The 144,179-nt window shown below is 34.4% G+C and overlaps 12 protein-coding genes across 19 annotated transcripts; 6 read left to right on the top strand and 6 right to left on the bottom strand.

Annotated features, from left to right (window-relative positions):
- Positions 1-2,999: 2,999 nt before the first annotated feature.
- On the bottom strand, positions 3,000-6,382 carry LOC131602838 (probable serine/threonine-protein kinase WNK6). 7 transcript variants are annotated; one of them, XM_058875040.1, is made up of 8 exons: positions 6,227-6,382; positions 5,852-5,983; positions 5,695-5,732; positions 5,255-5,482; positions 4,935-5,155; positions 4,576-4,733; positions 4,055-4,490; positions 3,000-3,966 (listed from the first exon to the last, which is right to left on the bottom strand). In XM_058875040.1, exons 2-8 carry the CDS (start codon positions 5,951-5,953, stop codon positions 3,260-3,262), a joined length of 1,890 nt encoding a protein of 629 aa, XP_058731023.1. In that variant the 5' UTR covers positions 5,954-5,983; positions 6,227-6,382; the 3' UTR covers positions 3,000-3,259. The 7 variants fall into 7 exon arrangements, with proteins under 7 accessions (XP_058731023.1, XP_058731026.1, XP_058731024.1 ...); XM_058875043.1 differs by having other exon boundaries at positions 4,112-4,490; XM_058875041.1 differs by having other exon boundaries at positions 5,852-5,971; positions 6,227-6,375.
- Positions 6,383-7,398: 1,016 nt separating this feature from the next.
- On the top strand, positions 7,399-8,643 carry LOC131602837 (transcription factor MAMYB). The gene has a single exon (XM_058875039.1). The coding sequence runs from the start codon at positions 7,478-7,480 to the stop codon at positions 8,405-8,407; it is 930 nt and encodes a 309-aa protein (XP_058731022.1). The 5' UTR covers positions 7,399-7,477; the 3' UTR covers positions 8,408-8,643.
- Positions 8,644-9,046: 403 nt separating this feature from the next.
- Positions 9,047-10,687, bottom strand: LOC131605629 (protein NODULATION SIGNALING PATHWAY 2-like). The gene has a single exon (XM_058877964.1). The coding sequence runs from the start codon at positions 10,685-10,687 to the stop codon at positions 9,227-9,229; it is 1,461 nt and encodes a 486-aa protein (XP_058733947.1). The 3' UTR covers positions 9,047-9,226.
- A 1,242-nt stretch (positions 10,688-11,929) lies between these two features.
- LOC131605628 (uncharacterized) lies at positions 11,930-12,892 on the bottom strand. The gene has a single exon (XM_058877963.1). It carries the CDS (start codon positions 12,890-12,892, stop codon positions 11,930-11,932), a length of 963 nt encoding a protein of 320 aa, XP_058733946.1.
- Positions 12,893-54,479: 41,587 nt separating this feature from the next.
- Positions 54,480-57,052, bottom strand: LOC131607598 (autophagy-related protein 13b-like). Its single transcript, XM_058879578.1, has 3 exons — positions 55,801-57,052; positions 55,574-55,710; positions 54,480-54,784 (listed from the first exon to the last, which is right to left on the bottom strand). Exons 1-3 carry the CDS (start codon positions 57,007-57,009, stop codon positions 54,520-54,522), a joined length of 1,611 nt encoding a protein of 536 aa, XP_058735561.1. The 5' UTR covers positions 57,010-57,052; the 3' UTR covers positions 54,480-54,519.
- An 8,076-nt stretch (positions 57,053-65,128) lies between these two features.
- On the bottom strand, positions 65,129-68,727 carry LOC131607596 (uncharacterized). Of its 2 annotated transcripts, none has more exons than XM_058879577.1 (12): positions 68,524-68,727; positions 68,324-68,437; positions 67,740-67,850; positions 67,276-67,338; positions 67,029-67,142; positions 66,794-66,943; positions 66,623-66,700; positions 66,324-66,545; positions 66,162-66,248; positions 65,810-65,929; positions 65,578-65,678; positions 65,129-65,485 (listed from the first exon to the last, which is right to left on the bottom strand). In XM_058879577.1, exons 1-12 carry the CDS (start codon positions 68,644-68,646, stop codon positions 65,437-65,439), a joined length of 1,332 nt encoding a protein of 443 aa, XP_058735560.1. In that variant the 5' UTR covers positions 68,647-68,727; the 3' UTR covers positions 65,129-65,436. The 2 variants fall into 2 exon arrangements, with proteins under 2 accessions (XP_058735560.1, XP_058735559.1); XM_058879576.1 differs by having other exon boundaries at positions 65,586-65,678; positions 68,524-68,725.
- Positions 68,728-72,762: 4,035 nt separating this feature from the next.
- Positions 72,763-73,652, top strand: LOC131602835 (RING-H2 finger protein ATL78-like). The gene has a single exon (XM_058875037.1). The coding sequence runs from the start codon at positions 72,822-72,824 to the stop codon at positions 73,470-73,472; it is 651 nt and encodes a 216-aa protein (XP_058731020.1). The 5' UTR covers positions 72,763-72,821; the 3' UTR covers positions 73,473-73,652.
- A 5,534-nt stretch (positions 73,653-79,186) lies between these two features.
- Positions 79,187-81,151, bottom strand: LOC131602834 (RING-H2 finger protein ATL78-like). Its single transcript, XM_058875035.1, has one exon. It carries the CDS (start codon positions 81,078-81,080, stop codon positions 80,406-80,408), a length of 675 nt encoding a protein of 224 aa, XP_058731018.1. The 5' UTR covers positions 81,081-81,151; the 3' UTR covers positions 79,187-80,405.
- Positions 81,152-97,311: 16,160 nt separating this feature from the next.
- Positions 97,312-99,972, top strand: LOC131602836 (RING-H2 finger protein ATL78-like). Its single transcript, XM_058875038.1, has one exon. The coding sequence runs from the start codon at positions 97,357-97,359 to the stop codon at positions 98,002-98,004; it is 648 nt and encodes a 215-aa protein (XP_058731021.1). The 5' UTR covers positions 97,312-97,356; the 3' UTR covers positions 98,005-99,972.
- Positions 99,973-101,297: 1,325 nt separating this feature from the next.
- On the top strand, positions 101,298-102,248 carry LOC131602833 (RING-H2 finger protein ATL78-like). The gene has a single exon (XM_058875034.1). It carries the CDS (start codon positions 101,394-101,396, stop codon positions 102,057-102,059), a length of 666 nt encoding a protein of 221 aa, XP_058731017.1. The 5' UTR covers positions 101,298-101,393; the 3' UTR covers positions 102,060-102,248.
- Positions 102,249-105,478: 3,230 nt separating this feature from the next.
- LOC131605627 (protein FAR1-RELATED SEQUENCE 5-like) lies at positions 105,479-106,273 on the top strand. Its single transcript, XM_058877962.1, has 2 exons — positions 105,479-105,546; positions 105,757-106,273. Exons 1-2 carry the CDS (start codon positions 105,479-105,481, stop codon positions 106,271-106,273), a joined length of 585 nt encoding a protein of 194 aa, XP_058733945.1.
- Positions 106,274-128,764: 22,491 nt separating this feature from the next.
- On the top strand, positions 128,765-129,729 carry LOC131602832 (RING-H2 finger protein ATL78-like). The gene has a single exon (XM_058875033.1). The coding sequence runs from the start codon at positions 128,820-128,822 to the stop codon at positions 129,504-129,506; it is 687 nt and encodes a 228-aa protein (XP_058731016.1). The 5' UTR covers positions 128,765-128,819; the 3' UTR covers positions 129,507-129,729.
- The last annotated feature ends 14,450 nt before the right edge of the window (positions 129,730-144,179 follow it).

The raw sequence follows: 144,179 nt of genomic DNA, 5'->3' as shown, positions 1-144,179 counted from the left end.
CATCAAAATCTATAATATTGGACCATGCAAAGGTGACACATATTCTACGCCATGTGCTCAATATAAATTTAAGGTCAAAATGGTAACTTTACATACGATCATTATCATATAACGTTATGTCATATCATATGACATTTTTATCACTTAGATGACATTAACATGTCGTTAAATACCACTAATTATTTATAATATTAAATAGATGATTTGATAGCATTGACAACATTACGAAAACTTATAGAGTCATACATATAAAGTACCGACAATATAATGAATGGCTAAGTTAAATAAAATTTAATTTAATTAGATTTTAGTTATATTATTTAATATCTTAATACAAATATAATTTAATTGATTACATATGAATTAATTAAATAAATATAAATTGATAATCAAATTAAATATGATTTAACTTTATTATTTTTTTATTTAATTAAAAGAGTTCAATTAAATTTAAATAAGATTGAACCTATTTTAAAAAAAATTCACAATAAGGACATTAATATTTTATAGCCCTCTTTATAAATAGAGGAACTATTTTTCTATAAATATTAATTATTATATTTTTTCAAAAACAACTATCATTGCGTTCCGCTTTATATTTGTGTGAACTTCGTGGAGATGATGATATTTTTCACATTTTTTATCAAAACTAAACCACGCTTTAAGAAGTATTTATAAAATCCTTATTTTAGTATTTGATTTGTGACTAATAATTTAATTATGATTTGTTCATTGTGATTGTTCTGATAAGAGGATCAATTTTTTGAAAATCCCCTCTTAAAACCTTAACAATATATTCTTAATTTCACATTTTGATATGCTTCATTTGATTACTTAAGAGTACAATCTTCAAAATAAAACTCATAACTCATCAATAATCTTCGGCCCATATAATAGAATAAAGTGTCTAGAAAGCTTTAGAGAAGAAGAACAATAGAATTGTATATATTTGAGATAGAGCTCTGCTATTCCTACACTGAAAGATTACACGGAAAAAATAGAATTGTATATATTTGAGATAGAGCTCTGCTATTCCTACACTGAAAGATTACACACAGTATATTACACCGTATTAACTTCACTTTACTTTACTAGTCACAAATTCCAATTTCCAATAAAATAATAAATAAAATAAAAAATGTATCCAAAACCGTATGGATATACGATGTTTACGTAAAATTCAGTGTAAACATATCAATTTTCTTTGAGATATTCAAAATATGTAGAAAGGGATATTGATTGATGTGAGAACACAAAATGGAGATACATATGCATAATAGTAAGATTGCACCACATTTCAATCTTTTTTAACGAAAAAACTATTCATTAAATGTCAATAGAAGGAAAAACACAAAGATCAGAAACACCATTGGAAATAAGACCCAACCAAGTCATTGACCCTAAAGACAAGCCTTTTCTAACCAGGGAATGAGCATCAGCATTAAACTCCCTACGAGCAAACAAAACAGACGCAAAAACAAATTTCTTAAGTAAAACAACACAGTTCAGAATTAAAAGCTCTAAAGCAGTTGAAAATAAAATCTAGTTGACACAATCCACCACAGTTCAACCTTAAACACTTACCCTTTAATTCATTTTAAAATGTACTTACAAAACACTTTTAAGAGTTGTCATTAAAGTGTATATTTTTTGTAGTTGATATAGTCTTACTTGGAAAATCGAGAAAGAAATTAAATAGAAAGTTGAAAACTTAAAGACGAACTTTAGAAGTGTATGGTTTTTGCCTGAGCTGGAGTAAAACAAAACATATAAAGTGTATGTTTAACAAAAGAATAAGTGATTCTAACTTAAACTATAAATTAAATTAAAGATCACATCGTTCAAGACGTTACACAATTTAAATATATTGATGCTCCAATATAGAAAGACCAAAAAATAAAAAGAGACATAACCATTAAATTATAGCGCGAAGGTAGAAAGGAAGAAGAGTCGCATGCGTTTTATAAGATATGAAAATACGACTCAAAGTGAGGGTACAATTTTATTGGACAACCAAAAAACAAGCGATAAAATAACATGAAAAAATATTGGACCATAAAAAACTATATACTAGACAAAATATTGGACCATAAAAAAACTAACATGAAAAATAAGCTAAGTGCAAAAGTAGGGCGATGGATGAATAATAAGGCCATACAAAAGAAAATTATAAATGACAATATTAAAGAGAAAGTTAAGACAATTATAATTAGGGGTAACAAAACTAAGATGACAATTATAATTAAGAGTGGCTGAACGGATTCTTCCCGCAAGATATGCCCATTTTGTCTACATTTTTTTTTCTTTTCAGAACGAGTCAATGTTTTGGGTCTGCACCATCTACTATATTGTCCACTATGTTTTTTTGCGAATTTTTATAAACACGAATTTTAACCTGAACTTTACACCTTTTAGGCTTTAAAGGTGCAACACCCATCAAACCCGTCCCATTTTTTTTGAGATATATCAAGACTTGAAGCACACATCGTTTACTATGTCCACTCAACTTTTTTTCTAGAATTTTCTGTTTGCCATATTTAATTATAATAGAAAAGATAGAAATTATACTTTAAATGGTTTGAATATGTAGAGAAAATAGTTCAGAGAATATGTTGAGAAAATAATTCAGAATTATGTATTGAGGAATGTATATCAAATATAAGATAGTCAAACATTTAAAAGTAGACAAATTTTTTAAAAAACAAAAAATAACAATTAAACAATTTAAAATTAATAAATTGAATAAAAACATAAATTTTAATAGAATATTAAAAAGCATCATATTATGATTTTGTTTCCACATTAAGGTGCGTTAAGGTGATCTTCTTTTTACATGTTACTAAGAATATCCGACAAAACATACATTTTGCCTATGTGACCACTATTTCCGGGAATGGTTTTCCCAACTCTGAAACAATCACACCCAAAGAGATATCAAAACCATAGAGGCTAGAGTCAGCTCACAACACAACAATTTTTCTTTGAAAAAATTGACAATATAAAGTGAAAGGAATTTCATAAGAGTCATATACAATAGTTGGACAGTGTCAAAAATAAATTCAATAAACCATCCGAAACGCAAAACAACTTCCCACAAATAAAAGAACGTTTTGCTTCACAGCTTGGTATTTACACTTCTCACTTCACGGGTATGAAGTGAGCAGGGGACGTAAAAGCTAACTATTAAAAAGACTAGTAAATTCTTCTACGCCACCCAACAAAAAGAAACAAGAAAATTTGTACTCGTAAAAACGAAAAACTACTTTGAACTGAAATCATTCTTCTCTGCCATTCTCTTTTTAATCTCCTCGATGGCCATGTTTCTTTTTTTTGATAAGTCTTTAATTGCTTCTTGATATTGCTGTTCAATCATTTCTATCTCTACTCTCAAGTCATCATCGAGGTCGGACAAGGAAGAAACATCAAGAGGATAACTTGAGAAGCTCATCATACTGTTGCTTCCCATGTCTAAAATCTTGCTCTTATGATCAGATGATGTCCCGGTTTCAGACGCAAATGAGGTCTGACTGCCTCCATCAAATCCTGATTCAGCAGACATGAATGAAACCATAGAAAACTTATCATTGATGTCTGATGTTGCAGAAGCATATGACATCTCAGAACATAAATCCATATTGTCGACGTTCTCTTTTGCAGCTGTTGTTCCGTATGAGGTTGAGGGTCCTGAATCTTCACTGGAATATTTTGAGCTTCCTTTGTCTTTATCCAACTCCGCATCTCTCTGTTGGCTAGCATTAGTCCATTTACCATTTACAGAGGCTAAATGATCGATTGCTACACAAGGTTTCCACTCAGGAATCAATTTCATCAATAACAAATCGATTAACTCAGCTATAAATATTACGTTCTGATCAGCAAGTTCAAGTTGCTCAACCATTTCCTTTGAAACTGAGACAGCAGTGTCACTGTCAAGGTAGAAGATGAAATGGATATTTCTTACTTGTCCTGCATATAAATCCCAAAAAATTTAAATTTTCAGACAAATTTAAGAGTTATTGAAGAGTAGCAATGAGCTTAAAGTTTATTTACTGACCATTCTGATCAGCTATCCGAAGAACTAATGATACAGAATTCTCATCATTTTGATCACCTTTTAGAAAGAAGGTATCACCACCCTTCAACCTTCTTATCTCGACACTTGGAGAAGATGATGCATCGACAGTGGAATTATCAAGTACAGTAATCACAGGTAGCTCGTTAGGGTCACCAAGATTCATAGAAATAGCCCTGATACGTGTACTAGCAGGACCTTCTGATATCATACCTCTGTTTTCAGAGGCTCCCAGTTTGGGAAGAACAATATCAGGCAATGGAAAAGAAATATTCTTTGCGGAACCATTCACTTGAACAAAGGGGTCCATCAGAAGCTCCTTTGCTGACATTCTTTGGGAGGCTGGAACAAGACATTTTTCAATAAATGATTTTATCTCGGGATCTACCACTTTAGAAAGAGCAACAGGCTTTATACCCTGCAGAATGATATTATTATGAATGACCATATAATCCAGTATTAGCCTACAAAAAAAAGAACACTACAAATACCGCATAACTTACAGATGAAACTTTCTTGTATATCTGCGCTGAATTTCTGCATTCACTGTAAGGATACTCAGAAGTCACCAACTCAAGCATGCACATACCAAATGAGTATATGTCAGCTAATTCGTTGTAATTCTCATCATACATTTCAGGTGCCATAAACTCCGGAGTTCCTACCAGGATTTCATAGGCATAAATATAACTGGTATAGAAATTTAACAGCAACAGGACAAAGCAGAGCAATAAATATAGGTCTACTAGTATTCCTGGCACTATAGGATGGTAAATATAATATAAAACTATATATGTTTTAACGACACAAGGGATTAGCAGGTATTGGCAGAATAAAAGTGCAGAGAAAGTGAAAAATATACCGATCACACTCTTAGCATTAGGCTGAGTCAAGAGAGTCGCCAGCCCCAAATCACCAATTTTAACTTCTCCTTGGTGACCATTAATAAATATATTATCACATTTCAAGTCCCTGTGTATAATTGGTGGGTTGTGACTGTGTAGGTAGTTTAAACCCATCAGAATCTGTCTTGCCCATCCTTTGACAGCCTTCAAGTCAACCTTCTTGTGTTTTTTCCGATACCTAAATCATGCATCGCATCCACTAACAGAATGGTTGATCTCACAATAAATAAACACACAAAGAGAATAATGATACATATGAAAGGGATATCAGACTTACTGTTTGAGGCTACCCGACGTAAACAGCTCAGTAATCATATTAACAGTCTTGCGCTTATCATCAATCCAAGAATTATAGAACCTCACTATGTTACTGTGCCGTAGAGATTTTAATAGATGCACTTCTGAGTATAGCCTATCTAAGTCACCCGGTGACTGCAACACCTCGTCAATCTGAACCTGGCCCCATGCAACTTCAATCCCATTTACCTCATCAAATGCTCTGTAACTGATTCATCACAATTTACGGAAAAAAAACATTTACACTATGAAACAAAATCAACTCCAATTATAAAATTATTCTTAACCCTAATTAACAACAAATCGCATTGTATTATGTCGTAAACAAATTCCGTTCGACAGTGAAAACACGCTACTTTCCGCAACAATCCAAAAGAGTAAAGAAATATATATGCATAGAAAGGCAAAGCGAAAAGTTACACAGTTTTGAAGGCGCCTTTGCCGATCACTTCTTTATACTGTTACAGATGCAAAAAGCAGACTAATCAGCTTATTGCATTGTAATCCAAAGTTATTAATTTTACCCTAAATAATAAAAAAAAAAACAGATTAAATCAGAGCCAATTGCATTCATTACCTTGATGTAACGAGAAGTAGGATCAATCTCAAGAACATCAGGATCAGGTGGCTCCGGATGCACTGCACCCTCTTCCGAGCTTTCCGTACCCCCCAAACTCATCTATACACAAATCCAACCCTAAAAATCAAGCTGGATTAATTTAACACAGCATTAATCAGAAATCGCCATTGGAATCAAAATCATCAACGAAGAACAAAGATAGGTATTCAATCAAATCCTAATAAATAGTAGCATTCATAATTGAACTAAGTGAATTACAATTACGAATAACGCAAAATTCGAAAAACAAATATAACGGATGAAATTAAATAATGCAATGAGTTCGAATCACAATAATTTCAGCTTCGTGTTATTGATTTTTTCTGTTATTACCTGAAAATCAAACTCTTGTGAGCTTTGGGAAATTAAAGGAAGAGAGAATGAAACCCTAATTGGAGCGAGAGAGATATATTATATCGTTATCGTCATCATCATAATCTTCTAAAACAGAAAGAATATAGAACGTAAAGGAAACAAATAAATCCGCTCTTTACTTATACTTATTCATTCATCTTATTTGCTTTTTTGTTTGTTTCAATCCACGTGTCATTTTCATCCACATCACATCGCCGCCACGCCGTGCCTACCACTAGGGTGTAACTTTGTTTTTCCAATATGGGCTTTGGGCTTTATGGGCTTATTCGGACCAAAATAGAGAATTTTTCCGGCCACCGCCCATACTTTAACTTACACCCCACAAATATTGTGATTTTATATATTGATCTTTTCAATTAAAAAATGTTTCACTACTCATTTGTAATATTTTGAATTTTTTAAAAACCACGTTGTCTTACCTGATTTTTTGAGCAAGCTATCAGATATTTCAAAGTAAGTATGCCTTTTTATCCGATTTTTCATTAAAAATATGCTTTTTACCAAATATTTCAAAGTAAGTTTGCGTTTTAATCAACAATTAAGCCTTTTTAACCATTTTTAAAAATAATAATATACATTTCTATCGAATATTTCAAAGTAAGTATGCATTTTTATCTAATTTTTTATTAAAAATATACATTTTTACCTATATTTTCTAATTGCCCAATAAAAAACAAGTGTTTTATGTATTTTTATCAAATTTTTTAAAATATACGGCAAAAACTCATATTTCTCATATATTTCTACTGAATATTTTGAAAAGAATGATAAAAATACATGCATTTTTATCAAATATTTTAAAAAATTTGATAAAATATACATATAAACATACTGTATTTTTCAAAATTATTGGTAGTAGAAAAACCACACTTGCCAGATTTTTTGAATTATTGATTTTTGAATTTAAAAAAAAATTAATATAAAAGCATATCGAACTTTTAACATACAATACTGAATTTTTTGATTTATACCAGATATTTTATCCGTTCAATCGGATTTTTTGTGCATTTATTTTCTTTCTAAATTTTATTAAGTGTAATATGGATATTATTGAATTTTGAGGGGTGCCAGGTTAAAGTGTAGGGTTCAACAAAATAATAAAAAAAGGCCCAATTTGCCCGACTGAAATTAGACCAGACGACGTCGTTTTACGTGTTCTCTCGTTTTGTTGATGCAGGAGCAAAAGAGTGAAGATTGATTGTGAGAAAAATGGAATTTTTGGACGAAGACGCGAAACCGAAGTTCCTGTTTCAGTCGGGTGCACCCGCGCCCACTGTATCACAGCCTCACGAGAAACCAACGAAACCGTTTATCGCCGTAACTGTAGCTCTCTCTTCAATCTTCTTCGCTCTCGCTATCTTCGTCTTCCAATCGGAACCTTACAGATCGATTCTCTTCTGGTTCGCACTATCACTTCTCCTCGGTCCTTTCGCTCCTAGCTCCATCACCGGCGGCGATTTCCGCGTCGGCCGTGGTCATATCGTTAACTTCCCCGATCAGGAAGCCTCAGCTGATGACGATGACGTCAGGAAAAGATCTCAGCAGCGCAGATCTAAGCCGCGCAGATCGGAGGATGTTGCGTCCGTAGTTCTTCCGGCGCCGGTAGTTTCAAACGGAGGTGCTTTGAAGAATCGAAGTGGAAACGGAAACGGAAATGGTGCTTCATTGGCGGCGGTGGTGGAGGAGGAGAAGGAATGGAACGAAGAGGATATCGAGATTCTGAAGAAGCAGATTGTGAAACATCCGGTGGGGAAACCAGGACGATGGGAGGTTATAGCGGAGGCGTTCGGAGGGCGGCACAAAGCAGAGAGCATTGTGAAGAAGGTGAAGGAGTTAGGGGAGAAGAAGGTTGATGATTCGGATTCATATGATCAGTTTCTGAAGAAGAGAAAAGCGTTGGATAAGAGACTTGTTGAAGAAGGAGGAGAATTCGCAACGGTTGAGAAAGCTGAGAGTGTTTGGAGTTCGAATGAGGACATTGCTTTGTTGAATGCTCTGAAAGCTTTTCCGAAAGAGGTTGCAATGAGATGGGAGAAGGTCGCCGCTGCTGTTCCGGGAAAATCGAAAGCAGCTTGTATGAAAAGAATGGCTGAATTGAAGAAAGGGTTTCGGACTGCGAAATCCGGATCTGAAGTTTAGATTCAAAAGTCTCAAGATCTGTTAGTGTTATCTTGGTATATGGATTACTAGTTGTAACTCGTGCGGTTTTTTTGGTTTGTATTTTAGATATTTGAGTTATGAATTGTATCGGAAAATTGTTTTGATGAGCCATGAGTCATTCCTTGCTTGTTCATCAAGTTACTATACGAAATCTAACTTCATTGAATAAATAGGATGAATAAGATGTATTCAAAATTATGTTTTTATAGTGCAAACATATGTTTACTTGATCAAAGCAATGCCATTGTTGTGACTGTGAATCTTAAATAGGGTTTGGTTGTTCTTATGTTGTGTGCTTCTGCTGGCTGAGAGACATGAACTGTAATGGGTATCTGTTGGTTACATTATTCTGTAATGCATATTTACTTAGTCTATAATGCTTATGTGTTGGTTACAATAGTTTTTGGAACTTTTCTTGTCATGTTCCCTTATGCCAATTTCAGCATACAATTAAATTAGACTGTTCTTTAGAATTGTTATAGTCTATTCATCTTGCAGACTGCTAAGTTGCAGTAATTTGCAACTCTCGCCCGCTGTGTTACTGCACCCTAACCCGATCGATGGTGTTTAAGAACGTCTTGGCATTTGCTCAGAATTCTTGAAACCCGACAGTGTTTCATTTATAGATCTTGTCTTGCTTCTGGCAGCAGTAACTGTTTTGAACATAAATTGCGCTTAAAAAATTACACATTTTATCCATATAATCCCTTGGTGCCTACAACAATAATACATCACCTATCTATCCATAATCATCTCAATAATTTTAAAAAATACAAACAAAAAAAACTAAGGTTCAGTCTAATTGACCCTGTCACTCATAGAATCTATTGGTACCCAGATTGAAACTGAAGTCAAAGGTCTTGACTTCCAACTTAAAGCCAACCTAAAATTCTCAAATTGCACCCAATACCCTTTACCAAACAAGCTTACCAAGAACTTAGCCTGTGAAATATTATATGTACTCATACCAACTCTTTTGTACCCTTTCAGTGAATAAAAAAACTTTTCTTCCCACAACATTCTCTCCTCTCTTTCACAAGGAAATTGTCTTACACTGTCCAAGATTCTCACTCCCAACACATCTTTCTCTATAAGGCTTAACTCCATCTTATGACTACCCCAAAGAGTAGTAACCAATGAATCACAAAGTGCAATATAGTGATGCAAAGCCTCACAGAAAAACTCCACAAACGACATGGATTTGAGTCTAGAAAAATTAAACAGTTCTTCTTCAACTAACACGACAAGTTTCGGCGATAATTTTCTTACACCGTCAAGAAAAGTTTTGACCAATGAGAAACTTCTGTTTGGCATCCATTGATGTATCATACAATTGACAATAAGCGTGTCACCGAGTTCGATTCTTTGAAAGTCTTCTTCGCTCGCCATCATCATCGTATCGAACACGAAAGGGAAATTGATCGAATCCGCGAACTCTTTTAGCCTTCTTCCTGTTTGTTGAACCGAGGCTGCACTTTGCTGATCTACTGTGATTGCTGTTACTCTAAGTGACGCAGTGTTCTTTCTCATTGCAAAGTCAACCATCAACGATGGCCATTGGATTCCCTCCATGATATCGAAATCAATGACATGAACATGTTGAGCACTGTCTGTTGCTTCGAAAATTGCTTGGTTTGCTGTGAAATGAGCAAATTTTACGTACGGAGAGAGTTCTTGAAGTATCTGAAACGCAAAGAATGTGCTTGTCTGTGTAGAAACATGATCACAATGGAATTTAGGAGCATTTGTAGTTTTGTAAAACAAACCTTGTGTAAAGAAAGGACACAACCTGTTCAATAAACTATCGCCGTTTTCTAATAACGCCGCATTGTTTAGTTTTTCGATTATGTCAGAAGCAAGTGCCATGTTCTGTGATTCAACAGCTTCAGCTCCTATCAGCAAAAGATCAACTAGACTTGTCTCTTCCATTAACTCATCTTGAACTTCCTTCCAAAAAGAATCCTCCTCGTTCAAACCAATCACGTTTTCGCAGCCTTTTTCAGGAGTTCCTCGACACAATTCATTCTCGAGAGGCACTGTCTCGTCGTGATTTGTATGTTGCTGCAACAATCTTTCTATGGACTTTTCTTGATCAAAGATCTCATCTATGATTATATTTGGAGATAAGAGATATTGTGATTGATCTTCTTGATCAAATAATATTTCATTTAGGATTGTATTTGGAGATAAGATATCTTCTGTTTGGAAAAATAGAGGGGTGAAACAGTAATCAAATTGATCATAATCCATCACATTCATGGAAGATAACAATGAAATAAAGGTTCACTCACATAGGTTCTTGCTAGAATCTTTAATCCAGTGGTGTTTATATAGAAGAGTGAGGCTAATAATGAATCTAAAATATTCAAGTTAATAATTATTGAAATTGTGATGTGAATTACAAGTTGACAAAATTGCTTACATGAGTGTTGGACTTAATAGTTGGAAAATATAAATATTATGAGATTAAACTCAATGAACCCAATTAATTATATCTTTATTGAGATAGTCCTTTTCAACAGAAACAAAATACACATGTTGTTGTTAATCTGGTACTCTATGCTGAATACGTGAACTTCATTTTTTAAATAGTGTTTAGTTTAGACAATTTTCTCAACATTGGTTACTACTAGTTTCTTGTACAAGTTGATTTTTTATTATTAAGAAGTAAATAAAACTTTGGTGAATGGTTGTTTTAGCTAAGTTTAGAATTCTATTTCCGATGATGTTTCTATAAAAGTTTAGTTAGAAATTTATAACAAACTAAAAAATTATTATATAAATATAGTTAGGTGGTAATGCACGTTAAAATCGAAAATACAAGTAGAAGAGTTAAGCCGAAAGTAGGAGTTGGAAAGTTAATCGACCATGGGGTGGGATAACGATGTATCCAAATCCAAACAAGTTGTAAATTGTGTAAATTACTGAGGTCACATCCATATATACTCTATAGTTAAATTTTTTTTTTTTTGTCAAGTGGAAAAAAGGAAAAGAAATGAAAACAGAAAATTAAAAAATAAAGTCTCATTAGCATTAAATAGCATGAGAGTGATGATTCTAACGAGAGTCTTCACAAAAAACTCACATGCTACATTATTATCAGTTCTATATTTTATTATATAGTTAAAACAAACATTCTCTTTTTTTGGGTTGGTATTGCCTACCCTTCATCTAAGCATGAAGTATCTGCTACCTGATGAGTAAGTCAGATTAGTTCAAGAATACCAGGAAGTCGTCCCAGAATATTATTAGAACAACTTATATATAAGAAGGGAGCACGTTACTGTGAAGAAGAAGATGTTCATCGTCTATTTTAATTTAGTTTTGATGAAGACAAAAATTTATCAAAGAAGAAAAAACTTGGAATTAAGAATGCATAAGCTTATGAATATTTTGGAAGTAAAGAAAATTGATCTTTTTTTTTTTTGGAAGAATGATATTTTATTAGCTACTCAGCAAAACAAATAATACAAAAGCAAGCCCAAAACAGGCCCAGACCAATTATAGTAATAGTTGGGCCATATAATCTCTAAGCTTCCTATAGGCCCAACTCTTGTAAACTATAGCATCTATAATGATATTTACATGATCTATACTATTAGAGTGATTAAAGATAATATTGTTCCTCCTATTCCATAGCACATATAATGTTTCAGCGAACGCCATTTTCAGGAGTTGTGCTTTGCTACCCTTCCTCGAAGTTTCTTGCTTTATCCACTGTAATTCATCATGCCACGACAGGGGGCGATGAGCAAAACTCAGCCACTGCAGAACTTGATTCCAGATATCATAATTGGAGGGGCATTCGAAGAAGAGGTGATCCCAACTCTCCTCACAGTTCCTGCACAGATCACAATTGGCATCTGTTATCAAATTGAACCTCACCAATCTATCCTTGGTAGCTTGCTTTCCATGACAAATAAGCCACGCAATGAATTGAGCACGAGGTCTCGCTTTATTCTTATAAAACAGATATCTCCAGTCCACTTTTTTAATCCTGTCATTTAAAAAATTGTAAAGCATAGACATATTAAATCTGTTAGAGGCAAGCAAACGATTCCACTCCACCTGCATTTGCTGAACAGTCCCTCTCATCTCCATAATCCTTTTGAAAATCCAAGAACAGCTTGTGGAAACTTGCACAGTCATAATATCATTCCCTTTCAGATAATACATATGAACCCACTTCACCCATAAGTTATCTGATTTCTTGCAAAGATTCCAAAGGCACTTCATCATAGTGATCACATTCCAAGTAGCAAGATTGATTATACCCTGCCCTCCCTGACTTTTGGGCCTGCAAACTATATTCCAAGCTACTGGGCTTTTCCTACTAGCATCTACCTTACCAGTACACACAAAAGTCCTACATAGGGAATCAATTTTAGCAATCACAGATTTAGGAAGGGGCAGGCATTGCATCCAATATTGGGTGATTGCAAGGATCACACTCTTAACAAGCATGACTCTACCAGAGTAACTCAGCAACTTAACTGTCCAGTGTTTTAATCTGTGCAGAATCTTATCAATCAAGGGCAAATAATAGTAAGGTAATCAAATGTAATTCACTACGTATACACTTTAAATGCTCAAAATATTTTATTTTCATATCTAAAGTTTCTAAGTTATCATGCATAAAATCTTTGAAGCAAAAGCATAAAAAAGTTAATTTTTAAAAAACTGCCAGAACTTCTTAAGTCAGGTTAGTTTGCACCTTTTAGGTCAGTTCTGATTAACCGATTTAACAAACTCTGATACAGTTTGAAATTTGAAAAACATTGCGAACTTGTTAAATTAGGTTACCTCTAACCAACTTAAGAAGTCTTGTTCAGAATTTAAAATTGTGTCTTTTCATGAACCATTGTCATTTTAAACTATTGCAAACCTTCATGAAAATATGTCAAACTTTTGCATTAATTCATAGAGGTTTCTTATTATGTATTTAAGACAAAAAAACATTAGTTTTCATATCACCTCTTTTATACATCATTTTTACATAATTCAAACAACTTTTTCAAGTGTTCATATTTCCATCAAAAATGAAATTTTATGCATTACTTTTATTTCATTGAAAAGAGTTTCATTCATATTATTTTGAGCGCTTAAGAATATATGTTTGGATTGTGATTAAGAGAAAGAAAAGATCAATTTTGTCATATTCTTGAAATTCAAGTCAAGTCTTCACAAATTATTGCTTCCAATCAAACACTTAGATTTTCAAAATTCACATTTCAAATTCAAATTTCATTCAAGATTTTTTTGCATACTTTCATATCTCTTAAAGTAGAAAATTCTTGAGTAATCTAACACTTTAGTGATTGTGAATTATTGCTATTGGAAGGGAAGATCATTTACTTTGCTATATCACTTAAGATTATAAAAGTGATAATCACTCTACATCATTATTCATCAAGTGTTGTGTAGGAATTCTAATCTATCAAAGGTGTTTGATATTAGGTGTATTGTCTTATCTTTCAGAATTGTTGGAGATAAGATTACACGAAAAGGGAGAATTATTTGCTTTTTTTTGTAGAATAAGTTTTAAGAGTATTTTTCTTGATAACTTAGTTAGAGTCTTATTTAAGGAGATCTAACTGTTGCAAATTATTAATAATAATTAATAATATGAGTGTGTTCCAAAATGACAAGGAAAATATGCTATGATTTGAATTTTGAATTCGGAGAGTGGCAACTCTTCATGAAATGCTGCAGAATAAAACCATGCAACCGTTGGTGAACCATGCTGTGGGCCAAAAGTCATAACTCTTAGAAAAGAAATTGTTTCACCAAGGGTCGCTACCTTGTGAAACAATATCAGCATGACCTATAAAAGTATAATTCCGGATTCAGAATTCACATCACAAAAAATCGAAAATCCTCTAGAATAAATTCCAGACACTCTTCGCTACATTCGAGTTTTCGTCGGTCTTGCGCAGACTCGAAAAAGCTGAATTATCCTGAATATTCATGCATAGAAACTCTAAGACAATTTGAGAGTGCTTGAAATACTATAAAGAAAGTGTTTCGTACACGATTCTAGCCTCGATTCCATTTGGTTTTCTAACACTAACAATATTAAAATTTTGTTGTAAGAGAATTAGATGTACTCTCATACTGTGAGGAAAATTTGTATAATTTTCCTGTATTTATACAAAGAGCAAAACAAGTAGTTTTTATTTAAGAAGAGTTTTTTATTTAAAAATGTGTATAAAAAGTCAATAATCTTTTAAAAGAATCTTATAGAAATAGAAATATGCTGCAAAGTGTGAGGAAGGAGTAATATAATGAACACGTAACACGTGGAGAAGAGCTTTTGGTCAGAGTACGTGTCCAATCAAAATAATGTAACAAAAATATTCTTGTTTGATTATGTAAAGCTAATGTGAAAAATTAAACAATTAGAACTATATAATCAAAAGGAAACAAAAGAATATGAATGTATCAATAAAGTTTAGACGCATTGTACAACTCTATCTATGGACTTTATGCAAGTTTAAAATAGAAAGTTGCAAAGAACAAATGAGGATCCTAGGTATATTCTTATACCCCTAATACTTAACGATTACTTTAGTGGTTTCCAATTGTCTTTTTCTATGTGTTTGATGAGTTAACAACAAGATAGTATTACTTGGCTTACGTATAGACAAAAAGTGGTTACAAATATCCATATGATTGACTTTGAGTAGTACAAACAACTGAAGTTTCGAGAGGTGAAACCGTGAAAGTGATACAAGAGAGAGACAGTTCATTCATACATACTATTGGAGTGTTGGAAGAGAATAGTGTTTGCGAACGTTCGGTCGCAAATCAATTGCGATGACACCATTTGTTTCTTTTTTAAATCATCTCACAAGTGAGGAATAACGTATATCTATGTTTTTTTACACAAATAATTTATACATGATTTGAATTGGATCAAGATCAATCGTCCGAGATGCATTTAGAAACAGATATGAATATGGTAGTGTTTGCATGTACTCGTTTTTATGTATATTTGCTATTTAAAAAAAAAAACGCTGTAATCGTTTTTAAATTTTAATGTAATCAATTTATTTCTTTATTACTATATTGAAATATATATCTTCATATTTTATTTATTTTTTAAATTTTATTTTAAATAATGACATGTTTTTGACAAAAAAAATAATGACATTTTAAATAGCATTATAATAAAACATTTATTATACAATTAATTAATTTATTAGTTTTTCATGATGAAATATTGTATAATATTATTTGTAAATAATACTTTAAAATTTTAGTAAATTTTTTTATTTAAATTATTATTAAATAGATAATAAATTAATTTATTTAGATGAGTCAAATTTCCACATAATATTTTTATATATTTTTGTCTCTATATATTTAATTTAATTTATAATTTAAATAAAATATACTTTTTTTATTAATTTGTTATATTTTTTTATCAGCGATCCAATTTTAAAATAGAATTGAACCTTCAAATTGTTTAGAATATAAGAATAGTAAATTTTGTTTAATATTGGATTAAATGAAATATAGATATGGGAGAAATTCTTAAGTGTTAGCGAATGAAATATTGTTAGAAAACTATTCAAAACAATAGAGAGAGAAATTTAGAGAAGTAAAGAGATAATTCATGAATAAAATATTGTTAGATAACTATTCAAAATAATTTACTGGTCAGATTTGTGGGAGATAAAAAATAATATATGAAGAAAATTTCTTTGGCCACCTCCCTATGGGGTCACCCCCAGCGAAAATTCCAAAATACCCCTGCTTCAGAAGTTCATTTCCGAAAGCGTCTTTTTTTGAAAAAATTTACATACTTCGGAAGTGCACTTCCGAAATACTGCGATTTCTGCAGATTTATCAAAACACTCCCCCTCCCCCAATCATTTACCCTAAATCAAAACAAAAAGTGGCAAAGGCGAAAATTTGTGCAAACAGAATTCCAAAGCTGCATCAAGGCTCCAATCACACTGCTAAACAACATTCAAAAGCCCTCAATCCTAACACTTTGTAAGTTTTGAAATTTTTAGATCTATTATTGAAATGCATGTTATTTAGGGTTTTAATTGCATAAATGATATATGGTTAGGTTGTTAGTAGTATTTAGGTTGTTTAGAAGCATTTTGATTTGGTTTGAAGTTTGGTTTAGGGGTCTGTCATGGAAGTTGCAGAAAACTCCATCGCAGGGGTGTTTCAGAAGTTCATTTCCGAAAACACCTCCATCCTAGTTTTCGGAAATGAACTTCCGAAATGTATCAGAAGTTCAAATTTTTTTGTTTTTTATTTTGTCTATGCATATTAATCGTTTTCAATTGTTTACAGGAACATGTCAGGCAACCAACCAGCACGCAGGACTGCGTCTTCTAAAGAGGGCGCTAAGGGAAGAAAGGGTTCTTCAAAGAAGGAGGTGAAAGAGGTGAAGGAGGTGAAGGAGGTGAAGGAGGTGAAGGAGAAGAAGAAGCTTTTGACTGGTTCTGCTTCTCGTCCCCTGGGGGTCCATGGCTCGGACGTGCAGGCTCAGCCTTCAGGCGTGATCAACGCTGATGGTTCTGATACTGAGTGGGATGAGGATTGGTATAATTATCTTCATTCGGAGGAGTTCGCTCGTCGGGAAGAATAACGTGTTTTTATTTTGTTTGATGTGTATTTTGTAACGCTCGTCGGGCAGAATAACATGTTTTTGTTTTGTTTGACGTGTTTTGTTTTGTTTTGTTCTGATTTCGGATTGTATCGCACAGTGTTTTTGTATTGGATTTATCATGTTAGTTTTTGGAAGTGGTAACCGGGGTCGGAACATATGACGGAGGAGGTGGATGTTCGGAGGAAGAAGAACCGGAGGTACGTCCACCGCGAGACAAAAGAGCCAATCAATGTAAGCTATAGTTTATCATTATCATCTGGGGACGTCATTTCTAAAAAATCAAGATTAAAAATAATAAGATTTTTTTCCCAATTTTTTGTAATGACGTCCCCTGATGATAATGATAAACTATAGCTTACATTGATTGGCTCCTTTGTCTCGCGGTGGACGTACCTCCGGTTCTTCTTCCTCCGGACATCCACCTCCTCCGTCATATGTTCCGGCCCCGGTTACACCTCCTCCGTCATTTGTTACTTACAGTAGTACGTATTTTTATTAAAAGAATAAAAAAACCTTTTGAAATTTGGAAGCCTTTTTTTCTCCCCACCACTCTCTCATCCCCACCTACCCGTGTTCAACAATATGTAACTTTAATTTTATGTAATATTATCGTTGTAATCTTCACCCGATTAAATAAAGCGAATTGTTGTTGTTTTTCATTTTATTCTGTCCAGACATATTTTCGGAGGTTCATTTCCGAATTCTCCAAGGGGGGTGCGTTCGGAGATGAACTTCCGAAACACCACATTTTCTGAAAAGTAACTTTATTTCGGAGATGCATCTCCGAAATCAATATTTTATATTAAAAAAAAACACGTTTTCGGAGATACATTTCCGAAAACACCTTTTTTAAGAAAAAAAGTACAGTTTCGGAAATGAACTTCCGAAACAAGGGGTATTGTGGTAAATTCACCAGGGGTGGGCAAGAAGGTTAGGAGGTGGGTGAAGAAATTTTCTATATAAATTCACTAAAATAAATAAAAATTAGTGATATATAAGTGTTTTTTTTTCTTTTCAATAAATGAAATATACAAGTGTTTAAGATCACTCTCTCACACAACACATAACTCAGTTATATAAAAAATTATTTTAATATGAGGAAGGGGCGGAGAGAAATTCTAATGAAAGGGAGGGGAGGTAAGGGGAAGGGAGAAATATTTTTAATTATATATATGTTTAGTTGAAAAGAGGAGATGAGAGAGATTTTAATTACAAATATATTTAGTTCATATAGCGAGGGGAGAAATTTTATTAATTACATTTTTTATTTTTTTGATCTTATATAAGTCATATGATATTCAAAACATGAAAAATTTATAATTTTTTTTTGGCAATAACATTTGCGTAAATAATTAAACACAAAATTAAATTGTTGAAATATTAAAAAAGTTATAAATTTTTGCATAATATTTAAAAAAAAAGTTGAGTACATTTGATTCACAATATAATTCTCAGACACTATTTTTTCCTAATTTTTTTTGTAAACTCTTTTAAATTTTATTTACTAATTTCAATTGGTATTCACGCCTAGATCATACATGAGCCTTTCTTATGGTGTTATTTTTGTAGGTCAATTGAAGTTGAGTACAACTTAAACTTGTTAATATTCACCACCTTTGTTAACACGATGGATTTGACTCTAATTCACATAATTATTCACCAATTCATTAATTAACAACACCACACGACATACAAACAACATAATTCGAGCAATAATCATGGTATCTCATCAAGATCATCAATTCCTCATAAAATTCCAAACTCAATACCAACATACAACTATCAATCCCTTAAGGCAAACATAATAATTAGGATAACCCCTTACCTTAGGATATTAGCTTGATTGATTCTCCCCTCGAATTCTACGATTGTCTTCTTCTCCTCTCCTTGCCCAAGCTCTCTCTTCTTTTCCCGTTTTCTTCAAAATTTTCGAATAATGAAAATCTCTCCTTTTTCCTTTTTTTACTAAGTTAGCCTTAGAACCCTTATTATGAACTTACTAATATGCCCTTACTAACTCCACCTTATATTATCTCTTTATTTTTATTTTATTTAAATAACAATGCTAATTAAAACTATATTATTTTATTATTCTAACTAACATCTCACTTCCCCTACCCCACACACATCAACACAAACATCACACATCACATAATCTCATCGATATATTCACTATGATTCATATAATCACATCAAAACATCAAATAATAATTTAAATAATTAAATCTACATATCAGAGTGTTATTGTGGCGACATCCAACGTCTTCTAATCCACCCAAAATGACGAGTTGTCCCTTTTTGCCTTAAGGATAACGGAAGGGGAGTCTCCATTATGTGGAGCAATGTTGTTGAAAGGAAAATGTCAAGAAACAACACAATTCACATTCAAGGGCAAATACTCAATGTTATGTTTAAACATGCGAATAAAAGAAGTTGGAATATCAGAAACCTACTCCCGTAAAACCTTAGTAAAGAAAGTAGAATTATCTGCAAAGTTCTTACCATTATAAAAGAGACATTTAATGTGTTTGTTCCCAACAAAAGTGACTTTCAATCAAGAATCTTCACTTGCTCATGCTAGTAGTTGGCCTAGGGACGTAGGCAAAAAATCTTAGTCCTACAAAGAAGATACAACGGCTTGATGCTTAACTATTTTGAGTCGTTCACAAGTCCCATAATGAAAGGCCCAAAAGCGACATCAAGCAAAAGAGCGCATGGAGTAGGTGGTCCTTCATCCCACCAAGGAAGGACGATTCTGCCCTCTATAAGCTTCGATTACCGTGTGAATAGATCTAAAAACCACCCACACAATATGCCTCCTGTCTTGAGCATAATTTTAACTGCCCATACTATATAATGAGGAAAGTGCGCCATTTCAGATATTGAAATCCTTTCTCATTTACACATTACTTATTTTCTCAGTGACTTAAGTGTTGGAGTGGTAACCTTGGAAGTCATTCCCCTCTCTGCCAAATCAAAAGCCTGCTCCATTGATCTAAGATATCATCTCACCATCTCACTAATCATTTCTGATTCCCAAGAAAAATAATGGAGAAATGTGAGATTCATCTGACCAAGTTATGGTGGAAAGTTCTCTGAGTTCGTCAAAGCCTTATGATAGGAAAAATATGGATCCTAATCCCGAGATTGAAGTGCTTACAGTAGAAGGTTTGTTCATTAAGCATCCTCGAATGCTAGCGTGGAACTTAAGGAGATTCGGGCCCGCGAGAGGTTCTACATCAATTCTGGTCGGGCTTCCCCCGTGCTTTTGGCTCGCCTTTGTCCATGGACAATAAGGGATTTTTGGATATCTATATCTAAAGAAGATTACTCTTATTTCTTGAATGAAGACGAAGATTCTTGTGAAGAGGAATTGTTAGATTTGGCTTATTATACGGGTCGGGCATCAACTATCTTGGGCTTTGATGTTGTCAGGCCAAGGGAAGTATTATTGCCCAATCATCTTTAGAAGGAAAAAGATGTACTCTCCAATTGGATGAAGGTCCCACCTCTGTAAAAGCATGATCTAAACAACCCTTAGAAACAATAGTGGAGGTGACATCCAACATCTTCTTATCCATCCAAACTGATGAGTTGTCTCCTTTTGTCTATAGGATTCTAGAAGGGGAAATCTCCATTATGAGGAGTATTGTCAATACAAAAACGAAAAATATCAAGAAACAACATAATACACATTCAAGGTTAAAGACTCAACCCTTTGTTTAAACATGCCAATAACATAAGATAGAATATCAGAAACCCCAAAAGCATATTCTCCAAAAACCATAGTAAGGAAAGCAAAAGTAAAACAAAGGGAAAACACTCCTTACCCTATAGAAATAGAGTTGATCTTTTACGCAGATAAACCTAATTAGAAAACCATTTTCTACAATTTGCAAATGAGGAAAAGAGGAAAAACAATACTTTACAAACTCTTTATATATGCCCAATCAAAAAAGACCATATGATCCACTATATTTGGAAGCTCAAAACAACACCATCAACAGTCTCGATACCCTTGCAAATTGTTCGAGGCACTAGTATGGGGAAACACGACAGAAGCTCCTAGCAAAATGTTACCCATTACAGAAAAGGTATTTAATGTGTCTATTTCCAACGGAAGTGACGTCCCATCAGAACTCTTCACTTGCCCATGCAAGTAGCTGAACTAGGGGCGTACATGGAAAATCCTCGCCTTACAAATATGACACAAGGGTTTAGTGGACAACTATTATGAGCCGTTCATAAGGTCCATTGTGAAAGACCCAATAACGACATCAAGCATCAAAAGAGTGCAAGAAGTACAAGGTCCCTCATTCCACTAAGGGTAAACAATTCCACCATCCAGACATGTCGATCACCGTCCAATTAAATTCAACAGTCACCCGCACAACGTGTCTCTTCTCACACAAATGATTTTAACCGCTCATACCATATAAGGAGGAAAGTGTCCCATGTCATGTATTTAAATCCTTTCTTACTTACACACATTTTATTCTCTTACCAACTTAAATATTAAACGGATGCAAGTCATCTTGCTTTCTGTTGCACCGAAAGCTTGTTCTACCAATTCAAAATTATCTCTCAGCATCTCACTAAAATTTTCTTATTTCCAAACCCAACATGTTTATTAATTACTAATTATATAGTATAAATATTACTACTAATTCAATTATATATACCCACATACAGTGGCGGAGCCAGAAATTTTATGCAGCCTGGGCAAACGTTTTACACCATTGACTATTCATCTGTTTTAATTTTCGCACCATATTTTTACTAATTTTGCCCCTAATTTTACCTCTTATTTGTCTAAAAATCGACTACTAAATTGGGAGAGTACAAAGAAAATAGGGATTGAGCCCGGGCGTCTGCCCGGGCTAGCTGGACCTTGACTCCGCCCCTGCCCACATAATAACATAATGATATCGGAATGTAGTTTTAAATAAACATTTCATAAAATATTTCAATAGGGCCTTCTAAGTCACCGCCATGACATGTTGCTTGTGTGGAGAATGAGACCCATGTGAGAATATTCTCTTCCTTATCAATTAAAGTAGGATTAGATCTATAAATAGCAATCAATCACTTGATCATTATTAGCAATTTAATTACCGTTACTATCACCTACTAGTAGTAATTATTAGTGCTAATCTATTACATACTTGTTAGCTAATTAATTAATTAGTTCCTATATGTCAGGAAAAATAATTGAGTCTGATTGAATTTTTTATTCTTATTATCATCCCATCCTCTGTTACTTTGAGTGTTCTAGACTAAGTTGTACTGACTTAAAATATGTTAAACAATATTTAATGTTAAACATATAAGTATTTATACATGATATTAGATAATATGTAAATGATCCTACCTAATTCTAAAGATAATAATAAGCTCTCAGAACAAATCCATAAAAATTAACTTCAAAGTTATGCTATTTAACAGTTTTTAAATCTTAATTGGTACATTGAATGTGATCAACAATTTGCTACTGCAACATTAGTGTAGGACCTTTAATTATTTTGTGGAGCCTTATTAGCATTACATCAATGATAGTTGCATTTGTGAAAGAAGAAAGGAAAATGTCACATCATTAATGTCTTTTAGTAGTACTAAGAACAAATTAGCACAAAGAAATTTGAGTTGTTGGCCGTTCTACTGGTCCCCAAATCCCTACCAATGGTATCAACTTTGCATAGAAATCAATTGCGGCAGCCAAAACAATTGTATTTTCAAAAAAGTTTAGTTTTGCAAGTATGTAGTTGTCATTATCAAACCTTCCTAACTTTTGTTCCTTAGTAATTTTTTTTTTTTTTAGAATTTCTTTATTTACTTCCTATTTTTTTTTGACCTCCAGCAAAATTTCGTAACTGTCACTTTATTTCGGAAATGCATTTTCGAAGTTAAAATAAGACTGAATAAAAAAAGGTAATTTCAGAAATGCATTTCCGAAATCAACATTTCGGAAATAAACTTCCGAAATACTGCACGTTCTGCTGTTTAAACAAAACAGCCCCCCAACAATTCCATTTTACCCTAAAACTCAAATATTTTCAAAAATCTCCTCATTTGTAGTTGCTACTACACGAACTTGCTCTAAAGTTGCACTACAAAGTTGCTATACAACCTTCAAAGACTACTCAAAGGCTACATTCAAAGCTTCAAAATTGTAATTTCTCACCAAACTTAAATTGTAACATTGATATTTAAATTAGGGTTGTTAGAAATTAGGATAATGATATAAAGTTAAGTTACTATTAGTCACTTAGGTTGTTTAGATAGGAAAAATCTGATTTTGAAGCATTTAGGGGAAGAAATGAGTTTTCTGCAAAAAAGGAGTCGTAGGTGTTTTCGGAAATACATTTCCGAAAACACCTCCCTGACCAGTTTCGGAAATGCACTTCCGAAGTTGACCCAGAGAGCTTTTTTTTCCTGATTGTTTCGCCTTCTAACCTGTTCGCTTATGAATTTCAATTGTTTCAGGAATATGGCAGGCAACCCAACACATATCAGACAGGGGAGAGAGACAGAGACAGCGTCGGCTAGACGCGAGCGAGAGGCGCAACTTGCATCGGCGCAGGGACAGGGTGGAGTACGAGCACCCGTACAAACAGATGAGCCTGGTTCCTCGTCTGGATCGAGGAGTCGGCTGCCTCGGGTATCTTCATTCCGTCCGGAGGAGGTACGGAGGAGGAGGTACGAGAGGAGGAGGAGGTGAGATACCAGGAGGCGGAGGAGGAGATACCTGATGCTGATCCTCCACACGGGGAGGAGGAGGAGGAGGGCTACCCGGAAGGGCCTAGGAACACGTCCGTGCTGATTTCCTACCACGAGCACGTCGCTCGACGTGTTTGGGCGGGAGGGGTATTTTTTTATAATTTATCTGACTTTATTATTTAACCGTTTTTTATTTAGATTTTTATTCCACATTTTCTTAACGGTCTAATTAACAATGTTTTTTGTTTTTGTTGTAACAGGAAAGGTCGACTTTAAAAATGGTGAACCACGCACGGAAGATTTTTGGTCTCTTTAAACCATAGGCGCAGTGGTTTAATGACGCGGTGACTGCTTCCAAGCTAGGTGGGTTGTGCATGACCGGGTATACCACCATCAGCCACGGCATGCAGGGGGTCTTTGGGGAGCGGTGTCATAGGGAGACGTCTTCTTTCCACTTACCGGTTGGGGAGATGACGATCACCTTGCACGATGTGCATTGTCTTCTCCACTTGCCGATTAGGGGGATGCTGCTGAACCATTCCCGGATCCAAAGGGTCGATGCGATCGAGTGGATGGAGATCTATCTGGGTATGGACCCTTATATGGCTGATTATGAGTGCTAGACGACAAATGGGCCTCATATCCGGTTCTCCACATTGAGCGATCATTATGAGCACCACTTGGTGGCGGCGGTCGATTACGAGGAGGCGGGTAACGACCTGTTTATGGAGTATCACCGTGCCTGCGCTCTCCGGTGCTGGTTCATGTTTTTGGTAGGCACTGCACTCTTTGTGGACTAAAGTGCAAGATACGTCGACGTGACCTACCTCCACTACTTCATGGACGTGACTACCATTCATCAGCGGAACTGGGGGTCAGCTATTCTGGTATACCTATACCAGAAGCTGAATGAAGCCTCCAACTGGAGGGCCAGACAGATGACCGGATCCGCCACACTCCTGACGGTACGTTTCATTTTAATTGTTTCACATTTATTTATGGTTCATATTTATTTTTAATACATTATCGTTTTCGTGTTTTAGGGCTGGATCATCTTCCACTTCCCCCGCATCCACGACTTCACCATTGATCCTACGTACGAGGACGCCATGCCCAAGGCCTCCCGATACGTTCTCCAAAGGGGGAACAATGCAGTGGGACCATATCGTGGGTACCTCGACCGCACAACTCACGTTGACATTCGTTGGAAGTCATTCAGTGACTACACTGCTGTTGTCCCCTTTGACCGCATCACGTTATATTCTGGCTGGTTGGCATGCGGGACCAACACCATGGTGAGGTATCTCCCTGAGCGGTGCATGTGGCAGTTTGGACATGTGCAGATGATACCGAGGTCACCGTTTGAGGCTGCTCCCGACACAGTTACCCGAGTGGAGCTCATTGCCATATTTGCGGACTGGGAGCGTCATGTGGTCCCGGAGGAGTATCGTCGCATGCAGGCCACCCAGGATTGGCATTGTGTAGAGGGGTACGTCACATGGTTCTATCGGGTGTCACATCCTCTGATGACAGCCGACGCTCCCGACTCTACTAGGCTAGTGTCATACCCCAAAATTTGCCCATCTCATTTCACCTTTCAAATGCTCAAAGATCTCCAATTGCTCAAAGCTACATATCTCCTAAACAAGTGCCTCTGAACTAGGGTTTTGCTTTTCTCAAAGAAAAGTCAAGTTCTAAGACCTCTAACAGAACCCTTGGTCTCTCATATGCCTCAAAGTATCCTCATACCAATTTTCAAGCTCTGATTCAAAAGATTGCTCAGTCAACTACTCAAACGGTCAATAATCGACTATTTAACCTAAAAGTCAAACTATGGCCAAAGTACAGTCAAAACTCCTGATTTTTGTCAACATCCTCATATTGAAATATCATTCACCATTTGATCAAGAATTGATCATGGTTCATCAAGAAAAGATCAGAAATCAACAAAACTCAAGATTTCTAAATTAGGGTTTTTAAATTAAAAGTCAACTGAACTTTGACCAACCATAACTTCCACATGGAACATCAGAAATTTTCCATCCAAAGCTCAGTTTGAAGGAAATTGAATTCTCTACAACTTTGTGTCTGATAGGCCAAGTCCAAAAATACTTCATTTGAGAGATATAGGCCAAAACATTACAGGTCCTCCAAAAGGTCAACAAAAAGTCACATTTTTCAAAAGCTCATAACCTGAACATGGTAAACTCAATTGAGATGAAACCAAAAGGAGGTTTTAGAGGACCCTTCAAGCTTTCTAAAAAGTCCTAAAACACTTCCATACCTTAAAAAATGAGAGAGATATGCTTGGTACAAGTTGGTCAATTTTTGAGAAAAGGCTTGAAACCCTAATTTGCTTATTTCACATTTTTTAGCATTAGGCCTTAAGAGTTGGACTTTACACGAGATTTTGAGCTTAAGGGAGGCCCATTGGTTGTACAAAAATTATTTCATGATTTTATTTCATTTATATTTGATTTTATTCCTTTAAATTCAAGTTAAATCAAATAAAATCAAGTTTTATTGAGATAATTTTTTATGAATCAATTCCCCAAATATTTAATCCAATCGAATCTCATCCATTGGCCAAGATTGAACAAGAAATATGCACAAAGTAAAATTATCCAAATATAGTAAGACTTGGTGCAAAATCCAATCAAACATTCTCTCAAATATTTTGCCAACCAAAGATTCGTTTTCTTTCAGACTTTCAACCCTAATTTGATGGGCTATATAATCACAACAAACTCAGTACATTGGGGGGACGAAATTTGGAGATAGAACATTAGGGTTTCCCTTTTACAAAAAGATACAAAACTAGGGCAAAAGAAAAAATTCTTTCTCATCCAGTTTCCACGCGAATAAACCGTCCCATGGTGTCTCTGAATAGACCAGGAGCATATGCAAGTCGTGTTTTGAGGCTGGCCACGTGAAAGAGCACCTCTCTCCGCCTCCTTCAATTTGCTAAGTTTTCTCAAAACTTAAACTCACGATTCATGCATTCTGGATTAGTTTTACGTGCATATATTTACACATGATGCTGTTTAGGATAATTTCGAACCTTTGTTTGCAGGTTTTCACGCAAGATCCATGGTATGCCATTGTTGAGGATAAAACTTTGGTCCGTTCGTATCCCTGGCTACGAGCGTTTCCGGCCAAAACCAACCCCTCCATGAAGTTCAGGGAGTCATAATTAGGTAATATGGGTCCCCATGAATTTCGTTTCGCTGTTGTTCATCGTGTTTCAGATGTGCAGGTTTGATGAAGGCGACATGGCAAGAACATCCGCAGGAAATTCCATAGGAAATTCCGCAGGAAATTCCACAGGGACTGGGGAAGAAGATGATGACGTGGTACAAAGACTTTTGGACCATCACGTGTGCCAGACTGATTCGCCAGTCAATTTTCTCGATCTCTCTCTCTTCATGTTATTCGCTCCTCTTCAAACGCTGGGGTCCACAATAACTGTTCCTTGACTTGGCCCATTCAGGTTTATATTTTCTATATAATTATTTTAGTGTGTTGTATTAATGACTAATTGATTGTAGCACAACTGGCGAAGGCAGCAGACACGTGACTTGCAGAACCTGGGTTCGACACCCAGCTTTGACAATATATTTTTTTCAAAATATTTAAACCCTGATCTAGCGCTTCGCCTCCCTGTATGCGTACGATGCACTCTCCAATCCGGTCCATTAGATCTTCCAGCAATCAGATCTCACGCTCTCAAGGATGCAGCTCCATGGTGGACCCTCAAGATCAAGCCACACTGAATTTTAAGCTAAGTTTTTAATTTTCTTTTTTTATTTTTAACTTCATAAACAATTTTTCTTTTTTTCTTTCTTATAATTATTTTTCTTTTATTTATTCTTTTATTTCATTAAATGATTTTTATAATAAAATTATAACCATTGATTATTTAATCAAAAATCCGATCTTTCTTATTACATTAAAAATAGTCATTTTCTTTGTTCTTTTTACTAATGATTATTTTAGGGTAATATTTTGATGTTTAAAACCCTGATTATTTCTTTCCATCATGATCACTAATCACTGCTATGGTAGGTGTTACCCATTAACGCGTTTTTAGCCTTACAAACCCAGTAGGTCACAATAAGTTTTCTTAAGAAACCTTTAGGGTTTGTACTTTAGGGTTTGTGATCAATTAGGGTTAGATCAGTTAATACACTAAAACCTCTTCTCTTCTTTGCGCAAATTTTTAGGGTTCATCCGACTACGCGCCATGTCAATCAAAAAGCTAAGTTCCGATTCTTTTTCTTAAAATTAATGTTTATTAATTGTTACATTTGCCTTATAGGTTCAACTAGGGTTTACTTCATCTATTAAGGAACTTCTCTTACACTCACCCCTATTATTTTCATCTTAATTTTCAGGGTCAATCGAAGGTTCAAGGGAATCAAGGCATTCAGTGTTTAAAACTAATTATTGATCCTTCTTATTTTTTCTATCTTTTAATTCCCCCGTCCCCGCAGGTGTTTATTGTAATAGAGTAGGACATTTTAATTTCCGCCTTTAAATTCTGCAATTTTAAACTGCGTGGTTAGTAATCTTAGGGAGTGCAAGCCTTTAAAAAAATTAGATCACTAACAATACAGGATTAAATATTCGAAGTGAACCACGTGATTGTTGCACTCACACACCTTTAGGGTAATCCCTCTGGTTGCCTTGATTGCCTTATACTGTTGCCTTATTGTTGCCTGTTGCCTCTAAACGTATTAATAGTCAAAGTCCCTCAATTCCGAGGATACCTAAAGCAATGTTGCCTGTCGCCTTCAGAGTTATTGAAACTCCCTCGATGTTGCCTTATAAGATGATTGTTCCAATTGCTAAGGTATCCTCGCATGATGCCTAAACAGATAAAATGACTATTATATCCTTCCCTCAGACTACCTGCCCTCTTTATGGCAAGGGACAGGCGAACGATTATTCTCGATGACCCTTAAACATCCAATTGAAAGACTTCCTGCCCTCTTATGGTATGGATAGACCCTTTCGCCCGAAAGGCTAAAAGAACGAATTTCTAAACTTAGGGTAGTTGCTATTAATTGCTAGCTCTATTTCAAATTCAAATTCCAACTCCTTTTCCATTAATTTTCAAATACTTTTCAAAAGACTACGCTTATTTACAAGCTAAAGTTCTTCTTCAAAGTTTTTACTTTTCACACCTCATTTTCAAACATTTCAAACAATATACAAGTGAGCTAAGCAATTAAGAGCCCATGGAAAACCATGGATGCAAAGGGTGCCTTACACCTTCCCTTTGCATAACTTACCCCCCGAACTCAAAATCTTTTAAAAGGTCTTTTTCTGTTCTTTTAGCCTTTCTATTAATTGGATAAAATAAAAGTCGGTGGCGACTCTTGCTATCCGCAACATTTCAATAAAGTCAGTTCACCGTATTACAGAACTGGCGACTCTGCTGGGGACGCTTTCGATTAAAAGAGGGGTTACCTTAGAGTTTAGGATTCACTTTAATTGTTTGATTTGTCTGCTTTATATTTCAAAGGCTGTTATGGGTATTTACTTGTGTGAAAGATCCTAACCCGGATCTGAGAACCTTAGGTAAATGGCATGAGACCAAGGAGACTGCACAGCGTATACTGATGTGGTTGATCTGGTTGCCATCGTTAGTGTGACACATTTGTTTGTCCTGGTGTTCCTTGGGATCCGACTCGAGGAAACACTTGGCTGCTGCGTGGTGTCATTAAGCACTAATTTGCCCCTAGAACCCTAGTTGAACTTGACTTTGGCCTATTAGAAAGTAGCGAGATGGCTGGCTTTGGTTCCGACTGAAGTTGGTTGATACTCGAAGCTACACTCATATGGACTGGACTTTCAGGACCTTCTTGGTTGGTGATTCGATTGCCGAACTGAGATAAGCGCCTTCGAGAAAGGTCAATGATATGAGCTCCCTAGAACCCGATCTTTATATAGGACAGGTTGAACCAACTTAACTTCAGTGGGAAGGGTACTTACCCACGAACTTCATGCAAGCCTCTAAACTTAAGGGAACTTATGTGACTTGTTTGCGTTTGCTACTAACCTTTGTTTCCTCGCAGGTTTTGTTAAAGGACGTGTTTGCTCTCACTATTCCACGCTATGAGTTGCATTCGCATAACACACTAACCTTTGTTTCCTTGCAGGTTTTGTTAAAGGACCTTTTTGCCCTTCCTATCCCACGCTGTACTTAATGCATTGCATCTGCATGACATCATAACATCATAACATCACATGTCAACTAACCCTTTCAAGGATCTTAGGGATTTAGGGCGCACAATCTCAGGTGCTCTTATCAAGGACGGAATTCCTATCTAGGGGCAAGAGGATTTACTTTCCTCTGGCCATTTGTCTTCCAAATCAAAGACACCGTACCTATCAAGGGGCAAGAGGATTTATTTTCCTCTAGCCATGTACCTTTGAATTTTCATAAGGTATCCCGAATCAGAGGCTATGACCCACTGGATATGGTGAGCTTGATTCCCATAGAAGAACATCCAAGAATCAGAGTTCTTCAAACGAAGAGGCGACCAAATCATTTTCTAATGTTGCTAAATAAATTCCTTAAAGATCCTTGAAAAGATTGCATTAGCATTCATAAAACTAATCTTTCCTTTTCAGGTCATTTCATAATCAAAAGAATACCATTATCCAAGTGCGGTGCAAATACAATCATATCTCAACATTCAAAAGACAAATGCAATTCTGATGCTTCATTCCGAATCTTTCTTCAAAGATATCTCCTATCCTTTCTAGGAGCCTTTCTAGGTAGTCTTTTCTAAGATGATGTCATATCCTTTCTAGGTAGTATTGTTTAAGATGATGTCATAACCTTTCTAGGAACCTTTCTAGGTAATCTTTTCTAAGATGTTTCATCCTTTCTAGGAGCCTTTCTAGGTAATCTTTTCTAAGATGATTCATATCCTCTCTAGGAACCTGTCTAGGTAATCTTTTCTAAGATATTTCATATCCTTTCTAGGAAATCTTTTCTAAGATGTTTCATCCTTTCTAGGAGCCTTTCTAGGTAATCTTATTTAAGACGTATCATAACCTTTCTAGGAGCCTTTCTAAGTCATTCTTGTTTAAGACATATCATACCCTTCTAGGCTAATCTTGTTTAAGACATATCTCGACCTTTTTAGGTAATCTTACCTTAAAAACACTTATCCAATCTTTTCTAAGACATCTCTTGTCCTTTTAAGGAGCTTCTCAAGTTAATCTTCTACGAGACAATTCTTCTCGAGCTTTGTCTTCTTCAAGCCGGATGCACCTAAGTGTTAATTCACCAAGATTAATATGACGTCGGCCCAAACATTACAACATCTGTCGAAGATTAGATTGATTACTCTGAGGGACCCTCATAAGAATCCTAACTCCTCCACTCCTGGCTATAAACTCAATGCGAAGTGCACGTACCATTCCAACAGTCCTGGACATTACACAAACAAATTGCTGGACATTGAAGAATAAGATTCAAGATCTGATCAATGACAGAGAAATCAAATTCAACCCTCCTGAAAACTCCTGTGGTGATCACCGCTCCTATGCCTAGTCATGACAAGACTGATTGACGTCTAGACGGAAGAACTTTTGGATCATTAGATCTACTTTCATTTGCAAGTTTCTTTTCTGTTTGTTTAAACATTTGACTCATGATAGACATTATCTATTTTAATAATCATCATCAGTGCATTGCATATGTTTGTCTTGAATAAATTATTTCGCTATCGCTCATTCTAAACTGCATCTTTACTTTGCATATGTTTTGTGATATTCAACTCCTGCTAAGCTGTAAGCCTTTTGAGGGAGGATGACGACAACGATACTGCAACCTCATACAGTATGCTTTTGAGCGGACTATGCTGACGATGTACAGGCATTGTTTCAATTCCTAAACAGTGGAGATATAAGGATGTTAATCCCTCGTCAACCCCTTTGAGCCTAAGAAGTAGAAGTTTCTTTCTTGTACTAATTAAAACCCTTGATCATAAACCTGGGGCAGGTTAGTTCTCAGTTAGTTTGACTGTGCATTCTATTTTAAGAGAATCATTCAGTACACCTTTCAACAAAGGTTTCAATCACAAGCGTTCATCCGCACACATCAAAGAAGTGTTGGAAATGTCAACCAAAAGCTAATAATGGTTCATCAATCATTAAGCAAGGCAGTCAATATCTTTCAAAAAGAAAAAAAATGATGAAAAAACATATATACAAAGAAAAGCCTGCTAAGTCAAAAATAAAAAATGACTTAGGCAAAAACCAAGGCATCCCGCTGACTGTAAGATCAAAATAGACAGTTAAGGCAAAAGTTAGGGATATCAAAAAATGAAAAAATAAAAGTCAATAAATTCTTGAACAACACAATGTTGTGACCACCAAAAGGAAGAAGTGACTGCCATCTCAAAAGATCTCTTTGCTTATGAAATATCATTATGATCAAAAGTGCAAATCCAAAAGTCTCGTGGAACCTGAATGCATAAGTTGAATTAACTGAACTTAGGACTGAAGATCATCACGAAGAGGGGTGGGTACAAATAAACTTTGAGCCTCTATCCTTTGTTTCTTAAACCGTGAACCTGTTGAAAGAGTATTGTGGTGTACTTTTCGCTATTATCGTATCCACAGGGATTATTGCGATATCACCGCCGTTCTATAGCCTATTTTGTCTTGAGTTAATGTTACTTTAAATTTGGGTTTGCGAAAGATCATTCAATTCTTTTAGTAGCAAAGAGTAAATTAATGAAAGTTCTAAGTTAAAGAAAATGTATCAAGATTCGATTTCATCGACCTAAATTTGTATGTCTCCTTATAAATAAATGCTTATGAACTTGCTAACGATCAATATAATTACGTATCGACACCTATATCGTCCGTGTCCGCAACGATATAGTTAGATTTACCGTATTGTTTAACCGACGATTTCTCCACCGTTTAAACAATACAAATAACGTTTTAAGAACCGATACTTAGTAAACATCAAACTCTAAATCCATGTCTGCAACTTATAGTTTGAAAGATGATTAGTTAGGTCTAGATACAAACATTGATGTCTCAAACACTTATACCAAAGAAAAAGCTTTAATAAACAAACTAAACCATCTATATTGATCATCACTTGTTCATACACATATATTCACAAGAAAAACATACAAAAGGCTAGGAAGATTACATCTTATCTTGATACAAAAGTGATTTAGCTATCCATGAGAATGGTAGCTTGCACAAGAAGTAAAGGATGAAGATCAACAAGCATCAAAGGCGATTAATCGACGATCAAAGCTTCCAATCTTCGATTCTTTGTTTGCTACAGTGCACAAGTGTTCTTTAGCTCTCAAGATCAACCAACCAACACAAAATATCTGAAAACCCCTTTATATAGCATTTCTGAATTCTGTCCAGGGCGCGTCGCGCCCTCCAGCGCGCTTCGCGCCAATACACTTAAAATTATAAACCGCCCATGCGCGCGACGCGCGCAACTCTCTGCCTGGAAGCTCCAAAATATCTCGCCCAGGGCGCGACGCGCCCACATCTCCGCGCGACGCGCGCATACTTCTGCCAGGCACTCTCTTGCAAAGCTCAAAACAAGCTCCAAACTTCCCCAAAATTGGCTAAAACCTACAAAAATCATAACTAAAACACATATTAACATAAAATGAAAGCTTAATATTATAAACTATAAATAATTATCTAAAACTTCAGGGAATTGTACGAATATCCGATAAAAACGGTCGAAAGGTGCCATTAATTAAACTAAATATAAACACAATTTGGCACCTAACAACTCTCCCCAACTTAAACTCTTGTTTGTCCTCAAACAAAACAATGATAAATTACCGGGAACACAAAATATCACAAATGAAACAACAAGGCAGAAACAAGAACAATTTAATGGTTCAAATTCCAAAAGTACACAAAGATCAATCCTTACCAGTTTTCATCAAAGTACCATGATAACAATGCTAATCCTATATACAAATTCTATGTCAGAAATTCCACAAAGCAAAAGAAGTTCAAGAATGAATCACACCTACGTATTTCTCTACTGAGAGAACAAAAATGGAGGATCCTAACACTCACCAGACAATGACGCAAACATACCGAATTAATTATAAACTCATCTAAGCATAAGATATATAAAAAGTATATAAGCATGAATCACTAAGGACTTTCGGGTTGTAGCTTGGCTTGGTTAACAAGGAAGTGTCATTTCTCAAGGCCATTGAAACCAAAGGGTCAATTCCTAAGAGAGCATTCAAATCATGATTATATCCACACATCCTTATCAACCGATCACACAATTTTATTGCTCAAGAGTTCATCTTTTTATTTTAAAAGAACTAGCTATATACAAAGCTCTTCTCTTTTCCTTTTTCTTTTTCTCTTTTTTTTTTTTTTTTTTCTTTTTCTCTCTTGAACAATTATTTATTTTCTTCTACACACCAATACAACCAAGATCAAAATTTTATTCTCCCCAACTTGAATATTACCACCACATAATCACGAATGCTCCCTATTCTAAGGCGAAAAGGAATCAATCCTAACCACATTTCATGGTACTTTTCAAGGTTCGAAGAAAGTCATCAAGATTCAAATCAAAAATCGGCAATTATAAGGCATGACATGATACCGATTGAATCTTGGCAAAATGGCTCAAAGTGGTTAGCAAATACTCACACACTCACCGGGTAGGTTATATTTGGAAGAGAAGTTATACTCGTAGTGCAGAACAAAACGCCTTGATCACTTTCACGCTTAACACAATTTAATAACAATGCAAGATTAATCATAATAAAAACGAGTCAAAACGCACATTGCTGGTATCCAGCACAATTTATATATATACACAGTGGAAAGTCTCCTCACAACTACAGCTAGGCTAAAGTGATTCACAATTGAACTAATTTTATCCACAGAAATTAATGACAACTAATTTGTACAATTAAAAGCATCAGAATCAAAGGTACTTGATAAATAAAACGATAAAGGATGTACCTTGCGCGTACAGTTTTCAACTTATATCATCACCACTCAAATTGTGTTGCATCATCCAAATTCATGGAGGCAATAAAAATTTGTGTTCCAGCTGATTAATCATCAGGACAACTTGTCAAACCATTATTTCTAAAATATAAACACTAAACTAAAATAAACTACTTAAAAATAAATAAATGCAAAAATAAAATAAACTGAACTTATATAAAAATAAAAACCACACCAAACGGTGTTAATTATCCAAAGGCGTAAACTTAGCCTTTCATAGCACCTCATCCACCAGGATGGAACAAAATTAAAAACAAAGACAACTAAAAACTGTTCTAACATAAAACTAAAAACAATAAAACATAAAGCAATAATAAAAAACAAAGTCTACTCCTCATCGGAAGTCTCCGGATCATCCTGCTCCATCCCCTCCTCAGGATCTGGCCTGCCCTCAGGCCATGCAGCATAGGCCGATAAATCATCCCTGGAACCAACAGGCTGCTGCAGAGAAAGCTGCCGGATAGAATCCTGCAAAAACATAAACGCTCTCTGATGCGCCATATGCATCTGATAGTTCCAATCACTTGCATCACCATACTGTGGACCAGCAGGCGGTGCAGCAGCAACCGGAACAGCCTGAGAAGCATCGGGAAGGTCAGATGCACCAGCAGCAACACCAAAAGGACGACCTCCAGGCAAACAGTACCTGTTAGCAAAAATATCATCTATAATACCATCCATGGGGATCATCCCACCAGTTGGGAACCGGACACCAGCCTTCCTGCACAAACCCATTATTAAACCAGGAAAAATCAACCTACATTTCACCCCATCTCCATGAAGAGTCCCATTCAGGGCGACTCTTTTCAGCTCATTCGCCACAATCCTGGACACATCAATGTTATCACTATTCAGAATACCCTGAACCAAACCTGCCGTATCAATGGTGAGGGAAGAAGTGTGACTCCGTGGCCTAATGTTGTAAAGGACCACCGAAGCCACCAACTGAGCCTCCTCCGTCAACTGACTACGAGTAAAAGTCTTTGGCAGCCCAGCTTTAGTCAGAGTATAGGTGAAACCAGTCCTGCAAATCCTGTCCCTAATGCTGTCTGCATCCCAATTTCCTCTATTCAACCTGGGATGGTACTGACACTCTTCTACCAAAGCAAGAGGGTTATCCAGAAAATCAAAAATAGCCTCTTTGCTAAAATCAATGGCCTTACCTCTCACCCATGTTTTAAACGGGTAAGCTTCAGTACCTGTCCAACTGCTCGGAGGCAAGGCATTTGCATAAAACTCTCTAACAATCTCCACCTGATAGAATTGTGGTGGAGTGAACAACTTGTCCCAGCATGTTTCAGACAAAGCAGTCCACGCCCTTTGGAAGAGGCCGTGGTCAATAGGAACCACCGTGCGTTCACTCCACACAACGCGGCTTTCAAGCTCATGGTACCTCGCCTCTTGCTCCGGACCTAGAAACCTCGTCCGATCAAACCTGCCAGCTTGTGAGGAAGATCCCTCACCAGAACCAGTCTTCTTTCTCTTTAAAAAGGGTGCCATTCCTGCACAAATTTAAAATCAAACAAAACACACACAAATTGAAACAAAGTTAGCATAACCTCAATTTTAATAGCCTACATCAATCCACATTCATCATCAATCACAAAACAGACCCTATACAACTTCACAGAATGCATAAAAAAAAATTCAAAATTTAACCCAGGGCGCGACGCGCGCTGAACAGGGCGCGACGCGCGCTCTGCGAAACCCAGAAAAATTCTTCAGAAATCTGCAAAACAGAAGAGGAGAACAAGCTTCTCCTCCCTTCTAAGGGTCCCAGCAAGCAAAATACGCATCAATAACATGTTTTCTACCCTAGTTTTTCACAATTTATCAAAAAAAATCCTAAATCTAAAAACCTAAACTTCTAAAACTAAATTAATGGAAAGAGAAGAGAAGAAAGCAAACCTTTGATGATTGATGACAGTGGAGTAGCGAAAATAAAGAGGCAAATGCAAGAATCTAAGAGTAAGTGTGTGTTTGTTCTTTTTCTTTTCTTGGACCAAGGAGGAGAAAGGGCAAGAGTGGAGGCAAAACCTCCAAAAACCCTAAATCTCAATTCTGAAAACGAACCGGGTCGGGCCCAGCATGGGTGGGCCCAAACAAAATTATTATTTTTTTTCAAAAATACGCACAGCGCGCTACGCGCGCAGACTCGGCGCGACGCGCCCTCATCTCTGCCTGGAAGGGGTCCTTGAGTACACATAGCGCGCGACGCGCGCATATGGGTGCGACGCGCGCTACACCAGAAACAGCAGAAAAACTGCATTGTTTCAGCACGCCCAAAAATACCAGTAGATCGTTTCTGGCTCGACGACAACTCAAAAATCCCACCTGCAAAAATAACACAAATACAAGTGAATATATACAACTTGGGGTGCCTCCCAAGAGCGCTTTGTTTAACGTCGGTCAGCTCGACGGTCAAAGGCAATCAAGGATCGCCAAACGATAAAACGCAAGTTTCACGATTAAAATCGCTTCCTCGATACACCTTCAACCTCTGACCATTTACTACCCACTCTTGGTTTGATTTTTGGTCCTCTATCACAATAGCCCCTTGGCTTCTCACTTCTTTGACCAAAAACGGTCCGGACCATTTAGACTTCAACTTTCCCGGAAAAAGTCTTAACCGGGAATTGAAGAGTAAAACTAATTGCCCTACCTTAAAGTCCTTCATTCTAACCTTACTATCATGATAGAATTTGGTCTTCTCCTTGTAAATCGAATTGGACTTATAGGCATGCAATCTCATCTCTTCCAACTCATTAAGTTGGATTTTTCTTCTCTCTCCACACAACTTGTGGTCAAAATTCAAAAGCTTCAAGGCCCAATATGCCTTATGCTCTAGTTCTACGGGAAGGTGGCAACTTTTTCCATACACCATTTGGAATGGTGTAAGACCGATCGGTGCTTTGAAAGCGGTCCGATACGCCCACAAGGTTTCATCTAACTTCATTGACCAATCCTTCCTAGAACTAGACACAGTTTTCTCAAGAATTCTCTTAATCTCTCGATTGGTCCTCTCAACTTGCCCATTTGTTTGTGGATGATATGGAGTAGCTACCTTGTGCTTGACTCCATATTGCTCCAACACTTTTTCAAGCGGAGCATTACAAAAATGAGATCCACCATCACTAATTATCACTCTTGGCGAGCCAAACCGCGAGAATATATTTTTCTTCAAAAACTTTATCACGGTCTTACCATCTGCTTTGGGTGAAGCAATCGCTTCCACCCACTTAGACACATAATCAACAGCTACCAAGATGTATTCATTTGACATTGAGGAAGGGAATGGTCCAACAAAATCAATGCCCCAACAATCGAATACCTCAACTTCTACAATACTTTGGAGGGGCATTTCCTCTCTTTTCCCTATTCCACCAGTTCTTTGACAACTGTCGCATGAGGCAACATGGTGGTAAGCATCTTTGAACAAAGTAGGCCACCAAAATCCCGATTGAAGGACTTTTGTGGCCGTACGCAAACCATTAAAATGACCACCATAAGGCGAATTGTGGCAATGCCACAAAATGCTTTTTGCCTCCTCATCCGCGACACATCTTCTCAAAAGATTGTCACTACTCAACTTAAACAAGTGAGGATCGTCCCAAACATAAAAATTAGCATCGTTCAAAAACTTTTTTCTTTGATTCCAAGTTAGATCCTCCGGTATCCAGCCAGATGCTTTGTGATTAGCCATATCTGCGAACCAGGGTCTAACTTCTTGTACCATGTACAGTTTTTCATCGGGGAATTCTTCCCTCACCTCTTTTTCATTGTTTGTCACCTCGGTATTCACTAACCGAGACAAATGATCCGCAATCAAATTTTCTGTACCTTTCTTATCTTTCACTTCAAGATCAAATTCTTGAAGCAAAAGAATCCACCGAATAAGCCTCTGTTTTGAATCAGGCTTGGTGAGAAGATATTTGATTGCGGCATGATCAGTATAACACACAACTTTAGAACCAATGAGGTAAGAGCGAAACTTTTCCAATGCAAATACAATTGCGAGCAATTCTTTTTCGGTAGTGGCATAGTTAATCTGTGCCTCATTTAAAACTTTGCTCGCATAATGTATAGCATGGAATTGTTTGTTCTTCCTTTGGCCTAAGACCGCACCAACCGCATAGTCACTCGCATCGCACATGAGTTCAAACTCAAGCGACCAATTAGGAGCGACAATTATGGGTGTGGTGGTCAAATTTGCTTTAAGTTCTAGGAAAGCTTTTAGACATGATTCATCAAAATTAAATTCCATACCTTTGTTGAGCAAATTACTCAAAGGCTTTGCGACCTTGGAGAAATCCTTGATGAATCTTCTATAGAACCCAGCATGTCCCAAGAAGCTCCTTATGCCTTTCACATTCACCGGAGGGGGAAGCTTTTCAATAACTTCAATTTTTGCCGGATCGACCTCAAGACCCTTTGAAGAAACCTTGTGGCCAAGAACAATCCCATCCGTCACCATGAAAGTGCATTTCTCCCAGTTGAGAACCAAATTTGTTTCAATGCATCTCTCCATTACCACATCAAGGTTTTTTAAGCACAAGTCAAATGACGACCCGTACACAGAAAAATCATCCATGAACACCTCGATGCTTTTCTCAATCAAATCAGAGAAGATAGCTTGCATGCACCTTTGAAATGTTGCAGGAGCATTACATAGTCCAAATGGCATTCTTCGGTAAGCGAAAACGCCAAAAGGACATGTAAAAGCAGTTTTCTCGTGGTCCGCCGGATTCACTGATATTTGATTGTATCCCGAATAACCATCCAAGAAACAATAAAATTTCTTCCGGCTAACCTCTCTAACATTTGATCCATAAAAGGCAATGGAAAGTGATCTTTTCTTGTTGCTTGGTTCAACCTCCTATAGTCAATACACATACGCCACCCGGTCACCGCTCTCGAAGGAATCAACTCGTTCTTCTCATTTCTCACAACTGTCAATCCACCCTTCTTAGGAACCACATGCACCGGGCTCACCCATTCGCTATCGGAGATGGGATAAATCATCCCCGCCTCTAATAACTTCACAACCTCTTTTCTAACAACTTCTTTCATGGTTGGATTCAATCGCCTTTGAGGTTGTGCCACGGGCCGAAAATCATCTTCTAACATAATCTTATGCATACAATAGGCCGGACTAATACCCTTCAAGTCGGATAAAACCCATCCTATTGCTTCTTGATTCTTCGTCAACACTTCCTTCAATCGATGCTCTTCCTTGTTAGACAAACCACTATTAATGATAACCGGCTTAGTAGAATTGTCACCGAGAAACACGTATTTCAAGTGAGATGGTAACACATTCAACTCCACATTTTGCTCTTCAACTTTAGGTTCATCCTTCAACTCTTCAATTTGAGTTTCAAATGGATTCATCTCCTCACAAGCCTCTAAATTTCTCAAGCAATCTTCAATTTCCTTCTCTTGATCTTTGGTGAGAACTTCGAGAGCTTCCATTAAAGTCTTCTCAAGAGGATTCGACAAGTGCATTTGATTCTCCACTTTCATAATAGCCCTTTCGGTAGCATCGATTCTAAAACAATCATCCTCATCATTAGGATGCTTGATGGCTTCAAAGAGATCAAGACATAATTCTTCATCTTGGTACCTTAATTTCATTAAGCCATCATCAATATCGATCATCATTCGGGCCGTCTTCATAAAAGGCCTTCCTAAGATCAATGGAATCTCAGGATCTTCTTCCATGTCTATGACGATAAAATCAACAGGATACCAAAATTTGTCGACCTTGACAAGCAAGTCTTCCGCAACTCCATGAGGATGAGCTGTGGATTTATCTGCTAATGATAACGTCATTCTTGTCGGCTTCAAATCATTGATTCCTAATCTTCTCACCATAGACAATGGGATCAAATTAATGCTAGAACCGGTATCTACCAAACCTTTGCCTATGTGAACATTTCCAATAGACACCGGTAAGGTTACCCGCCCAGGATCATTTGATTTTATCGGAGTAGTGCGTTGAATTAACGCATTACAACAAGAGCTCACCGTTACTACCTCCGGATCCAAGAATCTTCTCTTCTTAGTGATGATGTCTTTGATGAATTTTGCATACATCGGCATTTGCTCTAATGCTTCGGAAAAAGGGACATTGATTTGCAACTTGCTAAAAATGTCCAAGAACCGAGCATAGTGCTTTGCATCTTCTTTCTTTGACGGACCGGGAGGGTAAGGTAATTTCTTCACTTGTATAGAATCATCCACCTTCTTCTTTCCCTTTTCACTCACACTCAATTTTTTTCTTTCTTTTTCTACAACTTTCTCAAGAGTTTCTTTTTCCACTAATTCTTTCTCTTTCTCATTTTCAACTAAATCACCCTCAACATTTTTTTCTACTTCAATCACCCTATCTTTTTCACTCTCAACAATTTCCTCCTCAACTATCTCTCCTACTCCCATATCAATATTTCTACCGCTACGAGTTAGAATTGACTTACAATGCTCACGAGGATTTTCTTGTGTAGTAGCCGGAAAAGGACCTTTGTTTTGATCGGCAAGTTGCTTTGACAATTGCCCGACTTGAGTTTCAAGGTTCTTTATTGCGGCATCCGTACTCTTTTGGCTTGCAATTTGCAATTGCATGAATTGGCTAAGAGTGTCCTCGATAGAAAGCTTTGTTTGTTGAGGTTGTTGATTGTAACCGCCTTGATAAGGATTTTGACGATTCGATGGGCCCGCTTCCGGCCTCCATCCTTGTTGATAACCTTGATTACCTCTTTGTTGGTAACCTTGGTTATTGTTGTAAGGTTGTTGTTGTTGTCTTCCACCATATCCTTGATTAGGATTAGACACATAATTCACCTCTTCACCCGGTGGAGGACAAAAACCTGTTTGATGGTCACCCCTACACAATTCACAACACAACACATGTTGATTTTTAGAAGGGCTCCCATTTATCTCTTTGATTTGTTGAGGGAGTTTTGACATTTGTTGAGTGAGCAATTCTACTTGTTGTGTCAATAACTTGTTTTGAGCAAGTATTGCATCACTAGTATTCAATTCAAGAACTCCCGGTTTTCTTTGCAATGCACTACGGTTGTGTTGCCCTTGATGATCATTCAAAGCCATTCTATCAATGATAGCAATCGCTTCTGCAGCAGTTTTTGACATCAACGAACCACCCGTGGTCGCATCTAAAAGAGTTTTTGGTTGAGGTTGGAGTCCATTTCTAAAGATATGGATTTGAGACAATTCATCAAACCCATGACCTTTGCATTTTCTAACCATGGACTTGAACCTCTCCCATGCTTCATTGAGAGATTCATTCGAACCTTGAGAGAACACCGCAATAGAAGTTTTCGCTTCCATGAACCTATTGTGAGGAAAGAACCGATCCAAGAACTTCTCTTCTAACTCGTTCCAATTTGTCATAACATTATTAGGTTGATCAAGGTACCATTCCTTAGCTTTTCCAATTAAGGAATGAGGAAAAAGTCTCCTGAACACCTGTTCTTCTTGGTCTTCCGGAGCACCAATTGTTCCGGCAATCTCGTAGAACTTTGTTAGATGAGTAAATGGATCCTCGTGATCTGCCCCTGTGAACGGATTTTGGTATAATAATTGGAGTAACCCCGTCTTCATTTCGGAGTTTCTTCCATTGGCCTGATCACGAGCAAATTGTGCATTTAGACGAGGGCTGTTAACACATGGCCCTCGAGCTGGAGGATCCGCAGCCATTTCTTCCTCAACCAAGTTTTCAACAGGAGTTGAAGAAGAAGATGCCTCTTGTTGTTGTCTTCTTTCCCTAGCCAGTTGTCTCCTCCTACGAGTTTTGCTATTCTCTCTACGAGCAGTCCTCTCAATCTCAGGATCAAAAAGGAGTTGATCTGCAGGTACACGTCCTCGCATAAACTGTAATCTGAAAAACTAACCAAGCAAATTAACAAACACAAGGAAAATAAATTTAGAAACAAGATATTAATTATAAGACTCAATACAAAACAAACTATTGCAATGCTTGCAATATCTAAACAACAATCCCCGGCAACGGCGCCATTTTGTTGAAAGAGTATTGTGGTGTACTTTTCGCTATTATCGTATCCACAGGGATTATTGCGATATCACCGCCGTTCTATAGCCTATTTTGTCTTGAGTTAATGTTACTTTAAATTTGGGTTTGCGAAAGATCATTCAATTCTTTTAGTAGCAAAGAGTAAATTAATGAAAGTTCTAAGTTAAAGAAAATGTATCAAGATTCGATTTCATCGACCTAAATTTGTATGTCTCCTTATAAATAGATGCTTATGAACTTGCTAACGATCAATATAATTACGTATCGACACCTATATCGTCCGTGTCCGCAACGATATAGTTAGATTTACCGTATTGTTTAACCGACGATTTCTCCACCGTTTAAACAATACAAATAACGTTTTAAGAACCGATACTTAGTAAACATCAAACTCTAAATCCATGTCTGCAACTTATAGTTTGAAAGATGATTAGTTAGGTCTAGATACAAACATTGATGTCTCAAACACTTATACCAAAGAAAAAGCTTTAATAAACAAACTAAACCATCTATATTGATCATCACTTGTTCATACACATATATTCACAAGAAAAACATACAAAAGGCTAGGAAGATTACATCTTATCTTGATACAAAAGTGATTTAGCTATCCATGAGAATGGTAGCTTGCACAAGAAGTAAAGGATGAAGATCAACAAGCATCAAAGGCGATTAATCGACGATCAAAGCTTCCAATCTTCGATTCTTTGTTTGCTACAGTGCACAAGTGTTCTTTAGCTCTCAAGATCAACCAACCAACACAAAATATCTGAAAACCCCTTTATATAGCATTTCTGAATTCTGTCCAGGGCGCGTCGCGCCCTCCAGCGCGCTTCGCGCCAATACACTTAAAATTATAAACCGCCCATGCGCGCGACGCGCGCAACTCTCTGCCTGGAAGCTCCAAAATATCTCGCCCAGGGCGCGACGCGCCCACATCTCCGCGCGACGCGCGCATACTTCTGCCAGGCACTCTCTTGCAAAGCTCAAAACAAGCTCCAAACTTCCCCAAAATTGGCTAAAACCTACAAAAATCATAACTAAAACACATATTAACATAAAATGAAAGCTTAATATTATAAACTATAAATAATTATCTAAAACTTCAGGGAATTGTACGAATATCCGATAAAAACGGTCGAAAGGTGCCATTAATTAAACTAAATATAAACACAATTTGGCACCTAACAGAACCGAGCCACGTTACAACCCTTGAAAGTCCTAACTGAAGCGTGGTTAGTTCAAAAGCATACTATCACCAAAAAGGTATCCTGACTCCTTAAGGATTATCACAAATGCCGAGTTGATGTTTCGTTTTTTACAAAACATCATGTTTTTATAAACATCACGCTTTTACATCTCCTGTTTTAATGTTTTTCAAAAAAAACTCAAGACGGACGTATGCATTGCATCTCATGAATTCATTATTAAACATATTCTGCTACATAATTTCAAATATTAGCAACAGAAAGAATTTGCACAGGGTACAACTAATGACTGAAAGTTCTCTCGACAGACAAAATCATTTCAAAAGCAACATCTCCTATGTATACAAGGGGCATGACACAGTTTATCCAGTTGATCTGGGGCAATCAGGTCAAGATTCGAAGAATCTCTCAAATGCCGAAAAGTCAAAGGCATACATCCCAAGTGGATTTCAAACTATTTCCCAATCAATCTGGGGCAATCAAGTCAAGATTTTGAGAAACTCTCAAGGATGCCAAAACAATCAGGGGCATGCATTCAAGTAGATATGGAGCTACTTCTCAACCAACATAGGACATTGTCTTGGGCCTATGATTACTAGGGGCATGTCGCCCATAGTACACATCTCATAAAGTCCTCGCAAGGTGAATCTTTCCAAAAGTTCCTGCTAACTGGGGCAAATCTATGCAAGCCCAGTTTGACATCTTGATCAATATTCAGCGGCGTGTCCCAATTAAATCCAAGAATGGTAGTTACTATAATACTGGGGGCAACGTTCAAGACATCCACGTCTTCCCACAAGGCTGGTTTTGCAAGATCATATCCCCACAGAGTAACCACTAAGAAGATATCTTCAAACGCTCCCGACAAAGACATGGCTCCCCAACAGAGTTTACATATTCAACACCACCGGGTCTCCAACACCTTTCTCTTCTCCAACATGGGTACTAATACTTTTTGTCCCCAATCAGGGTACATCAAGTTACTTATTATCCCCAAGCAGAAATCATAAATCCCCAGCTGAGCATCTCCAAGCAAAGATCAAAACATCGAACTCACAATGACATAGAGATTTATCTTCTCAATCAAGATGCTTCGAGTAACATAAATCATATTCACATATCATATGTCATAAACATATTCATACATTGCATGCATTACCTCGCAATGAATTCATCCATAACATACAAAGTTTCTCATTTATTTTGAGAGACTCATTACATAATACATGCATCATGACATTGCATAAAGAATAAATATACCTGTTGCAGGATACATGCACTGACAAATGAACGAAATCTCCAACTTTCCAAGATCTAATTCAGCTACTACGAACGGTGCTGACACGGTCAACGCTCGAAGATCTAATTCATTTACCACGAACGGTAATGACACGATCACTTTCAAAGATCTAATTCAGTTACTACGAACGGTACTGACACGGTCAACACTCAGAGATCTAATTCTATCATCACGAACGGTGTAGACACGATCACTGACCTTCCCAGTCTAATTCAGTTACTACGAACGGTGCTGACACGACAAGAGAATCTAATTCTACCATCACGAACGATGTAGACACGATTATCTTTCCAAGATCTAATTCAGTTACTACGAACGGTACTGACACGGTCAACGCTCAGAGATCTAATTCCATCATCACGAACGGTGTGGACACGATCAACTGCTTCTAAAGTCTAAATTCGGTTACTACGAACGGTGCTGACACGACAAGAGAGCCAATTCTATCATCACGAACGATGTAGACACGATCATCTTTCCGAGATCTAATTCAAGTATTACGAATGGTACTAACACGATCAACTCTCAAAGATCTAATTCATTTACTACGAACAGTAATGACCCGATCAATACTCAAACAACTACCTCTCAAAACACTCCAAACATGATCGAATGCATGATTCATTGGATGGCATCTTCAAGCCCATCCCCGTCATACAGCTTGATGGCATCTTCAAGCCCATCTCAGACAAAAGTCCCTACTTCAGCTAGGGCAAATTTCTTGGTATTTTAGTGTTCAATCATCTTCCACCTTCAGATACCGACTGGCATACAAACCACTCTACATCTTCAGGTCTAAGATAATTGAACAGGGGCAGCTGTCATACCCCAAAATTTGCCCATCTCATTTCACCTTTCAAATGCTCAAAGATCTCCAATTGCTCAAAGCTACATATCTCCTAAACAAGTGCCTCTGAACTAGGGTTTTGCTTTTCTCAAAGAAAAGTCAAGTTCTAAGACCTCTAACAGAACCCTTGGTCTCTCATATGCCTCAAAGTATCCTCATACCAATTTTCAAGCTCTGATTCAAAAGATTGCTCAGTCAACTACTCAAACGGTCAATAATCGACTATTTAACCTAAAAGTCAAACTATGGCCAAAGTACAGTCAAAACTCCTGATTTTTGTCAACATCCTCATATTGAAATATCATTCACCATTTGATCAAGAATTGATCATGGTTCATCAAGAAAAGATCAGAAATCAACAAAACTCAAGATTTCTAAATTAGGGTTTTTAAATTAAAAGTCAACTGAACTTTGACCAACCATAACTTCCACATGGAACATCAGAAATTTTCCATCCAAAGCTCAGTTTGAAGGAAATTGAATTCTCTACAACTTTGTGTCTGATAGGCCAAGTCCAAAAATACTTCATTTGAGAGATATAGGCCAAAACATTACAGGTCCTCCAAAAGGTCAACAAAAAGTCACATTTTTCAAAAGCTCATAACCTGAACATGGTAAACTCAATTGAGATGAAACCAAAAGGAGGTTTTAGAGGACCCTTCAAGCTTTCTAAAAAGTCCTAAAACACTTCCATACCTTAAAAAATGAGAGAGATATGCTTGGTACAAGTTGGTCAATTTTTGAGAAAAGGCTTGAAACCCTAATTTGCTTATTTCACATTTTTGAGCATTAGGCCTTAAGAGTTGGACTTTACACGAGATTTTGAGCTTAAGGGAGGCCCATTGGTTGTACAAAAATTATTTCATGATTTTATTTCATTTATATTTGATTTTATTCCTTTAAATTCAAGTTAAATCAAATAAAATCAAGTTTTATTGAGATAATTTTTTATGAATCAATTCCCCAAATATTTAATCCAATCGAATCTCATCCATTGGCCAAGATTGAACAAGAAATATGCACAAAGTAAAATTATCCAAATATAGTAAGACTTGGTGCAAAATCCAATCAAACATTCTCTCAAATATTTTGCCAACCAAAGATTCGTTTTCTTTCAGACTTTCAACCCTAATTTGATGGGCTATATAATCACAACAAACTCAGTACATTGGGGGGACGAAATTTGGAGATAGAACATTAGGGTTTCCCTTTTACAAAAAGATACAAAACTAGGGCAAAAGAAAAAATTCTTTCTCATCCAGTTTCCACGCGAATAAACCGTCCCATGGTGTCTCTGAATAGACCAGGAGCATATGCAAGTCGTGTTTTGAGGCTGGCCACGTGAAAGAGCACCTCTCTCCGCCTCCTTCAATTTGCTAAGTTTTCTCAAAACTTAAACTCACGATTCATGCATTCTGGATTAGTTTTACGTGCATATATTTACACATGATGCTGTTTAGGATAATTTCGAACCTTTGTTTGCAGGTTTTCACGCAAGATCCATGGTATGCCATTGTTGAGGATAAAACTTTGGTCCGTTCGTATCCCTGGCTACGAGCGTTTCCGGCCAAAACCAACCCCTCCATGAAGTTCAGGGAGTCATAATTAGGTAATATGGGTCCCCATGAATTTCGTTTCGCTGTTGTTCATCGTGTTTCAGATGTGCAGGTTTGATGAAGGCGACATGGCAAGAACATCCGCAGGAAATTCCATAGGAAATTCCGCAGGAAATTCCACAGGGACTGGGGAAGAAGATGATGACGTGGTACAAAGACTTTTGGACCATCACGTGTGCCAGACTGATTCGCCAGTCAATTTTCTCGATCTCTCTCTCTTCATGTTATTCGCTCCTCTTCAAACGCTGGGGTCCACAATAACTGTTCCTTGACTTGGCCCATTCAGGTTTATATTTTCTATATAATTATTTTAGTGTGTTGTATTAATGACTAATTGATTGTAGCACAACTGGCGAAGGCAGCAGACACGTGACTTGCAGAACCTGGGTTCGACACCCAGCTTTGACAATATATTTTTTTCAAAATATTTAAACCCTGATCTAGCGCTTCGCCTCCCTGTATGCGTACGATGCACTCTCCAATCCGGTCCATTAGATCTTCCAGCAATCAGATCTCACGCTCTCAAGGATGCAGCTCCATGGTGGACCCTCAAGATCAAGCCACACTGAATTTTAAGCTAAGTTTTTAATTTTCTTTTTTTATTTTTAACTTCATAAACAATTTTTCTTTTTTTCTTTCTTATAATTATTTTTCTTTTATTTATTCTTTTATTTCATTAAATGATTTTTATAATAAAATTATAACCATTGATTATTTAATCAAAAATCCGATCTTTCTTATTACATTAAAAATAGTCATTTTCTTTGTTCTTTTTACTAATGATTATTTTAGGGTAATATTTTGATGTTTAAAACCCTGATTATTTCTTTCCATCATGATCACTAATCACTGCTATGGTAGGTGTTACCCATTAACGCGTTTTTAGCCTTACAAACCCAGTAGGTCACAATAAGTTTTCTTAAGAAACCTTTAGGGTTTGTACTTTAGGGTTTGTGATCAATTAGGGTTAGATCAGTTAATACACTAAAACCTCTTCTCTTCTTTGCGCAAATTTTTAGGGTTCATCCGACTACGCGCCATGTCAATCAAAAAGCTAAGTTCCGATTCTTTTTCTTAAAATTAATGTTTATTAATTGTTACATTTGCCTTATAGGTTCAACTAGGGTTTACTTCATCTATTAAGGAACTTCTCTTACACTCACCCCTATTATTTTCATCTTAATTTTCAGGGTCAATCGAAGGTTCAAGGGAATCAAGGCATTCAGTGTTTAAAACTAATTATTGATCCTTCTTATTTTTTCTATCTTTTAATTCCCCCGTCCCCGCAGGTGTTTATTGTAATAGAGTAGGACATTTTAATTTCCGCCTTTAAATTCTGCAATTTTAAACTGCGTGGTTAGTAATCTTAGGGAGTGCAAGCCTTTAAAAAAATTAGATCACTAACAATACAGGATTAAATATTCGAAGTGAACCACGTGATTGTTGCACTCACACACCTTTAGGGTAATCCCTCTGGTTGCCTTGATTGCCTTATACTGTTGCCTTATTGTTGCCTGTTGCCTCTAAACGTATTAATAGTCAAAGTCCCTCAATTCCGAGGATACCTAAAGCAATGTTGCCTGTCGCCTTCAGAGTTATTGAAACTCCCTCGATGTTGCCTTATAAGATGATTGTTCCAATTGCTAAGGTATCCTCGCATGATGCCTAAACAGATAAAATGACTATTATATCCTTCCCTCAGACTACCTGCCCTCTTTATGGCAAGGGACAGGCGAACGATTATTCTCGATGACCCTTAAACATCCAATTGAAAGACTTCCTGCCCTCTTATGGTATGGATAGACCCTTTCGCCCGAAAGGCTAAAAGAACGAATTTCTAAACTTAGGGTAGTTGCTATTAATTGCTAGCTCTATTTCAAATTCAAATTCCAACTCCTTTTCCATTAATTTTCAAATACTTTTCAAAAGACTACGCTTATTTACAAGCTAAAGTTCTTCTTCAAAGTTTTTACTTTTCACACCTCATTTTCAAACATTTCAAACAATATACAAGTGAGCTAAGCAATTAAGAGCCCATGGAAAACCATGGATGCAAAGGGTGCCTTACACCTTCCCTTTGCATAACTTACCCCCCGAACTCAAAATCTTTTAAAAGGTCTTTTTCTGTTCTTTTAGCCTTTCTATTAATTGGATAAAATAAAAGTCGGTGGCGACTCTTGCTATCCGCAACATTTCAATAAAGTCAGTTCACCGTATTACAGCTAGCATATGAGGAGATCCTGGAGAACCAGCAGGCCGAGGATGACCATGCGATTGATCTCCTGCCGATATGCCATCGGATAGAGATGCTTGGGCGGGACGCATTGGAGCGAGGTATCATTGATCAAGGCGGTCCAGAGGCAGTCGCCATGGTGGAGAGGATGGTCGGTGATGCGGGCCGTGCCGCGGCATATATGAGGCAGAGGAGGTCCCAGGGAGCTAGGGTTAGACATATACAGTAGGGGTTCAAGATTATTTTTCTTGGATTTTATTATATTCGAGTTGTATTTCGAACACTATTACTATTTTATTCGGCTTGTATATATTATTCGGCTTGTATTTATTATATTAGTATTTTATGTTGATATGTCGTTTATTTTATTCGGCGTTTTCGTTTAATTAAAAATACAGGACTGTTAAGAAAAACATGAAAAAAAACACAATTTCTTCATAATTTGGAAGTGCACTTCCGAAAACCCCCAAAAATGTGAAAAAGGTGTTTTTCGGAAGTGCATCTCCGAAAACACCCCCATTTGGCGTTTTCGGAAGTGCATTTCCGAAGTCTGGAAAAATCTAAAAAAAAAAATACTTCGGAGATACATCTCCGAAGCAGGGGCAACTTGGGAATTTCGCTGGGATCACCCCATAGGGGGTCAATAAAGAAATTCTCTTTTTTTTTGTTGTTGTTCTCACATGTTTGGATTCAAGTTATTCTAACTAGGCTTACATCTCAAATTAGTTGCGCTGCTGAGTATAACAGGAAATTAGACCTTTACTACGCTGTTAACAATAGTGAACCTATAGAAACATACAGAAGGAGAAAGACTATGAGTTCGGGTTTTAATATAATTAATAAAAATTAGAAGAGTATGAGTTACACTAGAGTATAAATACTAAATGTTAGGAAAGACCGAACTGTTTTTACAAAGATACAATAAAACGATAATAATACTATTAATAATGATAATAACAATAATTAACATCTCCACTCAAACTCAATATGCATTAGCAGAGAACATCTCCCCTCACAATACATAGGAGTTGGTTCAGAAAGAATGACAACCATATTAGAAAATAACCAACGCAACCAAACTATTTCAGTCGTGGTGGATGCCATAGCACGATACTCAGCTTCCGTAGAAGAATGAGAGACAATATCTTGTTTCTTACTCTTCCAAGAAATAAGAGAATCTCCAAGAAAGATACAAAACCTTGTGGTAGACTTACGATCTGTGGGATCGCCAGTCCAATCCGCATTAGAATAAGCACATAGTTCCAATGAGGACGATGAGGGAAATAGAAGGCTTTGAAACTGGGTTCTCCGAAGATAATGACATATGTGAAGAAAAACCGCCAAATGCACTATAGTAGGAGAGACAACAAATTGACTAACAACATGTAGGGGTGCTCAAAACCAAACCAACCCAATAGAAAACCGCAAACCAAACCAAACCAAACCGAAACCGCAAAAAACCGCATTTGGTTCAGATTAGTTTGGGTCATTTTTTAACAAAACCGCACGGTTCGGTTCGGTTTACGGTTTGTATTTTGTAAACCGAACCAAACCGAATCAAACCGCATTATGTTACAACCTAAATTTTACTTAACTCACATCCAACCCAAAATTAAACCTATTATACATTAGCCTTATGATTACGAACAATTTTCTCATCCTTACACATATAATTTCAGTCCCGATCTTCTCAAATCTCTAATAACATTATTTCACCTTCTTTGCCACATACATCTTCCCTCTTCTTCTATAATCTTTACTCTCCTATATTCTTTCTTTTTCACCTTCTCATTTTTATGTAAATGTTCCGTATTTCAGTTTCATTTTTATCGCACATCTTCTTCTCTAATCTCTCAACACTTTTTCTTTTTCTTTTTCACCTTCACTAATCTTTCGTCTCTTCTATTTTTTTTCATTATAATAATTTTTATATTGTTTTATGCTATTATTTTATGTTTAATATTTCATTTTTGTCTAATTTAATTTTTACATATTAAATGGAAAATTGTTGTTAAAATATGACGAGTTTTGTTGTTATTTGTTAGTGTATGAATGTCTAAATATAAAATTATGTTGTCATATATATATATATATATATATATATGTGTATGTATGGCTCAATAAAATATTTGTAAAAAACCGAACCAACCGAACCGAACCAAACCGCATTAGTTTGGTTTGGTTTGGTTCGAATTTTTTTTAAAAGCCAACCAAACCAAACCAAACCGCACTAATTTTTCTCTTGCGGTTCGGATGATTTTTTTCGTCAAAACCGCACCGCGTGCACCCCTAACAACATGAGCAACATAAGTAATATCTGGTCTAGTAATCGTAAGGTTCACCAGACTGCCAACCAAAATACGATATAAGGCGGGATCTGGCAGAGGAACACCATGAGATGGAACATATTTCACATTCAACTAAAAAGGACCATCTGCTACTCTAGTATCATAGTATCAGAAAGGTGAGTATTTTCAAGAATATTGGCAATATACTTAGATTGAAAGAAAAGATAGCCTCTAGGAGAGTTGGCAACTTCAATGTCCAAGAAGTAAAATCATTAATTCCATCCATATCATCACCTATAATAATCATATCATCAACATATAATGAGAGTAAAATACGATCATGATAAGTGGTCTTGACAAACAAAGCAGAATCATAATCACTAGAGCGAAAACCAATATATGTAATCACAGTGGTAAACTTCTTAAACCAAGCTCATGGAGCTTGTTTCAGACCATATAATATATTCTTTAACTTATACACTTCCCCTTAATTACGAGAAACACCTTATGGGATATCATATAAACTTTCTCTTAAAGATAACCATTTAAAAATGCATTTTAACATCCATTTGAAAATATGCCACTAAAGAATAGATGCAACTGCCAAACCAAATCTAATATTAAAATTTTACTTTAATTTTATTTATTTCTAAAAAAATTATTTTTGAATTTTATGTTTAATTAATATGGAACATACATTTTTCAATTATATTTAGGTTTTGTTATGATCATAAAATAATTAATAAGATGTTTATACAAATAAAAGAACAGACTAATTTTGTTGTTGGAATCATAAAATAATTATGAAATTTTTATATTATCTTATAATTTTAATAGTATTTAATTCTTACATTAGTTATTAATTAATTTAAAAAATATATAGTCATACAATTCATTTCATATCTATTATTTTAGATATATCATGTTATTATTTTATAAAATTTGTGTACAGATATTTAAACAGTAAGATGTATATGTTGAATAACTAATATAAAATTTTATGTGATGTTTAGTTCTCTTTCTATTTTTTTTTATTAACCATCAATTTAAGATTTTACAAATACTATATTTTATAACCCTATTTTTTTTTTTTTTATGTTATAAAATTTGACTCTACATTCTCTTTTTTATCGTAAATTTGTTCATTCTTTTCTATTATGTCATGTTCTATCACTTATTATATTAGAGGTAATTTAATTCACTTAACAAATTAAATGTTTATGACTATACATGTTAACAAAATTAATTAAAAATAAAAGAAAATATATGGTCATATAATAGTTATATTTTTGTGATCATATAATTGTAAATTACTCGTATTATCATACAATTTTAATACAATTTAATACATACAATACTTATGTATTTAACAATCTTATCACTAAAATTCATTTTATATATGTTACTATATATCTCACTATTTAGATATATTATGATTTTAAATTATTTTAGTTAAATAATATTTTTTTTTAAATTAAAAGTATATATATTTCATTTAAAACATGTGTGGCATGTATAAAAGCACAAATACCTTGCTAAATTCAACTTGCAAGTTTTATTTTTCAATATAAAATTTGGATATCTTTTTTTTATTCATACATAGTTGAATAATCTATGCATTTGTTATAATACGATTAAAAAAATTACAAATCAAATAATCTAAATAAATTTGATCATTTATCTTCTACTATTTAGGTTCTTTTTCTATTATTATTTTGAAATTTTTTTCTTTTATACCACGCATATTTTTCAATTAGGGTATTTCATTTAATTATAAGTTTTATCAGTGTTTTAGAAGTTATTCAAATGTTGTCTATGTAATATGATTTTAATTACTTTAAGTATCAAAATGTTAGTAATCTCAACTAAAACTTAATTTACTAAAAATGTTAATTAAAACGGAATAAAAAAAATTGTACATCAAATAAAAATTTAAAATTTTTTAAAATGATAAAAGAGGAAAAAAAAATTCATTAGTAATTTTTTTTTTTGCATTTTTAAAATATTTTAAAAATATATACTATTATTTTTTCATATGATACAAACTATATAAAAAAATTCATATCAATATATTTTAAATTATCAATATTCCTTAAATAGAATTCACATTTGGAACCGTTAGAAGTCGGTAATTTGTATGTACTATATTTGTGGCTTACTAACCAACCATTTTTTGATCTCCAAGTAATCTTCGTACTCTTCCAATGCATCACGTGTTGTTTTCCTACTTCCTATAGATACGTCATTAGGTTTAGTTGTGAGATTGGCCCTCAAGGTGGGAATTGCTGGTCGGCGCATCCCTACACAATGTAGAGAGTGGTGTTTTGAAGAGTAAAGATCTTGATGGAGAGGTCGTGCTTTCTTTAGCATATCTACAAGCGTACCGACAGCAGCATCATTTGATTTTCTGAAAAAAATCATATTAAAACAGTAAATTTCATGTAGTATATGCAACTTTAAGAAATAGCGAAAATAATCAAATTATATATTTTCTTTAAAATCTGACTCATCATGGAAAAGTTATACATAATTTTTAATGAACACAAGTATCCAAGTTGTGAACTCAGACTATAATGCAGTTGGATACTCAGACTATAACACATTTATGTCTCGCCTCAAGTCAGATGACTATCTTTGTTTTGTTAATAGCTCCAAGTTATTTGTGGGTCATTTATGACTCTTTCCCCGTGTGCTTTCTTCATCTATCAATTCTGTCTCTAAATGAAAACTCTTCGGTCATTTGTATATTTTAAAGTGTATATTTTAAAGAGTTTAAAGAGGTGTTTTTAAGATAAAATCTCGGAATACCTTGATTTATCTTCTAAGATACCCTATACTCTACTATATCAGAAGCATGTCACTCCAATCTCAGGGCAGCGCTATTGTTCAACCTGACTCATCCTTGTTATATATTGAGATTCTTTCCTATCTTTTTGTAACCGAATATGATTTCTTGAGAAAAAAATATACAAATGTTACCATGATAAGGCCACCGTGGTACAAATGTTACCATGATAAGGCCACCGTGGTTGTTCGTGATTATACAAATGGTTTAATCGTATGTGAGTAAAATATTTGCAATGAAAAAAAAAATTTACTTAGACGGTAATGTTTATTTACTTATATACTAATCATGTATAAAGTATAGCATAAAAACAAAAAGCAAGAAATGCTAGTGAGTTTCAATCAGAATTACCTGCTTCCTGTACCTTTCATATCATCATAATCCACGTCAAATGGACAACTAATATCAGTACCATCAAAATCATTCCGGTAAGACCTACTGGAAATCAAACTACGCCGCAAACTTTCTACTTTTCCTAGAGAAAATACCTGTAGAAAGAATATATAATGCATTATTAACAAATCAAATATGCATGAACTTGATAAAATGTTTAGAATGATTAACATCATACAACTTACCTTCTCAGCAGTTGCTCCACTTTGCATCACATTTGTACTTCTATCGGTGTATCCGGAGGAATTAACAGCTTCAGATCCTAAAAGTGTAGTGGATGATGAAGAACAAGTATAGTAGGTTGAAGGTGATGGAGAGGGATTAAAACCATCATCAATACTTGCACCATTTTTCTGAATTGAAGGAGCCAAACTTCCAGGTGGAAAAATACATGAACTTGAATTAGACACGGATACGTGTGATTTTGGCAAAGATGGATCAGTGATGGAAGTAGACGAGGCTTTACAATCATCAAAATTGGAACTATGTCGCCTTGCCGATGGAGAGCCATGACATGGAACTCCTTCCAAAGGAAACAATGGGAGCTTCCTTGATGGATCTGCCAACGGGCTTCCAACATAGTCAGGAATAACTCGAGAGAACAAAGATAACGGATAACCGATCAAATTTGAGGTCAAGGGGCAATACATCACTTCAAGGCAGAGCCTACCAGAAGAAGTATCCACAGGAGTAAACCTATATTTCATCATTTCAGACTCTTCTTTTAGTGTGAACGGCTCAACAAAAGAAGACACGCAATGAGCAAGGGTAAAGGGACGAATCTCTGCAGACGAACTAAGATCTTTGAAAATTTTATAGGCAGGTAAAAGTCTAACTTTGGCATACAAAGATCTCAACATGTTCGTTAATTTCTTATACAAGTTTTGCAACAAAAAATTGCTCCACCTCCTAGTTCCCGAATTAGAATCCTTTATCTTCCTATTCTCATATTGCACAACCCACCTCTCTACAATCTTTTCACTCTTTGCATCAACCCCTACTTCTTCCCTAATGTAGCAAAGTGGATATCTTTCTTTCCGTGAAGAACTCCTAGGAAGAACCCTTTTTGGGGTCATGGGGTCGAAATCTAGAGACCTATGAACCAAAATCACATCAATGATAAGGCATTCAAGATTGTTAATATTGACCAACGCCGCAGGACACTCCCGGAGTGCCAAATTGAACCATTTATCCCTCGGTCTCACACTAGGCGAGGGCGAAGAAGACGAACACGGTGATGAATCTGATCTATCACCACCACCATAGGAATTACGCGAAGACGCGGAAAGTGCCCTTGATTCAAGTATGATGTGAAGAGTTTTCGCGAAAAATTCAGTGATTATCTGTTCCATCTTTGCAGTGTGGGAGTGTGCATTCCCATGAGACAATACCATTGTCTTGTAGTCTTTAGTGTTAACGTTATCAGCAATACTCAAGAACTAACAAAAACATTAATAGAAACAATTACAAGGTTTAGAACATGAATGTGTTTAACTACAACATTGCAGTTCAAACTTCCTAAGTTAAACGAAGAATAAGGCAATAAAAAAACATGACAAAAACATTAACGTAATCGACAATCATGTTAACATTAAGGGCTTTTGATTAATTGCTAAGTAATGGTTGGAATAATTGTTGAATTGAAAACAATGAACAAAAAAGAGTAGAAATTGTGTGGGATTGTAAGAGACAGAGGGAAGAGAGTTAACCTTTAATGTGTGAGAATTTGGAATAATTAGGGTTTTATCTTAGCTTTGTTATTTTTCGTTGTGAGAGTTTGAATGTAACCAAAATTCAGGAAAAAGAGAAGGTGGAACCAGTTGAGGAAAAGAGTGAAAAAGTGGCTTCGGTTATGGAGTGATAGTTATAAGCTGAATATATATATATATTTTAAATTACTTCTCTAGTAAAAAAAATTATTTTCTAAAATTCATTGAGTTTTTTCTTTTTTCTTTTTTATGAATAAGGACTTATAAAGTAATTTTTTGGTATTGGAGGTAGGCTTATAACTCTTAAGGCCCTAAAACCTAAAAACACATAAAATAGAATCTATGTGGAATATTGATTTGATTTTCTAATTTTTAGATTTTGATTTAAAATATTCTCTCTAATCTTTACTATTAAAGTTTATTTTTAAATAATTTGAATAATCAAATTATCTAAACTATGTATGGATGAGATGATAAGATACGTTGATTAGGCATGTATTTAAAAAATAAAATTTTTTATAGTAAAAATTAAAAGGAGTATGATATTATTATCGCCAAAAAAATCTAAAAACACACAACGTAGAATTTATATTTAATATTTATTTTATCTATTGATTATCCAAATTTTAAGAATTGATTTAAAATATATTTTCCTTATTATATAACCCTCAATGAATGTTTCAACTATTTATAAATATTATTTTATTTCGTTATAAACAAAATTATTTTTTTGGTAATAGTATAGTTGTGTTTGAATCAATTTATGAAATTTTACATCAATTAAAAATTATTTGATATATTAACGAGATAATCAAAATTAATGGTTTTGTTAAAATTTTGTAAGACATCAATTTTTATGGATCTCGTTGACATATCAAATGATTTTTGATTAATGTTAGATTTTATAAATATGATCTATATGATGTCAGCTTTAAATTCAACGCTGAATTTTGTTATACAGATTTGTGTTAAAGCCTTGTTAGATGTGTCATCTTACTAAACTTGACACATTGATGTTATTTAATGGTAGATGTGTCATCTTACTAAACTTGACACATTGATGTTATTTAATGGTAGATGTGTCATCTTACTAAACTTGACACATTGATGTTATTTAATGGTCATGCACCAACAGTGTAAAAAAGTTTTACATTGTTATTCAATTAGAATATAACGTTCTGCCAAGTCATATAAATTTTTTAAAATTTTTCAGTGTCCTGATTCATGATTGTTATTAGTTGACAGTGTAAAACTATTTTACACAGTGTGTAAAACTATTTTACACTGACAGTGTAAAACTAAATTTATTCTCTTAAGTATATTAGTCTATCAATGGTATGAATATAATTTTTTAAAATTTCTATTTTGTAATTACTATTTAAAGGAAATTTTATTATTATTTTATGTTGGGTTCAACATTAGATGCACAATTTTTTGAGTCCAAGTTGAATGTTTTATTCATAGAAAAATAATGATTTTTAATTTTAATAATTTGATTTTGAAAAATAAATTTAGTTATTTATTTATTTATTTTGATATATAATCTTTCAAATTTTGTGATTTTGTTATTAATTCAATTTTGATTTGAAATTAATAATGATTAAAAAAATTGTACTTCTCAAAAAAAAAAATTGTACTTAAATGTTTTTTTTAATATAAGGCAGACATAGATTTGTTTAATATATACTGAATTATCATGTATTATTTTTTAAAAAGTAATTTTGTAAGATTATTTCTTCTAAAGGGTACTTGTTAAGTTGTTCATACTGCAAAAACAAATTAATGGAAGTAACAATTTAGCATGAACAGACAAAAAGTTATAGAAATTTGATAAAACAATAAGTTCCATATATTACTCTGCATCTCAACTAAGATGAAGGACGTAGAAAACTTCTTAAGGGATAATTTTAAAAATGAGCTCAAATTTAAAATATAAATACAATTATAATAATTAAAAAAGACACATAAAAATAAATTATATTTTAAAACCTCAGAATATTCTTTTGAAGGTAAGGTGTGGTTTTGACTTGATTTTTGTACAAAAAGGTGACAATAATGTTACATGCAAAGATGAAAAGGTAGCTAAAGACGAATAAAAAGGTGTAAACTCAAAAAGATAAGAATATTGGCACCTAAAAAAACAAAATCATTCAAAGCTAGTGAAAATATGAAGTAAAGGTTTTTTTTTTTTTTAATCCTAAATGAACAAAGTATAATTACGAAGCTTAAAGTATTGTTTTAATAAAAGTTTCACTTTGAATGGAGAATTTTTATGTCTTTGAAAAACAAAGTTAAGAATATAAAGATCAGAGCAAAACAACCTGAAAAACAAAAGCTTTAAAATTAGGAAGAAGAAAAAGAAGGAAAAACTTTGTTTATAAACTCTAACTTTAACATGCAATCATTGAAGAAGAAGAAGAAACACAAAACAAATGAGTTACAAAGAAAGACGAATGGGAAGGGAGAGAATAATGGGTATTATCACATGTTGTCTAGTCCTTCCTCACCCTACTAGCCGGTTTTGTAGGGTTGAGTTATGCCCAACCATATTTCGTAGTATGATATCAGAGCCTCGTTTTAAGATCCGGTGGGCTATCTATTATGGTTTTCGTCTTGGGTGTGAGGGAGTGTGTTAAGAGTCCCACATCGGACAATATATGGCCGGATCATGTGCTTATAAGTGGGGGCAATTAGGGGTGGCAAAGCGGACGACCCGCCCCGCCCCGCCGTATGCCTGCCAAAAAAAGAATCAATAATTAGATTTTACTAGATTAATAGATTAATATACTTTTTTTCATTTTAATTAGATTTTTCAAATAAATGTATAAAATAAAATAATCAATAATTAGAAATACTAGAATTAACTAAAAAAAGAATGAATTTTGATTGAGCGGCGGGCTTTGGCAGGGCGGACTATGGCGGGAGGCGGGACGAGCTTAGGCGGGCAACGAGCCTAAAATCTCAATCCAACCCGCTATTTTTTGACGGATACGCGGGCCTGCCCGGCGGGCCACAGCCCGTTTTGTCACTCCTAAGGGAAATCCTCACCATATTAGCTGATTTTGTAGGATTGAGTTAGATTCAACCACATTTCTTAATACGGTGTGGATCATTTTCTGAAAAATGGTGGGCCGTGAGGGAGAGTAGTGAAAGAGGCCGAAATTAAGAAAGAGAACGGAGAGGAAAGACCATAGGAGAATATGAAATGGAAGGGAGAAAAATATAAGTTGATAATGAATGGCATTTAAAATACGAAAAAAATTGGATTGAAATATTTTATTAATAAAAAAGCAAGTTGTTAATAAGGATGATTGTTAATAGGAACATTGATGGGAGAGTGAGATGAGTGAATTGAAGGAGACATGGAGGAAGTAACAGATTCAGTTGAGTTAGGAACCAAGTTGGTGTCTTGAGAGTTATGGTGATTTTTCAGGTGAAGAGAGAATAGAATGGGAGATATTATTATCCTCAGGATAATTGGGTGAAGGGTGAGTGAAATTATCTATTGTGATATGCTGAGTATTATCCTCAGGATATTGTGACACAACTGAATTTTGACTAGTGTTATTAATGGGAATCTGGTCACTTGGTACAAAAGGCACATTATTACTCAGTGGTAATTGTGCAGAGGGAGACATGAGAGAATTTGGCTGACTTGCTGGTAATGTGGGACCAGAGTTGTTAACAGGGGAAGCCAGACTGGTTGAGTTTGGTACCTCTGTGTTTTGAGGTAAGTCACTGAATTGACCAGATAAAGTAACACCAATAGAGGTGAATAGGTTTGTCCTAGCAGATGAAGGAAAAGACAGAGTATTTAAATTTGGTGGAGCAGCCACTGGTGCATGAGCTGGAAACATAGTGGGATAGGGAAAATGGAACTCATTGAATTTGACATCTTTAGAGATATAGATCCTACCCTCCTTGCTTAGGAATTTGTAGCCCTTATGTTGAGGGGACACTCCAAGATAGATGCATTCTTGACTCCTCATTTGGAGTTTGTGTTTATTAAAAGGTCTCAGTAGAGGGAAGCAAGAACAACCAAACACCCTTAAGGACTTAAAATCTGGCTGCTTAGCATACATGGCATATAAGGGAGAGGTAGCTTTAGGAAGAGCAATGGTAGGGAGCCTGTTAATTAGATAGGCATATGTGGCAAAGCTATGATCCCAATAATCTGTAGGCAAGGATGCATGAGCCAGAAGAGTGAGACCCATTTCAACAATTTGCCTATGTTTTCTTTCAACACTTCCATTTTGGTGTGATGTGTGAGGGCATGTTAGCCTATGTGTAATGCCAAGTTCTGCTAGATATTTGATAAAAGTTCGAAATTCACCACCAAAATCAGATTGTACAGCCTTAATAACTGTCCCAAACTGAGTTTGAACAAATGTAAAGAACAGTTTAAAGGATGCTAGGGCTTCAGATTTTTGTTTAAGAAAGTATAGCCATGTGTACTTGGAATGACCATCTACAAAGGCAATATAGTACCTATAGCCAGAACTAGAAGGATTAGGGGAAGGACCCCATAGGTCAGTATAAATCACATCAAAGGGACTTTTATAGACTCTACTAGTTAAAAGAGCATAAAGTCTATGGGTTTTGCCCAAATTGCAAGAAGTACAAGAATCAATACTATGTTTATTAGCATTAGGAATATTACAAAGCTTCAAAATATGAGCAACAAAATTGTAATTTGTGTGACCTAATCTGTGATGCCAAAGTGTGGCATTATTACAAGAAGTACTAGTAAGAACAGACCTAGGAACATAAATATTGGAAGCTACATAGCTATGAATACCCGAGGACTGTTTGTGATTGTGACCAACTTTGTGAGCCCTTGTAAGATCCTGAGATAGTTGAGGAAAGAAATACAAACCACACTCATCCAGGGCTCCTTCAACAATCACTTGTTTAGAAGCCTGAGATATAATATAACATTTGTTAGGGAAAAACTGAAACATGACATTGTTATCACTAGACAGTTTAGAAACAGACAACAGGTTTTTAGTGATTGAAGGAACATGAAGCACATCTATGAGATCTAAGTTATGACCAGACTTAGTTTGAGATTTAAAGTGAATAGATCCAATAGACTGAATATTAAGGGTTTGGCCATTACTAACACAGACTTTGTTAGGACCACTATACTTGTGTTTTGTGTGTAAAAGGTGTGCAAAAGGAGTTAAGTGATGAGAGGCACCTGAGTCAGCAAACCAGACTTGTGATTCAAGCTCTGAAGGAAGAGAGTACTCCTGAGTAGTATCCATCATAGCCATAGCTTGAGAGCTCTTTGGAGATTCTATGCTAGTGTCCCGTTTGGAAGCAGTGTTGGACTGATTGTTGTTGTTTTCTGGAGGCATGTAATTCTCATCAAATCTGTGTCAGCAGGTTGATACAGAGTGTCCATACTTGCCACAAAGTTGGCAAGTTGGTCGATTACGAGATGTGGATCTTCCACGGCCACGTCCTCATCCGCGAGTGAATCTGTTGCCACGACCACTTGAGTATGCTCCTCTGGAGCCAGATTCTTCAAGGTTGGTGTGAGCAATATTTGCTGCAATTGTTGAAGCCACGAGTTCTTGGAGAAATTTGTCTAACTGTGCCTCCTGTACATAGAGAAGAGCCTCAACATCGCACAACGTAGGTGGCACAGGACAACCATACATTTGCATCACGAAGGGATTGAATTCCTCAGGAAGTCCTTCGAGAATGGCATCAATTTGATCTTGTTTAGTAATGGATTCTCCAACAGCTAGAAGAGAATTGGCAATAGCTTTGATTCGGAGAACGAATTCCGTGATTGATCTATTGCCTTTCTTTGTGGATTTTAGTTCCACACGTAACTGTCTAACCCTAGCTTTCATTTGAGCGTTAAAGAACTAGTGAATTTTATCCTAGATCTCAAACGCATGTTTGCACGCAAGAACACGAGGTAGCACAGATTCAGAAATTGTAGAAAGAAGCCAAATAAACACTGCTTGATCCTGAGCTATCCAAGATTCATATTCATCAAAAATCTCACCTGAAAGACGATCTTGAGCCGTTTTATATTTCTGAGGGATTTGCGGATTGACGACGAGTTTGTGCTTTTTTTGTGCAAGGATCACACCTTTAACCTGTTGATTCCATAGTAGGTAGTTGTTCTCTTGCAATTTGATGGAGAGTTTCAGACCAAAAGTATTGGATTTCGTCGCACCAAACGTCGATGAGAAATCTTGGCTTTGCGTCACCGATTCAGGATTTTCAGACGCCATGGGAGCACTATGAAGCTGATTCAACAAGGGTTAGAGAGAGAGAGAGTGAAGCGCATGGTGAATGAAACGAAATCACAATGTGGAAGTGACGGAAGCGTAGGCGATCGGAACCGCTGATACCATGTTAGAAGAGAAAGGTTTACAATTCATTCCTCACTCAGTGAATTGGAAGGCAACAAGAAGAAGATTTAGCAATGTGATTCAATTCATTTACCTTGAAACAATACACAACTTAGTATATATGCTAGAGCTGATAGAAAAGTTAGTTACACCATACTATACAATCGGTTGTAACAAACTAATAACAGAACTAACCACAGCCACAACTAACTAGAGAACCTTATCTCTAATAGAAGGTGAAATTATGAGAAAAGAAGAAAAATGAGGATACGTTGGAATTTTAGGTGTGAATATGTATGACACATTCTCTCTACATCGTCACACAAAAGTACACGGGAATCTCTTGATAAACCTTTATACATTGAAAAAGATTTCTGAAAATTCGAAAATATTTTTTGAACATGCATATTCGAATGCACTCAATTTTTAGTTTTAGGTATTTTCAGATATAGATATCTGAAATATCTCAACACACCATATTTCGTTTTATTAGCGGTATTTTCAGAGATGCATCTCCGAATTTTGGAGACAAAAAATAAATTACGCCAGAGGCCCCTAAGAAGGTATATGAGTGGTTGTATATGAGTGGCTTAAGATATTCCCAAAGTATATAAACACTTATTCTTCTAGCTATGTCATGAGAAAGAGACGCATTACATATATGGGTGTTCAAAACCAAACCAATTCAAATAAAAACCGCAAATCGATTAAAAAAATTGAAATTTATTGGATGTATTTGGATGTCATTTTGTGAAAACCGCTCAGTTTGGATCAGATTTCGAATTGATTTTTCAAAATCGATCAAAACCGAACCACTTGTATATATTTTTATAATTAATTTATTTATTTATTTTGGTTTTTCACCACCGATATAGTCCGGTTCGGATGTTAGTTCTGACATCAAGTGATTTCAGTCTCCTTTCGATCACAGTTGCGGGGATCAAACAGTAATTCTCCCTATGAAGTGATAATTATCTTTTTAATTGTATTTATTAGTTTGATTTAATCTATTTTTTTTTATTTCAACCATCACCAATCATTTTCATTTTGTAATATTAAGTTTTAATATAGTATATTTAATGTTTTATATTATATCAAACTTATGATTTATTAGTATTTTTATAATATTAATAAAAATATAATTTATAATTTAGATATCCAAAGATCGATCTAAATTAAAGTGCATGAAATTGGATCGGATCAGATTGTTTTTAATATATCATCCAAAACCGAACCGCTAATAAATTTATCTTTGAATCGGATGACTTTTTATCTTAAAACCGATCTAAACCGAACCACGAACATTCCTAATTATATCATGATACTTACAAATAAGGTTCACACGACATACTATTGCGGGCAAAGCAGTTCTTATCATGGTTTCTAAATTAACACATTACTGAACATCCTAAATCATATACAAAACTCACTATTCCCAAACACTTACTGATTAATGCATTAAACATCATAAGATATTAAGATTTTTCAGATTTTACACACATGCATAAACTTCAAAGAATATTACTATACAAAATCTATTTTCTCACCCAAAATTTCAAAATCTACATCATTTGGCTTGCTGCACCAGATTTAGTCACAGTTAGTTCGTATTTTTCGATAAACATTTCTTTTCCACCCTGGCCTTAACTGTATTTGTACCAATCTTAGTCATGCTGTCCTCTGAAGGTCATATCATGCAGTATTAACTTACTGAAATTTAGATTCCATCATATAGATTTCAAAACTTCTCCAAGGACCAGTCCCCATTGAGTCCAATGAGTGCCTCCCTGCATTTGTAAAATAAATTTAGTTAATATGTATTGTGTAATAGTGAATCATATTCATATCATTGGTAGTAAATTATTATTTGATACATAACCAAAACACCTGGCAAAATACAGCAAATGGTTCTCTAAGAGGTCCATCACATGAAAGCTCACTAGTACTCCCGTCAATGAAGGTTCCATCGGCAAAGATCACCTGAGAAGATCGATATCTAAGAGTTATTAATATCTCTTAGGACTTAAGATCGCAAAGTAATAATGAGCATCATACAAGAACCGAAATATAATAAGTTTGGGAGGGGGCTGTAGAGGTTAATGTGAGCAGACCTCTGACGCATATCCAGGAGAGGTACCCGCAATTGGTTTGGTGTATGATCCCACGGGAGAACTTCTTTGAACAGCCTCACAGAAAGCAAGGAGGCGCTCATGGCTTCCAAGCTGTACAGCCTATTGGCAGTGAAGATTAATTTAAGCTATCATTGGAATAATTATCTTCTATATATAATTATATCTTGAAACTGAAAGAAACACCTAAGTGATTGGTTTTTGCTTACATCAAGAACAGCTTTTCTACCAGAAACATGATTTTGATAGTACTACTAATAACTTCACATCAAAATTAAAAATCAGATGCCTGTTTCATCTAGAAAGAAAAATAGCAAAGATTAAGCAGGAAAACCTGAACAGTATCACATCGGGGGACTCGAGGGAGTGGCTGCACTTTATAACCTTTAGATGCCAAAACTTCAGCAATCAGGAAGGAACCCTAGTAAAAAAATGGAAAGTTTCACTACCAGATATAAGCAAATAATATATTATAATGAAATGAAGAATATGGTACCTTGATTGCTTCCCCAACCATTTGAGGTGAAAGAAACAATCCCTGGAAAAAGGCCCTCATGATATCACCGGGAGTTGAACCACAATCCACACCAAGCCCAGGTGCAGAAAGACGCGCTGCAGCTGCTTCAACCAGTTTCTTTTTCCCAGCAACATATCCACCACATGGTGCAATTGTTCCACCAGGATTCTTGATCAAACTGCCCGCCATCAAATCTGCACCCTGCCGACCAATGTAGAAATGTGATGCTGCACATCCTTGGAATAAAGCAATACATACAGTAGCACATTACAACTTACCACCATCGGAGGTTCAATGCCTTCCACAAGTTCACCATAGCAATTGTCCACCATGACTGAACACTCAGGATTTTGCTTCTGAACATTCAAGGACAAGTCACAGAGCAATAATATCAGCTTCGAAGCATAAAGTTACTGTTTAAAAGAAAAGAGCACAACTATGACTCTTACCTTGATAATTTGAATCGCTCTCCCTATGTCATTAACACTCAAACTCTGACGCCAAGAATAACCACATGACCTCTGTATGAGTGCACATTTTGTTTCGGGTTTAACAGCACTCATCAGCGCATTCCAGTCAAGTCCACCATCCTCAGCAAGCTGATGAAAAAATCTCAAGGAAGCGTCATAAAGAAGACTAATGAGTTAGATCTAGAAAATTATTAATTACGAATAAGTTGCATACCGGAACTTCTCGGTATTTCACCCCAAAATCTTGGAGGGAACCCAAACCACCAGAGTCCCGTTTCCCAATTACTTCCTCTAAAGTGTCATAAGGAGCACCAGCAACTGCCAAAAGCTGATTGCTATATCAGTCTAAAAACCTTATTCCAGTTACAAATTCAATAGGAAAACATTTCACAACTAAAGAGCTAAACTTCTGGTAAAGAATGAAAAGTATAGAATATCACAAGAAGAAAAAAAACTGTTACCTCATCTCCTGGCCTCAAGAGGGCAAATAAAGCACATGTGATAGCATGAGTACCTGAGAAGAACTGTTCATGAGAATATTATGTAAGTGTATGTTTGGGTCCACTCTTGGAAGAGACAAAATTGATTCTAGAGGTGTCGAATTAATTTTGACATGTTTGGATATTCTTCGATTAGAATTGAATTTGCTTCCACAATTGATTATAACTTTGAAACTATAATTGAGTTTACATCTCTACAACTGATTTTTAGTTTAAATTTATTATTTAACCCACTTTTATACAAATATATCAAAACATAAATCACTTTACATTCATCTCATTTTTAGTCATAATCAATTCATTCAAATTCAACTTTTGTCAGTACATAACCAAACACACACACTATGTAATAAGCCCCATATAGCAATTTCAGTAAGAACATTAATAAGTAACCTTATATAAAGAAACCAGGGAAGGTCAGGAACCTGTGAACGAACAATAGCAGATTCCGCTCCAACAATTTCCGCAAAAGCCTGGTCAAGAGCTTCGCGTCCCCCAGCTTCATCGTGGCCATAGCCTGTGGAACCGCCAAAGTGCTGATAGCAATATGCATGTCAAAAACCAATCAAAGACCTATTTAAATTCACTTATTTGAACTTATTTACTGAGCCTGTTCAGATTGTCTTGTTTGAGTTTATCTACTAATATAAGTCTTACAATACTGTTTGGAAGACCTTATCAAACTTATTTATAAGTTTTTCAAAATAGCTTATAAAAACAACTTATAGCATATATAAAAACAATTTAAATTTATTTTAACTTTTGTTATAAAAAAAAGTTTATGCAAGTTTATTTATAAGCACTTATGATTTAAGCGAAAAATAAATTGTTTATCCAAACACGTCCATAAGTACTGGTGAAACTATTCTAGAGAACTTATGCAAACCGATTATGAAAATACCTTAATTAAGTTGTTTATACAAACAAAACCTAAAACCAAAATACGAAAAATAACAATTGAAATACAAAGCTGTTATCGAAATGAAAGGGGATGGTTATGGTTACATACATGAGAACCAAGTCGAGCATTGTGAAAAGCTTTAAGGACACGGGTGGAATTGTACGCAACCAAATTATCCACGGCCCTGAACTCTGAATGCAAAGAATCAACGGCTTTTACAACCTGCATTTCAATTTTCAACAAAATTAACTCTTACTGTTGATGATTTTGAAGGAGTTAATTTGTAGTATGAGAAATTCGAAGAGTACCTCTGGAACGAAGGGATTGACGGGAATAGAGAGGCGAGGGGTGTAGCTAACGGTGGCAGTTGAAATGGAGGTTGGAACAGGATGCGCAGGATAAGCAGAGAGGGTGCATGTTAAGGCCCGCATTCTTTCTTTCTTATCTTTCTTCTATGTGCTTCTGCGTTTTTCTTTTCTTTTTCTAACTCACCCCTTAAACTTTTTTGAGCTATAAATATGGCTTAATTGCAATTTTAGTGCCATTGTTATCAATTTTTGAGTTTCGGTCCCCATATTTTAAAATCTGGAATTTGATTTTCTATATTTTAGTTTTTTGAGAATTTTGGTCCCCTTGTAAATTTGAAGACAATTTTAAATGAAATGACGCTCATATTGATGTATTTATCGATTTAAGGATATCTTCTTAACCACATGGTTGTTATCTAAGAAAAAGAAGTGAAATTGATGATTAAGTTACTCATATTAGACATGACGAAGACCTTTTAAAAAATGGAGGCAACTAAGCAACTTCGTTCAACCGTATAACACTAGGAAACCCATGGAACCTCATCGCGCCGCTTCATTCGTCTTCATCCCAAATTTCGTTCTGGCTTTGCAAGTGCTAAACCAATCAACTATAGCGAGTCTTTATAGAATAAATAGTGGAAGTCAGTTATGGCCGAAGAGTTATAAGCAATCAAATGAAACAACATATAGGAGTTAGTCGAATTGCCAGCACACAGAAAAGATTTCGAAGTGAGGTGGGTGTTCAAGTTGAAGCACAATGCTGATGGGTCGATAGCAAGACATAAGGCCAGATTGGCGGCTCCAAGATTTCTTCAAAGAGCAGGAATTGACTACTCTGAAGTATATGCACCTGTCACAAGATTGGAGACTGAGATTGGTTGTCGCCTTGGCATGCAAGCAAGGCTGGTCGATATATATATATATATATATATATATATATATATATATATATATATATATATATATATATATATATATATATATATATATATATATATATATATATAGATAGATGTTAAACCTAAACATAACATGATGGAACTATAATAAATGTAACTTGATGTTAAACCCTAAAAAAAAAAAAGAAACTATAAACGAAACCTCACCTTTAGTACAAACATAAATGTAACAAATATTCACAGAAAAGACACAAACCAGTTAAAACCTTGATGCTAAACCATAAAAAATCAAAAGCTATAAACGAAACCTCATTTATATTACAAATATAAATGAAACAAACATTCACATAGAAAACACAAACCAGAAAAATCCATCTACTATAAACGATAATTGTTATAACGAAATATAATGGAGCACAAACCTCACAACTTTTTGATGGACATGCACTACTAATATAGATGAAATAAACATTAAAACACACAAAAATACATTTAATGGAAAATAACCATAATCATAAACACAAAACAAACATGAATAGTTAAAACAAAATGAAGAGGGATAATAAAAGCTCACATCTTTGTCTATACGAATAAGCTCAAATTCTCCTTTGTGTTATTAATAACCTTCCATTTGTGGTGGACTTTGACATCAACCTTCCATTTGACTATGATGAAAAAAAATTGGAGGAAGACGATGGAGAATAGGTGTTGAACGCAGAGCTAAATCCGGCCTAAGGGAAGAAAGAAGAGAGAATGAATAGATAAGAGAGTGTTGAAAGAAGGAAGAGAAATGTGTGATGAGAGATATGATGTGATGGGAGAAGAAAGAGATAAGTGAGAAGCTGTGAAATAGGCGACAATAGGCATTAGGACATGACAATTGTAGAGTGATTAGACACATTGATATTTGAAAAAAGAAAAAGGTGGAACCAGTATCGTGAAAGAGGGAAGGTTGTGTAAGCATAATTTAAAATAATCTTGAAAACAGGTTGCCATATTGATGTAAAAAACTATAAAGAATGGGAAGGTCACCGGTCAGACGTTTGGAATATGTTAGTTTCAAACCAAATCGTACAACATGGTTGAGAATTAGTTTGTTTAAATAGAAAATACCCTTAAATATATGATGTAGTGAAAGTAGAGAGAAAGGCTTAAATGTAAAAACCAGTGCATCCATCTTTTTTATATTATAGATTAGTGAAAAATGAACTACACGTACACCTACACTATTCCTCCATATCTCCCTTTATAACACTCAACTCCACATATCTACCACACAACATCCACACCTTTATCTAAAGACAACCTCTCCTTAAGCACCCTTCGCCGTTCCATCCATTACTACCAGGACCGACTCTGGGTCAGGGCAAGCAGACACACAGCCCAAAACCTCATAAAAAATGAGGGCCTCATATTAAATGGCTTTGGACTTTAGAAATTATAAAAAAAATAATTTATATATATGTTATGGTGCGACAACAAGTAACACAAATCCAACTATACCGCATTGTGTTGTTCCGTGAGTTTATCTACTAGGTGGTTTGTTCGATCTCTTTGAACACATTTTGTAATATTTTTCAGTTGTTTTCAAATACTGCTACCTGGTCCACCTGGTACAATTATATGTAATTTTATTTTTCAATTTTGTTTTAAAAACTGCCATATATTATAATATTAAAATTAAATCATAGGTAGTGTCTTAAACAACCGTGGTCATATTAATTTTTTTATTAATATTAGTATTTTTTTTCTAATATTAATATTATTTTTTAACTAATGATTAAATATATATTTTTTTAACTAAATTATTATGATTAAATATATATATAGTTAGATTAATATATTTAAAATATTTTTGAACAAGAATTATATATATTAGAGTTTGTATTTATTGGAATCCATTTTTATTATTTGTCCGGGACCTCGACCTCTAAAATGTTGGGACCGGCCTTGATTACTACATCATTCATCATATCATATTTGTACGACAATATTTAATCCATAAACTTCACCAATCTTATTCTTTGTATAGAGATTGTCTGACTTTGTGGAGGGAACTACCCTCTACCTTTCTCTCTATATCTCTCTAAAATTTCTCTCTCATGTTTTCCTCCTTTTCTTTTCCTTCTTATTTTCACTTTTCTCTCCATAAAACTAGTCTAGAATCACCCAAAGTCAGGATATTGAAAGTTAGGAATCCATTTTCCTTATCTTTCACCTCCAACACCAGTAATTGAGTCCCTAAATTCAAAGATCTAATTACTAATTATTTAAAAGCTCATAAACCTATTAAAAATCTTTTTATTTACAAAATCTAATTACAAATTATGAATAAATTAAAAGTTTTTTCATTTCAAGACGTACTTAAAAATTCCCAAAGAAATCAAAAGACCTCATCAATAACAACCATAAAATATGTTGATCGAGGAAATAATATTGAGTCCTCCCCCTCAGTTGTATTTTCTTTATATGCAAAAATCAGATATCAAAATCAACCATTTCTTTATATGACTTAACTCGTTCCAATCATGTTGGTAGCTAGCTAATCAGATATCTCCTTCATATATTGTTATGCATAAGTTGTAATAAGATATATCTAGCTGTTCAACTAACACTTGTCTATGCCCACCTTTCTACTTCTTCCATATCTCACACATACAAGATGCGAGTGCAATTGTGCAAAGAAACAATAACATTAGTGATATCCAACAAATCAAGATACGGATATCCAACTAAGTGGTACTTGTTTCTATTACTACCTTATCCAAAAGCAAAAGCAACACTTTTTAATATAGACAAACCAACACTATAATTTTTGTCTTCTGCGGTTACTACACTTCACTGTGTGCGCTACTACATCCAAATATGTTCTAATCAAATATTACCGATAAACTAAACAAATCAATACAAATAAAAAGCCAATAAAAAGCCCTTTCAACAAACACTTTCCCCATAAAAAGTACGTGTAGCTGTAAAAAAGTAGTATTATTAAATTAGATTGCAGATCAAATATTTAGTTCAAACATTTTGTCAATTTGATTATGAGCCACTATTTCCTCCAACATATTGCGATTTAACCACTTGCATGAAGATTGTAATTAAGCAAATATTTAATATAGCCAGGCGAGTGGGCGGCTATAATATTGTACTATCACGTATGCATTCCTATTTCCTACTATCTTTAGGATAAAGAACATTCATATAGTAACTGGTTTAGTTTAAGCAACTTGGTAACTAAATTATAATATTACTTTAATCAAAGCAAGATATCATATCCTACTAAGTTATATATATAACTTCCCTATATATAGTCCTTTATATAAGATAACATACATAACAACAAGCCTCAACTTCTAATTAATCAACTCATCTAGTTCCCCAAGTCCAACAACAACAAAAATGTATGCTTCTACTTCCTTTACTTCACCACTCCTCCACGAGCTTCTTGTGGAATCTCACACAAGAAGGTTACTCATCCAAGGCCCAATTGATAATCAACCACTAAACAACCATAATTTTGGAGTTCCTGAATTTGATTTAAATACTCTGATGATAGTTGGAGTCCTATTATGTGCTCTAATTTGCTCACTTGCATTAAACTCCATCATAAGGTGTGCCTTGAGATTTTCGAACCAAGCCATCAACGATAACGCTTCTTCAAGTTCAAGTAGCAACAGTTTACCTCAATTGGCTAATAAAGGAATCAAGAAGAAAGCTCTCAAAACCTTTCACACAGTGAGCTATTCAACTGAGTTGAAACTGCCTGGTTTGGATATAGAGTGTGTGATATGTCTCTCAGAGTTTGCAAAAGGTGAAAAGGTACGCATATTGCCTAAATGCAACCATGGTTTTCATGTTCGTTGCATTGACAAATGGCTAAGGGAACACTCATCATGTCCCAAGTGCAGACAATGTCTTCTTCAAACATGTAGAAAGGTTGGTGATTCGCAGGTGCAGCCAATTGTGCTGCCAGTACCGGAAACCATTACCAGGATTCAACCACTAGACCATGAAGCCGTTGAACGTAGCTATAGGGAAGAAAGCGGATAAATGTTAATTTCAGTTACAAACTTTTAGTTGCTAAGGTTGACCCCAAATGTAAATATATAATCTATATATTACGAGGCTCATTTTATCATTCACTATTTATTGAAGGACTATGATGAAATATTGAAAATCAGACGTTATTATTTTTATTTATTTTTAATTAAAAATTGGCTTAATTGTAATTTTGGTCCCCTATTATTCGTTTTTTTTTTTTGTTTTGGTCCCCCTATTTTAAAATCCGGAATTTTAGTCCCTTTATATTAGTTTTTGAGAATTTTGGCCCCCTTACAAATTCGAAGGCAATTTTTAACGAAATGGAACTCACGTTAATGACATGTTCACCATAAATCTTAAATAAATTTTTTTTTTTGAACAATTCACTGCTGAACTAGCAATGACACATCATCAATGTGAGCGTCATTTCATTTAAAATTGCCTTCGGATTTGCAAGGGGACCAAAATCCTCAAAAAACTAAAATATACGGACTAAAATTCCGGATTTTAAAATAGGGGGATCAAAACTCAAAAAAAATATAATAGAGAGACCAAAATTGCAATTAACCCTTAAAAATACTTTACATATTACCATATTACCACGGTTGGATAAAAGCAACTATGATAAAATTTCGTAAAATTTATGAGTTTGAATCTCTGCATCAGCAAATTTGTGTGTTTTTTTTTTAAATATTATGGTGATATCTTTTTTATTTACTTTTATTTTAAAACTAAATATAAGCCAGATTTCACTACGGTTGAATATTCCAACTCTTGTGATATTTTATACCGTTTTTATTTTATATTTTTATAGTGACACCTTTTTTATCATTACTTATTTTTAAATTAAATATAAGCTATATTTCACTACGGTTGAATATTTCAACCGTTGTGATATTTTTTACCTTTTTTTATAAGCCAGATCATGAGCCGTTGGGTTGAGCAAAGGACAAACTCACTTGTATCGAAAGTCCTCTCCACGTAGTGGTGGGTAAGGGCATATGTATCATTGAAAAAATGTCAATGATGGTACAAGTGTATATGAATGAAAGAGTTTCCACTTGAGGGGAGTATTATTGATAGACTCACACTTAAGGGGGAGTGTTGAGAAAAACAAGTGTGCGTTGGAAGTATTGAGAAACGAGTGTAGAAAAGTCTCACGTTGATTAGAAGAGTGAAGATTTGGGCATTTATAAGTGAGAGAACACACACATCTATTACCTTACAATTTTAGATGAATATGTGATGTGTTTCTCACAAAGTTTGTTGCTTATAAAAAAAGACCCCATTGTAAAAATAATCCCTCATGTTGACCCCTGTATTGATAACCTAACATTTAAAACTTCATCTCTCACCTTTATAACCATTGTGGTTCTCTTGAAAATTAAATGCATGTGTTGATTTAATTGAATATAGGAAGGAAGACAATTAGAAGGGGAAGTGGAGGGAGGTTTAAAATTAAAATTTGAGCCTTATAATCATTTAATCCAAAAATGGTGAACCAAACTAGATTACAAGCCTTAAAAGACCTAATTAAAGCATAATTTACTTAAAATATACTATTGCAAAATTGTAGTAGAATAAACTCACTCCAATAATATTTGCTTCTTCAATGTACATCTTGCTCTTGCATAATCACCCTTTTCCACTTTGAATGTCTAATCACCTTTTTCCACTTTGAATGACTAATAACCTTTTTCTAATGTGAATGTCTAAACTAATATTATGTTCTAACCTCTGACTCATTCATCATAATATTATCCCAATAACAAATTTTGATTACAAAACTTGCATGAACATTCCATTAACATTACCATCTAGAAGGAACAATTTTAATTGCGACTCAATATTTAGCATCAAGGAGGTTCTGGCAATATACAATCAGTTGTAGAACTTGTTTATTCATAAGTGGTCATATTGGGAAAAACTACTTCAAAACTCAATAGATTGGGAAAAACTGTTTCAAGACTTAATAAACTGGAACAAGATATGCTGCATAATTGATGGAGTAATTCTTCTATACATCAAGTTACTCAGGAAAGTCCCGAAACCATTAAGTTATATGAATTCAAAGCAATGGTTTGGAAGTTGAGCTAGCACAATATCTTGATGAATATGTTTTCTCTTGGTGACAAAAAGGCTTAATTGCAACTTTGGTCCCTCCATTTTGTCTTTTTTTTGATTTTGGTCCCTCTATTTTTAAAACCACGATTTTGGTCCCCCTTCTGAATTTTCTGTTGAAAAAGAGACATATATAGGGACTAATTTTGTAGAAAAAAACAAAATAGGGGGACAAAAATTGCACAGAAAATTTAAAAAGGGACTAAAATAGTGGTTTTTAAAATAAAGGGATCAAAATCAAGAAAAAGACGAAATAGGGGGACTAAAGTTGCAATTAAGCCAAAAAAAAAGAAAAAAGAAGCAATTGTATTAGTTTTATCCATCTATTGCCTGACATGAGTGTGCTTCCTGAAATCTTCAAGTAATTGAATTTTTTTATAAAAAAACATTCATACCATAATCATGCATTAATCATATTTGTATCTATCTTGCATCAATCATATTTGCATCATCCTTGCATCAACAATGTTTGTTTCAGTTTAACTTTAACCTTGCATCAATCATGTTTTTTCTATTTCTTCTTGTGACATATGTGTGCTTTAACCTTGCATCTATCCTTAAATCATTCTTATCGAAATAAGCATCAATCTTTCGGTTGAAGGCGATTATTTACTTTTTTTGTCGATCTAAGCATCGACCAATCTTTTGATTGAAGACAATAATTTATTTTTCTTTGTCAATCTAAACATCAACCAACCAGTTAAAGACAATCATTTACTTTCCTTGTCGGTCTACACATCAAACTTTCCGTTGAAGATGATCATTTACTTTCATGTCGATCTAATCAACAACCTTTTGATTAAAGACGATCATTTATGTTTCTTGTTGATCTAAGAATCATCTTTTTAAGACAATCATATTATTTTCTTGTCGTCTCTTTTTTTTTGCTCATTAAAGGACAAAATTGGGGTCCTTTATATTTAATTATCTTTCAAAAAGATTATATGAAAACTACCATTATTCATATTTTTCTAGTAAAATATAATTAAATAAGGACAACTGTAGTACCCCAATTTTTTCCGAACATTTAAAAAATTAATAAAAAAAAGTGTGTGAGTATTATATTTGATTTTGTTGATTTTTTTCTAGAATAATAAAAAAAGGTCTTTTTAATCATTTGTTTTCATTCATCTAGCATTCATTTTATTAAATTTCATCAAGAAAAAAAACTATAAAAATAAATTAAAATAAGATTATTTAAATTTAATCTATGAAAAAAATTTTAAAAAAATTTATTATCGTTTCAAAAATTAAAATAAATAAATAAATAAATCAAGAAAATTCATTAATGAGAAAAATATTTCTAAATATCATTTTTTTCAAAATGGTAAAAATCTCATCAAACTAAATCAGAATACCAAAAAATGTCAATAGGTTTATTTTTCTTAATTGCATTTCTCACCATCAATTTTTTCTTTAAGATCAACATAATATTTTACTATAAACATAAGTCACTTTGTGAGGTTTGGGAGAAATATTTTTCAAAGAGTTAAATATTTTTCAATAGAGTTTTTTTGAAGCATTACCGAATACAAAATAGGGAGAGAAATTTTTTAGAGAGGTTTTTGAGGGGAACTATTTTTGAGAGTTTTTTTCGAAGCATAACAAAATGCCAAAAAGGAAAAGAACTTTTTGAGAGAGCTCGTTAAGAGACCTGGGTATCTTCATCTTGATCAGCCTTTCTTTTGAACTCTTTTCTCCAAAAACACCTAGATGTGCCTTTATGAGTGGACTTGAGAATTTTCCAAGTATCTTTGGCCACAACACAAGTGATAATCAGTCTAAAGAAGTGCTTATCAACTCCATTGATTATGGCATTAACAGCTTCAGAGTTATAAAGAGTCAATTCATACTCTTCTCTTCTATATCCCTAGTACCATGATTCTCCCAACCTGAAAAACTTCAAGGTTTTGTTGTCCATTGATTTACAGAATGCTATCATTCTAGTTTTCCAAGAGACATATAGTACCCGAAACTTATCTCCCTGGAGCTCACCCAATAAATAGAACATGGTGTCTACTCTGATACCAATTGAAATTCTGGAACTTTTAAAACATGTTAATACTGATGTCCCAACCTTAAAACACAATGTCAATACAGATGTTACGACATCTGCTGATTGACAGAACACAATAAACCAGAGTGCAGAAATAAATTGCAGAATGATAAATAAAACAAATAATTGTTAACCTAGTTTGATGCATTGTCACATACTCTAGGGGCTACCATGCCATGAAGGAAATCCACTATGATAGTATTAGTTCAAAACCTAAACAGTCTCATTTTTCAAAATTCTCGCCTAATCACTACCTTGTGCGACTTCTACCTAGAACCCTCTAGATATGGGATCCCCCTCTCACTTCCTACAACCAATCACCTCCGTGATAAACCAGTCACAACCTGTGACAATAACCAAAATAGAAGATTATTCTTCCAATACAAAAACAACTCAGATTTGCTTAAAAGCTTTTTACTGAGAATAATACTCAACTCTATGCTTAAAAGCTTCAAGAATGAGAACAATAACTTGACAAACAATCAAGTAACAATCAATCTACCTTACAGTATCAAAAAATACATGGGTGATTTACAAAAATACAAGAGGCTCTCAAAATCTAAGACACTAAAGTTTCCCTAATTTTACAATTGGGAAAAGAGTTGATTACATTAGGTTTATGTTTCTCTTTAAATACTACTCAGGAGTCCATGGACTTCGAAATCTTCACCCAAATATTACTTGATCCACAAGCTGAGAGCTGTACCAATTATGTAGAAAAATCTCCTTAAATCTTAATTAGAACAAAATATTAAGCTTCCTAAATTATCTCAACATCCAATTTTAGAAACTTCTGTACAATTGGAGATCAAATCACTTGTTCCAGATTAAATCTTTTTGACCAGCAAAAATAAGTGAGATATATCAAAAAGGAATCTCAGAAAATCAAATCAAATATGTCTACAATTAAAACAACTAGTACCGATGTTCTGGAACAATATGTCAGAACATCTATCTTCAATGAACTTGACTAGCATTTTAGGACATTTTCCATAAAATCTTGCTATGAACCATGTTTTAGCAAAATTGCTACCAATCCTAAAACCATGGTACTAACATGAATAATATAAGGCTCCTTGTTGGAATTAGGTTGATTTTCATCATAAGAAAATAGGTAGCAAAGGAAATTATGCCACACCAAGCCATAACTATCACACCCATATATCGGTAGCTAGCCACTCTAAAGCGTAGGTGGTGAATCCCATAATATGTCGAATATAAACCATGCATAAACTTAGGGGCAAACCATAAGGCCTGACCCTTGGTCGGGCACAGTCCTCTCCAACGTCAAAATTACCCCTATTCCAAACAAAAGGACGAGTAAGAACAACCGAGCCATTAAGGCGAACAAAGCATTGAAACAAAATTACAAGCGAATAAAATGATGAAACAAAATTGCAATCAAACAAAGCGATGAAACAAAATCGCAGGCAGATAAGCAGTAAATAAACAGTAAAATATTGAAGAAGATACAACAAACCATTGAAATAAATGAACAATCAATTTATTAAGAAATTAAAGTATTGTTCGAATTAAAGTACAAATGCCATAGCGGCAGTAAAGACTACAAAATCATTATGCCTCTTCTATAGGATCTTCATCCTCTTTCGCCTCCTCATGATCACAAACAATCTCTCCGTCAACGACCTTCTTCTTGAAGCCAATCTTCTCTTGAGGAATTTCAACGTATAGACAAAGAACCTCAATTTAGTGGGAGGCTCTCTAGAAAGCATGAATCCCTTGATACCTTTATCAATGACGTTATCACCCTCATTCTTTAGCTTTTGCACATGCTCCTTGTGAGATTCCCTCAACCTCTCAAAGACTTCCTAGGCTGCAATAACTTGGGAGGACAACTCCACCTCAATGGACTTGACCTTTTATAGGGCATTCTCTTTGTCGTCCATACACCTTTGCAGGCTAGTCCCCTTGGTAGCCAAATTTGACGGGGTATCGTGGGCATCCACCTCCTTTTTGAGGTCAGCTAACTTCCATGCCTCATTCTGGAATCTCTCCATCTCCTTTCCTGACTTCTTCAACTCATCTTAAATTTTATCCACCTTTTCTTGAAGAGAAGTTCGGTTGGACACAACAACTTCCCATTTGTTCCTCCATTGCTCTTTTTCATTGGAAAGGTTTCCTAGAGCGAATATTTCTCCTCAACCCAACTCATCGGAAGGCTTCTCATGCACCACATAATAACAAGTCTTGGGGGGCAACTGTTCTGGACTAACCTATATGCCCAATACGAGAAAGGCCCAATTGTCAACCACACATATATATCATCAATGCATGAACAACAAAAGAGAGGTATGATTCAATACATAATTCACTTTATCCCATTTTCATTAAAAAAAAAACTAACTTAAACATTAGAGTGTTAGTCTTGTAGGTCCATCCCGCATCACCGCACTAAAGCAACCCGCACCACCGCGTCAAAGATCTACACCAACTATTCTGATTCTCGAATGAACACTAAGTGTTCTTATTATAAAATTTTATCCAAATTCACGAGTGGCATAATTGAGAACAAAATTAATATAATAAAATAAAATAATGGATAGAGAAGTTATTACCTTTATATTATCTATTTAAATATTTATTTTGAAGGTTTTATTATATCTGTTTCAATTAACTATGTTTCAAATTAACTATTTACTAAAAAAATGTGGGAGAAAAAAAACTGTACTCGAAATTTTAACAAATTTATATTTAGATTTGGGGTGAACCTAAAGAAACTAAAAGCTTCAAACTATAATTATCATTTATCTGCTTTCTTCTCTATAGTTACGTTCAACAGCTTCATGTTCTAGTGGTTGAATTCTTATAATAGTTTCTGGCACCGGCAATACAGGTTGTGCTTCTAATCCAACAATCTTTCGACATGTTTGAAGAAGACATTGTCTGCACTTGGGACATGATGAGTGTTCCTTTAGCCATTTGTCAATGCAGCGAACATGAAAACCATGGTTGCATTTAGGCAAAATCCGCACCTTTTCACCCTTTGCAAACTCTGAGAGACATATAACACACTCCCTATCCAAACCTGGTAATTTCAAGTCAGTTGAATAACTCACTGTTGGGAATGTTTTGAGAGCCTTCTTCTTTATTCCTTTGTTGGCCAATTGTTGTGAAGCGTTGTTACTTGAACTCGAAGAAGCTTGGTTGTTGATTGAAAACCTCAAGGCACATCTTATGATGGAGTTTAATGCAAGAGAGCAAACAAGAGCACACAGTAGGACTGCAAGTATCATTACAACATTTGAATCAAATTGACGAATTCCGAAATATGAGTTTGTAGAATTATGGTTGTTTGTTAGAATAGGAGAGTTGGTCAGTGATCGATGATCAGCAGGGTTTTGGAAGAGTAGCCTTCTTGTGTGAGAATCCACAAGAAGCTCATGGAAGAGCTGTGAAGTAAAGGAAGTAGAAGCATACATGTTTTTTGTTGAGGAAGTTGATGAGTTAGTTAATTAGAGAAGAAGGATTGTTGTTATGCTATCTTAGATTGGGAACTATATATAAGAAAGTTACATAATATGGTTTCATACTTTCATTAAAGTTAGAATGTAACTATTATTATAATTTGGTGCCAAGTTGGTTGTTACTTTCAGTTAAATCAGCTATTATTATATTATTGCCGCCCACTCACCTTGCTACACTTACAACTATATTAGTTTAATTACAATCTTCATGCAAGTGGTTAGATTGCAATAGATTTGAGGAAATGTTTAAGTTGTATATTTGATCTGCAATCTAATCTGATATTACTATTTGCCTACAGCTATAAGTACTTTTTATGGGGAAAGTGCTTGTTGAATGGGCTTTTTATTTCCCTTTTATTTGTATTGATTTGTTTACTTTTATATATTGGCAATATTTGGATGTAGTAGCGCACACAGTGAATTAGTAACCGCGGAACACAAGAATTATAGTGTTGGTTTGTCTATTAGTATTAAAAAGTGATGCTTTTGCTTTTGGATAAGGCAATAATAGAAACAAGTACCACTTAGTTGGATATCCGTATCTTGATTTGTTGGATATCACTAATGTTATTGTTTCTTTGCACTTGCATCTTGTGTGAGGAGAAATACTAAGGTGGCATAGACAACTGTTAGTTGAACAGCTAGATATATATTACTGCAAGTATGATTTTAAACTAAGTATCGCAACTTTGAATGCAATATTGCATATACAGTAGCCTCTGCAACTGCACGGGGCCGCAAATACTATGTAATTTAAAATCCAATACGGGCATAGGAACCATTTCTAACAATTTTGCCTAGTCCATTCAATTTTTCTAATCAAAAATTAAAATTTTACAATTCTTATTCACAATCATCTCCCAATTAATAATGAAAATTTTTAATTTTAATTGTCTCTTAACTGGGTATTTCAAACATCTCATTCAAGATTCATGCTGCAATAACTGAAATATGAATCGCAACAGCAGCGATGGCCGCAATCACAACAAACGCAACCACAATTAAAAGCAATATATACAACTATGCATAAGAACATCTCAAAGAGATATAAGATTGGCTAACTATTAAGATGATTGGAGCGAGATAAGTGGTTTTCCATGAAACAACACTATTACGAATAAGTGATTTTATTTTAGTTGAAAAAGAGATTTTACATCAATTTGTTGGTCGAGGATAAGAAGAGTGTCATAATAATAATTTGTTGGTACTAGATCTTAAAAAAAAAGAAGGTATTCTATCCATTTCTATCGTATATAATAATAATAATTGATCAAATAGAGTTACTTTACAATTTAGTTGAGTAGTGCACATAAAATTATATTAAACGAGTTTTATTATTGTTCTAGATCACAAAATCTCTGTTTGAAAAAGTTAAATTATCGATGAAATGAAATAGCCAAATAAAGTCACGTTAAACCAATGGAACAAAAAGATAGAAAAGGAGCCTATATAAAAGTGAAATTAAGGGCCCGTTTGTTTTGGTTTTTTTTAAAAATGATTTTTATAGTGTTACCAAATTTTGCAAAAAAAATTTTTACAAAGAAACTTTTTATAAAAGTTTCAAATGAAAAATCTGTTTGAATAGTTATTCTTAAAATGTGATTTTAGGTATTTCATCTATTTATGGGGAAAAAATTTGGATATCAAAATTTCAAAAAATCACTTAATTTTGAAGCTATTTCAAATAGATTTTCATAAAAATCATTTTTGAAATACAACTTTTTGAAAAAATTATGATTTTGACTAAGTTTTGGTCTTCAATTATGTATGTTTATGTTATAGGATGTCAAATTAAGTGATTCATTTTAGAAAAAACGAATATAAAAAAACTTGTAATATTTTGAAAAACGGTTTTAAAAAATCTATTTTCAAAAATACAAAGAAAAAATCTATTATTTTAAAGCTGAAACAAACTGGCCATAAATATTAATATACCATCCTTTTAATAGCTATAGAAAGATCAACCATAAGATTTTGGAAGAAGATAATATAATCCAGTTTGCGCAAAATAAACTATAAACAAGAATATTATGATCCTTAATTGTGGTCTTTTGTTTCTATTCTTGATTAAAATAACTACGCACTGAAAAGTGTATATTGTGGACTTAAATGTGGCTGAGGATTAGCAATATTGGTCTAATCAAAGGTGTCAAGCACTAGAAGAAATCATTAAACATAAGGTCGAAAAGAATTAAAGGTGATCAATGAGACAAGTTGTTTATGTAAAGTACTTAATTTATAACTTATTATTGATGAAATTAAAGTTGCAATTGAAATTGCAAATATGTATAAAAACCATTTGAAATTGAAAGGCAACCTTTGGTTCATGTACAATTTGCCTTTTCACCACGGTGCAAAGGCAACCTTTGGCTTGTTAAATCAAACCAACCACTTGAAGGAAAAGGAGATTTGTTAAATAAATTCCAACTGTAAATCTCACTCAATCTATCCATTTTTATCTACTCCATAGGAGTACATTAATATAGATCCACTCTTTAACATGATAAATGCTTTTTTCATGACACACAATAAAATATCAAACACATTATTTTTGTTGGATGAAAGTAACATAAAGTTTGTTCTCTTAGAGTAATTTCAACCTTGTTTAAAATAATAAATAAAATTTTCATGTCTAGAACACAATCAATCTTGAGGGTAATTGATGGTGGTAGATATTCAATGATGGTTGTTATCTTAGAGGAGATATATTCTTTAATCTAGCCACATTTCCGTCGGTCCGATCATTCTGAGATGAAACACCTAGGGTTTGAATGTAACACCCATTATCTACCCCGCAATTATAAGCGAAAATCAGAGTGCATTTAAAATTATTCATCAAACGATGGGATGTCACAATTCGACTTAACCAAACAAACATACTTATATTTTATTTAATAAAGATACATAGCATTCGGAACAAAACTTCATTCACCACTTACAACTTATAAACATCTTTATATTCAACTTAACACAAATGTCATCATGGAATACAATAATCATATAATAACGACTAATCCCCCCCGAGTGCTACGTATTAGAGCAATGGACACCGACTCGACTTGCCATAAAGCAACATCAAGACTTCACATAAACGAACTCGAACAACCACGGCTAATCTTGAGTACCTGCCCATTTCCCATGGTAGGGGAAATATCAGCAAAGGGGTGAGATATCTTACAATATAAAGGAATGCATGATAAATAATATAGGAGATATAGATCATACATAATTTCACCACTTCGCATCACATAACATATTACAACAAGTTTCACCACAAAACAACTTATCAATATAATACAACTCTCAAAACGGCAACGAGGTCATTAATCACATATTCAAATATACAAGTATGATATCAAATACGTCACCACAAACATATCATTATCACGTCACAACAAACACCTCGTCATCTCAACAATCCAAACACAATTCAAATGCAATTCAAATGCGACTCAAATGTGACTCAAACTTATGCATATGCATGTGGTACCATTAGAGTAAAACTCCCGTCTCAAACAGTTTGCCATTGGGCCGTCTCAAACATTTGCCACAAGGGCCGTCTCAAACATTTGCCACAAGGGCCGTCTCAAACAATTGCCACAAGGGCCGTCTCAAACAATGCAATGGATGCGACTCAAATGATGCACATCTACAAACACAACTTAAACCACTTAATCAACTTAAACGACATAATCAACTTGAACAACATAATCAACTTAAACAACATAATCAACTTAAACAACATAATCAACTCCATGCCAAGGTTCTATGGCAATAACCGTATCATAGTAATTTACCACATCTCAATCATTTCATCACATCATATTGACATAAAACCTCTATTCAACTTCATTCTTATCAACATAATACAACAATAACAACGATTCATCATGTTACAACAACAACAATTTATTATATTACACAACAACAACAAACATCAACAAATTCTTCATATTCCTTAATTCAAGTAATCATCATAACACGTTATATTCAACTTCCTAATAAAGACATATATATTCTTAATTCATCACATGGCATCATCGTCGACTCATACATATCAAATACGCACAATTAAGCACATATAACATACAACATCTTTATCAATTATGCATATCATCACATATCTGATTATCTCATTATAAGGAAGGCACATATTATCAATTCAATAACATTGTATCGTCATAAGGAAAAATATACATCAAGTTATACCGCAACATGGTTACATTGATTCATAGCAAGGAACATACTTCACATGTTAACACAACACAGTTCATCACTTAATCCCAATAAATATAATAGTAGAATAGATCCTATGAATCATTTTATTGCATAATGGTATAGTTCATTGCGTTAGCTTTCCAACGCTTCAAACGGCGCCTAAAACGGAGTTACGTATCAAAAGTTATGGTCCTTACAAAATCTGTCAAAAATGGACATCAGCAGGTCGACGCAAAAATGTTTCTGTCCCCCTCGGGTATGTGCACGCTGACCCAATAGGTCGACACATTCATCAGAAACCCAGATTTTTTTGCCTTTTTAGGCTGCACAGGTCGACGCAAACCTCTGTGTAGGTCGACCTATGCTGCGTAAAACTCAGAAAATCACCATTTTCTTCCCCATTCCCCTCATACAACACCCATTAACCCAAACCAAATCCATACATCATTTAAAAGCAAATTTAGCACACATATAAGGTTCCTAAATATGTTTCTAATCATGGGTTCATACACAAACATCAACAACATGATTAATGGCACAATTCCATAGATTCAATCATAAACCCTAACAATTTCAAACTCACACATCCATGGAGAATAACATACAATCTAACCCACCATAAACATCATCATGCCAACCCTTAGAGAGTAAGAACCCCACCCTTACCTTAGCAAAATCCTCATATTCAATGGAGTCATCCCTCTCTTCATGCCATAGCTTTCTTCTCTTCCTCTCTTCTTCTTTGTCTTCTTTCTCTTCTTTCTCTTCTTTCTCTTCTTTCTCCACAAAATGAGTTATGAGGTTTAATCTCTAAAACCCTAACTCTTACTATATTTTCTCACTAATGGGCTTAACCCATAACCCATCCATTATGTTATATTCTTTCAACTTAGGCCCAATTCATAACATCTCTTTAATTACTCAACTAAGCCAAATAACACACATAAATAATTAACCACACAACATACCCAAATATTATTTCCAATAATATTACGCATCTACCATCGATCCATAACTTACATATACCGACTCGCAAATTCATAATCCTCCGACTAATCCGACTAATAAATCCGACCACAACTTAACTGCTCAAATCAACATATTAATCCAAATTACGCCTTTAGAATAATACCGATAAATCCCAACTTCAACTAATTCCAACGAATAAATCCTCGATCAATTTAATTAAATAATTAATTAAATTCGGGGCGTTACAACTCTCCCCCACTTAGAATATTTTCGTCCTCGAAAATCCATCTGACATAACCGTCCTCAACTTCACTTCCAACTCTCCAATTCTCAATTGCGCTTGACAACACTTCGACTACCGGAACAACTCAATCCGATTTAAATCCAACGTCAATTATCCGACATCTCTACGACACACTTGTTAACAACTTACTAACCACCTCAGGAATCTCTCGGCTTATCAATGCTTAAGGTAGAAATAACAATAACACGCTCAAATGTGGAGATACAATCTTACTTCATTAACTTAGCAACAGAGTCATCACTGCTCAACAGTACCTTGACTATCGATCCTTAAGGTAGTAACAATCATAACCTTCATATACTTAGGTTTTCAATGCCATACCATTATTGTATTAACAACATTCTCAACACCAGAACACATACTAACTTTCATTCCCATAATTATACATGCCAATCTTCAACAAACGCCAACAACTTTCTCTTCGCCTCGTTGTATCACTCTTATAGTGACATCAACATAGCCAGCATACTCAACTCAGTCATAGTGCGAAATATCACTTCTTACTTACAAAGTCCAACAACAATATCATGACAACAGAAACCAAATCACTATAACGTCAACTTACCAAGATTACTCGACGAATACACTCAACTCGACCATCAACCAACATCCCTTATATCATCCTTATAAACTCGGCAAGTATTCACAAGAGAATACCATATCTCCGATACATCGTTCTTATCTCAACACTCACCAAATCAAACATGCAGATCAAAACATATCATTCTTCTAAGCTTCCGATACCTAGTTCTCACACGCACATAGCAATTGTGCCACCTTACACATCCGCTGCGCAACTCTGATAATCCATCTTAAGTCACCGTCCACGTAAAATCTTTCCGTCAATTACACGGTTCACAAGTCTTAATCTAGTTCGGACTTCCTTAAACATCCATCACAAAATTGTGGCTCACTTGACGTTCTCAATCCTTCACTTTACGATGTTATCTCGCCTATAAATCAGCTTCTCCGACTTGTTCATTACTTCACCATTCATGGATACTTTTCCATTAATTCACACCAACCAGAGAGCAACTAGCTTCACGACATAACATTCATCTCTTTACGCACTATCAAGCTAGCAAGAGACGTCCATGCCATCCAGTCACGATTTCGTCTACTATTAACAAGAGATTAAGGGTGATCAAGTCCTCAATTTGTCAATAGATAGCCGACAACCATAATGGAGCATAAGCCATCATCACCAACATTAATAATGTTCTTTTCTAGCTTGTACTCATATCACCAAAAGCAGTACAATTCCATAATTCACTAATCTTCCAAAATCATCTGAATAAGCTAACACTGATGCCTTGCATCTTCCTACTAAAACACCTCTGACGATACATCAGAACAAAATTCTTGTACGCCATTATTAACACTTCTTATTATTGAAATCATTCTCATCTCTGCGCACTTCCAGCTCTTACTCGCCCTTCAGAAAGTTTCAACAACTTCAACGGCTTCTACTACTGCCTCAATCACTTGCATCAATCTTACAACAATACTTCTTTTAATCACTGATCCAACATCGACATCTTACGCAAGTTTGCTCAACCAACAACTTCACAGTCCATCAGCAGCATACTACATCCTACAACTGAAACAGAACCGAGAAGCATAACTTCTCCCCCACTTAGCTTCAAACCAACTCCTGCAGACAAACGATCAGAAGAACAACAAGTACCGACAGTGTTTCACACACTCGTTGCGTACACGGGAATAAACAACATTAGACAACATTGGCCGGATGGACCGACCTGCTCTGATACCACTATTGTAACACCCATTATCTACCCCGCAATTATAAGCGAAAATTAGAGTGCATTTAAAATTATTCATCAAACGATGGGATGTCACAATTCGACTTAACCAAACAGACATACTTATATTTCATTTAATAAAGATACATAGCATTCGGAACAAAACTTCATTCACCACTTACAACTTATAAACATCTTTATATTCAACTTAACACAAATGTCATCATGGAATAGAATAATCATATAATAACGACTAATCCCCCCCGAGTGCTACGTATCAGAGCAATGGACACCGACTCGACTTGCCATAAAGCAACATCAAGACTTCACATAAACGAACTCGAACAACCACGGCTAATCTTGAGTACCTGCCCATTTCCCATGGTAGGGGAAATATCAACAAAGGGGTGAGATATCTTACAATATAAAGGAATGCATGATAAATAATATAGGAGATATAGATCATATATAATTTCACCACTTCGCATCACATAACATATTACAACAAGTTTCACCACAAAACAACTTATCAATATAATACAACTCTCAAAATGGCAACGAGGTCATTAATCACATATTCAAATATACAAGTATGATATCAAATACGTCACCACAAACATATCATTATCACGTCACAACAAACACCTCGTCATCTCAACAATCCAAACACAATTCAAATGCAATTCAAATGCGACTCAAATGTGACTCAAACTTATGCATATGCATGTGGTACCATTGGAGTAAAACTCCCGTCTCAAACAGTTTGCCATTGGGCCGTCTCAAACATTTGCCACAAGGGCCGTATCAAACATTTGCCACAAGGGCCGTCTCAAACAATGCAATGGATGCGACTCAAATGATGCACATCCACAAACACAACTTAAACCACTTAATCAACTTAAACGACATAATCAACTTGAACAACATAATCAACTTAAACAACATAATCAACTTAAACAACATAATCAACTTAAACAACATCAACTCCATGCCAAGGTTCTATGGCAATAACCGTATCATAGTAATTTACCACATCTCAATCATATCATCACATCATATTGACATACAACCTCTATTCAACTTCATTCTTATCAACATAATACAACAATAACAACGATTCATCATGTTACAACAACAACAATTTATTATATTACACAACAACAACAAACATCAACAAATTCTTCATATTCCTTAATTCAAGTAATCATCATAACACGTTATATTCAACTTCCTAATAAAGACATATATATTCTTAATTCATCACATGGCATCATCGTCAACTCATACATATCAAATACGCACAATTAAGCACATATAGCATACAACATCTTTATCAATTATGCATATCATCATATATCTGATTATCTCATTATAAGGAAGGCACATATTATCATTTCAATAACATTGTATCGTCATAAGGAAAAACATACATCAAGTTATACCGCAATGGTTACATTGATTCATAGCAAGGAACATACTTCACATGTTAACACAACACAGTTCATCACTTAATCCCAATAAATATAATAGTAGAATAGATCCTATGAATCATTTTATTGCATAATGGTATAGTTCATTGCGTTAGCTTTCCAACGCTTCAAACGGCGCCTAAAACGGAGTTACGGATCAAAAGTTATGGTCCTTACAAAATCTGTCAAAAATGGACATCAGCAGGTCGACGCAAAGGAATGCATAGGTCGACGCAAAAATGTTTCTGTCCCCCTCGGGTATGTGCACGCTGACCCAATAGGTCGACGCATTCATCAGAAACCCAGATTTTTTTGCCTTTTTAGGCTGCACAGGTCGACGCAAACCTCTGTATAGGTCGACCTATGCTGCGTAAAACTCAGAAAATCACCATTTTCTTCCCCATTCCCCTCATACAACACCCATTAACCCAAACCAAATCCATACATCATTTAAAAGAAAATTTAGCACACATATACGTTTCCTAAATATGTTTCTAATCATGGGTTCATACACAAACATCAACAACATGCTTAATGGCACAATTCCATAGATTCAATCATTAACCCTAACAATTTCAAACTCACACATCCATGGAGAATAACATACAATCTAACCCACCATAAACATCATCATGCCAACCCTTAGAGAGTAAGAACCCCATCCTTACCTTAGCAAAATCCTCATCTTCAATGGAGTCATCCCTCTCTTCATGCCATAGCTTTCTTCTCTTCCTCTCTTCTTCTTTCTCTTCTTTCTCTTCTTTCTCTTCTTTCTCCACAAAATGAGTTATGAGTTTTAATCTCTAAAACCCTAACTCTTACTATCTTTTCTCACTAATGGGCTTAACCCATAACCCATCCATTGTGTTATATTCTTTCAACTTAGGCCCAATTCATAACATCTCTTTAATTACTCAACTAAGCCAAATAACACACATAAATAATTAACCACAAAACATACCCAAATATTATTTCCAATAATATTACGCATCTACCATCGATCCATAACTTACATATACCGACTCGCAAATTCATAATCCTCCGACTAATCCGACTAATAAATCCGACCACAACTTAACTGCTCAAATCAACATATTAATCCAAATTACGCCTTTAGAATACTACCGATAAATCCCAACTTCAACTAATTCCAACGAATAAATCCTCGATCACTTTAATTAAATAATTAATTAAATTCGGGGCGTTACATCGAACGTATTAGAAAGTCACTCAATCGACTTCTAGAACATTCTTCTGACCACTGAAATATCATGTACTCATCGACATGAGATCCATGTCATAAGCATATCCATTAGTCTTCTTTTTATTTGTGTCGTAAAGATAGCGAGACAATTATTTTTCTTCCCTATTTATATGGGATGACGCCATTTTCAAGGATCAAGTTTCAATTTTTTTTTGAATACTCTATCCTTATTCACTTACTCATTTGAGCGTTATGTTGTTAATCTTGCAGGTACACCCTCACACCGTTGTACCAGAAGCTCTTCTTCGTTGCAGCTTCCGTAACTCTTTGCATTTCTGTTAGAATTTGGAATCACTCTTTTGGTGAAAATGGAGGGTTTATACAGGGAGAGTTAGAGAGAGATAGATGAGAAACTAGGGAGAGAGAAAAAATTGAGGGTGAGAATGTATATTTCTCATTAACAATAATGTTGATACCTCCAAGATATATATACAATCAATACAAGTGGATTGTGACACAAGCAACATAAGCCAAATAGCAGAATTTCAAAATTTTGGGACCTATAATCGGTTAGAGAAAACCTGTAACTGGTTACAGCTGCTAAAACTAGAAAAATAACAAATAGTGTTAACCAGTTAGAACATTTGAATCATAAAAAAACTCTTAACACACCACCTTAATTTAAGTGCTCCAAGTCTTCCATGCTCATGTTCATCTTCAACCTTTTGAACACTTCAATTGTGACCCCTTGTTCAACAAATCAGCCACTTGACATTCACTTCTACAATATCCCAATCTCAACCTTCCTACGCAAACCAGTTCTCTCAAGTAGTGAAACCCCATCTCAATATGCTTGCTCTTACAATGTGCAATTGGTTTCTTATCAAGATTAATAGGGGAAATGTTATCAACCAAGGACGTTACATCGTCATTCTCATCCCTGTCTAGCTCCATCAATAGATTCATTAGCCACACACGTGGCTCACACACAACAAAATAATAATATTCTCGGCCTCAAAAGACGAGAGTGCCACTACTGATTCCATCTTTGAACACTAATAGATTGGTGTTCTACCGAACATAAAGATGTAAACTTTTGATCATCTTCATCCCCACACCACTTAGAAATTGGTAAAATCGAATAAATTTCATTTTGTGCCCGTATCCGTTGCGGGAAAGAGAATTCCGCAGCCAATATAACCTTTGACGTATCTTAGAATCCTGTAGACTTCTGCCAAGTGAGACACCTTTGATCTCTCCAGGAATCTACTCACAATACCGACACTAAACACCAAATTTGACCATGTATTGCACAAGTAACAATAGGATTCAACCAGTCTTCTATACTGAGTTGGATTAACATCTTGCTCATCCTCTTTCTTAAAAAATTGTAACATTAGTTCAGCTAGAGTAATGGAAGCATTACAATGCTTTATTTCAAACTTCTTCAATATCTTAAGAGTATACCTTCTTTGATGCATGAGCAGTCCCTTTTTGGACTTGTGGAACTCAATGCCAAGAAAGTATGTCATGAGACTGTTGAATGCAGTATAGGGCAAGCAACAGAAAAGATTTGGAAATACTGATCCGGGAATTATTGTCCTCAGAGATGGAGAGATGCCATTCAATAGTTTATACGGTTTTGAGCTTTGGATTGAATGAGCAAAAAGTAAACAAAGATATAGACAGGAAAAGAATAAACACATTCTTAGAAGAGAAATAACTTATCAGGAATGTAAATATATTCACTCTTCACAAACATACACTAACCAACCTGTTATACTCAACCTACGATACTCGTCTATGTTATCACATATCTCTCACATAAGCGTCCATCTCTGGAGCACAAATGAGATCATCTCACAACTAAGGTTATCTCAAACGCGAAGTCACGAGAACATCCGTGTTCTCGCGTCGGCGATCTCTCGCGCGCCGCTCAAACACAAAAGCATTACGAACAGATACAAACGGTGAATGCTAGCTCTAAATCTATCTCTAGAGTTCAGAACCAACAGATTATCATCCTAGATAAAGATTCAAGCAGTTTATCTCTAAAGCAACCTAAATCCCCAGCATAGAGCAAAAATCCAGGATAACATCAACACAGATATGTAAAGCAAGTTAAATATAACATTATAATCGGTAAATATACATAAGATTCGAGTAACTATACAACACAAATAAATACACAGAGAATAGAAGAGATAAACCAAACATCTCGCGGGTTGTCAGCTCCGGTTGATGAGAAATCCACCTCTGATCTTCCAAGTGCATGACCCGGTGTTGTTTTCTAAGCTAATCCTACTCTAAGAATGAAAATGACGGAGTTGGAACCAAAAAATCTCCAAAACCATAACCCTAAAATGGTTCAAATGAAAGAATATAAACACAATTTCTGCTACGGTCGCTTAGCGGGCAAGCCTCCGCTAAGCGGATCTCACTTATTACAAAAAATATCTACAACAGTATACGTGAGCTCGCTAAGCGACGAACATCCGCTGAGCGGAACTCCAAATTTAGAATGTTTCTGGAAAGCGCGCTGGACTGCCGCTAAGCGGGTTGCTCTGCACAAATCTTGTTTATTTGATCCAAAATCGCGCAATCGGAGCCCGCCTTCGACACTTTATTCCTCAAGGCTCTAATATGCATAAATACCTATAAAAACAAGGGAAAAACTATTAAACGATACACAAAATGTATGAAAACTCAATAATATGAATATATACACAAAAGTGGGGATTTTATTACAAAAATGGAATGAATAGAATCGATAAGTGCCACAAAAATATACTCAAAATATTGACATTTTGGCACTTATCAGAGACCAAGGTCAGTCACATCAAATTCTTTCATAAGTTCACTCTTGAACTTAGAAACACGCTTCTCATCACTGTCCGTGATCAACAAATTATCTATGTATTAACAAAGGATGATCACCCATTCTCTTGTATTCGTCTTCATATACACACAATATTCGAATACACAAAACCTGTAACTAATTACAACTGCTAAAACTAGAAAAATAACAAACAGTGGTAACTGATTAATGCGAATGCGTAACCGATTACACCAACTCCATAATCACATTTCTTAAACTTATTTGACTTATTTTAACACTTGTAACCGATTACACAACCGTATTAATTGGTTACAACACTTGAATTATAAAAACATTCTTTCATCTCAAAGCAACTTATTTCATCCCAGTCATGTTTAATATTAATTGAATTACAAAAACATATAATCTTTGAATCCGTCAACTATATTTTACTTCCAATTGCCACTTATGTTTTCGTTTATCGAACTCTTATTTTGCGTGAGTTTTGAAAATGATTTAATTTCATATTTTTGGTCCAAAAAAATATTTAAGTCTTTCACATTTATTTATATTAAAAATAAAAACTATCTTATCCTATACATTCATACTAAAATTTAAATAGAGTTACTTCGCAATTTTTGTTGAGTAGTGCACAAAAAAATTATAGAGTTAAATACGTTTTTAGTCCCTATAAAAACTCTCTAAAATTTTTCTTTAATAAATGATTCTCGCAAACTTTTCCATCCTCAATATTGCTCCTTACCGTTAGTTTTCACTAACGGAGGCTGACGGGACACGCCACATGGAAGAAAGCTTTACAAAAATCTGAAAATGTTTAAAATTGCGGGGGTTTTAAACCTCCTCTAAACTAACCCAGAATGCTCCATAACTGTTCCACAAATGAATCAGTTAGATATTTCATTTAGTGTATTCATTATAAAGTCGTCATAAGTGGGCACATGTGTCTGAACCATTTAACCATTTCCAGCTTCATGTGACCAATCTCAAATGGCAAGATCTACAGAATTGAAATAAACATCGGTCAGTCAGACTACACATTCTGATATCAGAAAGTACCCAAATTGGAAACACAAGAGCATAAAAAGTTCCAGTTTTAAGTTTTTAACCATGAAATTGTTACATCTTACTAAAAATATCAGATTTTAAAAAAACATGAATTGCATTTGACATTGTCTTCATAAACTTGTACTAGAACGAAATTCCTACATCTAAGTATACATGTCTATCAAACACTCCTTAAACTCAATTTAAGATGTTAGGTTGACGATGGGTTGATTAACAAAGTTCATAATCAATTTTTTTTGTTTTTTTTTTCTGGTTTAGTTTAGAGGATAGATTTAAAATCCCCGCAATTTCAAACGTTTTCAAATTCTTGTCAAGTTGTGTTCTACGTGGCATGCCACGTCAGTCTCCGTTGGTGGAAACTAACAGGAGGGATCAATATTAAGAACGGAAAAGTTTGTGAAGACCATTTATTAAAAAAAGATTTTAGAGTTACTAAAATTACAGGGTCGCATATTTATAAAAACTTAAAACGTATTCAACCCAAAATTATATTAAACAAGTTTTGTTATCCTTCTGACTCTTAATTTTTGCTTGAAAATGTAAAGTCATCAATGTGGAATAGCCAAATACAGGCACAATTACTTGATGAAACAAAAAGCTCAGAAAAGGAGTCTATAAAAAGTGAAATTGAATATTAATATATAGTCCTTAAGAACTATAGAAATATCAAACATAAGATTTTCTAAGGAGATAACAGAATCCAGTTTACACAAAATAAACAATTAACAGGGATTTTATGATCCTTAATTGAGATATTTTATTTCTTTTATTGACTACCAAAGTTTGCAGTACTTAATTTATAATTTATCATTGACGGGCAATTGAAATTGAAAGGCAACCTTTGGTCCATATACAATTTGCCTTTTCACCGAGTGCAAAGGCAACCTTTGGCTAGTTAAATCAAACCCCACTTGAAGGAAAAGGAGATTTGTTAAATAAATTCCAACTGTATATCTCACTCAATCTATCAATTTTTATCTAACTCCATAGTAGCACATTAATATAGTTACACTCTTTAGCATGATAAATGGTTTTCTCATGACACACTTGTTATCCTTGTCAGACACAATAAAGATTAAACACATTATTTTTGTTGGTTGAAAATGACATAAAGTTTGTTCTCTTTGAGGAATTTCAATCCCGTTTATTATAATAAGTACAATTTTCTTGTCTAGATCACAATCAAACTTGAGGGTATTTGATGGTGGTAGATCTTGGATGAAGGTAGTTTATCCGAGAGGAGAGATATCCCCAAAATGCTTTTTGATACCAAATTTAATGCAAGCTTAATATTAAGAGAGCAAAACAATTAGGATGTTTCATTACACAATAAATATTCATCAAGAACATATACTAATGATCCAATGATTAATATTTTATCCTCTTATCTCTAACTTTAAAATTCATCCTATTTTGTAATAAAAAAAAAAATCCTATTTAACTAGCACTTGTCTATGCCCACCTATAGTATTTCTTCCCTATCTCAACACAAGATGCAAGTGCAATTGTGCAAAGAAACAATAACATTAGTGAGATCCCACATATACGGATATCCAACTAAGTGGTACTTGTCTCTATTACTGCCTTATCCAAAAGCAAAAGCTTCACTTTTTAATAATAGACAAACCAAGACTATAATTCTTGTGTTCCGCGGTTACTAATTAACTGTGTGCGCTACTACTCCCAAATATATAATGCAAACAAATCAATACAAACAAAAAGCAAATAAAAAGTCCTTTCAACAAGCACTTTCCCCATAAAAGTACGTATAGCTGTAGGCAAATATAGTAATATCAGATTAGATTGCGATCTAACCACTTGCATGAATATTTACGGTATAGCTAGGCGAGTGGGCGGCCTTAATATTGTATCATGCCTTTAGGATAAAGAGCATTCAAATAGTAACTGATTTAATTTAAGTAACAAGCAACTTGAAACCAAATTATAATAATACTTAAATTCAAACTTTATTCAAAGATATATATATATATATATATATATATATATATATATATATATATATATATATATATATATATATATATAGGGGACGACTCAGGTGAGAACACTTGATTATTATGAGAAATGAGAATAATGAATCACGACCATTAAATTTTGATTTTGTTGATTTTAATAGACTAGATTGGTTTCTCTTTCTATGTTGATTTAAAATAAATATTAAAGATTCTAGAAAGTGAAACCAATCCAGTACATTAAAATCAACAAAATCAAAATTTAATGGTTGTGATTCATTGTTCTCATTTCTCATACTAACCAAGTGTTCTCACCTGAGTCGTCCCCTATATATATATATATATATATATATATATATATTATCTAAAAGAACATACACAACAACAACCTCTAATTAACCAACTTATCAAGCTCCCAATCAAAAACATGTACGCTTCTGTTTCCTTTACTTCCCAACTCTTCCATGAGCTTCTTGTTGATTCTCACACAAGAAGGCTACTCTTTCAAGGCCCAATTGATAATCAACCACTAAACAACCACAATTCAACCGACTCGTATTTTGGAGTTCGTGAATTTGATTCAAATGTTGTGATGGTACTTGCAGTCCTATTGTGTGCTTTTATTTGCTCCCTTGTATTAAACTCCATCATAAGATGTGCCCTGAGGTTTTCAAATGCAGCCATCAACAACAACAACAACCAAGCTTCACAATTATTGGCCAATAAAGGAATCAAGAAGAAAGCTCTCAAAACATTCACCACGGTGAACTATTCAACCGAGTTGAAACTTGGTTTGGATACGGAGTGTGTGATATGTCTCTCAGAGTTTACAAAGGGCGAAAAGGTGCGCATTTTGCCTAAATGCAACCATGGTTTTCATGTTCGTTGCATTGACAAATGGCTAAAGGAACACTCATCGTGTCCCAAGTGTAGACAATGTCTTCTTGAAATATGTCGAAAGGTTGGTGAGTCGCAGGTGCAACCAATTGTGGTGCCAGAGCCGGAAATCATTCTAAGGATTGAACCACTAGACCATGAAGCTGTTGAACATAACTATAGGGAAGAAAGAAGATAAATTTTCATTATAATTTGAAGCTTTTAGTTGCTTTAGGTTGACCCCAATTGTAAATATAATTTAGTTAAAATTTCTAATACAATATTTTTACACAAGACTCAAATAAATATTTGAACTGATTATATAAATGATATTCAACCAAGTGAGACCTCTTCCATTTTCTCCCTACCTCTACATCCCCTTTATTCCTAAATACTTGAATTGAAAATTTGACATTGTGAAAATCTTCTCATTCATTTCCAGTGGCGGAAGATAGTGTGGAATTTTTTTTTTCATAATGTGAAAATACCCCTTTTTCATAGTGTGAAATTACCAAAATACCAAACATCTTCTCATTCATTTGCTAGTTCCGCCATTTGCTTCTGTTTTTCATCTAACAACTTGCTATCTCTTGATTGAGTAAGATTTGATTTGTTTATTGTTATGTTTTTTAAAAAAATTAATTTATTCACTTGATTTGATTTGTGATTTGGTTGTGTTATGATTTTGATTTAGGATATTATTGTGTTATGATTTTGATTTGAAATTTTGTTGTGTTAGAATTAATTTGGGAATTGGGATTAATTTTCACTAATTTTCTCTTTAAGATTTTGTTGTGTTATGATTTTGATTTGAAATTTGATTTGGGATTGATTCTCACTAAGATTGATTTTGGATTTTGTTGTGTTGTGTTGTGTTAATTTATTTAATTGATCATGCAGCACAAAAGTGGTAATGAAGAGTAGAAAAATTGATTTTTTTTCAAGAGAAAAGAAAGAGATGAAGAGAATTTAACACCTATGCCTGAACCTCAAAGAGTTTTTGAGAATTCAAGAATTGAAGAAAACATTAATAGAGTTTGCTTAGATGAAATCGAGAATTCTTTAGAACGTGATCCTGGAAAACATCCTTCAATATGGGAATATCATGTAAATCAAATGGATGAAATACAAAGAGCTTATTTAAAATGGGATGCACTGAAGGTTGTTGATCTATCAGCCACTAAGCTGAATATATTGCCCTCACTGAAGCTATGCAATAAGCATTGTGGCTTGAAGGGTTTGTTAAGGAACTGAAACATCAAGGTAAATTTATCCTTGTTAAATGTTATAGTCTTAGGGCCATACATTTGTTGAAGAATTCAGCCTATCATAAGAGAACAAAGCACCTTGATGATAGGTTGCATTTTGTCAAAGAGAAAATCGAAAGTTGAGAAGTCAATGTGATGAAGGTTTCGACAGATCACTGTGCTGCATATATGATCACCAAGTCATTGCCTAGTAGCAAGTTCTTCCACTGTGTATAATTGATAAAGCTGCATGATGAAATCTAGTTTGTTTCCTTGATGTTGTAGAGTTTGTTCGAAGGTGGAGATTTATGGTATTTTGGATTGAACTCTAGTCTCGACATGGATATCTTCATAGTTCGAGAGAGGTTAAACATGAAGTCGAAGTCTGTTCACATGCTTATATTGAAGTCTTGCATGTTGTAGTCGAAGTATGCTCAAACATGCTGCAGTCGAAATATGCTATGTTATTAGCATGTCAAATTTAGGGATGGCAAGCAGACCCAAACCCGCGGGGCCCACTCACACCCGAACCCGAGTCAACGGGTGAAAATCCGAGTAGTCTGGGTTTAGGTTCGGGTGCCACCCGATATTTCAGGTGTGGGTTTGGGTAGTGTGAAACCCGCGTCCGAAACCCTATATCACACCCGCTTTTATATATATATATATATATAGAAAAATTGTAGGAAAATGTATTTTATATATTTTGTTGCGGGTTTGAGTTTGGGTGAAAAAACCCGAATCCAACGGGTGTGGGCGTGTGTGTTATTTTCCCACCCGAACAACCTTTGGGTTCGGATTCGGGTTCAGGTGCCGATTTCGGGTGTGGGTTTGGATAGTGTGAAACTCGACCGATCTGATATGTTGCCATCCCTAGTCAAATTGGGCCAATTTGTTAAGTTAGTTTGTTGGTGTAGTTAGTTTAGTGATTAGGTTAACTTGTTGTCTACAAATAGACTGCTCTCTTATATTGTTGAGGGAGGGTTAAAAGTTGATTGTTATCCACTTGTAATCTGTAAACTCTATTATTGAGAAAGTGAATAATAAAATTGTTTTAACCAACTTTGCTATCTTTCTTTTTCCTCATCTCCCTCTTTCGAAAATTGAAACATTTTTTTTTGTATTTGTTTAATAAATCTTTCTTTTTCACGGCATCACTTTGCTTCTGGTGCAGCGTTGATCACAACACCTCTCAATTTCAAAGACGTAAACGTCACCTATGAAATCTTCATAATATTTGATTCTTTAAAAAAGTGGAGATTGTTGAATATAACCAATAGACATAGGCAAAGGGCGGGAGGCGCCGCCAAAGACTTCCTCACATCAATATTTTTAGTATGTTAGGCCCAACAATTTCTTGTGTGGGGGAGGGAATGGCCGAGGGTGTGATATAGTTGCATACATATACGTATGTACCTAAAGCTAAACTGCGTAAATAAAGTTCAAATTCACTGTCTTCTGATTGATTGTCTCTTTTCTAACCAGAAAAAAAACCCCTTAAGAATAGTTAAACCATCATTAATAACCACCAAATGTTGAAGATACAAGAGCTCTCTGTCTCATCCAATTTTTGCTTTTACACGAGTCAAGTACTGAAACTCTAACTACTTGCTTAATGTCTCAGAGCCACTCACCTCATCCCAACCATGTTGGTACCTAGCTAATCTGATATGACTGATATGTTGTTCTGCATACTTGTACTAATATACATCTAGCTGTTCAACTAACTGCTGTCTATGTCCACCTTCTTCTTTCTTTATTTTTCTCACAAGTTGCAAGTGCAAAAACAAAATAACATTAGTGAAATCCAACAAATCAAGATATGGATATCCAAGTAAGTGGCACTTGTTTCTATTATTTCCATATCCAAAAAGAAAAAGCATTGCTTTCTAATAATAACCAAACCATGACTGAAATTCCGCGGTTACTAATTCACTATGTGCGCTACTACATCCAAATATGTTACAATCAAATATTGCCAATATATAAAGTAAACAAATTAATACAGACAAAAAGGCCTTTGAACAAGCACTTTCCCCATAAAAGTACACATAGCTAGCTGTATGCAAATAGTTATATCAGATTAGATTGCAGATCAAATATTGCAATCTAACCACTTGCATGAATATTATAAATAATACTTAACTGATTTAATTTAAGTAACAAGCAACTTGAAAGTTGAAACCAAATTATAATAATACTTAAATTCAAACTTTAGTGATAGAAATATGATATATCCGGTTCCCTATATATATAGTCCCTTATCTAAGATAACTTACATAACAGCAACCCTCAACCTCTAATTAACCAACTTATCAAGTTCCCCAACAAAAAAACAAAAAACATGTATGCTTCTACTTCCTTTACTTCACAGCTCTTCCATGAGCTTCTTGTTGATTCTCACACAAGAAGGCTACTCTTTCAAGGCCCGATTGATAATCAACCACTAAACAACCACAACTCAACCGACTCGTATTTTGGAGTTCGTGAATTTGATTCAAACGTTGTGATGGTACTTGCAGTCCTATTGTGTGCTTTTATTTGTTCCCTTGTATTGAACTCCATCATAAGATGTGCATTAAGGTTTTCAAATGTAGCCATCAACAACAGCTCTTCTTCGAGTTCGAGCAGCAACCCTTCACCTCAACTGGTTAACAAAGGAATCAAGAAGAAGGCTCTCAAGACATTCCCAACAGTGAGTTATTCAACCGAGCTGAAATTACCAAGTTTGGATACGGAGTGTGTGATATGTCTCTCAGAGTTTGCAATGGGTGAAAAGGTACGCATATTGCCGAAATGCAACCATGGTTTTCATGTTCGTTGCATTGACAAATGGCTAAAGGAACACTCATCATGTCCCAAGTGCAGACAATGTCTTCTTCAAACATGTAGAAAGGTTGGTGAATCGCAGGTGCAACCAATTGTGCTGCCAGTACCGGAAACCATTATCAGGATTCAACCACTAAACCATGAAGCTGTGGAACGTAACTATAGGGAAGAAAGAAGATAAATTTTCATTATAATTTGAAGCTTTTAGTTGCTTTAGGTTGACCCCAATTGTAAATATAAATTAGTTAAAATTTCTAATACAATTTTTTTTTTCTACAAGACTCTAATAAATAAATATTTGAACAGATGCGCCTTTGAGGAGAAGTACTAGTTGCTTCTCTTTTGTTCTAATAGAGTTAAATATCTACTTGCCAAACTAATTTTGTTAAACTTAGATACAAGACATATTTGACTGATATAAAGCCTAATTAGTAATTACTTATATTGCTGAATGCTCTCCTTTAAGTATTGAAAGGACACAGTTGGCAAGGGTTTGTCAGGATGTCTGCAAGTTGTGTTGAAGCTGGCACATGTTGGATTCCTGAGCTTGTTTGCCTCTACTCTTTACAAAGTAAATGTCTAATTCAAATTCAATATTGTCACAAAGTAGAGTGGGGGAGAGATAGTTGATTTTCAATTCATCTAGTAATGATTCAAGCCATAATAGCAAAGATGTGGTATGATGAAGCAGAATACAGAGCTTTGGCTCCTACCATATCTAAGGGCGAATTCGATATCTTGTGCTCCACAAAGCTTTGTTCACACAATAAGCAATGCATGGTGTTGTTAGTGTGACATATTGCAATGCATCATCTACAAATCTGTAAAAAAAAAGGTTCATGCATAGTATCAGACCCAAATTTTCAAGGTTTGCAATGAGTGAACATGGGAGAGTGCACTCCATTTGCATCAACCATGTTTACTTTGGAAAGAATAACACTGATATACTTTGTTTAAGCCTGTGTTTGGAATTTATTAAAAACTACGGTAGAAAATCACGGTGGATAAAAGCTACCAATAGTAGCTTCTTAAAATCACGGTGGGAGGGCTCCAAACGTGCGGTGGCGGCAGTGGACCGTGTTTCCAAACACACCATAAGTATAAGAGATCCATTTGCTTGATATTTAAAGTCAATGCCAAGAAAATATTCAGTTTTTCCAAGTTTCTTAAAGTAAAACTTATCTTGAGTTTTGCAGATTAAGTTATGAATGATAGTAGAGGAGAGAGGATCATGGTATCATCAACATAAACTAGCACATATATGTAATACCTTGATGCTTGAAGATGAATAAGGAGTGGTCACACTTGCTAGATCTGAAGCCAAATTGAAATAAGGCTTGATGAAGCTTCTCATACTAGACTCTTGGAACTTGTTTAAGGTCATACAAGATTATGTTTACCTTGCATACAAGGGCTTTGTAAGTATGAAAGCCCTCACAGTGGTTGCATATATACTTTCTCTGGAAGTGCAAGATTGAGAAAAGTATTGTTTATGCACACTTGTTGAACCTCTCCTTTATAAGACAGTGTCAATATCAAAATGATTTGAATTGATGCACGCTTGACGATTGGAGAGTAACATTGAAATCAACACCATATTGTTCATGAAAAACTTTTTTCACAAGTTGGGCTTTGTATTTGTTGACACTTACATCAGAGTTCTCTTTTAATATAAAAATCCATTTACATCCTATGGATTTTAGTGGCATTTATCAATCTTGGTCCTTCGGCATTAATAGATACTCAACCATGTTGAAATAACTTGCATGTATCAATGTTCAAGTGATAAAAAAATGCAGCATCTTTAGTGATGACTTTGAACCAAAAATACAACCCATATAACTGTTATTACGCCTTGGGTTTAGTTTACTACATGGTCTTCATTCCTACATGGTTTTTAGGAGGTGGAAGTAGACATGGCAATAAAACCCATACCCACGGGTACCCACCCGAACCCGCTCCGAAGTTGACAGGGAAAACCCGCTTTGACTGGGTTTGGGTTCGGGTTTGGGTTTTCCCCGATTAGAAAACATGGGAATGGGTCGGGTAATGGGGACACTAGTACCCACCCCGAACTCGTCCCCAAACCCGCCCCGTTTATTTTAATATGTATATTATTATTTATATTTCATAATTTATATTATTAAATATGTGGCTAATGTTTTAATAATTTGATTTGTATTTATTATTTTAAATATTAGAAATATATGTATGAATTTTTTTGAGATTGTTTTATTTTGTTATTTATAACGTAATTTGATTTTGGAAAAAGTAAATATTTTTATTAAAAAAATTGATTTTACGAAATAGATGGTGGCGGGGCGGGGATACCCGAACCCAACCCGAATCCGTCAAGGACGGGTTTGGGTTTTAATTCCCCATCCCCGTTTGGGTTTGGGACGGGTAACGGGGATTAATTGGGGATTCGGGTTTGGGTTTGGGGGAGGTAAAAACCGTCCCTGACCCGCCCCGTTGCCATGCCTAGGTGGAAGGTTAGCGCTGGAACAGTTTCTACGCATGTATTGGTAGTGGCAGTGGAAGTGAAGTCCCACATCGAAAATTCAAAAGGAAATGAAACCATTTGATACACTATACTTCAAAATAAAAAAGGTTGTAATTTGGATACCAATATTATGTCCTTTTACGCCTAATCTTATTGTAGCTAAAGGGGTATTGGAGGGAATCTGGACGTTGCGAGAGGGTATTGGAGGGAATCTGGATGTTGTGAGGGTGAGATTACAATTTTTTTTACTAGGGGTATTGGAGGGAATCTGAATTTTGCGAGGGTGAGATTACAATTTTTTTTTACTTAGGGCTAAAACTAAACTTTATAAACAATAATAAATAATTAATAAATAAAACTTTAAAACATAATTTTTTTTTACCGAAGAAAAAAACATAGTGTTAAATCACTGTAACATTCTAAGAAGAAAAACCTAAAATTTTTAAGAAAAAGCAAAAGAAGCAGCGACACGATGGAGAAGGAAACAGGCTGACGGCGACGACAACAATTTACAACCAAATTAGAATTCTTGAAATCAGCAGTATGTTTCTGTATTCTGTTCTTAATGTTTTTCTAAAATCAAAATGTCAAGACAATTCCTTTTTTCACTCTGTTAGGTTATCATGAACATTGTTATTCCTTATCCATCCAAAAATTCTATTAACCCATCTCATTTTAAAGATTATACTGTTGATGTTCTTAATTTTTTAAAAAAAATTTTAGTATTTATTTATGGTAAAGTTTATTGTGCTATAGGATTATGGAAGAAATTGAAGGAATGAAAGTATTAAAATCACATTTGGGACTGACTTCGAACAGTTCTAGTGCAAATCCTACCACTGAGGTACACTTTTATTTTTTGTATTTAATACAAATATGTTTTTGCTCTTTGATGATTTGCAATGTCTTGTAACTCTAGAAGATAAATTATTTTCTATTTGATAAATTTTTAGGAAGTGGAGAATAATGATTTGTCTGATAAAAGTGTGAGCAACGAAATTGAAGAGAATTTAGAAGATGAATTATCCAAAGTTGATTTCAATGTTGATTTTGATGTTAACGGCGTGGAAGACATTTGGAAAATTAATTAAAAAAATATGAGCATTGAAGATGCGATGAAATATCATTTTCCAAATGTGGAGGTGGCATTTATGTTTTACAATTGGTATGCTGGTTTATGTGGTTTTGCAGCAAGAAAAAGCAAGATATTGAGGAATAAAAATGGTGAAGAAACACAACAAAAATTTTTGTGTTATAGACAAGGTTACAGGGAAGAAAAAGTTGGAAGCAGTAGTTGAAAGCGAGAACCCAAGGCTCAGACGAGATGTGGTTGTGAAACGAATTGTCGAGTTCATATTGAAATAACTATTGGAAGGTGGTACATTAAGTATTTGAATGATTGTCACAATCATACTTTGGTTGATGAAAAATATTTGGGGATTTTACCAGCTTATAGAAAGATAACAGATTATGACAAATTTCAGATGGACAATATGAGAAAGGTTGGCATTTGGACTACACATGTGTTTGAGTTGTTTGCTCATCAAGCTGGTGGATATGATAAGGTTGGATTCCGCCAACGTGACATGTACAATGAAGTCGCTAAAGATAAGAGAAGTGATTTGTCAGATGCAGGAGTTGCACTTGAGTTTCTTGCAACCATGTCTTGTAGTGATGAAATGTTGTTTTGGAGACATAATATTGACGAGAATGGTAGATTGCAACATCTATTTTGGTATGATGGTGTGTGTCGTAAGGACTATGCAGTATTTGACGATGTACTTGCATTTGATGCAACATATAAAAAGAACATGTACTTGTGTCCACTAGTAGTGTTTTTTTGGAGTAAACCACCACAATCAAAGTATTGTGTTTGCAAGTGCCATAGTTGAAAATTTAAAAGAAGAAACATATGTGTGGGTATTGGAAATGTTAGTTGAAGCAATGAGAGGTAAAACTTCGAAGTCAATTATAACTGATCGAGATAAGGCTATGAAAAATGCTATTAAAAGAGTTCTTCCGAATTCCCACCATAGGTTATGTGCATGGCACCTATTACGCAATGCGGCTACTAACATTAGCAATACTCGGTTTTTCATCGTGATCGATATGATAGTTTATGGTTGGAATTTTTCTAATCGGGTTTTCGTAATACATGTTCGGTCAAGAAGAGTGCAACAGCGGAATGATTTCGTCACAGGGGAGTCTATTAAGTAGAATAAGTTGCGGTAATCGAAGTTGAGTTTTTTAAGTCCACTATCACACAATTTAAATGATTCCTTATGACATATATGGTAATTTAATATTTGAATTTATACGGGCTGTCATACCCCAAAATTTGCCCGATTGATCTATATCTTTTAATTCATCAAGGGCCAAAATTAAGAGTCATGGGGTTCGACATCCCTATTGTCAAACTCATCCTCTTATAAAATATCCTGAATCAAAATGGGGTGCAATTAACAGGTGTTTTGGGATCCAAACCTTGGGTCCAATTATTACAAGAGTCTTATCCTTTTTTGGATTATAGTTCTTGTACTAACATTTGTTTTCTGGTTATTATTAAAATGTTATTACTAATATCTTTATTACTAACTATTAATATTTAATATTGGTAATTTTTATTATTAGTATTAATATTAATAATAGGTGATATCATTTATTGGTAATATTATTAATCTTAGGAGGATTATTATGTATTGATTCCTATTAGGAGTAGTATTAGGCTGTAATTAATTAGATTTATTATTTTTATTAGATTTTTAGTAATCATGTACTCCCTCCGTCCCAAATTATAAGAGAAAATTATTTTTTAGATTCATTGAATAATTAATGTATTTGATCTATATATAGTCCAAATACATTAATTATTCAATGAATCTAAAATGTGATTTTCTCTTATAATTTGGGACAGAGGGAGTAGTATATTAGTATTTACTATTATTATTATCATATTATTGAAATAAAAAAAAGAGAGAAAAAGTCAAGCAAGGTTGGTACAGGTCTTCACGGGCAAAGGGAGTGGATTGGCAAATTCAATATCTCTTCAAATCTAAAAAAAAAAATAATGCAACAAATCTATATCTTCCCAATTAGTATGATTGAATTCAATTTTGAAACCTAAATTGTACTAATATATATATATATATACAGAAGAATCCTAATGCAGGGGGGAGGCCGATTGGCCGAAAAAACATACGGTGCAGGGCTTCAAAAAATTGCAAATCAGGGTGCCATGGCAGAAGCATATTAAAGACAATTCAAGGTTTCCCACGTATCCCAGAAGGTTTCTCGACATTCTCTGAAGAGGACTGCATCGTTATACATAGCCAGAACGTCCGAAATCGTCTCCTATAAACTCACGGTTTACTCGATATTTTTCGGTTCCGATTGCAATAATTCGTGCACCATAAATTAATTCTGAATATATATTTGCGTTTATATTGATGTGTTGAAGCTTTCTTGACAGTTAATTGAGTTTTGGTTGTTGTTTGGAGAGTCCACCATTGTTAGGTTTTCGGAGCTTTGTTTTGGGATCTAAGGTTACGGATAAAATTGGAGGAAACCGATGGTACCAATGGATTCGGAAGGCGATTTTAAGTCAGTCTATGTCCCTGCAATTTATTTATTTGTGGTGCTTGCTTGGACATGAATTCGCAGAGGCCATGGCTTTGGTTCGTGAAACAGCCGCAGCGAAGAAGAAGTGCACAGCGCACGTCTGGTTCTGTTTTGAATTTTGGCTCGTTTATTTTTCATATATTATAGTTCAGTGCCCCAGTTTTAACAGCATAAGAACGCAGCGCAGTTGGATTCACGCTGAAACTTGCATCCAAGAGGTTGCGAGATCGATCCTCAGCAACCTCAACTATTTTTCCTCAATTTTCTGGCAAGAGCAGGCAGCAGATCGGACGCTTCTCAAGCGTGAGTGCCCACCCTGCGTCTTTGTGGTCAGCCACTGGATCTTCATCAAGCAAGATCCAACGCATCAAAACTGAAGGAGCACACTATGGACTCTCAGCATGCCACACACAATAAAAACCAGGTTTCATTATTCTTTTATTTATTTATTTAGTCTGTTGTTTAAATATATTATTTAGATTAATTAGTTATATTTAAGTTAATTAATTTATTCGATTAGGATTAGGATATATTAATTAGGAAAATTAGTATTAGAACTTTATGCCCGATTAAATCGATTTAATTGATTTTGACTAATTTTAATAATTATAAACCATAAAAACCCTATAAAAGTTACCCACATATTAGGGTTCGCCTAATCCCATTGGCCATTTGGCCAAAATATTAGGATTCAATTTATTATTCGTTTCGACTAAATTTATTGGTCGCGATGGTTAATAATTGATTAATTTAATTAATCAAATCCTATAAATTAAAATAAACATTATTTTGCTAAATGGTTTTAACCATCTTATTGGTTATGATGATTAGCATACCTTATCAATTTGTTATTATTTGTAATCGTATTAATCGGTTATGAGAGGTAACAGTATAAAAATACAAATTCATAAAATAATAAAATACGTTAATTCATTATTAGTGATAATCGAATCAATCGATTTGAATTGGTAATGGTGCAAAACCCCAATCTTTTAACTATGATGATCAAACCTATTGATCATTGCGGTTAATTGTGCCAAATCAGGGTTGTACGCCCGAAACATCTAAAATACACTAAACCACAATACTACAGGATTTTTATCTTGGGCAACTCAAAATGCCCTTTCAAATCAAATTCAAACTGCGATAGGCAATTCAAAGAGCCTCCAAACAATTTCAAAACAACTTCACACAATCTCTATAATCAATTCTAAGGCGTACAACCCTGTGCCCGAACTACGTTGACTCTGATTCTCCATAAGGAGATACGTAGGCACTTGGCAACAAGGCGAGTCCCCTTCCCTAAAATCTCAATTTTCCCCTTATTCACTTCCTTAGCTATAAACCTTAATAATTTTAGCCATAAACCTTTATCTTTGAATGTTAGCCTTTAGGAAAGGGTTGAGGGTGCCTAACACCTTCCCTCGACCTGAATATAGTATCTTACTCAGATCTCTCAACTACGTAAGGTTTCCTATTCGCCTTGTTAGAATAGGTGGCGACTCTCTAAAGCTAAATTTTTAGGCAGGTTGCTACAGCTGGCGACTCTGCTGGGGAGCACTTAATGGTAATTACTATGCTCCTATAGGTTTTGGCAGGGTTTAGGTTTGGCAAACTTTTAGGGTTTGACCAATTTGCCATTTTTAGGGTTTGGCTAACTCGCCAATTTTAGGGTTTATTTTTTATATAAATATTTAAATTTTTATTTATTTATTTATTTATAAATACATTTATTTCACCTCAATTTAAATTAATATTTTATTTAAATATTTGTTCTACTGCATTGTTATAAGCGGCCGGAATCCAAGGTTAGTTTTTAAATATTTAAATTTAAATTTATTTATTTATTTACAGCCTTAAACTACAGTAATTTAAATTTTTATTTAATTACTGTCATACTATATTGTCAAATTATAAGCGGCGGGACTTCGAGGTTAGTTGTTTTTAAATATTCAAATTTAAATTCATTTGTTTATTTATCTACATCTATTTACAGTAATTTTATTTATTTATTTTATTATAATTTAAATAAATACTGCTTTGGTTGCTTATATACAATTGCTGCTTTTTATATTGTCGGGATATTATAAATTATTTGTTTAAACCCTAAGTGTGGGAGTTAACTTTGAGATCAATAGGGGAGTATGAATCTCCTACGAGTCTCAGTGATAACTCCACTCGGAGTGGGTTGAGTATTCGGAAATGTCCAAAACGAGGCTTGACTTTGTTGAGGGCAGGACTGGATACTTGGCTGATCTCTCCGGGAACCTACCCCAAAAATTCGAACCTCATGGATAGAATGAGTTGTTCTAAAACCCAAAGAGACAAAAAGTCTCGGAGGCTACGAACGACCCCATGAGACCTTCTAGAACCCCCCATAAAAAGGTTGGCTCCCTAGAGCCCCCTGCGTCGAACCTATGAACTTAGGACTTTTGTGCTTTTGTGCTCATTATATGTTTGCAATTTATATACTTCGAATGTCTATACGTTTCAATTTTGCAGGTATCCCTACGTGGTCCCTAGCCTGTAGGGACTCAAATTTCTAAGACCACGTCTTTCCCACGAAGGACATCACCATCTATGCATCCCCTAGCCTGTGGGGATTTTATTTTTATATCCTTGTATTCTTACAACTACGCGTCCTTCCCACGAAGGACATTTCCATTAACGCACGTCAATTGGCCTCTCGATGGCCATGCGATCTAGTGACTGTCTCGAACGGTCACCCCGTGCTTGCTACTACGTACTCCCTAGCATATAGGGATTTTCTGTTACATCCACGTGTTTTCACAATGACGCGTCCTTCCCCGAAGGACAACTTCATTAGCATGCGTTCGATTGGCCTCTCGATGGCTATGAAATCTAGTGACTGTCCTGAACGGTCACTCCATGCTTATTCCCGCGCACCCTCTAACTTGTAGGGTTTGGATCTCCATTTACACATCACATCCCTAGCCCGTAGAGATTTCTCTTCGTCCATATCGTCCGTAGATAGGTTGTGTTCCGCATAGAGAACCGTCCCACGAGGGACAAATTCATTGGTACACGTCAATTGGCTTCTCGATGGCCATGAGATTTAGTGACTGTCTTGAACGGTCACTAGCCGCTATCTTCTGCATACTCTCGAATCCAAAGGATTTCCATTGGCGTGTCATAACATTTATCCTGCAAATATTCCGAGAGGGTCTAATGTCGCCTCTAAGGCTATCCCTAGGATCATATGTTACACGTCTGCATTGCATACATGGAGTTACAATATAAGGAGTCTATCGCTTACGCGTGCATTTGCATCTTCATGCACTCATACATTCGCGTTTGCATTTCTATCTTCGCCCGCATCCATACCAACCGTGCTAGCCGGTTTCCCGAAACTCCAAAAAAAAAAATAAAAAAAAAAAACTATGGAGAAAGGAGAATAAAAGATCTTGGTCTTACGAAAAAAAAGAGGATGTCTTCCGCTATGCCAACCACGTGTCCATGCCTTGTCATAACAAGATTACAAATACAATAAAGGTTTTCATCAAGCAAAGATTAGTTCAACAAAGAGTTCCCTCATAGATACACTCAAGATGTATCTAATCATAAAGGGGTCCATCTTAGAACATATCAAACTTTCAAGGACGCTCTACGATAACCTGGGGGCAAGGATTTGTCCAACTGGGGCAACACCCTGAACGAAGATGCTTAACTAAGAGGGAGAGAAGGCGCCGTGTGTTAACTCCACACCAAGGGGCAAAAGAGTCACAGGTTTTTCTATCAATCTACAAACCCTGAAGGTTGCAATGGTGAGATACTATCCTTAGGAAAAGCAAAAGAGGTTCAGTCAAGGGAAACTCATGAAGTTCCGATACGACGAAAACCCACCGCTAACAATTTGTTCCCGATAGGTTTGACGTGCCCAAGGAGAATTCGAGGTCACCTTCTGCTTCTACAAGTCCACGAACTAAGGAGTAAAACAAAGTCGACGGATTCACAAAGGAGATTGCCCTTAGGATTAATAGGTGTATCTTTCTAGTTGTATTTCCTACGATCACAAAACGCTATTTGATGTAAAACGTTGTACTTTTCGAATAGTAATTCAATACAATAATCATGCATGTTTTGAAATCAATTCTTTCGCTCCGCTCTTGCATTACTACGACTTTCCACTCGTACGCTTCTATTCTATTTTCAATTTCAAATCTAAGAGTATTAACAAACTTGAGGGAGAATGACGAATACAAATAACTAAGTCCAGCTAAACATATGCTTTCAAAGTAAGACCGAGCCGAGGATGTACAGGCATTGTTTCATTTCCCAAACAGTGGAGATATAAGGATGTTAATCCCTCGTTACCCCCTCGAGCCAGGAGTTGGAGTTTTGTTTCTACTTTTTCAAATAAACCTTGAATTTAACCAGGGGCAGGGTAGGTTTCAATTAATTCAATGGTGTATTTTGGTTGTCAAGAGAATCACTCAATCCAAGCAAAGGATCAAGCAAAGCAAAGTTTCAAGCATATTTTCTTCCTCGCATTCATCAAGGATTGAGGCGGTAATGGAGATAACATTCACAACAATCTTCTTCCTCATTACATCATTCAAGATCGAGGAAGTATCAAAGGCGAAGCTTACAAATCAAAGTCATGGCAGTCACAGTATTCAATATCCAAAAAAATCAATATCTCAAAAGGAGCTTTCAAAAGAAAAACGCCCGCTAAGTCAAAACAAAAATTCCATGAAAGAAAACAAAGATGACTTAGGCAAAAATTAGGGCATCCCGATGAATCAAACTCAAAGGAATTGGTTCATGCAAAAATAAGGGATAAAAAACAAAGGTGAAATACAAAGGATAAACTTGTGACTGCTAAATCATCAATGCTTGGATCTCTACTAAGGCTTCTGCTCAACTGAAACGATTCTCTTGCAAACAAAGCACAGTCATTGGATTAGTCGAATCTTTAGGACCTGGAGAACATCAAGGAGAAAGGGGTGGGATAAATAAAATTTTGAGCCTTATATCCATTGTTTCTTAAAACATGAACCAGGCCAAGATACAACATTTAAAAGTCCTAATTGAGGCAAGGTTAACTACGAAAGCATATTAAGCAGGAATTTGTTATACTGACTCCTATGTTTGTTAAAACTACTTCTAATCACTATGCTTCTTCAAGCATTCTTTTCAAAACCATCCAGTCCTAATTCATAACGGACTTCGATTTCAAAACTTGCATGCGCATTCCATTGGAGCTACTTCTCAAAAAGTACAACACCATCTACGAGTATACACTTAGCATCGAGGAAATCTCGAAATGGGTTAATCAAAGGTAATCATTTCTAATAAAGACCCTGGAGTCGGGGGAACCACATCTAGGGGGTTCTCCTAAACAGGGGCAAAAATTTCAAGGAGCACAGGTGCATACAATCGAACATCCTATTAACTAGGGGCAGTCTTCCTAAGGCTCAATCGACTTGGGGCACATCTCAAAGCAATCTCAAACAGGGGCATGTCAGACATGGGAAGAATTCAAATTCAAAGGATAGAACACTATGGATAACCTTCCATGACCTGGAGATCAGGGGCACACCCTTCAATCTAAACATCGAAGCATATGACAAGGCTATTCCCTGGGGCACTTCCTTCATAAGCATTTTTCTCCATGAAAATATTGGGGCAATGTATATCAAATCCGCAAGGCGCACAACAAAAGGAAAAAGGCGTTCTCGCACCTTACAACATCGAACAAATCTTTCTCCTAACTACGATCTTCAAAGTTCAAACAAAACAGGTATTGGGAAATCCCGCTAGCATCACACCCCACCTTATCCAACAACCTTACAACATTAGCAAAATATACACGCTTTGGTTATTAACAACCTGTCATTGGAGCATCATACAAATACATAGAAATCATGCATTTACACACATTGGTTGATACATTACACCACACCTTTTCGGGCAATCTTCTTTAAGACAAATTTCTATCTACTCTAAGAGCCTTTACAGATGGTTTTCTCTAGGACAAATTGCTACCATTTCGATAAATCATTTCAGATAGTCTTCTTTAAGACAAACATTCACTTCCATTCCAAAAAGACCTTTTCAGGTAATCTTACAGAAGACATTACTTCGTTCCACTCATTACGTCAACCAAACATACGCATAAGCATAAGCATACATAAACATTACAAAGCCAGCATAAGCATAGACAGGGTAGGTGCAAGCATGGAGTAAACAAGTACAAGGGGTTTAAGGATATAAAATCTCGGGATTGCATCAGTATACAAACATGCATACATACGCATTAGCATATGCATATCATCTAGTGCATTTACACATCACAAAAAGCCCAATTTCTATTGGCAGTCCAAACCATCATTAAACCCAGTTCCCGTCTGGTAATCAGTTCCCGTCCCACTGTTACATCAAAATTCAAATCATACTACAAAAGCCTAGTTTCCAACCCTCGTGTTGTGATTGGTGTATTTTCTCTGACCCTCGAGTCGTGAGTCTCCGAACAGGTGAATCTTTTCCATGCAGGTAAGTTTGCTAGAACTATAGCAGGCGATCACTCTTATGCAGGTACGCTTGTCAGAACTATGGCAGGTAATTCCTTTGGTGCAAGTGAATTGTCCGAACTAGGACAAATGATCCTATTGGTGCAGGTGAACTTGCTAGAACTATAGCAAGCAATCCTATTGGGGTCCACAAACTGCGAGTAGCTTGCCGGAACTATGGTAAGTGAGAGATACAAACCGCGAGTAACTTACCAGAACTATGGTAAGTGAGAGATATAAACTGCGAGTAGCTTACCAGCACTATGGTAAGTGAGAGATATAAACTGCGAGTAGCTTGCCAGAACTATGGTAAGTGAGAGATACAAACCGCGAGTAGCTTACCAGAACTATGGTAAGTGAGAGATACAAACTGCGAGTAGCTTACCAGAACTATGGTAAGTGAGAGATACAAACTGCGAGTAGATTACTAGCACTATGGTAAGTGAGAGATATAAACTGCGAGTAGCTTACCAGCACTATGGTAAGTGAGAGACACAAACCGCGAGTAGCTTACCAGCACTATGGTAAGTGAGAGATACAAACCGCGAGTAGCTTACCACCACTATGGTAAGTGAGAGATATAAACTGCGAGTAGCTTGCCAGAACTATGGTAAGTGAGAGATACAAACTGCGAGTAGCTTTCCAGAACTATGGTAAGTGAGAGATACAAACTGCGCGTAGCTTGCCAGAACTATGGTAAGTGAGAAATCCACAAACTGCGAGTAGCTTACCAGCACTATGGCAAGTGAGAAATTCACAAACTGCGAGTAGCTTACCAACACTATGGTAAGTGAGAGATTCACAAAATGCGAGTAGCTTACCAGCACAATGGTAAGTGAGAAATTCACAAAATGCGAGTAGCTTACCAGCACTATGGTAAGTGAGGGGTTCACAAACTGCGGAGGCTTGCTGGCCATAGCAAGTCAATTACACAATCAACAGAAGGTCCTCGCTATTCCTTTTCAGGAACCTTTCCAGGAAGTCTTCTTTAAAGCGTATTCCATCCTTTCTAGGAGCTTTTTCAGGCACACAAGATTTTTAAACCGTTCTTCAATTGGGTTTATCACGTTAGTCCCTCGGCAGTGATATCTTCCAAAACATCATCAACAAACAATCAAAGGTGCTATCTTTCTTTTCAGAATTACTAACATACTTCGATTAACGTAACTAACAATCATGCATCATTTCAACTAACTAACCTCATTCATACATTACGCATATACATACATGGCTCTCATTTATTTTGAGAAGCTCACTGCATCAGGCATCGCATGCATCATACCATTGCATAAAATTCAGGTTGCCTCTTTAGGCTATGCTACACAAAAAAAAATCAATCATCTGGTTCCTTCCAAAAGGCGTGTGCTTCACACTTAGAAGAATGGCATTCACCTTGGGTGGCATCTGTAAGCCCATCTCCCGCTGAAGTCCTTCTTGATAAATGCAAATTTTAGGGCATTTCAGTGTCCAATCATCTTCAACCTTCAGATCACGATGGGCAGACGTGCCTATCTAAATTCTTCAGGTTTAAGAAGATTGAACAGGGGCAGCTGTCATACCCCAAAATTTGCCCGATTGATCTATATCTTTTAATTCATCAAGGGCCAAAATTAAGAGTCATGGGGTTCGACATCCCTATTGTCAAACCCATCCTCTTATAAAATATCCTGAATCAAAATGGGGTGCAATTAACAGGTGTTTTGGGATCCAAACCTTGGGTCCAATTATTACAAGAGTCTTATCCTTTTTTGGATTATAGTTCTTGTACTAACATTTGTTTTCTGGTTATTATTAAAATGTTATTACTAATATCTTTATTACTAACTATTAATATTTAATATTGGTAATTTTTATTATTAGTATTAATATTAATAATAGGTGATATCATTTATTGGTAATATTATTAATCTTAGGAGGATTATTATGTATTGATTCCTATTAGGAGTAGTATTAGGCTGTAATTAATTAGATTTATTATTTTTATTAGATTTTTAGTAATCATGTAGTATATTAGTATTTACTATTATTATTATCATATTATTGAAATAAAAAAAAGAGAGAAAAAGTCAAGCAAGGTTGGTACAGGTCTTCACGGGCAAAGGGAGTGGATTGGCAAATTCAATATCTCTTCAAATCTAAAAAAAATAATAATGCAACAAATCTATATCTTCCCAATTAGTATGATTGAATTCAATTTTGAAACCTAAATTGTACTAATATATATATATACAGAAGAATCCTAATGCAGGGGGGAGGCCGATTGGCCGAAAAAACATACGGTGCAGGGCTTCAAAAAATTGCAAATCAGGGTGCCATGGCAGAAGCATATTAAAGACAATTCAAGGTTTCCCACGTATCCCAGAAGGTTTCTCGACATTCTCTGAAGAGGACTGCATCGTTATACATAGCCAGAACGTCCAAAATCGTCTCCTATAAACTCACGGTTTACTCGATATTTTTCGGTTCCGATTGCAATAATTCGTGCACCATAAATTAATTCTGAATATATATTTGCGTTTATATTGATGTGTTGAAGCTTTCTTGACAGTTAATTGAGTTTTGGTTGTTGTTTGGAGAGTCCACCATTGTTAGGTTTTCGGAGCTTTGTTTTGGGATCTAAGGTTACGGATAAAATTGGAGGAAACCGATGGTACCAATGGATTCGGAAGGCGATTTTAAGTCAGTCTATGTCCCTGCAATTTATTTATTTGTGGTGCTTGCTTGGACATGAATTCGCAGAGGCCATGGCTTTGGTTCGTGAAACAGCCGCAGCGAAGAAGAAGTGCACAGCGCACGTCTGGTTCTGTTTTGAATTTTGGCTCGTTTATTTTTCATATATTATAGTTCAGTGCCCCAGTTTTAACAGCATAAGAACGCAGCGCAGTTGGATTCACGCTGAAACTTGCATCCAAGAGGTTGCGAGATCGATCCTCAGCAACCTCAACTATTTTTCCTCAATTTTCTGGCAAGAGCAGGCAGCAGATCGGACGCTTCTCAAGCGTGAGTGCCCACCCTGCGTCTTTGTGGTCAGCCACTGGATCTTCATCAAGCAAGATCCAACGCATCAAAACTGAAGGAGCACACTATGGACTCTCAGCATGCCACACACAATAAAAACCAGGTTTCATTATTCTTTTATTTATTTATTTAGTCTGTTGTTTAAATATATTATTTAGATTAATTAGTTATATTTAAGTTAATTAATTTATTCGATTAGGATTAGGATATATTAATTAGGAAAATTAGTATTAGAACTTTATGCCCGATTAAATCGATTTAATTGATTTTGACTAATTTTAATAATTATAAACCATAAAAACCCTATAAAAGTTACCCACATATTAGGGTTCGCCCAATCCCATTGGCCATTTGGCCAAAATATTAGGATTCAATTTATTATTCGTTTCGACTAAATTTATTGGTCGCGATGGTTAATAATCGATTAATTTAATTAATCAAATCCTATAAATTAAAATAAACATTATTTTGCTAAATGGTTTTAACCATCTTATTGGTTATGATGATTAGCATACCTTATCAATTTGTTATTATTTGTAATCGTATTAATCGGTTATGAGAGGTAACAGTATAAAAATACAAATTCATAAAATAATAAAATACGTTAATTCATTATTAGTGATAATCGAATCAATCGATTTGAATTGGTAATGGTGCAAAACCCCAATCTTTTAACTATGGTGATCAAACCTATTGATCATTGCGGTTAATTGTGCCAAATTAGGGTTGTACGCCCGAAACATCTAAAATACACTAAACCACAATACTACAGGATTTTTATCTTGGGCAACTCAAAATGCCCTTTCAAATCAAATTCAAACTGCGATAGGCAATTCAAAGAGCCTCCAAACAATTTCAAAACAACTTCACACAATCTCTATAATCAATTCTAAGGCGTACAACCCTGTGCCCGAACTACGTTGACTCTGATTCTCCATAAGGAGATACGTAGGCACTTGGCAACAAGGCGAGTCCCCTTCCCTAAAATCTCAATTTTCCCCTTATTCACTTCCTTAGCTATAAACCTTAATAATTTTAGCCATAAACCTTTATCTTTGAATGTTAGCCTTTAGGAAAGGGTTGAGGGTGCCTAACACCTTCCCTCGACCTGAATATAGTATCTTACTCAGATCTCTCAACTACGTAAGGTTTCCTATTCGCCTTGGTAGAATAGGTGGCGACTCTCTAAAGCTAAATTTTTAGGCAGGTTGCTACACGGGCGACCTACCCGAATATGGCTTAGGTCCAAAAGAGTACAGTAATCGACTAGCTTCCTAGTAAGAACCTTTATTCAGTGGAATAAGTTACGGGAATCAAATCTGATTGACATAGATTCTCGGTCGTTCCGTTGAATTGTGTCCATGTGACGTACGTGGTAGTTTATAGTAGATATTTCTAAGAATAATACTTTGTAGTACGTGTTCGACTTGTAGAGTTTAACATTCGGCAAATTTCATAGTAACAGAGTCTAATTAGCTTGGTAAATTACGAGAGTTCAAGTTCCGCGATTTAACTCCCATATAACAACGTTGAAATGTTTCATTCTTAAATAAATATCATACAAAAATACAATAAAATTTATATTGTAAAGTTTTTATAAATGGATAAATGTTGTTATAATTTTTGTTTTTTTGTTGATATGTACATTAAAATAAATTTCTTACGAAGAATATGATAAAATATACACACAATACTTGTTGATTTCTCTAAAGAATTAAAGAAATAAATATTGGTTAGTAAGATTTTGTAACATAATGCAGTTTAATTTGGATTTGTTCGGTTTCAAAATACAAACCGCAAACCGAACCGAACTGAACCACGCGGTTTTGTTGGAAAATAGCACAAACTCATCCAAACCAAATGTGGTTTTTTGCGATTTCGTTTTGGTTCGGTTCGATTTTATGGTTTTCTATTGGGCTGGTTCTGTTATGAACACCCCTTATCATAAATAATAATAATATTAATAATAATAATTTTAGATTAAAAAATAATATATATAATTAATTATGTTAATTATTATCGAATAATAAAATCTTTATGTTATTGTACCAGCAAATTCGTGTGACTCCATCATGGTTTTTTCCCATTCATTAACAATAAAATTAAATGAAATAACAGGGAAAAAAATAAAAAATAAGTGGGATTGTATAGTCTTCTAGAAACAAGAGACGTGTTTGGTCCACAGAAATAGAATATTTAAATTACTCAACTTTATACCGTCAAAAAAAAAACTCAACTTTATTGTTTAATTTGTAATTTATATTAAATGTTGGGTCTAATTTTCAATTTGTTACACATTTTGGGATATAAATACAAATAGTTGTTAGGGTAAAAATGTAAAAATTTATTTATTTTCCTATAACATGAATAGTAGGTAACCCTTAATCAATCATGACCACTCAATTTATTTATTATTAAATCAATGGTGATTTTACTAGTTCACCATGATGAAGCAATAAATTTTGTTCACCATGCTATCCTTCACCTTATATCATATCAAATCTTCAGTAACTTAAATTTTTCTTTCAAAACATATCCAATCTTCAATAAATTAAATATTTTCAAATGATGCAGATTGTGTAACAATTTAATTCTTTTCACACTAAATCTTTTAAAAATAAATCATGTAGATTCTTCTCACCACTTTATTAGGGATCGTGTTAAAAAAAGGAAATGCATACTTGTGTTTGTGACCTCATCTAATTAACTTGTTGCCATTTTTACAAAACCTCTTCCAAAAGAACTCTTTTATCAATAAATTTGAACTAGGAATTTTAAATCGATCTTGCATGGATTAAGTATGCTTAATTGCCTCTTCCCCCTCTTCGTCCTCCCTCTTCTATAAGTGATTTTATGTGATATATGTGCTATATCTATTTTCACACCTTTTTAATTATGCAAAAAGGGGAGAAGTATGTTGGAACAAGTTTGGTTCTGCAACTTATCCTTGAGTTTTGATATCACTACTATGGAAAACACATATAACGACGGTTGCGAAACACATAAATTGACGGTAGAACGTCCATTGTTAGGTAGTGTATGATTGTATGTATGCTAGTTACCACAATTGTCGTGTGACCGTTTTCATAAATTAGATAGTGTGTTATTTATAACTACGGTTTATGCAAACAACCGTTGTGAAATAATTGAAATGTCCTGGGTTCGACTCTTACAACACCATTTTTAGGTTTTATTATTCTACTTAAAATAACAGTTGATATAACTACTGTTGTGATATTATTTTTGAATAATTCTTAATCGTATCATACTAGAATCAACAATACACCCATCTGTGAATTCAATATCAAAAACTTGTAATGCATCAATGACACAGTTCTATTAGGAACCAAACAACCTACAATGTACACATTATTACATTAAATTATGCGTAAGAAGGAGTGGAAGGAATATCAAAGAAGGGAATTTTTTTCAAAAGACAAAGAGATATAATCATTCAAGAGCTCGAGGTAGCTAGTCCTCAGAAGATCTTTCCAACTTCCAATAGAAGAGAACGTGAAGAATTAAAGAAGAAATAATCAGAAGGAAACTTGACATGCGTGAAATCTTTTAGCTTTTAGATTTTTAAAGATCAGAGAAGAGGAAGAATCAAAATAAACAAATATAAAAGCGGAAAACTTTTTTGAACCAAAACACAAAAAGAACTTCATCCAAAGAAATCAGAGAAGGGGAATAATTGTTGAAATTATATTGGAGTACTTTTAGTTTATCGTTTTCACAGGGATTGGTGTGATGTTACCGCCGTTCTACAGTTTACAATTGTTTTAAGCTTAAGTATCATAAAAGGATTTGGTTTTGGTTTTAGTAACGGAAATGTTTGATCTCATAAAAGTATCAAGTATCGATAAAAGAGAGTTTTGGTTTTAAGACGATTGGTAAAAGCATGTCAAGATTAGGATTCAATAATCTACTTCATATGTATTTTCTTAATAGAGCATGTGAACTCATAAATGATCAATATAATCACATATCCTCTCAATATGTTTCATCTCTAAACCATATTGTGAGTTTTACCGTTTTGATCGTTAGATGATCTCTCAACCTAACTATCAAAATGATAACATTCAAAGCTTGATATTAGTGAATATCAACTCACAAAGCTATCTCTAAACTTTATTTATTGATAGATGAAAAACCTAGTTCAAGACTTGAAAACTATTTCTCAATAAGAACTAAAATCACATATAAATATAAACACAAGGTTTTTCACCATATATTAATCATTACTTGTTCACATACAAAGTATCAAAAGAAATACATAACACAAGAAAAATTATCTACTTCTAATCTTGACACCAAGAAGGATTTAGCCACCCATTTCCATGGTGACTTAAGCAACAAGTAAACAATCAAGCTTTATGAACATCAAACTTGAAGTCTCAAAGATTGATGGTTGAAAGCTATGATTTTGGTCAAAAATGAAGGAATTAGGGTTTTTGCACAACAATGGTTTATTTTTGGTCAAGAGAGAAACAAAAGATGGAATGGTCCATAAAATATCTACAAAGTACTAAAATAACATGGCCTATCTGCCCAGGTTCGCTGGGCGGCTGCTTCACTTCGACGGGCGAAGCCCACTCAGAAGCACACGTGACACAAATCAGCGCAAAAGGCGAAGGCCAAAATATCTTCATTCGCCCGGCAAGCCAAATGCTCCGCCGGGCGCTCCAAGGCAGAAAGGTGGCCAAAATTTTTCCCCCTTCGCCTGCTGGCTCGCCGGGCGGACACTCGCCTCCAAGTCATGCGCCAGGCGAACAACACCAAACACTGACAACTTCAGTGTTGTCCAAATCTTTGATTCTTCGGCTTTTTCCCGACTTTTCTACACTTTTGCGATCACCAAACACTAAAGCACTAGCAAACACATTAAAATACCAAATATTCACATTTGCCAAAATCACTTATTTACATAAGCTATTTTACTTAAAAACAGAGGAAGGAGCTTAAAAGTGTCACATTTTTACATGATAATCAAACTACTCTTGACACTTAACAATAATCAAAATGAGTAATTCTGCTGAAACTTTCAACAATGTTGATATGGCTGTAGAGGTCCAAGTTGTTGAAAGAGACCCTTCTTCCGAATCTTTGAGACCCAAGAGAGATCTCAGGAAGAGGAGATCAAGAAGAAGGGTGAAAAGGCCAATAATCATCGATTTTGATGATGACAATGGTGATGAAGCAACTTATACTCGGTCAAACTTTCTCTCAGCCAATGGATTTAGATATTATTAATAAAAAATAACAATTTTGTAAGTTTATTTAATAAAAGTTTTATTCTATGGTTTCTTACTTGTCAGTTTAATTAAGGTTACATCTGATATATGGTATTCTTATATGATTAAGTTTTCTCATATGATTAATATATGGTTTGAAGGAATTCAAGAACTCATTCCTCATACATACTAATCTATCAGCTTTCATCCTATGCTACAAAATCTGAATAAAACCAAAACACAGTTGCAACAAAACGAAAAATAAAAGAAATGCTTCATACACTAAATCTAAAACATAAACAATATAGATTCATAAGAACATAAGCATTCCCAATAACTTAGTGTATGTTTTCATTTACTTCCTTTAACAACACCAAAACCTAAAATAACCAAATAATGAGTTTGTAATTACACTAAGTTATTGTCACAAAATTTGAATAAGAAATGAACATAGCAAAGAACAACCCAATACACATCACAATGTCATTATGTCATTATGTTATTTTGTTAAAAAAGAAACCCTAGCGAAGAACTTTTAGAAAGCAGTACCATTACCACAGCGAGAGAGAACAAAAATAAACAACAAACATATAATGGTAACGTACCATAAGTCGAAAACGATAAAGCTTATGATATCGCCGTCGTATCATTTGCTAGGGCACCCTTGTGTGTTATGAATGAAATAAACTGTTTGTTATGTTTTTATTAAGTGAAAAGTATTTCACAACGGTTGCAAGAAACAACCGCAGAGAAATATGGAACATATAACCACGGTTTAATGAATCAACTGTGGTTGTTATACTTTCAATTTTTAAAAAACAAAATATGTTAAGGATCACACACTTATTTTTATTGAAAAAATGGAAAATGTTGATGCTGGGATTCAAAGCTTCTCACCCGATTTATATGACCATGGTTGAATTTAAGAATCATGATGAAATGTTTCTTAATTAAATAAAATAAATTAATGCACGTATAAAACAAGATATTACCACGACGAATAAATGGGTGTCGTAATATATCCTCACTGGAGGTATGTTTTGTAGTAGTGTGATAACAAGTATTCATTGTAAGGAGAAATAATAACCTTAGAATTAACCTTAGAAATAATAACCTTATGAAAGTTCTGGACTTTGAACGAGAAACTTAACCTTAGAATTACGTTAACTCACTGTCTAGTAGTATTATTGATGGTAAATAATTTTTTTGGTAAAATGTGGTTAGTAGTGAGATATTAATTATACATTTTTATTTAAAATAATAATAAAAATCAAAAATCAAGAATTGGGTAAACAGGTTCGAGAGTTAAGAAACTCAAACTCTATACTGGAACAAAAACTATACGGATTGTTGTCACTTGGGTTGGATATATCCGTGAATGAACGAATTCAAATAATTTATGTGTTGGTTCAATTTGAGTCAAAGAATTCGTTGATCGACCCGCACCTATGAACATCATACTCACATTAACACACAACAAAATCTAACTGCTAAATTCTAAAGGGTTATGTCAAAGAAAGATTAAATCCTTTTTCAAAAGGCCGAAAGGGAAAGAAAAACAACACAATAGCATTTAGTTCTTTAAAATCATTTCTACAAAAATTTAACATCCTCTTGCCAAATTTCAAATCAGCTATGCTATTCTTATACCCTTTTTTACATCAATACCTACACCGTATACACTGTTCACCGTATTTATACGGTGAACAGTGTTTTTTAATAAAATAATATTATTTGTAAAAAAATATATTTTATTTTTAAAAAAAGAATTTTTTTTTAAAATTTATTTTATAATACAAATGTAAAATTGTGTCATTAACCAACTTCACAACTATATTAATCCTAAAAATGTAAGTTATTAACCAATTATTTTACTTATGATTCATTAACCACATTCACTACTTCATTAACCAATAAAATACATACTATTAACCATGTTCTGATACTAAATTATAAATATATTAACTAATATTTACACTCCATTAACCAACTTTATTTTACTAGTTAATATTTTTTATGTTTGATAACTCATTAACCAAGTTATGAACTTTATTAATCAATTTTATAGATAGGATTAACCAAAGTCGATATATTAATTTTTGGGTTAATAGTAATTCACCCTCCTGTAATGTTAGCGAATTTTGCTTTTTCCCCTCCCTACCTTTTGGCAACGGTTTTCAAAAAAATCGTTGCCAAAACCTGCATTTGGCAACGGTGAGAGTAAACTGAAACACATTTATATTACAGGGAGTAAACTACTATTAGCCCTTAATTTTTTATGTCAAAATATATATTAACTAAATTTTCAAATGTATTAATCAAATTTAATATTTTATTAACCAATATAGTTTTAAAAAATATATATTAAAAGTCAAAAAAAATAAAAACACTGTTCACGCATTTGTGAAAAGTGTTTTAGGTGTAAGTGTAATATTTTAGTGTATGAATAGCATTATTCATTTCAACCTTCTTCAACCTTTAATTGCTAAAAAAAACATTCTTTTAACCTCGACTTTTAACACAGACGTGAAAAAAACAAATTAAAATCACTTTCCTTTAGCTACTCATAGACTAGACCTTTGGTATGAATATATAATTAAGAATCTTTAAACCTTAACATGGACTAAATATTCGCAATCGCTATGTATCTAGTCTCTATCTCTTCACCAGATTAGATCCTACTATCAGCCGGGTAACTATTTGGGTGTTAATTCAGAGTGAAATTATAAAATAATTAAACGAATATTATTACCCTTTTAGATCTTAACCTCTGTTTCATAAAGTAAAATCTTCAATGAAGTGGAGTAATGAACAAAAAGGTGCACATTAAACCAATTAAACAAAAAAACCGAAAAAGTAGCCTATAAAAGCCAAAAAGTGAAGATTAGTTAATATTGTTCAAATCCTTAAAAACTGTAATGAAATCAAACATAAGATTTTGGTAGGAGATAATACAATCCTGTTTGCGCAAAATAAACTATAAACTTTTAAGATAATGGCTCTTTGTTGCCACTCGTCTTAGCATCACACATAGTAAAAGTTAAATCTTAGAATCTTTATTGCCATTGTGGTCTATGACATGGTCTTGAAATCACCAATTCTAGATCTCTTTTCTCCTATAAAGGTCGATAATTACAAGAAACGAAATTTTTACCAAACATTTTTTTCAATTTATTAATCAAGATGTCATACTTTTTCTACTTATTACTAAATTATAGTATGTTTTCAAACAGTTTTTTTACTACATGCCCGCAGATTACTTTGGAGGGTCTATGTTATGTTATGTTATTTTATTTTATTTTTATTAATTATTAATTACTTGTTTTTTTCTAGAACTATCTGCGAAAATATACTCATATAGAGTTTCTTGCAGATTTAGGAATAGATTTTCGTTAAAATGTATGGAAAATAATTTTCGTAGAAAAATTACTCTGTCTACTAGTAAACCTGTACAACAATCCTACGACATATGTAATGTTGGGTTTAATACAATTAATGACATACCTAAGACTATCAATGATGCTCACATATTTTGTTTGTCTAACACTTTCACTTGTATTCTTAAACAGTTTTACGTTTGGATCATATAGTGTGCTTGTAGGTTTACAGTCAAAGTAATTATATTTCTTTAAGATCTTTTTCACATAGTGTGATTGATCCAAAGAAATTCCTTGCTCGGATCTTGTGATCTTGATACCAAGAATCACGCTCACTTCTCCAAGGGCTTTCATATGAAAGTTGTTGCACAAAAATGATTCACAACATTAACATCCTAAATGTTTGATCTAAATATGAGTAACTTGTCTACATAGAGACATATGATAGTGCAAATGTAATTTTCAGATATGTAATAAACGCATTTGTCACTTTCATTCACTTTGTACCTATTCGATATCATTAAGTTATCAAACTTTTGTGCCATTGCTTTGGAGTTTGTTTTAGCCCATACAAAGACTTATCTAACTTACAGACCTTGTTTTCTTGTCCATGAATCACAAACCCTTCCGGGTGGTCCATATAAATTTTTTCTTCTAAGTCACCATTTAAAAAATTGTTTTAACATCCATTTGGTGTATTATTAAGTTATAAATAGCAGTGATTGAAATTAGAACCCTAATGGATGTAATTTGAGTGAATGGTGAAAACATATTGAAGAAATCTATATTTTCTCTTTGCCTAAAATCATTGGCTATACAATACAAGCCTTGTACTTATTAATTTTTCCATCAGAAGCTCAGTATTGAGCACTTGCAGCCGCCACTTGTGAACTTCAATGATTGGTTTATCTCAACGATCTCCAAATCAAATGCCAGAAACGTCTTGTCCTCTATTGTGACAACCTAAGTGTTTTACATATTGCAACCTACTATGTGTTTCATGAGAGAACCAAACAGCTTGAAATTGAGTGACACATTGTTCGTAAAAAGTTACAGGCCAGTGTTCTCAAACTGCTTCCTTCCTGCATCTTTCAAAGATCAATTAGCTATCTTCTTCACCAAACCACTTCTACCTCAACCATTCCACCTTCTTTTATCCAAGTAGGTGTGATTAAAATCTATCCTCCAACTTGTGTGAGATATCACACCATACATAGTTTTTATCATCTAAGTAACAAATTAGTTAGAATAATAATTAACTAACTTGTTACACAAGCTATTGAGGATGGTAAGAGTTAGTTTGTTAATAGTTTTTTTTATGACAATTAGAGTTTATTATAGACTAAGCTAATGCAGAGCAGTCCCGCCATAACTATCTTAGTCCTTGTACCATACTACTTAGTAAGCTTACTTGTATAATCATTTCACAATCAATTAAAATACTTTCACTTCTCATAACATTATGGGATCACATTGTGGCTTCATTTAGATCCTTTGTTTTATGACGCCTATTTTACAACGGTTGGATTATCATGAGAGAGAAACATTTATACTGGATCCAATACTTATTTAAAGGTTAAAGATTGATACAAACAAGTGAGATGGACACCACATTTTCAATGTGAGACTTACACAACTCATACTTATTTCTTAACGACAACAAGGTGACAACGAATGAAATATTGCAGGATAGATACCGCACTGTGGTGTCGATGTACAACCTTTGTTGCAACCAAGAAAAAAACTTAGACCATTTGTTCTTACATTGCCCTTTGGCTATTTCATTGGAATTGGATTAGTGGGATATTGCACATCCACGTGGAAACTTCTGCAACAAGAAGGCTACTAATATTCCAAACAAATTGGAGTAGTCAGTTGAAAGCCATTCAGCTATCACCCATGATGTTTGGATAAATTGGCATGCAAACAATGACATTAGAATGGAGACATTTTAAGTTAACCAAACTATCCTTCTGCTTAACTTTCATTGGATTTTTCTTTCCATAAATTGTGGTGTGTGTGAATTAGCCGGTAGATATCATTTTTATTTACATTCAGTTGTAAAAGAAATATTATAATTCTTGCAATCCCTTGTCATTAATCCATATGTGCTTACTCCATTCAATGTTATAAATAACAATCAACAAAAAAATTCAAGAAGCTAAACAAATCATTTATAATAAAAAAGCAACAAATACAAAAACTTTCCAAAGTGCACTTTACTCATAAAAGCATTGCTATAGAGAATTAGTATTAATACTAGATTAGATAAGATTGCAAATCAAATTTAAGCTTAAACATTTTGTCAATTTGATCTATTGTTGTCATTTACACTACCCTCTTTAATTAGAAACCACAACTTCTAAAGCCAAATATATTGTGATCTAACCACTAGCATAAATATTTTAAGTAAACAAATTTGTCATATTGCAAAAGGGATTTGTTATATATTCTAACAAAGTAAAATGGCCAATTATAATATATAATACACATATAGTATGATGTACGAGGAATAATGCAACTGTACAATTTATAAGATAGATAAAAAAGCAAGATACCATATCTTACCAAATCATGTAACATCCCTATATATACATTCTTCTACCAAAGATAACATAACAAGTTAACAATAACACATCAAATTCCCAAACAAAGAACATGTATGCTTCTACTTCCTTTACTTCACAACATGTCCATGACATTCTTGTAGAAGCTCACTCAAGAAGGCTACTCTTCCAAAATCCAATTGATCATCAATCACTTAAAATCAACTCTCCTGTTTTTACAAACAACCACAATTCAACCGACTCGTATTTTGGAAGCACCGAATTTGGTTCAAATGTTGTGATGATAATTGCAATCATATTATGTGTGTTTATTTTTTCACTTGCATTAAACTCCATCATAAGGTGTGCTTGTGCCTTAAGGATTTCAAACGTAGCCAACAACAGTAACGAGTCTTCTTCGAGTAGCAGCTCTTCATCTCAAGTGGCTAAAAAAGGAATCAAGAAAAAAGCTCTTAAGAAATTCCCAAAAGTGACTTATTCAACTGAGTTGAAACTACCAGGTTTGGATACTGAGTGTGTGATATGTCTCTCCGAGTTTACAAACGGTGAAAAAGTGCGCATTTTACCTAAATGCAACCATGGTTTTCATGTTCGTTGCATTGACAAATGGTTAAAGGAACACCCATCATGTCCCAAGTGTAGACAATGTGTTCTTGAAACTTGTAGAAAGATTGGTGGGTCGCAGGTGCAACCGATTTTGTTGCCAGTGCCAGAAATTATTATACAGATCCAACCACTAGATCCTGAAATTTTGGAGCGTAATTATAGAGAAATATAAGCTAATTGTAATTACAATCTATTAATTCATTTGGTTATGGAGAAGGAAAGTTCAAATGCGGTGAATTACAATTTGAAATTTTCTTTTGCTTTACTTTGACCTCAAATGTAATGTTAATGTTATATTAGGTAAAGTTTTGATTTAGTATATATTCACAAGAAAAGTATGGTGTAATTATTTGAAATTTTGAATCGAGAATACATAAATCTTCGGCTAATTATTTTTTTCTACTAAACTCGCAAAGCTCTAAACTCTCTTTTCAACAAAGGATGAAACCCTAGTCAAAATGTTCATTCGATTTTGATTTCAATCAAGTTCAATTACAATCATCTTCTCCAACTAGGTTCGATTTCAACAAATTTGTTCCTATTATTCATTTTGGAATTTGATCTTAAAACAAATTCGCTCCAATTCCTCATCCAACTCATGGATTTTTGAAAAAAAAAACATAGTTTCTATGTATGAACATTTTTATTGTATTTTGTTTATTCAATTTTCTTTAATAGCATCTCCAATGGTGCAACTTACATTTAAATTCTTTATGGGACCCACTAAGCCACATCATATTAAAAGAATTTATTTAATTTTAACTTTAATAAAAATCTGATATGGGTCCCACAACTTTACCTTATAACTTGATTTGATTGGATACTACAATCTTTTAGTTGTTGCATTGCAATGCAACTCTATTATGACATGACAAGTTTTTTAAATATTTAATTATTAAATTAATGGTACATGTGGAGAACTCAATAAAAGAAACTACCATTGGAGATGGTGTGTGTTAATAGAATCAATTCATTATGTTTCCCATATTTTGATTAGCTAATAAGTTTTAACATATTTTTTTATATTTTATTTTAAAATTATATTGGTTTTTGGTTTTCAAATGATACAATTTATGAAAGTGAGAAAAACACAAGAATTTTTTTTTGAATTGTGTTGGTTTTAAGTTTTTTTTATAATCTCAAGAACAAAGAGGAATGTAGTGGAAATAAAAAAAAAAGGAAAGAGAACCATACTTGTAATTTACACAAGTTCACCTCTTTAATTAGAGACTAATCTAGTCCCTTCATATAAACTTCAGATATTTCCAATATAGTCACACCTTATAATAGACAACCATTAAGATAACCTAACCATAGTGGGCTGGCATAACTTAAGTTGGATCCTAGAAGATAATAACACTTAACTCAATCAGCCCAAACAATATCATAAAGGGCCACAAACAATTCAGGCCGATTTGACCTGATGGGTCATGGGTTTTTCGATCCGACCCACAATGCTTAAGGCATGGGTCGCCCAGTCCACATCCACGTCCATGAAGAGACAACAAATTTATTATGTGTCAGACCCGTGTCCGTGAAAACGTCGGTGTTTGAAACATTCCCAAGTAAGAAACTGCTTTTTCCTATTTATGGAGAGAAATGGTCTTCCTATTCCCATTCTGTATCGGTGACGTGCTTTTAATCTACTATACATACCTTCTAAATACTCTAATAGAGCATAAAGTATCCACTAAAGAATGGGCATATCGGTGGGATCTAGGTAGATCAAGAAACGTTTGTGGATGCTACCAATATTGTTTAAGGATAAAAAGAGTGGCGATGGTCGTCTGAACTGCACCACAACTTGACATTTGTGGGGCAAACTTTGTATATCTAGATCGTAGGGAAGAACCTGGAAGAGAATGACTTATGCTTATAGAAGACATTAAGAAGTTCCAAATTAAACTGCTAGAATTCTACACCACCAAACTAGGCACCTCCATGAAAGAAGCCAAAGAGGAGAAGTTAGTCGCCCTAATTATGAAAAAGATTAATTTATTATCCAAGAATCCTTTTTATATGCCACACGTTAAAACCATAGTTGTATGTCATCGCCCTGTCATGGACTCCACAATGAAGCTGGTAATGTAGAGAAAATGAAACATGGGCAAGGATAAGCGAGACGCCACCGATGAGGATGTTAGGAAACTGAAAAATATCGGTTTCATATCTGAATATTCATATCCAACTTCATTGAAGAACATAATGTAGGGCGAAAGGCCTCTCAAAAATAGAAAATGTGTGTGAATTTCACCGGTTTTACTCCGACATACCCTAAACACCCTTACTCGTTGCCAAATATTGATAGGTTGATTGATGGGTTATTAGGATACGAGACTCTCAACTTTATGGACGCTTACTCCAGTTACACCCGATTAAAATGGACCCCTTAGACATACACAAGACTGTATTCGTATCCTATAATTGCTACTATTATTATAAGGTCATTCCCTTCTGAATAAAGAATGCAGCCGCCACCTATCAAAGGTTGATAAACGCCAATTTTTATTATCATTTAGGAAACAAATTTCAGGTATACATAGACTACATAGTTGTGAAGACCTCTGAGGAAGGTAATCACTACATTGATCTAGAAGATATTTTAAAGTCGGTCATGGAGTATAACATTCACCTTAACCTCTCCAAGTTTTCCTTTGGAGTTTATAAGGGTAAGGATGTGTGATTGCCCTCTCCAGATTCCTTTCTTGTGTAGGAGACAATATGTTCCATTTCTTAACCACCTTGAAAAAGAAGGAAAAGTTTAAATGGACAAAAGTAGCCTGAAGAAAAGTTCATAAGGTTAAAAGATTTCGGTGACTCCACCAATACTAACATTAATGATATAAGGCGCACCATTATTCCTATATTTATTAGTGATGGATATAGAAATGTGCTTTGTGCTCGTCCAAGAGAAATAAAATAATGAAGAGTCAGTTTATTTTGTCAACAAAGTGTCCAAGGGCACAAAGCTAAAGTGTTTCCATACTTTGCAGCAGAATTCTCCGCACTAGTTGACGTGCACAAAATTAGTTGATAGAACCTCAAACTTAATGGGAAGCAGTGTTGTGGTAGTGATTGTAAGCTTGGTTAATACTCTTATAGATAAATCCATAAGGTTTTGATTTTAGAGCTAGTAATAACCAAGCAGAGTATGAAGCCATTATCATCGGAATGAAACTAGCCACATAAATGGGCAATTTCAACCTCGGAGCCTAGAGTAACTTTCCGAAGGTACAAGGTTTGGTAAAGAACTTCAAGTTCTTCAAAGTAATATATGCTCCTAGAGAAAAAAATGCTCGGACTGACTTTTTATCCAAGCTATATAACACCAAGAAGTTCGACCACAATTGGACTATCATACAGGAGACTATAGCATACATCATAGAGAGAGAAATTTTTAACACCATAGGCATCGCCAATACCACAGGTTAGATGGAACCAATAGGGCTTTATCTAACAACAAAAGATTAGTCTTGGAAAGAATGATGAAATTGACTCTATGCCACATCTTCCATGGATGATTTCCTTCTGCTCATAGCCTTTGATATCTCTCTTTGGTCGCCTAGCTCGTGCTCCCTCCATCAAGGATATCATTTCACCCTCCTCAAGGTTGACTCAAATTTAGTTGTGATTGAGCCTTCTCCCCAAGTAATGACAGGGCTGGTTGTAGGGGAATTACTTGTAAATGTAGCTCCGAAAAATTTGGATGTTGAGTAAAAAAAGGTGCGTCTAGAGATCCATCTTCAAAAGCAGAAGGGTATTTTTGGAAGCGCACATGGTACCTAAGAACCTCAAGGAATGAGGTAAGAAATTCCTTTTTTTTTAGGTTCTATTCTTTTTGAGTGAGTTTTGGTACAGTCCCCTACTTTTTTGTGTGTCTTTTCTTTCCTAATATATCATTATTCTAATAATGCTAAATTTAATTATTAAAATTTTGAAGTACATTTTTTAGTAAATAATATTTCCATATTCATAATCTTTATTTTATTATGAGTAGGAGTGATGATTTTTTTGATATAAATATTAAGGTAACCCGTGAAAAAATTAAATAAAAACTATTTATTAATTAAATTTTGCATAGTGAGTGGACGATTGTAATTAAAGAATGGATATTAAAAAAAATTATAAATTTGAGCTAACCGACCTAATAGAAAAAAATACAATTTAAATTAAAAAATTTATTATGAACTAGGTCTTGACAATTTTTCTATGTAAGTATATATAAATAAATGTTTGAAATTTAGCATTATATATTATCAACTAAAATATATGATTTTTTTGTACAAAAAAATATTTTTTTGAAAAATAATTTATTTAAAAAATATATGTTAGATGATGGATCTTAATCATCATTTGTTAATTGTAAAATATAATTTATTTATTTTTTTATTCACAGGTTTTTAAAAAATAAAATGTTTTTTTTATAAATACTCTACCATCAAATACTGAACCTCAAAATAGTTTATTATTTCTTTTTCTTTAAAATCAATTAACACCATTATATTTTATTAAAAAATATATTTCTTTACTCAACCCACAAGTATCGGGATATAATCAAAAGATAAATTTTTATATTTTTTATAAATACTCTTATTTTACATACAAATTAAAATTAAATATATTATTGTTCTTATGTTTGTATAACATTTAAATATGCATACAACATTTAAATTAGAAAATAATAAATAACTGAGCTATGTATTTTACCTAGTTTCCTATATGTTATCAAAAGATAAACAAATCAATGAGGAAAAAAAGAAGAAAAAAAATTTAAACACTTTCCACAAACACTTTTGTTGTAAAAGCGTGCATCTGTAGTCAAATAGTATTATTATTCGATTTCATATCAAATTTAGCTTAAACATTGCCAATTTGATAATTTTTTGTCACTTAGAATACCCACTTTAGTTAGGAACCACGTCTTCTTAGCCAATTAATTAAAACTTTTGAGACCTAGCCACTTTCATGAAGATTGTAATAATACAGTTTAGCTAGGATAGTAGGCGACCATAATATATCATACACAAAGTATAATATAATATACTAGGGATGGATGATACCTAGTACAAATTTTTGGATAAGTGTTAAATGTGAAGTGCATTCATAAAGTAACTCGTTAAATTTAAGTAAATAGCAACTTAGTACCAAATTATAATAATAGTTAAATTGAAACTTTAATAAAAGCAAGATTTATCATATCCTAACTATATTATATAATTACCTTAGTATGGGGATGTGTTTTAGAAATCAGCTTTGCTATTTTGACAATGGTTTTTGTTATCATACATCGTATACATCAACAAACATAGAAAAATTATCTTGTTGAAAAACCAATGTAATTAAATTATTAAAAAAGTTATTTATTTACGTCCAACATATTTTTTCTCTTTAGAAATCTCAACGTGTAATATTTATCCGGCCAGTAAAGGTACCGATCCGGGTGGCAATTGCAAATCATACAATTACATATCATTTGTGAGGCCAATGAAGTGAGGTGGGCATATACAAGAAGGTTGAAAGACAAAAAAAGTAATCTCAAAATACGTGTCACATTTATGATGATTTTTAATATTTTTTGCGAGATGACATATTTACATACATAGTTTTAAAAGCCGCATCAGACCGATCGATCGAATCGATTGAAATAGAAATTGAAGAGGCAAACTATCAGATTCAAATGTTAGATCGGTTATACTATTGAATTGATGAGAATCGATAAAAATTGATTTAAATCGATAAAAATTTGAAAATAGATAGTTTTGAAAAACCAGCCGTTTAAGTGCATTATTTTTTTAGTTCAAAACAACGCTGTTTTTATTAGTTTAAAATAAAAATATAAAAGAAAGTTGATATTTCCTTTCTTGTGCTTCAGTCAAGTCGCTGTCAAAACTCAAAAACTTTCTTCTTCATCACACACGTTTCTTCACCACCATTTTTTATTGTCGTTTTTCCACTACGCTTTCTCTCCGGTCGCGCACCTCCACTTGCTCCCTTTCTGGCTTAATTTACTTTTCCCTTTTTTTTTCTCTTATGATTTTCTTTTGTGACAAGGGAGGACTCTGTTTTTTATTTATAAGCAAAAGGTATATTTCACAAGCACTAGGGGCTCTTAACCCGATTACAAGAATAAAAAAAGACGGAGAAATCGTATATTGATTTAGATTTTTATCCACCAGTGTCATTGTCGATGGACAAGTAAACTAGTTACTCTCTTTCTCTTCTCTTATATCCTTTTGTTTTCTTTAAATCAATTTCATGTTACCCAATTCACATTTGTTAAATGTTTACCAGAGTTCAGGGAAATTTTCTATGTTGGAAAATGAAGTTGTAAGAGATTTTCTTGCCCGTGGATCTGGGATTCTTTACTTTCTTTCTCTTCTTACTATTTTTTGCTTTCATATTATGTTCATTTGTTTTTTGCTCGTGGATCTGGTATATCTACGGAACACTCTATTTTCAAAATCTTCCTTAGATGTAACTATGAAATATTTCATTTAATTTAGGATTTTCTCAATTAATTTAGGATCTTCCCAAATTCACTAGGTTTTAACGCTTCTGTAAATGCACCTACGGAAAAAACCAAATTTTTTGAAAAAAAAGTACTTCCGGAGGTACATCTACATACGGAAGTAGGGGGCATAAATGGAATTTTGTCAGGTGGCTAAGAGATTTAAGGGGTAGATTGAGATTTTCTCATTGTTTTAGGTAAAATTTGTTTAAAAGATGCTTTTATAAAAAAATGTTCTAAAAAATAAGTGAAAATTTTAATTAAAAGGTAAAAAATACTATTAACCTATTAAAAATGAAAGAAAAATAAAAATAAAAAATAGGCGGGCAAGCCCGCCGCCCGCCAACCCGTTACCTTGACGGGGAAGACATGAATTTTATGCCCATTTTATTTGGCGGGTTTGCTCGCCCCGTTCGCTTTTTGGAGGGATTAAGACGGGACAGACTGCCTGTTTTTCCACCTCTAAAATGTTCTACAAAATTGTTGGTGTGTTATTGGTGAAAATAACATCTTCTAAAACACCATCACATTTTTGAATTATTTGGTGATCATTCTGATTGGGTGTTGGAGGATTCACTATCATTCTTAACTATTGAGAAGGTGGAAGCATCATGTAAAGATCTTGCTAGTAGTACATACAGGGCCGGCCCAAACCATTTAGAGGCCCTATGCTATTTAGCAATAGGGCCCGTAATAAATTAAAATATAAAAAGTAATTTAAATTGCAAATAGAATATAAACTAAGAAAATTAAAAAATTATTTAATAATTTTTCAACTTTTTAAAATTATTGCTAACTCATAAAATCAATTGAATACAATTTACATTACAAACTTTAATGCTATAATCTATTAATATACATTTTCTGGCATAAAATATAAAATATTTCTTTAAAAAAATACAGAGATTTTATTAGGAGGTGATATTTAACATGCTAAACTAACCAAAAAAAAAAAAGTATAAATGCTATATTAAGTTAAGTTATTCAAAAATATTTTAAATTTAATAATTTATTATTATTTAATCATAGTAATTTAATTTAAAATAATGATAAAATATTAACTTTTAAATATATTAATATAAAATAAAATCAACCAACAATACATATTTAAATATATAATATATTTTTATCAAAAAAAGAAGAAGAAAAACTAACAAACCATAATATATATAATATTTTATCATAAAATATTTATAAAAATTTTCAAGAACTTAAACTCTTTCCATTTCAATTGTATATGTAGTGTGTAAGGGTGTGAAGCATGCTTACGAGGAGGCTATGAACCTCGATAGCTTAATATTTTATGAGTAAAATAATATAATTGAAAAACATTGATTGAATGGATAAGTGACTTTTTAATTGCAAAATAGCTCCCTCTACTGTACTACAGTAACATGTATATAAATATTTGGAGGCCTCATATATTTGTGGGGCCCTGTGCATGTGCAACAAGGCCTGAGTACATAATATATCTAAGTGATATGAATGTCATGTTTCAGACATAATCTTTTTGTAAAAATGATCACATCTACAATAATTTAGTGTTCATATATTTATATTGAACACTATACATGATTTATATCACCCTTGTATCGTCCAATATTATATTCTTTGATATTTAGATATATTTATAGTAAAAATAAATAATTTCAATATCTCATTTTGACTTATTTAAACAATGTCATTCATTTTAATGTCTAATCGACCAAAAAATCTATAGATATTATTCTTTCATCTGTAGAAGAGGGAAAATCTTGTCTATGTCAATCTTGTTTCCTTCACATATCTCATAATAAACGATATTATAGATATAAAAATTATAATAAATACAAATATTTTTCCGTGTTTTCGTGTTTTCTTCAATTACAAAATCCGCAATATGTATTGCAATGATTGCAATGGTGGTAACATCACCCACAACCCAACTTTGCATAATTTTTACTCACAAAGCTTTGAATTAGGTTTCCCAAAAACCATGTTCTTTCGATTTGTACGTCTATCTAGAGATGACAAAACACTATCAAGTTGAAAATAAATATTACTAAAATATTAGATATAATTCAAGTTGAGTAATTCAAGTCCAAACTAAATTAGAATTTGTTAGCTTATTTAAGATACAAGTTAATTATATATAAATAAACGTAATTTGTAATTCAGTTTATACAATTCAATTTAATAATAAAATCTTTAATTATTTTATTCTTCTTCCTCTCCTCACAAAGAATGTCTCACACAGTAACAATTACTCTTATCATTTCCAAAACTGTTTTAAGAATTAAACATCTCACTTAAAAAATCAGTTTTAGAAACGCTCTCTCTCATAAGATGAAAATGCAAAGATTGACTCTGCGCCACTCCATCCATTTCCAATATGTTATCAACAAAGGCATTGAAAGCCAAAAAGTTACACACATTAGTATAACATAAAGAGAAAAAAAATAAATTTTAAACACTTTCCGCATAAAAGCTTACATTGTAGATAAATAGTATATTATTGGATTGCATATCAAAGTTAGCATAAACATTTGCCAATTTGATCAATTTTTGTCATTAACAAAACCTCACTTTAATTAGGAACCAAGACTTCTTAAACCAATTAATTAAACCTTTTGTGATTTAACCACTTTCAGAAAGTTGTAATAATAGTTTGGCTAGGACAGTAGGCGACCATAACATATTATATACAAAAGTATCATGTACTAGGAATGATCCATTAGTACAAACTTTTGGATAAGTGTTAAACGTGAAGTGAATTCATATAGTAACTTGTTTTATTTAAGTAGAAAAGCAACTTATAATAATACTCAAATTCAAACTTTAAAAAAAGCAAGATATATCATATATCCTGACTATATTATATAACTATTTTATTATGGGGCAGGTGTCTTAGAAATTTCAACATTTAACATCCTTCAGGTTCTGTATCACCCGTGTATCACGCAACAGGGCAGTGAAGCAGGTGACAATTGCAAACCAAGCAATTATATTCCGAGGTGGATGAGGTGCATTCAGCTTTATGGAGTCATTTTTAATGAATACGTGGTGTCAAGGTCTCATAGATTTTCAACATTTGATATAATGATATTTTCGGCTCTTCAGACTCTCTAACAAGTGTGAAAGTGCAAAAGTCTCACATCGATTAAAAATAGAAGAAATGTTGGGTTTAAAAGAGAGGTGACTCATATCTCTATTGTCTTATGGTTTTATGTGGATGTGTCTGATCAAGGTCTCTTAGATGATACAAAACTCCATTGATGGAATTGATGGAATGAAGGAGAATACAAACTTTGCAATTAGGAAAACTGAATGAGAAATTGATTATTGATGAATCGATGGAAAAATGAGGATACAATGGTTTATCTGCCTAACAAATCTGTTAGGGTGACTAACTAACAAATACTATAACTACTTAACCATAACTACTCTTCCACGTCAGCATGATTATTTCTATCCTTTGTCACTCTTATAGTTCAACTAAAACACATTTGACCGTTTTCCCATTGACGTTCAAAAACAAATAGATATATCTTTTACACTAACTAAACTCAAGAGCCAACTGACAGAACTTTTACATTAACTCCAAAACCTTCAAAAAGAGTTTTTACATGGGATTATCCAGGGGCGGAGACAAGGCCTGTTAGATATTTGGTATGATAATCCTGGATATCTTCAAGAATCGTGTTCGTTCACTTTCCGAACAAAGTATTTCGACCCTATTCTTGTCTGGGTTCACGAAATCTTTGCGGGGATAATTCTTGAAGAACAATCTGTTTCTGACAATGGAGAACAGATCAGAATGTAGAGAGGAAGTATGTAATTTCGTGTTACAAATCGAGACCAAAAGACTCCTTATATAGGAGACCAATAATAGAAGCGAACAGACACACCTCTTCGGAAACAGTTATGTCTGTTGGAACGGGTGCAACTATTCAAACGAATCGTTATGTCCGTTGGGAACGGGTGCAACTATTCAAACGAATCGTTATGTCCGTTGGGAACGGGTGCAACTATTCAAACGAATCGTTATGTCCGTTGGGAACGGGTGCAACTATTCAAACGAAACGTTATGCCCGTTTCTATTATTCATATTCAATTACGCGTTTGGTTCGACGAGCGTGCACTCCGCACTACCCTAACTCGTTTCAAACTTAACGCATAATTGCATTGGCCTATAGTAAATCACATTACTACCAAAATGCATTGATGATACTAAAATCACCAACAAACTCCCCCCATTTTAGTATAATCCTTGATTTACTTTACAGGTATAACGATCAAACAAATGCATAGAAGAAAATGTCTTACGATTGAATTTTCATCTTAGTACAAATACACATTCCAAATATTCGAAAATCGGGGTGTCATAATGATTGAACCCGTCAATCCATTTGAATATTTAAAGATATAGTACACATATGTTTCTTACAATACTCTACTATTCATACTTGACACTTTACAAGCCATGTGTCCTTATCCATTAATAAGCATATAGGAAGCCAAGTCCAAGCTTCTTGAAGCGGCAAAACTTCATGCTCACATAGGTGATCCTTTTAATCTTGCACCTGCATTTGCAATTTTTCAAAAGAACCATTAAGAAGATATACTTCAACCTAGCCATCACTTGCAGGTCTGAGCACATACCTTGGGACGATAAACACAATTGCTCCAATCTTTAACTATGATCTTTCCACATTGAATTCTGCTTCTAACGTTGTATTAGAAGGGAATTGGGTATACCATAACTAATAGATTTAAATGGACTTTAATCCCATCCCAATTACCGACTTCTTCAGTAAGTCTCTTGCTAACCCCTTCGTCAAGTGGTCAGCTAAGTTTTGTTGCGACCGAACAAACTCAATAGATATCACCCCATTCATGATTAATTCCCTAATCATACTATGTCTAATACCCAAATGTCTAGACTTTCCATTGTATATTTGACTATACGCTTTAGCCAGTGTGGCACTGCTATCACAACGGATAGAAATTAGTGATATCGGTTTAGGCCATATCGGAATCTCATATACCAAGTTCCTTAGCCATTCTGCTTCTTTACCAGCAGCAGCCAATGCTACAAACTCAGATTCCATTGTGGAACTAGTTATACATGTTTGCTTTTTGGAAGCCCATGCATGAGATGGCACCTCCCCCAAGCAAGAACACCCATCCACTTGTAGAGGATGAATCTTCAACATTATTTATCCAACTAGCATCCGTATAACCTTCTAACACCGAAGGAAATCCCATATATGACAATCCATAATTCATAGTACCCTTTAAGTACTTGAATACCCTAGTTATTGCATGCCAATGATGTCTACTAGGATTACTAGTAAATCTGCTCAACTTTCCAACCGCATAAGCAATATCCGGTCTAGTGCTAATCATAGCATACATCAAAGAGCCTATAGCTCTTGAGTATTCGAGTTGATCCATAGGTTTACCTGTATTTGGCATAAGCTTTTCTCCTGGATCCATGGGAGTACTTTACTGGAGAACAATTTCCATAATTGAACTTCTTAAGTATTTTCTCAATGTAATGAGATTGCATAATTACAATCCCCTTATTCTCCCGTTTAATCTTAATACCAAGAATAACATCTGCTTCTCCCATATCTTTCATGGAGAACTTTGACGACAAGAAATTCTTTGTTTTATCAACTTGATTTTGGTTGGTGCCAAAGATCAACATGTCATCAACTTTATGTACAAACACTTGTCACAAGAATTAGATGAAGAAATATATTTAGATAATCATGCATGATGATGCAAGAAGGTTTTCAGATGAAGTGAGAGATGAAATTAAGAGCAATTTAAAATAGTATAATATAAATTGCAATGAGTACCTTGGTTATGTTCACTTCTCTCAAATCTTCACTTGAATTTCTATGTTCAACCTTCTTGATCAACTTCATCATTGATGTGCATGAAACTTTTGATCCTTTTTCCTCTTTGATAACCTTTGTCTTCATCAAAATTAGATATAAGATATATTTTTCACAATATCCCCCTTTTTTGATGATGACATACTCTTTGAATTCTTGTTTTGATAAGATTGAGAATTCTCCCCCTAACTTGTGTGTCTCCTCTTTAATTTTAAGTTTCCTCCTTAATCGGAGAATCTTACAATGACAAAGTCAAACTTTTAATGCCATTATTTTGGTGCTTGTTTTAATCCATACAAGGTTTTAACAAGCTTGTACACCTTTTTGTTCATCAGTAGAATGTATATAACCTTCTGTTTTCTCCATGTAAATCTCCTCATCGAGATCTCCATTTTAGGAATGTCATTTTGACATCCTTTTGATGAACTATAAGTTCATGCAAAAACTAATGGAAACAATACTCTAATTGTTGTCGTCCTTGCTACTAGTGCATATGTGTTTAAATAATTAACACATTCCTTGTCTAAACACTTGGCTATTAATCTAGACTTGTAGGTGTTTAGTGTACCATCTTTATGATACTTCCTTCTAAACACTCACTTGCATCCAACCAAGTATGATTTGACATTGTTGATTCCATTTCATCTTGGATAACATCATTCCAAGAGAAGTCCCTTGAAATTACATCTTCATTGTAACTCTTTATGATCATCTTCCACTCGAAGATTAATAGGAACCTTTCGAACAAAATTCTCACCTTTTTCTTCTATTGAATACAAGAAATATGCCAACAATCGATTTTGTTCGGTCCTAAATCCTTAGCCTTTTAGACTTTCCGCTTATTCTAAGTTCAGGTTGTTTTCCAACAATCATTGATGAACTTTCGAAATAATTTTTTTTTCCAACAACTCTTGGTAAAGCCTCCTCACAAGGTTCCTTATTTATTCTCCAAAATAAGATTCTCAAAATTCAACATCTCAGAATTTAATAGTTACATAAGACTCAAATTTCAGAGACATTATGAACTATCTTTAAATAATCTTCATATTTCTTATAATAATAAATCTTATTGAATATAAACATGTTATTTCCCTATCTAACATTTTATTTCAAATTTATAATTCAGACAAAAATATATAAACAAATTTGACTACAAGTTTCTTTTCATTTGTGTAGAAAATAAATCCACCAATCCATATTATTTTAGTGTCTCCTTTAAGGCAACACATCCCCTGGTCTCGTGGTAGAAAATAAATCTTGTCTGTTAATTAACATGGTGATACTATACCGAATAACATAAATCCAGAAAATATACTTTTCCTAATTGAACTTGCCCAAAACCAAAAAAGATGTATAAATATGCCCCTTTTCTAATATATTTTCGTACAACATATATATACTGTATTTGCTTTTCATTATGAATATGCTACTAGTGCTACTTAGACCACTTAACATTATTACTGGACATCAATAATATATAAACAAAGTTATATTCAATTAATTTGGTTTTTCTGGACATTAGCGTTATAATTTGTTTTCGAACCTTTATGTGCAAGTAACAAATTTCAAACTTAAAGCATGTGCATGTAACAGAAAGTTCTAAACCGATATGAAAATTTAATAATTTTCGTACAGGATCAACATAACATTTTACATTGACAAATATAGTCATTATTCAAATATCAATTATTAAAAACAATTGAGCGTACTTGAATCCATAATGTCAATTTTGTTCTTCATTTTCTATAGCAATTCTTTTTTATGGTGTTTTAATTTCTATAAGAAATAATAAAACGTACCCGGATTTATAATAGTGATTAATCTTGTGTTTAGAATGTGTCCACAACACAATTCATCCTTTGATGCTTGAAAGAAAGCCTCGTTGCCATTAAACATAATACTTTGTTCGTTTGTTAGATATTTGGTATGATAATCCTGGATATCTTCAAGAATCGTGTTCGTTCACTTTCCGAACAAAGTATTTCGACCCTATTCTTGTCTGGGTTCACGAAATCTTTGCGGGGATAATTCTTGAAGAACAATCTGTTTCTGACAATGGAGAACAGATCAGAATGTAGAGAGGAAGTATGTAATTTCGTGTTACAAATCGAGACCAAAAGACTCCTTATATAGGAGACTGTTGTGAATTGAATACCAAGAACAAAGTATAATAGGGAATTAGGGAGGAGAAGAAGAACACAATATTTGGTTATAACTGCTATTCTTTTACTTTCTCTTAAAACAAGATTACAAGTTTACAAGAATAACAAATAACCTCTCTCACCCTAAATTAGGATTTGCAGCTTAGCAATGATGAGAGACTAGTATGCTATTTATAATAAAACCTAACATACTAACTAATGGGCTTTTTTCCACAAGACCCATTATACAAGCCAACTTAATAAACAAGCTAACTTAACAAATTAGGGTTTAAACACTAAAACCTAATTTA

Source organism: Vicia villosa, linkage group LG5 (assembly GCF_029867415.1).
Source record: "Vicia villosa cultivar HV-30 ecotype Madison, WI linkage group LG5, Vvil1.0, whole genome shotgun sequence".
NCBI classification, from domain to species: Eukaryota; Viridiplantae; Streptophyta; class Magnoliopsida; order Fabales; family Fabaceae; genus Vicia; species Vicia villosa.
Note: the sequence above shows the minus strand (reverse complement) of the source record. Positions and strands in the feature narration are given on the sequence as shown.

Excerpts from the sequence above, each read along its gene's own strand:
- LOC131602838 (XM_058875040.1), bottom strand. The coding sequence starts at position 5,953 with ATGAGTTTGGGGGGTACGGAAAGCTCGGAAGAGGGTGCAGTGCATCCG. Across the intron at positions 4,491-4,575 it reads TATACAAGAAAGTTTCATCT|GGTATAAAGCCTGTTGCTCT; the intron begins GTAAGTTATGCG and ends ATCATTCTGCAG. Across the intron at positions 3,967-4,054 it reads TCGGATAGCTGATCAGAATG|GACAAGTAAGAAATATCCAT; the intron begins GTCAGTAAATAA and ends ATTTATATGCAG.
- LOC131602837 (XM_058875039.1), top strand. The coding sequence starts at position 7,478 with ATGGAATTTTTGGACGAAGACGCGAAACCGAAGTTCCTGTTTCAGTCG.
- LOC131605629 (XM_058877964.1), bottom strand. The coding sequence starts at position 10,687 with ATGAATGTGATGGATTATGATCAATTTGATTACTGTTTCACCCCTCTA.
- LOC131605628 (XM_058877963.1), bottom strand. The coding sequence starts at position 12,892 with ATGCTTGTTAAGAGTGTGATCCTTGCAATCACCCAATATTGGATGCAA.
- LOC131607598 (XM_058879578.1), bottom strand. The coding sequence starts at position 57,009 with ATGGTATTGTCTCATGGGAATGCACACTCCCACACTGCAAAGATGGAA. Across the intron at positions 55,711-55,800 it reads GTGGAGCAACTGCTGAGAAG|GTATTTTCTCTAGGAAAAGT; the intron begins GTAAGTTGTATG and ends TTCTTTCTACAG. Across the intron at positions 54,785-55,573 it reads ATGAAAGGTACAGGAAGCAG|AAAATCAAATGATGCTGCTG; the intron begins GTAATTCTGATT and ends GATTTTTTTCAG.
- LOC131607596 (XM_058879576.1), bottom strand. The coding sequence starts at position 68,646 with ATGCGGGCCTTAACATGCACCCTCTCTGCTTATCCTGCGCATCCTGTT. Across the intron at positions 67,339-67,739 it reads CTGCTATTGTTCGTTCACAG|TTCTTCTCAGGTACTCATGC; the intron begins GTTCCTGACCTT and ends TCTCATGAACAG. Across the intron at positions 67,143-67,275 it reads TCTTGAGGCCAGGAGATGAG|CTTTTGGCAGTTGCTGGTGC; the intron begins GTAACAGTTTTT and ends TATAGCAATCAG.
- LOC131602835 (XM_058875037.1), top strand. The coding sequence starts at position 72,822 with ATGTATGCTTCTACTTCCTTTACTTCACCACTCCTCCACGAGCTTCTT.
- LOC131602834 (XM_058875035.1), bottom strand. The coding sequence starts at position 81,080 with ATGTATGCTTCTACTTCCTTTACTTCACAGCTCTTCCATGAGCTTCTT.
- LOC131602836 (XM_058875038.1), top strand. The coding sequence starts at position 97,357 with ATGTACGCTTCTGTTTCCTTTACTTCCCAACTCTTCCATGAGCTTCTT.
- LOC131602833 (XM_058875034.1), top strand. The coding sequence starts at position 101,394 with ATGTATGCTTCTACTTCCTTTACTTCACAGCTCTTCCATGAGCTTCTT.
- LOC131605627 (XM_058877962.1), top strand. The coding sequence starts at position 105,479 with ATGAGCATTGAAGATGCGATGAAATATCATTTTCCAAATGTGGAGGTG. Across the intron at positions 105,547-105,756 it reads GCATTTATGTTTTACAATTG|GTGGTACATTAAGTATTTGA; the intron begins GTATGCTGGTTT and ends AACTATTGGAAG.
- LOC131602832 (XM_058875033.1), top strand. The coding sequence starts at position 128,820 with ATGTATGCTTCTACTTCCTTTACTTCACAACATGTCCATGACATTCTT.